The 144179-nt window shown below is 38.8% G+C and overlaps 6 protein-coding genes and 2 pseudogenes across 13 annotated transcripts in view; 5 read left to right on the top strand and 3 right to left on the bottom strand.

Moving 5' to 3' along the window:
- Positions 1-16249: 16249 nt before the first annotated feature.
- LOC113533503 (cullin-3) lies at positions 16250-51516 on the top strand. Its single transcript, XM_026925676.3, has 16 exons — positions 16250-16563; positions 27498-27695; positions 30114-30227; positions 35966-36126; positions 38098-38212; positions 38629-38857; positions 39143-39288; positions 42163-42339; positions 44541-44711; positions 47160-47267; positions 47850-47974; positions 48844-48940; positions 49540-49674; positions 49864-50050; positions 50914-51059; positions 51304-51516. The coding sequence occupies exons 1-16, from the start codon at positions 16501-16503 to the stop codon at positions 51433-51435; spliced, it is 2304 nt and encodes a 767-aa protein (XP_026781477.1). The 5' UTR covers positions 16250-16500; the 3' UTR covers positions 51436-51516.
- Positions 45811-45925, top strand: LOC128317174 (uncharacterized; annotated as a pseudogene).
- A 5137-nt stretch (positions 51517-56653) lies between the features above and the next one.
- Positions 56654-61506, bottom strand: LOC113533464 (dehydrogenase/reductase SDR family member 12-like; annotated as a pseudogene).
- Positions 61507-67945: 6439 nt separating this feature from the next.
- On the top strand, positions 67946-84140 carry ap1s3b (adaptor related protein complex 1 subunit sigma 3b). Of its 2 annotated transcripts, XM_026925046.3 has the most exons (6): positions 67946-68137; positions 70827-70976; positions 73684-73862; positions 82152-82260; positions 82775-82912; positions 83311-84140. In XM_026925046.3, the coding sequence occupies exons 3-6, from the start codon at positions 73684-73686 to the stop codon at positions 83344-83346; spliced, it is 462 nt and encodes a 153-aa protein (XP_026780847.1). In that variant the 5' UTR covers positions 67946-68137; positions 70827-70976; the 3' UTR covers positions 83347-84140. The 2 variants fall into 2 exon arrangements, with proteins under 2 accessions (XP_026780847.1, XP_026780846.1); XM_026925045.3 differs by lacking the exon at positions 70827-70976 and having other exon boundaries at positions 67958-68137.
- Positions 84141-84443: 303 nt separating this feature from the next.
- scg2b (secretogranin II b) lies at positions 84444-87487 on the bottom strand. Of its 2 annotated transcripts, none has more exons than XM_026925127.3 (2): positions 87289-87487; positions 84444-86640 (listed from the first exon to the last, which is right to left on the bottom strand). In XM_026925127.3, exon 2 carries the CDS (start codon positions 86633-86635, stop codon positions 84863-84865), a length of 1773 nt encoding a protein of 590 aa, XP_026780928.3. In that variant the 5' UTR covers positions 86636-86640; positions 87289-87487; the 3' UTR covers positions 84444-84862. The 2 variants fall into 2 exon arrangements, with proteins under 2 accessions (XP_026780928.3, XP_026780929.3); XM_026925128.3 differs by lacking the exon at positions 87289-87487 and adding an exon at positions 86772-86910.
- Positions 87488-111388: 23901 nt separating this feature from the next.
- Positions 111389-116497, top strand: LOC128317157 (macrophage mannose receptor 1-like). Its single transcript, XM_053227757.1, has 5 exons — positions 111389-111413; positions 113515-113901; positions 114957-115292; positions 115503-115603; positions 115886-116497. The coding sequence occupies exons 1-5, from the start codon at positions 111389-111391 to the stop codon at positions 116009-116011; spliced, it is 975 nt and encodes a 324-aa protein (XP_053083732.1). The 3' UTR covers positions 116012-116497.
- A 708-nt stretch (positions 116498-117205) lies between these two features.
- On the bottom strand, positions 117206-138318 carry gbp2 (guanylate binding protein 2). Of its 5 annotated transcripts, XM_034314681.2 has the most exons (13): positions 138189-138318; positions 137915-137972; positions 135937-136004; positions 133976-134162; positions 131929-132056; positions 127857-127966; positions 127575-127768; positions 124569-124811; positions 123449-123726; positions 123067-123279; positions 122859-122961; positions 120959-121152; positions 117206-118650 (listed from the first exon to the last, which is right to left on the bottom strand). In XM_034314681.2, exons 4-13 carry the CDS (start codon positions 134148-134150, stop codon positions 118429-118431), a joined length of 1860 nt encoding a protein of 619 aa, XP_034170572.2. In that variant the 5' UTR covers positions 134151-134162; positions 135937-136004; positions 137915-137972; positions 138189-138318; the 3' UTR covers positions 117206-118428. The 5 variants fall into 5 exon arrangements, with proteins under 5 accessions (XP_034170572.2, XP_034170573.2, XP_053083567.1 ...); XM_034314682.2 differs by lacking the exon at positions 135937-136004; XM_053227592.1 differs by lacking the exon at positions 138189-138318 and having other exon boundaries at positions 137915-138096.
- LOC113533219 (guanylate-binding protein 1-like) overlaps positions 138176-144179 on the top strand; it is a 7997-nt gene continuing 1993 nt past the window's right edge. The window contains exons 1-8 of one of the 2 annotated variants that reach the window (XM_034314685.2): positions 138176-138430; positions 139921-140121; positions 140491-140618; positions 141069-141178; positions 141292-141512; positions 142605-142847; positions 143001-143149; positions 143235-143366. In XM_034314685.2, coding sequence (XP_034170576.2) covers positions 139938-140121; positions 140491-140618; positions 141069-141178; positions 141292-141512; positions 142605-142847; positions 143001-143149; positions 143235-143366 — 1167 coding nt within the window. In that variant the 5' untranslated portion in view covers positions 138176-138430; positions 139921-139937. The remainder of the gene's footprint in view (positions 138431-139920; positions 140122-140490; positions 140619-141068; positions 141179-141291; positions 141513-142604; positions 142848-143000; positions 143150-143234; positions 143367-144179) is intronic. The other variant, XM_053227593.1, reaches the window with a different exon arrangement.

Consider the following 144179-nt stretch of genomic DNA (forward strand, 5'->3'; position numbering starts at 1 on the left):
AAGGAACCCGTTCCTCCTCTGAGTGACACCAGATAGTGCAATTATGAGTCACTACTCTTCCACAGAACACTGGAACACCACACAGTACAGTGTTGAAAGAATGATCAGTGTAAGCATCATAGTCTTTATAATTGCAGCTGCAGTTTGAGATTAAACACAGAAGCAAGGGTGAGTCTTGGGCAAACACGATTTGGTAAGAGCGATCTTTAGGGTGTCCATGTGGGGCCATTCATAGCAATCTTTAGGATATCCATATCAGCAAAAATTAGAAATAATCCATTATCCATTATTATCCATTTTCCATTATTATTAGAAATAATCCAAAAAAGATAGTCTTTATTTTATTTTCATGTGCATCTATTTGGTGGCCAAATATTCCTATTCCTATAACACACGACAAGCATATGTAATAAAATAAAGTATATATATATATATATATATATATATATATATATATATATATATATATATATATATATATATACACACATACCAGGGAACTTGGAACTATATATATATATATATATATATATATATATATATATATATATATATATATATATACCAAGTTCCCTGGTTCGATCCTGAACTTGGATTATTGTCTGTTTGTATATTTGTATGTTCTCTCTGTGTCCACATGGGGTTCTCCAGTTTCCTCCCATCTCCCAAAAACATGCCAGTAGGTGAAAGTGCTAAGATAAATTGCCCCTAGTTTGGAACGAGTGTGTGAATGTGTGTGGACTGGCGTGCCATCCAGGGTGTATTCCCGCCTCACGCCCTGCGTTCCTGGGATAGGCTGTGGATCCCCCATGACCCTGACCAGGTTAAAGCAGTTACAGAAAGTGAGTTTGTAAAGTTTGCTGTCCCCAACTAGATTTTTCAACATTCCTAGACAACCGTTACTTCTTAGAATTTACTCATATCCATATTCTGCTATCAAACATCACCGTTTGGGATTTACTCCTAATTCAGCTCTCAAGCAGTGTATTACTTAGCTAATGAGTTCAATCAGGTATATATAAAATCGGAAAAACTCTGCATTGAGCTGTACTTAAGGACCAGCACTGCAAAACACTCTAAATGCACATGGTTTATCTTCAGTCATATTAATTATTATAATATATTAGTGTCTTATAATTTAGTGGCAATAAACTACAAGAGGAAACAGCTTTTGAAAGATTATTGCTCTTGACAGTTTATTCATTATAAGTGATTTAATATGCATAATTTTATAATGCATCATGCCATTTCTAAGCTTCTACCTTTTTCAAAAGGACATACTGGTTGCATAGGGAGCAGAACATGAAGACATTCAATGCTGTGATCAGTCATTCTAACTCACCATTCCAGCATGGAGAACAAACAAAAAAGGATTGATATGGAATCAGAGGAAACAGCACTCTATTGGGAAGGTGTGTGTGTCTTTAAGAAGGTTGGGTAGATGCTGTATCTGTGCACTTCTAATCATATCTTCCATGCTTACTGGCCTAATCATATCAGGCTGACTGGCTTCAGGATGACTCCTCTCTGATGAAGCCTAAATGGTCTATTATTTTCCTTATTGCCCTGTTCATAGTCAGCATTTAATACCTCGTGTCATGGTCACAACGGTACAGTCTCGTGACTTAGGTGGGAAAAAGATACGCTTTCTGAGTCAATGATGTCATGTGACCGTGTCAGTTTTTTCAGTTCCACATTAGTGTGCTTGTATATTTGCATGTAATCTCTATAATATATTTTAATATACAACACACAATTTGGGAACATGTACAGAAATATCAAGTCACTGACAAGGATTACTAGAAAACAGATGGCCTGACTTTGCTAAACACCTGCCGTTAGTGAGACAGATCAACAAGTATCTACACACTCAGCAAAAAACATGTCAGAAAGCACAGGAACACTACAAATATTTCTAATCTTAATTTTAACTCAGTTCATTGCATGCAGCAAGTTATCAGTGTTAAATCTGACATCAGCTCACGTTGCATTTATAGGAACACACACACAAATGCCTGGCTACATCGTATGAACACTATCAACATGTGAAATCTTGTTAAACCAAATTTTACTTACTGCGTTCAAATATTGCTTCATCCTGGCAAAGATGTGTATAAAAGATTATGTAAAAAATATCTATGTGCTTAGTTAGCTTAATCTTACACAGAGAAATAAAACCTGTAATTGAAAATGTTTTTTCTAAGAAAATAAAACAACATTAATTCTCAAAAAAAAATGTATCCTAAGAAAATAAGTTTCACAATTATTTGCAACCAAAAAAATGTATTCTAAGAAAATAAGTTTCACAATTATTTGCAACCAAATTCTCATGAACAAAATGAAACTGAGTAACTGAGCATATTCCCATTTATATTTTACATTTATATATATATATATTTTTTATATTTTTACCTAGCGGTCATCCATGATTTTCCTGAAGTATAAATATGAAGAGACACAGAAGCCAATTCTTTTACTTATTCATCAACTGTCCATATACTCTGTTAGAACAGTAATTAAGATGTTTAAAACAACTGAAACTGTAATGAACCTGCATGGAAGAGGGTGCAAGTGTGTTTTGCCCCATGCATCATGAACATTTCTAAACAATGGTAGTATTTTTGGGTCACTAAGTCTCCACATGTGCCAACAAACTATTTTAAAGCCTTTTCTTCCATTTAACCACAAAGAAAGCCTTTTCTTCCATTTAACCACAAAGGTAAGTGCCTTGAGTTCACTAAGTGCTACAGGAACTTTGACTGGAACTCAGTTGTGTGGTTAGCTGAGACAAATATAGAGCATTTTGGCCACAAACACTCAAGATGGGTTTGGCATATAAAGCATGGTGTTTGTAAAGAAAAGAGCCCAATCATCACTGTTAAGTTTTGTCTTGCTAAGGCCCTGGAAATATGGCATCATGTACTTCATGAAATACTGGAAGATTTAAACGAAAATCTGATTTCCTCTGCCAAGACGCTAAACTACACTGTTGTTGGATCTTCCAGCAGGACAATGTCCACACAAATGTTTAATTGAGAACAGAATCCAGTTTTTGACCTGGCCCCGACCTAAACTCCATTCAAACCCTGTGGAGTGAGCTGAAGAGGAGAGAAGAGAAGACCTAGGACCCTAGAGAGATTCTGTACTGAGGATTCTCTGATTCAGTGCTCTGTGTCATCATACATTATAGGAGAAGACTCAGTGCTTATGTTAGCAAAGGGAGGCTGCAGAGTATTAAATGTAGGGGTGCCAATAACTATGACATGTACAATACATATTTTTGATTCCTCATATTTTCAGTAAGCCAGTCATGGGTGCCAATAATTCTGCAGCTGACTGCACTAGGAGAGTGGCAGACCAGCATGGCAAATCATTTCGACCACCATTACGATGTGGATGGTGTCAGAATCAGTGTGTAATGTCAGCACTCCCACAGTCACGAGTGTTTTCAATTAGTGCGCAGTGGAGACAGAAAAATAACCGACAGTGTGATTCAATGCACCATCGCTGACCTTGTTGCCAAGTTACTGACTCTTGAAAAGTGAAATGCTGTGCATACACCTTTCAGTACATTGTGTGTGTGTGTGTGTGTGTAGGATGTCAGTACTTTTTTACTCAGAATGAAAGCATGAATCAATAAGCACTTTTCTGTTAATGGCATTTTCATCATTATGGATATGGGCTCTTTAACCATGTTACTGATATATCTTATGATTTTGGTTTAGAATATACTGGGCTGTATACCTACTGTTAGAAATGTGGCTGTTGCAGATTATGGGCTGGCCTTGCTTTTGATGGATTTGTCATGAGGAAAGACTGCATATGAGAACCACGATGGAAACAGGTCTTCTGATTATGTTCCATGAGTCATTCAATGAAATGACTCATCACTCTAATCCATTACATTAAAACATTCTGCTGGATAGCTAGCACAGAATAAACACCACTCTATTGGACTAATGTGTGTAAAGTGTGTGTTTCTAATGGAACTGTAATACCCTACAGACTCTGGATATTGAGGACATAAAACCGATTTCCTTATGAATTATGCCACGCTACACTTCCTGACATATTGTACTATATGTATCGTCAGTACTTTTATAACACTGACTGACTCCATCGTTATTCACAGTAACAGCTAACTGATTGGACATTAAAATGTATTTTTGTATTCAATGGTTTATCCTAGACATTACATGAAAGTATAATCGAAATCAAACTTTTCTAAATAGATTACTTTGCTTGCAATTGTTTACCAAACTGAAATATTGTAATATATTTTGAATTGTAAAAATGTCTTTAAACATTGTGAAATGACAGAGATAGACAAAGTAAGGAGCAAAAAAAAAAAAAAAACAACAGACTCATTGTGCAGATAATTTAAAAAACATGTCGGTTTGAACCACTAAAGCAACTGAACAATTAAGATATAACAGATACCAACCTTGTTGCCAATTACGAGCCACAGCTGTTGATATTTTTGCCTGCATGTGAGAACTACAATGCAAATAAGCCCTCGCAATACTTTGCCTGGTTCCTCAAAAGGACATATTTTTAAAATTTATATTTTGTATTGAGATTTCCCTGCCTTAAATCAATGTATTTCTTCTATTATTGCATTTTATGCTGGTCAGCAATGCCACAGTTTGTTGGTCAGTTGCATTTTGACACGATCTAAAAAGTGCAAGCCAACTTTTTATTTCTTCTCATAAAAAACGGCCCCAATGGCTGTATCTTTATTCCCAATGCTATATAAAGAAGGAGATCCTCTGTTGCCCAGCAACCAGGCCACACAACAGAACTCCTCTTGCACTCTGGGGAAAAAAAAAGAGGATTAGAAAGGTGTAAGAAAAACAAGAGATGGAGTTGCTCAGGCGAAAGACATAATTACACCCTCAGTGAGCCAATCGGGACTGTGGAGGCTGGAAACAGAGCTTCGAAGGGCTACACCCAGTCTAGAAAAGTCAACAAATGCCTTCAACTACGAGGTCATCTTCTTCTTATAGGATGGAAAGAGAGAGAAGAGAGCAACAAACTCCAAAATACTGAGTCATAACAGAGAGAGAGAGAGAGAGAGAGAGAGAGAGAGAGAGAGAGAGAGACGCAATGTCTGCTTTCCTTTAATTTCAAATGTTAGGGCATTACCACATCTCTGTCTGGCCAATGGCATTGCTCAGTTTAGTGGTAGAGGAAAGTGGAGCATGCAGGCAGACAGAGGAAAGAGCGAGAAAACCACAGAGCTGTGGTGCAGATTAACTAAAGAAACCATACACACTGACTGAAACAACAGTGTTTTTCATATGTAGACACCTGTCTGAATAGTGTTGAGTACAAAGGACCCACTATTCGTAAGACAGAGTGAGGATCTAACATGAACACAGACAGCAGAGAAAAATCAGTCAGTTAAAACCCAGGTTTCAAGGCTGGGAAATGACTTGATACTGTAACTTTAAAGCAATATACCAGTGTTTGTAACTTGGATACAGTGCATATAAAAAGTCTACACGCCCCTGTTAAGATGGCAGGTTTTTGTGATGTAAAAAAATGAATCCAAGACACTAAATCATGTCAGAACTTTTTCCACCCTCAATGTGAAATTACAACATATAAACTTTAAGTGAAAAACAATCAGAAATATTTTAGGTAAAAATAGGAAAAATAAAATCTTACAATAACCTGATTGCATAAGTGTACACACCCCTAAACTAATACATTATTGAAGCACCTTTTGATTACATTACACCACTCAGTCTTTTTGGCTAAGAGTCTATCAGTGTGGCATATCATGACATGGCAATATTTTCTCACTCTTTCTTGCAAAACCATTCTAGATCCATCAAATTGTAAGGGTATGTACTGTGCACAGCCTGCTTCAGGTCACCCCACAGATTTTTAGTTGGATTCAGGTCTGGGCTCTGGATCTTCTTTTGGTTAAGCCATTCCTTTGTTGACTTGGATATATGCTCTGGGTCATTGTTGTGCTAAAAGGGGAAATTCCTTTTCATCTTCAGCTTACTAGCAGACACCTGAAGGCTTTGCATTAAAATCGACTGGTATTTGTAACTATTCATGATTCCCTCCACCTTGATAAAAGCCCCAGTTCTGGCTGAAGAAAAGCAGCCCTAAAGCATGATGCTGCCACCACCGTGTTTTTTTGCACCAAACATACCTTTTGGAAGTATGGAATTATTATAACTTTTGGAATTGGTCGCATCAGTCCATAACACATTTTACCACATAGTTTGGGGTGGTTTAGCTGAGCTTGGATTTTTTTTGAGAAAGGTCTTTCGTCTAGCCACCCTACCCCATAGCTTTATGATTAGTCTTTATTTGGGGTAACTCATAATAATTTCACTGATGACAGTTCTACGAGAATTACTTTTGAACATGAGATTGTATGTGATTGGTTCATTCTGAACACAGCCACACCCCCAATTATAAAAGGGTGTGCACACTTATGCAACCAGATTGTTGTAAGTTTTTCCTATTTTTCCCTAAAATGATTTATCTTGGTTTCATTTTTTTACATCACGAAAACCTGCCATTTTAACAGGGCCGTGTAGACTTTTTATATCCACTGTATGTGCTTAGAAAAGAATGGAAACCTTGTTGACACAAAATTCTTATGATGGAAGCCTAAGGGCTGTTGAGTACCATCAATAAATATTTAAAATATTAAAAATATTACACAAATTCAAAACTACAACTGTAACACTCAGTAAAAGTCTTAGGACAGGGTTATCCACTCTTATCTGCACAGGGCCAGTGTGGATGCAGGGTTTATTGTTCTAACGAAGCAGGAGCCAGGTCTGGAAGTTGAATGAAGACGGAGATGAACCTGATTGGCTGGAAAGAAAACCTGCAGCCACATGGGCCCTTTGTGGATAAGGTTGGACACTACTGTCTTAGGATGATGAGACAGACATGACAGGCTCAACCGTTCATTTTTTCCCTAAGAAAACTTTGGTCTCTAAACTCATAACTCATGCAGATTCAGAGATTAATTTTTAGAGATTAATAGCCTGGAATAGACTGGAAGCATTCCACAAAAAATATATTAAAATATAAATTTATTGATGGAATTCACAACTGTTCTTAGACATCTTAGGAAATTCTGAGCAAACATTTTCCCTTTTTCCTCTCAGTACAGGGAAATGTGTGAAAATATTTGCTCATGGTAATCGCACATATACTACAGGTGCAACATCTTACACACCTTACACTGAAATTGTTGTGACATCATCACCTATACCACAATAGGATAACATTAACAGTGTAATTTATTTCTTTATCTTTTATATGTTCACAAAAATATGTAGTAGTTGTAGTTCAAAATATATTTATACCTGAACCTTAATCAGCCACTGAGAATATCAACTGTATAGACTGCTTATCTCTTCTGCATTTGACTGTTTTCTATTTTCTGGACATGTCACATCCTCTCACCCGACATCTACCTGAGCTGTTTCCTTGCATTTGCTGTAGGTGTGAGCACAATGGAAATCACACATAGTTCATGCAAGTTAAAGAGGACCCCAAAGAAAAAAGTTGGATTGAATTAGAAAAGGTCATAAGCAAAGGTAAGTACTACAGATACTACATTTTCTGGCACTCAGTGAATATAGTTTTGCATCATCTACCTCTTATCTATCAGTGCTGATTCTTAGTTGTTCCAGTAAGCTCCTGTGATCCTCTCTATCTGTCCTTCAGAACCATAAACATTAAATACTACATTGAAACATAAAGTATTTCACAGTAAGCAATTCACAAAAAGATTTTTTTCCTGTAACAGAATTCAGCATCTTACTGACATGTCCTGTTTTAAATAGATGTCCAGACAGACAAATATGCAGTCCAGACAGACAAACAACAGACAGATAGCCCATGCAGTCGCCAGCATGCTAGCATATCAAGAGCAACATGGGGGGAATCTCAAATGGCTTCAAACTCTCTGTAGGTTCACTACAAACGGTATCAAATTCTCCCTATGTGGGGAAGTATATATACTCACTAGAGAGCCGTTTGGTATTCAGGCCTACACACACACACACACACACAAACACACACACACACACACACACACACAAGTACACTGTGAGAGTGAAATGATCTTGAGGGTTCATGGGTGTAGGGAGTTTTGACAAACCGGGACGTTTTGATGCTGTCAGTGCAGCTCTCTCATGTGATGCTTTATGTCCCAGCGTGCCCACATGCCTGTGTTACCTTCTAGATCTCCCTTTTTGTTATGCTGTCATAGCGACCTGACACGGTCCCGACTTACACTCAGATCACAGTGTACACCCTTTTAAATCACTGCAGGATAAGAGCATATCAAATAACCTGCTCTCTCTCTCTCTCTCTCTCTCTCTCTCTCTGTAGAGCTGTATGTGCACTCCTGCTGCCTGATGTGATGTCGCTCCTCTCACCCTCTGGACCTACTTAATTCATCCTGATGCTCTACTGTTCCTTAAAGCTTTCAACACTTGTGACACATCTGCTGTTGTTGTGGCTGATCCCACATGGATAACCTAAAGATTTGCACTTCCCAAAAGAAGTTTATGCCCAAGTCTCACTGTTTTTCAGAGGATAATCTCACCTGGATACTGGAGACTTGCACCTCAGAACTGCAGCTGTAATCATAAAGATGCTCATACTGAACAACCTTTCAACGTACTTTTTACTGTTTGAGTTTATAGAATATGGTTGTAGAAAAGTAGGCCTAATGATTTATAATCCCACTATCAGGTGTCACCCAGAAGAGGATGGATTCCCTTCTGAGTCTGGTTCCTCTCAAGGTTTTGTCTTCATGCTGTCTCAGCAAGATTTTCTTGCCACTGTCACCTCTGGCTTGCTCGTTAGGGATCTAAATCTACATGTGGATTTCTGTAAAACCGCTTTGTGACAAGGTCTATTGTTAGAAGTGCTATACAAATAAAATTTACATTTCACTCTTGAGTAAAATGAAAGATAAATATCAAATCTGTTTCAGGGATTATTAAACCATGCAAGACAATTAAGTTAACTACTACACTGCAACTACATCATGTGCAACTACTGCAACCCGATGTGCAACTTCCTCAGCCCAATGTTGCACAGGATTGTATTTCACATACAACTGCACATACAGTATCTGCACTTTATTCCACATATAGTCCATAAAGTTGCTGCCATATATCTTTTATATGCTTTATATTATATTTTTATATTTTTCCTTTTCTACTTGTACACAAATAAATTCTGGTTTATGTAAAATCTATTTTTATGGCGCGGACAGTCATAAAAAGCATTTCACTGCACATCATATTGTGTATGTTTGTGTGTGACCAATAAAATTTGAATTTGAATTTTACACTGTATGGTCAAAACTCATATGTGCTTTTTGAACATCCCATTCCAGATGTAGTACCCCCGTTGCTCTTAGAGTAACCTCCACTCTTCTGGGAAGGCTTTTCACTAGTTTTTGGAGCATTGCTGTGGGGATTTGCCATCCCAAAGGTGTTCAGTGGGGTTGAGGTCAGGGCCCTGTGCAGGCCACTTGAGTTCTTCCACACCAACCTTGGCAAACCATGTTTGGAACAACAGCAATCCCCCAGTGAGACAGTCAGCGGGCTGGTGACGTCTGAAAAATTGTACAAATCTCCGACAATAGCCAGACCCATGAACTGCCTCACCCCCTTTTTGGTCTTGGGTCTTGGACAGGTCGAAATCACTGCTGTCTTATCAATTTGGGGATGCACCTGCCCATGGTCCAAGTGGAAGCCCAGATACTGTACTTTCACCCGTCCAGTTGCACACTGCTTTGGATTTGCTGTGAGTCCTGTCCGATTCAAGGATCTCAGGACAGCCCTCAGATGTTGTAAATGCCACTGCCAATCATTAAATGATTATGTCATCTAAATAAGCAGCAGCAGAGTATTCTGTCCATGAGATGTTGAAACGTTTCTGGGGCTCCAAACAACCCAAAGGAAGTGGAAAAGGTCGTTTTTTCTCGAGATACTGGAGTCAAGGGAAACTGCCAATAACTCTTGGGCTCTAAGACCACCGGGCTGCTCCAATCACTGTGGGACTCATCAATTACTCCCATGTCAAGCACAGCCTTGAGTTCATCTTAAACTTTTTAGACTTACCTCCTGTCCCAGCTCCTCCCTTTCGGGAACCACTGTCACCAGAACCACAGGAACCACAGGACTTCCGACATCCGACTCGCCATGTGACCTCAAAGGGTTCTTGCCACTTTGCGAGTAATCTGCAGAGTAAAATGAGTACCATATCTCCCGGGGGAAATTCCTGTAGTCGAGTACCCCTGTCATACGCTAAGGACTGTCATTCTTGGGCCTGACGTAAATTCTCCTGGGCTTGTGCAAATACTGTGTCTGTGGATGGTAAACCCTGGTACAAATAGATTTAATCCCTAATAATTTGTACAGTTCATGAAGAGTGTGTGACATAAAGGACATGCCCTGGTCAGTCAGGATCTCTTTCAGGATCCCGACTCGGGGGATAACATGGAAGAGTGCCCCCGCAACACTGCGTGCTGAGATGTGCTGAGACATGGTTTCCGGGTATTGCTTTGCATAATCCACAAAAACTCACACAAAGCGATGCCCTCATGCAGTCTGTTCTAATTAGCCCGATGAGGTCCACATTAATTCTTACAAAGGGGACCCTGATCAAGGGAAGCAGGGGTAAAGGTGCTTTTGGAGTGGCTGGCGGATTCACCAACTGGCATTTGCGACATGCCGCACACCACCTGCAAACGTGGCTGCGAATGCCTGGCCAATAAAAATGGGCCATGAGAAGCTTTAGTGTTTTATTCTGCCCCAAATGCCCAGCCATGGAATTATGATGAGCCGCATGGAACAGGAGTTCCCTATGGCTCTTCCATACCAACAACTGGCTCTTCTCTTCCTTGGTTTGAGTGTCCTGTGTCACTCAATAAATGAAAAGTATGGGTGGGTTAATGCACCGTTAGGCTGGATTTGCAATTACTCTTACTTGGTCGAAGGCATGCCTCAGGGTCTTGTCACGTGACTGCTCCAAGTGGAAATCCCAGAGGGGAATTCCTGCCCTAAAGTGTAGCTGATGTTGACGGCCCTGGCACCTCCTACCCAGCCAATCCACACATTCCACACCATTCCTCTCTACTGCAGGACCCATCTTACTAATGCCTGAAACACTGGCCAATTTGTCCCAAAAATTGGGAATGGGTCAAATTGCGAATGGGTGCAGACTAATCACCACCTCCACTTTATGCTTTTGGCCCAGACTTTAATCATGACTGGCACCAGCGGATACTCATGAATATCCTCATACACACCCCTCACCTTAACCAAATGTGCACTTCCCAAAAACCTCATACTGATTCAGGCTTTGGTGGACTAAGGTCCGATTACCCTGAGTCCACCAAGGCCTGATGTGTACTCCCTCGTATACTCACCGGTGACAGTCGGGTGTCCACATACTTTTGGCCCTTTGGTCTGTAGCTATGTGCAGCATTTGAACTTAATCAACTTAATGAACCCATGTTCTGTGTCTTTATTGTACTGTGTATTTATTATTATTGTTCTGTGTATATTTGCCTTGCACTCGTCTCACACTGTTGTGTATTTGAACTTTATGTAATCTTGCATACTGTTATGTGTTGCACCTTGGTCCTGGAGAAATGACATTTCACTCCAATGTATACAAGTTATATAGAGGAATGACAATAAAACCCCACTTGTACAGTCTTACAAATGCATATCTTTAAAACTAAAGCTATATAAAATTTTGGGTCCATCACAGACATTTAAGGTTCAATGTATCAGCTTAAAGCGATCATATGTTTCATGTCATTCAAAAGCAGCAGTAGATCAGTAGCACAATCTGACAGGAAACCCATGTACTTCACATGCATTAAAATAGTTAGCCTCCATCTTTTTCAGTGTAACATATTACTTTGGGTTTGTCTGTCTAGAGACATTTTAACAGTGAATGAATGAACAAAATCTAAATGCATTATGGTTTAAATTAGTGTTAACTCAGTCGGGTATCTATATATATATTTGGTGCATACGCTCTATTCTACTGTTTGAGGTTATTGTGCAAAAAATGTAACGACAAATTAGCCATAAAACGCCACCGCCAACAACAACAAACCTTTAAAAGTGCAATTATCATATATGCTAATTATAACTAATAATCCAAATATGACTTACGAGTGACATAAATTAGCTACTGAGAAACGTGCTAGATAGCTATGCTAGCTGCTAATAAGACTAGCTAACCTTTTAACTGCAGTAAAAGACACATATTCTTGTGTTTCTGTCTTCAGTAGCTTTCGAAACAGTGGTTGCAAAAAACTTAACATGTATATTATTGTTATTTACAAGCAATACAATTTTTTTCACTATTCTTGTAAAGGGTAAAAACATAACACTTTACACAAAATGAAACATAACTTAATTATTACTCGTTATTACGTAATGTTATTACATATTATGTAATAACGAGTAATAACATCATTATTACTTGTTATTACATAATGTTATTACATATTATGTAATATCAAGTAATAACGTAATTATTACTGGTTATTACATAACATGTAATAACATTATGTAATAAAGAGTAATAATTACGTTATGTTTCATTTTGCGTAAAGTGTGATGATTTTACCCTTTACAATAATAGTGAAATTAATAATAATAATAATAATAATAATAATAATAAAAACACTTACATCTGTTTAAAGTTTAAACTTTGAGGAGTTCATTAAATTGGTGCCAGTGGTATTTTGGATCCTGTTGCTGATTTACATTCAACAGTTTAACAGTAATTATACAGCTGTCTCCATAATCCGAGTTCATAAAATGTCGGATGAATTAAAGCTCAGACTACAGGGCTGATTTCAGCTTTTAAGAGAACAGCACTTGGATATTTTTCATCGTTTGTGTGCAACAGTACAATAAAGCAGTTAGGTTGGGTTGAAAAATAACAAACACAGTGGGAACAGTGATATAAAGCAGAAAGCAATCACTGCCATCTGCTGGATAAATGTTACATTACAGTTTAGGCTAACTATCATGTCAGATTTTAGTAGTAATTCTGAAAAACTTCATGATGCAGAGTTCAACAAGCAATGCAGCAGGAATCAGGAGATCATGAATGAGCCTACATGTTCCTTTATATGGACAGTAATGCCCTTGAAAAGTTTCAGCCCTAGGGTGTGATAGGACAGTGATTACATTTCAGTGTGGCACGTGTGCAACACACTGATGGAAATGAAACTCAGTGCAATATGGAAGTCAGTGTTTAATTCTTGAAAAAGCAATAACCTGCTGACTGCTTCACTGCGTGGCACGTTGTCCTCATGTCACAAATGAAAAGCAATAGCTTCTGTATATTGCATTTCACATTTTCCCCACGGTATGATAGCTTTTCTATCCGGCATGGAATATTGTCCATAAATTGTTGTGAAGCCAAAATGGCAGCCTGTGGGCTTGTTAAAGTCTAATGGAACATTTGAACCATTGCTAATATTTCTACTTTGCAGATGTTTCTCTCTGTTTAACCTTCAGTCTACAGTGTGTGTTTTTGCATCAACTCCAAACATAGACATTGTTAACAGGGTCATAAAGAAGCCAAATGAGAAAAAAAGTCACTGCTCAACTACACAATACCAACAGATGGATTTATTGACTAAACATGTCTAATTTATAAGCAAGATGAAAATCCTTTCTGCTGAGTGGCCAACAATAGCATTAGCTTGAATAAAAAAAATCAGTGCATCTGGCTGATGTATGCATGTGAAACCCTGTTTGTCTGCACAATATAATAAAATTATTGTAATGAACGCTGAATTGTTCATAAAAGACATGCAAAGCTGGAATAGTTGAAACATCACAGCACATTTATAGATAAATTATACACACTATGAGCATATATTACTTTGGGGTGAAAAAGGTTGCATGCCCTTAGGACAAAATGAAATTAGCAACAAGATAGTGTGTTATATTTCACAGAATGTTCCTTCATTATTACAACTAACTAATTCAGCAAGTATGACATATTAAGATGTTTATGTGTATATTGATGTTGATTTTGATGTTTTAGGTTGTTGAGGGATACACCAAAATTTTATTTCCAATTTGCTGGAATTATAATTATATTTATTTGTAAGTATAAGTATAAGCTATCTTTGTATTGTATATTTATTGAGGTATATTTTCTTCTTCTTTTTAATCAAAAAAGTCATAATCAAACTCTTGCACTCGATTGTAAGACATCATAAAAATGAGAACGTTTCTCTAAATTTCGACTCTCTGGCTTAGTATACGGCTTTATTACTGTAGTGTATGAGTGTTACTGTGACACAGTAAATGCAAGGTGGTCTCTGGATGTGAAAGAACAATTTGTATGGATATTTTAAATCTTGTCACCAGGAACAATTAGACAGGATCAATGTGATGGATAAACCTATCTGAACGTCCTTGACTGAATGGAATTGAGGTATAATAGGACATCAGGTTAAATGGGTCAGTATAACTAAGCAGTACTTGTTTTCTGGCCTATTTTCCCCCGTCATTTTCCTTTTGCTTTACGTGGTGGGGTCCTGGTAGCACCAGGTTATATGCTTAATCCAGACTTCTCTATCTCCAGCCTCATTCCAGCTCTTCCAGGGAGATCCCCAGATTTTCTCAAGACAACTATGAGATATAATCTCTATAAGCTCTAGTGATAGTTCACCAGAGTACCTTGTACGGTGCCCAAACCACAATCTCTTAATCTGAAGGAGTAGCAGCTCTACTCCAAGGTTCTCCTGGATTGTCAAGCTCATCACCCGATCACAGAGCGTGAACCCAGCAACCCTGTGAGTGAACGTCATTTCTGCCACCATCTACTGTATCAGTAAATACATTCTGATACTGGCTCGCTAGGTCACAAGCTAGGAATACCATCAGTCCAAAAACTCTGTTGGGTGGTAATAGACAAGCGCTCAGACAATACAACCCGTACCCATGACCTTATTCTCTCTGACACTAGCAAAGCTCCCAAAGGATAGTGATGTAGACTGACCTGTACACAGAGAGCTTTATCCATAACCTGAGCTTCTGCTTCACCACTGCAGACCGGTACAGTGACTTTAACCCTGGCGCTGCTGACCCGATCCGTTTATCAAATCAAATAAATGCGGTTATCAAATAAATGACATTTTAAAGCATGTCACTGACTATGAAAATAGTATGAAAGCCAGTAACAATAAGTCACAAAATCTCAAATATTAAATTCTCAAAAATACAAACAACATGTCGGTAAAACAAAAATATGCCATTAAAAATAGTTTTCAGTTTGGACAATGGGGTAATCTATGCTTATTTTAGAATAAGCAGCATACAAACATGCATATATATATATATATATACACACACACAGTACTGTGCAAAAGTCTTAGGCACATGCAAAGAAATGCTGTAGAGCAAAGATGCCTTCAAAAATAATGAAATTAAATGTTTCTACATTAAAAATATACTATGAAGAGCAGGAAACAGTAATAAATGAAACAAAGTCAATACTTGGTGGGACGATCCTTCGCTTTTTTTTTTTTTTTTTTTTTAAATAGTAGTCTCAGGTATAATTTGCAGTTTTGCAAGGAAATGAGCTGTAAGTGTTACTGAGCATCTTGCAGAACCAGTCACAGTTCTTCTGGAGACTTTGACTGTCACACTTGCTTCTTATTTTTGCAGCAAAACCCAGCAGCCTTCATTATGTTTTTTGTCTCTAAAGTGTCTCTTATGTAATCTGCTGCTTTCTTTACTGACATACAAACATTGTTCTGTAACATTTAATTTTGTGCTGGAAAACTAATGTTTGGAAATCTAAACTGTTTTTGTACTGAATCAATAATGTAGAAGTCATAAAATAAAAATCTATAGCAAAGTTTGTAGTAAAAAAAATAGGGTGCCTAGGACTTTTGCACAGTACTCACGTATAATATAATCATATATAATATTTTCCCTTCACATATAGACAACACCTTGAGGCTTTCAGAAATGCATCATGTCTTGGAGTATTTTGTTTTATTAACGACGAAGAAAAAAAAAAAAAGAAAAAAAACAAGCTTAGACTGTGTGTAAATTCAAAACCTGTCCCCAAAACACCTGAATCTGAGTTCTTATAGTCCTAATGTGCCCGTGTATTCGCGCTGCTTACCTGCGCGCGCCCTGCGTGTACATGATCTCGCGTGATTTGGCGTGACTGCACTGCGAGAATCCCACACATCCGCCATCACTACAGCTAAACCCACAAACTGAGTAGTGTTATTAGGCAAGGCAGGGATTGACAACAGCACAGAGACAGCCAGGAGCCCAGGCCTTGGGGAAAGGTCGAGTGGGGATCCATAAATGATTGTATGCCGCTGTCTTGTTTAACAACAACCCCCAAAAACCGTGTTTGATGTTTGAGGAGAGTCAACAAACTCAGTGACAAAAATAAACAAACAAACAACAACAACAAAAAAACATGTCTAATCTGAGCAAAGGCGGCACCAAGAAGGACACTAAGATGAGGATACGAGCTTTTCCTGTAAGTAGCAGCCGGTTTGAATAAGAGCAGAGAAAATCCCAGCTTTCTCGAGTGTCTGTTTGACATGCTGTGCTAATCTGTAGTGCTGAATCTTACCTGCTTCCATAGCTTCCAGCCTGCTAGCTTCGTTAAAAGCCTCGACTCTAGCAATTCGTCTTCTGTACAGGAAGTTTAAAGCGGACAGCATTTTTAAACACCATTTTTAAACACCGGCTGATGTTTGCATGCTGCAGAAAACTTTTAGCAGCTAGCTAGCATGGCACAGAAGTTGAGCTAGCCAGGTACCATTAGCTCATAGTGCTCCTGTTAGTGCCAGTACATAACTAGCTAGCTAGCTAATTCATCTTACTGCTCATGTTATTGTCCTGAAGATTATTAGCTCGGCTCAGTTTAGTGTTTAGTGTTTGGAGAGAAGCAGTTGTTTGGTGCATGTAGAGACTTGGGCTTTAAACTTAGCATCATTTCCTCAGCTTGCTAGTTAGCCAGACTGCCAGGGCAATAAAACTAATCTCACAGCCAGAGCTTTAACTGGGTAAATAGTTTGACAAGTGTGTAATCAAGTCATCAGACAATGTAGAAACGCAGGCAGGGAAATATTTTCTGACCAGCTGCTGCTGGTGTGTATGTAGGGTAGTGGTTTGTTTTGCTAGCCTAGCTTAGCCTAGCCAATCCCATGAACTGTGGCTTGAAGTCGCTTTGTCTTAGAGCAGACTCCAGCCAGACTGCACGTCATTACCTGCAGTCCAACGTAGCCCATGCGCTTATGACATCTGATCCCAGATACCTGTCCTGCAGTGATCTGAGTGTGGGTTTCCACTCCACAGCCTGTGCACATGAGTCTAACACACCTCCAGAGCTTATCTGTTATATTAAATCATCTCTGTATAACAGCCTTTTCACTTTGCACAGTAGCTCTTGGCATGTTTGGTGTTCTTTATCATAGCATATGTTTATGGTGTGCAAGCAGAACACGTGGATGGCAATAATCTTTATTTATTTATTTATTTCTGATTAATTGTTTGGATTTGCCTTGAGTAATCGCTTTATCCTGCTCAGGGTCATGGTGGATCCGGTCCTGGAATACAGTCCATCATAGGGCTTAATGCACGCATTCATATCCTAGCGGTATTCACCTACCTGCTTTTTTCAGGCGTGGGAGGAAACCAGAGAACCCAGTTTCCCCCCCCCCAAAAAAAAAAAAAAAGTTTATTGCCAGCATTTCAGTCAAATGTAACACAAAATGCTTTCCTTTAAATGAAAATATCATTCTAAATAAAAGAAAACATTAAATACAGAAATGGCACGGAATGTTTACAGGCACTTGAAATGAACATAAATGTCAAAACCAGTATGGAGATTGATCTGGACTGGGAGGATATATGCAGGAACACACACACACACACACACACACATATCGTCTGCAGTACAAAAGTGTTAACATGTCAACACGCTCTAGGCTAAGGCTGGGTCTCGATCAGAGAAGCTAGGCCTGTAGAGAACAGTTGGTGTTTAAAGGGTTTAAGTTGGACCTAGCCAGTCTACCCAAACTAGCATATCTTTCCTCATTAACCTTCCATCAGTGTAATGACTTTTCTCCAGAGTATGCAAAGACTTCATTCTTCACTTCTCTGTTGAGATCTTCAGATTCCCATCTCTGTTCTCTTCTTCACTACTACTCAGTGTTTGAGTCAAATAAAGAAACAGGAGTTCTAGGTTCTGCACTGCAGCTGATCTGTGACTTCTCTCTCTCTCTCTCTCTCTCTCTCTCCCTCTCTCTCCGAATGCCAGTGTTTGCACTCGATGACCCGCTCGGGTGTTAGTAACTTTACTCTTCTGAACCGTCAGGTCAAGGTCAAGGGTGTTTGGTGCAGTGTCAGAGAAAGTAGTCTCCTCCTTCCAGGGCTGTTGACGCTGCTCTGTAACTGTGACTTGAAAAGCCTGCGCACTGTGTGGACGTCAATGTTTCCACTCATAAACATGACACATTTAAAGGGTTTAAGAGCTGCGGGAAGTTCTTCAGGTAGACGCCGCTGGTCAGGTTTGAGGTCGAAGTATCATTTTCCTTTGGTTTGTGTGACTGACAAGACAGGTAGTGTGGCACTTATGGGCCAGTTTCAGGTTTGTCATGTGCACAAAATGTCAGGGCCAGTTGTACATTGAAATGCTTGTTGTAAGGCTCAGGGACTAATAATATGCCTAAGAAGATGAGGAGGAAGGAGAAGAAGGAAGTACAGATGCAATATGTATACAAAATATGAAGAATATATTAGACATGCTGGTTATGTTGAACTTTTGTATAGCTAGTCTGCTTACCGTACAGAATTCTGGACAAGCTTATGATCAGGTGTGCATCTGTTTCTGCTTTTCAGTAAGTGTCTTGCAGGCCAGTTTTTTTTTTTTTTTTTTTTTTTTTTTTTTTTTTTTGGGGTCACTAGCTACACTGTCGCTGTCTCTCATAACACAACAGCTACTAAGTGGGAGGGTGACGGCTAGCACGTGCTACTTCTGAGCCACGTGAAGACAGCCACTGTATCTTTTTTCGAACTGCTGCTCATGCAGGACGTCTCGCAGCACCAAAGCCTCTTCTGTGCTCGGGTGCATCAGTGAAGAACTGACATCTGTTTCAAGGTGTGGCCAGCGCAGCCTCGTTTCTCCTCCAGCGTGTTTACCGCAGCCACAATGTTATCACCAGTGTCATGTACAAAGGATATGATTTCACTAGGAGAAGTTTGAATCTTGCTGTATGTCTCTGTTCTCCAGTGCTGTGATGGTAAAGCAGATAGACTTCCTGGTCCAGTCACCTCCAGCGTAATGGCATCTAATGGCAACGTAGTCTTCCGTAGCTATAGTCCATACATTGCTCTTAGTGGCTGTTAAAGCACTTTTCACTGCCTGGAATATTTCTCAGCACTTCCTCTCCGTCTTATTGGTGTAATATGTTCTCAAAGGGCAGAATATCACCAGGACCAGAGTTGAGGATGTGAATCCTGGTTCTGAACCCTTTATTTTACACACTTGACACTTGTCATGTCAGTTCCAAGCAGATGTTGTGGTCAGAACAGCTGCTTGCTGGATGTGCATGGGGCATTCTTCTTCAGAAATATGATAATACTAATCACAATATCAGTATACATAGCAGCACTATTTATACGTATCTCAGATGGGAAAGTACAGCAAAGATTTTTACAGTAAAATTGAGCATATTGAATAACTGGATACTGAGGATGCAGTATGTGTCTCACTTTGTTTTTGACCTGGCTATTTTTTGCTAAGTTGCCGTGCTCCTGTGTTTCCTTCATCCATGGAACCAACATACTTTCTCTTCAGATGCTCTTGCATAATTGTTGTGCTTCTGTGCCATGCATCTAACAAGCTTCTCTGAGGACTTTACTCTCTGTCACATCTAATTACATAAACACATTCAATATAAACTATCCATGCTGTTATTTATAACGTGATTATGCAATTTATCCGACTATAAAGTAAACCTGGGAAAGCTGTTGTCATCTTGGCTCACTGTGTTTCTCACTGAAGGGCCGTGCAAATCAAACCAAACAGCACAGAGCTTTACAGGAATTCCATTACAAAAAAAAAAGCAGTGAACAGGACACAGCAACATTAACTTATAAATGATAAATGCAATTGATACGCATCACTTTTTTAATGAAGAAGCTATTTAAGTACAGATCACTTCCCCTTGTGGAGATGAGCAAATTACAAGCCAAGTCCACAGCTAATAAATAAAGCAATAAATAAAATGTGTGGCTTTCAAACTATGGCTGAGCACAAAAAAGTAGTTTGGAAAACCACTTCAGTACAACAACGAACAAAAACTTCCCCCCATGCTTATGTTACTGTAAGAGTAATTAACACAAACGACAGATTGAACTGTACCAGTGTACCAGTGTCCGTCTCAGCTACGCCTCTCTGCGACTGGTCATGCCTGTCATACACACATACATACATTCACAGCACTGCCTCTCTCTGGCTTTCTTACTTCTCAAATAAACCCCGAGTTTTCAGACTTGCAAAATAATCGTTTCAGGACAAAACCATTAACACTGTGTGAATTCTGTGGTAGTGACATATGGACTGTAGCTGTTTACATTAACAACAGGTTTGTTATTGAGGTGCAGTGCTGGACACAGACACACAGACTGTGTGTAGATGGTGGGAAATGCATTTGTCCGTGCCACTGGAAAGTAGCACTTGAAGCCTTGTTTCATTAAGGCTGAACATGTTGACCTAGTTCCACTTCAGGAAGCAAGGAACGGACTTTGACAGCAGGTGCAGTCAGGCTTTCATGCTGAGTCATTGCTAGTCTTTGTGCCCCATTCACACTCCACACACACACACTGTTAAACAGAGACCTTTTAGCTGTTGTACAGGAGTTATTTATATGGATTGCAGGGGTGGACAAATCACTAGACTGGGTGTCTGGCACGAGCAGATTGCATGTCCAGGCTGGTCGATTTTGAGTTTCAGTATTAGGAGTAGAGCTGCGACAACTAAATGACAAAATTGATAAAGTTCTATAAACAATTTGCAATGAACTTCTTTAAGCCTGTTGATTAGTTAGTGTGAAGCATGCAGGTCTTTCAGTAATGAAAGCACAGGGATGGATGTGCATATTTTCTTTCTGTGTGTAGGCCATCTTTTTTTTTTTTTTTTTTTTAAATAAATAAATTGAGTATTTTGTGTGCCTATTAGGGGAGACATGTTTGATATTTTCCTTTCATGTGAGTAATAAGTGTAAAGACTTCTTTTACACAGTACTGATGCTCAGATCTACAAATAAATCAATGCACTTCCTTGTTTACTGGGACAGAATGAGTGTGTGCTACACTAACCACTTCTCTGTCTCTGTCATTTGTCTCATATGACAAGATCTGCAGCACCGCCCACCTTCTGCTATTATTATTATTATTTTTTACGTTTTAAAGAAACTAGACTGTTTGCATCACCTGTCAGAAAATAAAATGTCTCGTGCCCCTTTGTAAAAGACACCTTTTACACCATAGTGATGCACAGATTTACAGATATCTGCAAGTTGATCAGCAGCACATATATTTCACTGCAGGTGTATGAGTGAGAAGCCTGAAGTTGAAATTACGAGTGTGTCCGAGCTACAGAGTGGGTGGGGGAAAAATATGGACACCTCCATAAAAGCGTATGTTTTATTAGAAACAAGTTAGCTAGCTAACAGTAGTGATCTTGAGGATAGTTATGATGTGTTTACCTTCTCAAAACTGCCAACTGTTCAGATTTAATCAACTAGTTTGATTTTGGTAAAATCAAGTAAATAAGTTGTATTAAAGTAAATACTACTATATAAACTCATTTAAAGCAGTGAAGTGGTACTTACTGTTGATATTGACATGACGTCATGCTGAACTCTTAGTTGAGGAGGAAGTCACTCCGACTTTCTGAGTAAGAACTACAAGTTAAGGGTGCGCATTCTTTGGTTTTTCCTGGTGATTCGTAGAAATTCAGAGTTAGAAGCTTCAGTCGAATGCTGCGTGTTATTATGTGCAGTATAATATGGACATGAATCCCTGTGTTTGCTGCTTGTGGGACTGTTAACGCTGACATTAAGTGTTGAACTAAACACCTTAAAGCTAAGCTGTAGACATCTGCAGTGATGCTTTCAGATGTTTCCAGAATGAAGAAGAGGCTTTATAAGAAAAATAAAAGGCTGTTGAATAACTAAGGTGTCAGTGATGCTGATCAGGACTTGGAAGTGCAGAAAACATTTATGTGGTGTATACACTGCCAGCTCCCAACACACCAGCTTCCTGTATTCCAGTGTCGAATTCAAAAGCTTTTCTTATCTGCCCACACAGTGGCAGGCTTTACCTCAGAAAGTCACCGCACACAGGCGCTAAAGACCATGATGCCATTCTCAACTGCTTTACTCAGCACAGAAAAGCTCCAGTTATTCTCACACCTCTAAGCTGCTCAAATCAACAGACGAGTCAGCACAAGTCTATCAGTCACGATGTGCTCTGTTAGGAGCCAAAATTTCACTCCGGGGGTGTGGATGAACTTTCAGAGGTGTGTGTGATTTCTCTAAAAATGCATTATGCTTCATGTGGGAAACAGCTGATGACTCGTGTATCGCTCACAACACGGTTCATTCATTACTCAGGAACATGTTCTCTGATAAACAGAGCCGCTAAGGATCAGTAGGCATTGCTGTAGTGGCATTTTGGGGAGGTTCACATGAGTTCTTAGACAGATAAACAGGGATTTGTCTCAGTTTGAAATAATTTCTACACTGAAAAAAAGGGAATGCGTGATCGGTCAGATTTAAGAGAACATATAATGTATATAGTTTACATAAAAATGTTTAGTTTCTCATTAAAACATGATTTCATCAGTTATACTATGGTATACTTGGTTTAAGTGTCTATTGACTAGTTTGAATTATGTAGAGTGAGTATGATCAATTCACACAGTATTAACATGATCCAATTACGTTATAAAATCTTGCCGGGATGTTGGCACTGACGGGAAGAAATAAATATAGTATTAAATTAACACGACTAACTCACGGTAATGATGCCGCCTCACAATGCCAGCGGCGTGGGTTCTCTCCTGGGTTCTGTCTTGAGCTGGGGTGAATGTGCAGGGCTTGATTTTATTCAGGGCTTTGAAAATACATGATCAAATCATGTTAGATGTATGAAAACAAATTGTGCTAACGTAACTGACTAATCCATATAACACGCTCATGCATGTAACACTATAGTTAAGTTGTCGCTCCTCTTTTGGCTGCTCCCGTTAGGGGTCACCACAGCAGATCATTGGTCTGCGTATTTGATTTGGCATAGTCTTTACGTCGGATGCTCTTTCTGATGCAACCCTCCCCAGTTTTATCCGGGCTTTGGACCGGCTCTGAGAGCGCCCTGTTGCATGCAACCCCACTGGCTGGGGCTGGTTCCCTGGCCGGGAATCGAACCCGGGCCGCAGCAGTGAGAGCGCTGTGGCCTAACCACAAGTCTTTCAGGTGTTTTTCGTTTGTAACAACATAATGGACTAGGCAGAGGCAAAAAACACTACAGTAGTGTTCCCCTTATTAGGTTTGTTATTTTCTGATAACTGGTCACTTTGTCAAGCGTTATCTCACTCACGCCATGGTCACTGGATTGTTTAAATCAAACTAGCAAACTCATAATCTTATTTAGCTACCTTTCTAGTCCCCACACCCACAGCTGTGATTGCGATGGGCTTTCCCTGCACTGTAGTCTATAGATCATTATTTCCTTCATATGTAAGATTAGGTTAATAGTAGCATTAACGTTGGTTGATAAAAGATAAGGACCAATAATTGAAGAATTGAATAATAATTGTCTGTAATGCCTCATCTACTCCGGGTATGGAGATGAGAACAAGCTTAATTGATCTTGTATGGGTTTAGATACTGTATCTGTGGAAGATACTCAAACTTCAGAGCAATAATTATCCAAATGGCAGCTGCTGCAGGTGTAGGTGCACCATCTGATTCATAATGTAAAGTTGATTGGTGGGGATTTGGGGATTAGAAGACGTCTGGTAGAAATATGCTATTGCAAGCTGCTGAAGGTAGAACATTTCATAACATGGGTTGTTCTGCACGCTTTCAGCTGGTGGATTAGGCTGATAGTTGCAAGAGGCAAGACACATTTAAAGTCTATTCAGGATGTGTCCCAAGCTGCAATGATGAGGAGCCATTGATACCATTTTTCTTTTTGGCTTGAGTATAAGGGCATCTTTTTTGTTACTGGTACCAAAACTGAGTAACCGACTTAATATGAAGCAATCAGGGGTGTCATGGAACATTTTATTTAGTTCTGTTTGTTATTTGCTCCTTGCAATGGAGTCCTCATGTTAAGTTTTATGTTGAAAATCATTAATAGAGAGCATGAGGGCAGCTGAACTGAGCGTACAGAGCAGTATCAGCGAGTGTGGTCAATAAACTGTGTGCAAGGAATTGAGTAATGTGTAAACCCTGGTGAGTGCTTATGGCTCAGTGCTCGCAGAACTGAAGTGCTCTCACGTGCCACAGCTTCTCTGCACTCTCACTTCACTGCTCCACACTCACGAATACTACCACACTCACTTCACTGCTCCACGCTCACTTCACTGCTCCACACTCACTTCACTGCTCCACACTCACTTCACTGCTCCACTCTCACTTCACTGCTCCACACTCACGAATACTACCACACTCACTTCACTGCTCCACACTCACTTCACTGCTCCACACTCACTTCACTGCTCCACACTCACTTCACTGCACCACACTCACTTCACCGCTCCACACTCACTTCACTGCTCCACACTCACTTTACCGCTCCACACTCACTTCACTGCTCCACACTCACGAATACTACCACACTCACTTCACTGCTCCACACTCACTTTACTGCTCCACACTCACTTTACTGCTCCACACTCACTTTACTGCTCCACACTCACTTCACTGCTCCACACTCACTTCACTGCTCCACACTCACTTCACCGCTCCACACTCACTTCACTGCTCCACACTCACTTCACCGCTCCACACTCACTTCACTGCTCCACACTCACTTCACTGCTCCACACTCACTTCACTGCTCCACACTCACGAATACTACCACACTCACTTCACTGCTCCACTCTCACGAATACTACCACACTCACTTCGCTGCTCCACACTCACTTCGCTGCTCCACACTCACTTTACTGCTCCACACTCACTTCACTGCTCCACACTCACTTCACTGCTCCACACTCGCGAATACTACCACACTCACTTCACTGCTCCACACTCACTTCACTGCTCCACACTCGCGAATACTACCACACTCACTTTACTGCTCCACACTCACTTCACTGCTCCACACTCGCGAATACTACCACACTCACTTCACTGCTCCACACTCGCGAATACTACCACACTCACTTTACTGCTCCACACTCGCGAATACTACCACACTCACTTTACTGCTCCACGCTCACTTCACTGCTCCACGCTCACTTCACTGCTCCACGCTCACTTCACTGCTCCACACTCACTTCACTGCTCCACACTCACTTCACTGCTCCACACTCGCGAATACTACCACACTCACTTCACTGCTCCACGCTCACTTCACTGCTCCACACTCACTTCACTGCTCCACACTCACTTCACTGCTCCACACTCACTTCACTGCTCCACACTCACTTCACTGCTCCACACTCACTTCACTGCTCCACACTCACTTTACCGCTCCACACTCACTTCACTGCTCCACACTCACTTCACTGCTCCACACTCACGAATACTACCACGCTCACTTCACTGCTCCACACTCACGAATACTACCACTCTCACTTCACTGCTCCACACTCACTTCACTTCTCCACGCTCACTTCACTGCTCCACACTCACTTCACTGCTCCACACTCACTTCACTGCTCCACGCTCACTTCACTGCTCCACGCTCACTTTACTGCTCCACACTCACGAACACTACCACGCTCACTTCACTGCTCCACGCTCACTTCACTGCTTCACATTCGTGAATACTACCACACTCACTTCACTGCTCCACACTCGCGAATACTACCACACTCACTTCACTGCTCCACGCTCACTTCACTGCTCCACACTCACTTCACTGCTCCACACTCACTTCACTGCTCCACACTCACTTTACTGCTCCACACTCACTTCACTGCTCCACACTCACTTCACTGCTCCACACTCACTTCACTGCTCCACACTCACTTCACTGCTCCACACTCACTTTACTGCTCCACGCTCACTTCACTGCTCCACGCTCACTTCACTGCTCCACACTCACTTTACCGCTCCACACTCACTTCACTGCTCCACACTCACGAACACTACCACGCTCACTTCACTGCTCCACACTCACTTTACCGCTCCACTCTCACTTCACTTCTCCACGCTCACTTCACTGCTCCACGCTCACTTCACTGCTCCACGCTCACTTTACTGCTCCACACTCACGAATACTACCACTCTCACTTCACTGCTCCACACTCACTTCACTTCTCCACGCTCACTTCACTGCTCCACACTCACTTCACTGCTCCACGCTCACTTCACTGCTCCACGCTCACTTTACTGCTCCACACTCACGAACACTACCACGCTCACTTCACTGCTCCACACTCACGAATACTACCACTCTCACTTCACTGCTCCACGCTCACTTCACTGCTCCACACTCACTTCACTGCTCCACACTCACTTCACTGCTCCACGCTCACTTCACTGCTCCACGCTCACTTTACTGCTCCACACTCACGAACACTACCACGCTCACTTCACTGCTCCACGCTCACTTCACTGCTTCACATTCGTGAATACTACCACACTCACTTCACTGCTTCACATTCGTGAATACTACCACTCTCACTTTACTGCTTGACTCTTGCTGATACTGCTCTACACACTCAGGTTGGCCGCCCTTGCGCTCTCTATTAAAGATACTGTTTAAACAAAATAAGTTTTTTGCATCAGGTTACTTGTTTTGTAAGTTTTGTATTGTAGTATAGGTAAGCTTGGGATGATTCCATTATTGTTGTCTCTTTAGAATTACAGAAGTGCTATTAAAATAATAATAAAAAAATGAATGTCACTGTTTTCTTAGGGTAAAAGAGAAAAAACTCTCCCCAACAGCTTGTCTTAACATTAGCTGACTAGCTCGTTCTGTTTGCTGTGGGTATTTTATTACCCAGTGTCTGTTCTCAGTGTATTTTCTTATCTGATCTATTTTGTGATAATGTCAACTGGCATTTCATTTCTGTGTAAATCTGGATTTCTTTTTAAGGTCAGAGCATGATAACATATAACAAATCCAACCCAAGCATGTCTGACTTACTGTTACAGCACTGTACCTGGTATTGTATATAACAAACAGATACTGAATATTATGTTGCCTGTGATCTTGCAGATGACCATGGATGAGAGGTATGTGAACAACATCTGGGAACTGTTGAAGAATGCCATCCAGGAGATCCAGAGGAAGAACAACAGTGGCCTAAGCTTTGAGGAGCTGTACAGAAACGCCTACACCATGGTACTGCACAAACACGGCGAGAAGCTCTACACAGGCCTGCGGGAGGTCGTCACAGAGCACCTAATCAATAAAGTAGGTTTCATATAGCGCTTATGGTTACAGCTTTTATATGGATATTGAGCTGGGATGTGGAGCACTGCTGCAGAAACAGGCTGATGTTTACAGTCATTACACGTCTGATAATATTTAGGGTTCGATGGAATTTGTTTTGTGCAGTTGTGGGCGATTTTACAAAATCGTCGACAACTTTATTCGCACGATCAGGGATAGACAAACCAAAGATCATAAATTGACTAGCTAGAATGCTTCAGTGTGCTTTCCCATTTCATGTTTTGGTTGCCCACACTGCCAGGTTCTACTCGACGGAAGTTGGCAAAGCAGGGAAACATGTCTGCAATGGCACTATTTATGAATGAGGATGTTGAGCCACTTCCCATATTTTTAAAAATCCGTAAGGTGGTGCAAAATCTTCATTCATAAATAGCGTCACTGTCATGGTTTCTCTACTACAGTGACTTTCGTTACTTAGAATGCAGAAACCTGAAAAGGATCTATTGACTAGGTATAAAAAATGTTAGCTAATGCAATATAATAACAAGGCGAGCTAGTTAACTAGCTAAGTGCCTTAATACTGACACGGACAAGTATATAAATGAATGGCGTGGGGGATTAGTCTGTATAGCCATAGTCCTTATCCTCTTCTAAAAAGGTTTCTGAGGAAACACATGGTGTTTCCCCCTCAGGAAAAAGTCAGAAAGTCATAGACTAACGTTTCAGCTATGAGCCGTGGGTTTCTCTCCTCACATTCCACATAAGTTATTATTTGAGTCTGGCTAGCATCATTATTTTCGTTTTACTGTGAGGTGGCTGAATATTGTGCTAGCAGGTGAGCAGCTTTGTCCTGCATTTTTTTTTTTTTTTTTTTTAAACTGGGTTTCCAGATATCTGAATGTCTCTGTGTCTGAAAAGATCATCTGCAAGCCACACAAGCTAATTATTATGATGTCACAACGTGATGTATGATACAGTATTTGCCATAAATGCCACTTTCATACAGACATCTTTTCCTGGAACCGTCTCAGAGTTTTTGTCGGGTCGGCACTGCTTCTAAATGATAAGAAACCCTGACGATTATCTGAGGTTCATAGAACCACATTTACATTCAGTTTCACCCATCCTAACCGCCGACGGCTGTGAGACTCATCTGGATAACGCATCACAGTGACTCCTGACTCCTGACTCACCTTAGGACTCACTGGAGGAAGGTAGATGCTCTTCACACTGTGAAGTTTCAGTTCCAGAATTGATCAACTTCAGCTCAGCCATGTCTGCTGCCGTGTCTTCTATATGCCAAGAAAGAGATTGCTATCTCAGCTTCTTAAGATTGCTTAGCATTCATCGCAGACATTGGCAATGACTAGCAAATTCTGTATGCTGTGACATTTATGTCAGACTAGAATCTTGAGCATCACAAAGAAGCAGTGGTTCAGCCTTGCCATGCAGGCAGTGCAGGACATGTCCATAGCAGACACTGCCTCTGTAAGATGGTCAATGCCGAGACAGTTTCAGAGTGTTCTTGCAGCATGGCTTGTATGTGTTAGGGTGTGGAGAAAAAGCCATTCAAACCTGCTAACAATATGAAGCCACAAGCTAATGGGGGATATGGGGGGAAAAATCCTGAGGAAGAAACTGAGCAGCAGGGAGAATGATGGGTGAACCCCAGAGGGTAATCACGCTCTGGTGTAGCAGGTTTCACAGGCCCTGTAGCGGGCAGAGGAACGACAGATCCAGCAGGGAGAATGAGGAGTGAGTGTAGGGAAACATGACTTCAGGGCTGTGTATTAGAGGTTCCAGTTCAAGTAGCATGCTCAGAAGTGAACAGAATGCCGTACAGCGAAGTGAAACCCACTCAACCCTATGACCAGCGCTTCGACACAGTCCCGCCAATCTGTTAGACAGCAAAGAGTGTGGCAAAAACTCTTAACTGATAACACAGAGGGAGGACCTGAGCGGGCAGGGAGTTAAGGAGAGAAGGGCAGGAAAGCGACACCAGGCCTCAGTATGTGAATTAGCAGTGCCCGGCTAACTTAGTAGGTTCAGTGCGAGTGTGTTGCATGATGTGGAGGACCCACTGAACCATGCTAGCAGAACGTATGTGCAAGCGTGCTCGTCAGGTAGACGTTGGAGCATGTGAATGCTTGTCAGAGATAGTGCTGAGGCGGGACCAGCCCTAGACAGCCCTAGACAGCTATTAGAAAGTATGTTAGTTTTTCAAAAACAGTAAGACAGTAAGTATTTTATTTACATTTATGCTGTGTGTCTTATCACCTGAATCAGCTGAACAGTACTGGGGTTTGTGACTTCCCACCCTCAGCTCTCTTTCTTCCTGTTTATTGCTTTATCTAAACATTATATAAACCAGTTACCTGTATGCAGATTTTGGTTTACAGTTTCTTTTTTTCTTTTTTTTTTTTTTTGTAACACTTTAAGGTCCGAGAAGACGTACTCAACTCCTTAAACAACAATTTCCTGCAGACTCTAAACCAGGCGTGGAATGATCATCAGACGGCCATGGTCATGATACGAGACATTTTAATGTACATGGTAAGTAGGCTGTTAGAATAAATAAAAGAGGTGTGTGTTTTTTCACATAGTGATTGAGTGTATACACTCATATGTTCTTTATTGTTGTAGGCCTACAGGCAGATTAAGTAAGTTCTGTAACCATTTTCTCTTTACAGCAGTGTATTGATGAACCCTTGCTATTTTTGTATATGCAAAACCTTTATCGCTTCTGATATTGGAAATTATTGCCCTGTTCACACTTGTTTTTAACATTTGTTTCCAGTGATCAAAGTGGACAGCACTAAAACCTTTACTGATCCTGAAGGAAATTTTTGTGCCACCTTGCTCAAGAGAATACATATTTGGCTAAAAAATGTAGATATGAAACTAGATAATTAAAATAGAAATATTCTTTATAACTGTACATATGCAAAAGCTACTGATTCAACAGTAAGCCGCATTTAGGTTTTTTTGAGAACCCCTCCCTGCAGAAAGGGGAGGAGTTGTACAGTCTGCTTGCCACTGGGAGAAATTCTGTGTTCAACTTAACCTCGGAAGTGGGAGGTCGGAGCTCAGAATTGCGTCATTTTCATGCGTTCGCGCTATAAAGTGGGGGAAAAGCATAGACACCTCCGCAACAAGCTAGCCAGCTATGTTTAATGACTGATGTGTATTTTCCTCCTCGAAACAGCGAACAATATAGTCAGTGTCTCACACACATGACTATGTCTGTATGTTGATTGAGCTAAAGCAAATACTTGTATATACAGTCTAACTTATTTACAGGTAAGAAGTTATACTTTGTTTACTGCTGATGCTGTGAGCAGCCATGTTGATTTGATATCACTTGCTGAACTCTAAGTTGAGGAGACCATCCTGAGTTCCTGAGGAATTCTGAGTTAAGGGGGGTGTACTCCCCCCGCTTCTTCCTAGTCAGCAGTCAGACTTGCAGTGAGATCTCCTTTGGAGTTCAGTATTGCTCTTTGGTGGTTTGAGTCTCTTACTGAAAGTACTGCTGTGACTGTGTAATGTGTGATGATGTGGGTTTTCAGTGTTGTCCGTGATGCTGAGGAGTTTCTGCAGTAAGTCTGGCTGCACACCCAATATGGATCCATATGGATTCTGTTCAGCTGAGATGTTTATTGGGCCTGGGACTGAGTGCATTGGATTGTGGTGGGCTGGAAATAGAGGGGTGAGGGTAGGAGTGTAGAGATGAGGGTGGCAGACGGTGGAGACAAAGGAGGAGCTGTGGGGAGGGTGTGCTGAGCCTGGGGATTCTACATCATACCTGCTTAGACAACTGGTTTAGCTCATTTGCCCCATCAAGGCCTGTCCATGGCGTGTGATACTCCTCAGATCCCTCTACACCTCCCTTCTGGGTGACATGGCTAAAAACTCCAGAGATCTCTAGAAACGCATCATCTGACAGGATGTAAACAACTGAACAACCAAACGTTCTTGGCATATCACGTGGGCTGAGAATCACCACTAACAGTATCATATATTCAAGATATTAGTTTATTCTAGCAGCCTCTGCAAAAACTACCTTATACCTTAGTACATTATGACAATGCTAATGTCAGCTGTCAAATAAAGGAACACTCCTTTTGTTGAGAAAAATAATAAGAAGAGGAAATTAAATGTCGCATAAAGCCAGTTGTTTTGTCAAGTACACATTAGGTTTAATTTTTCATAATTTTTACTTGAGAAACTGTGGTTGGCCATGACCGAAAGAGCTCAGAATGGACAGGAACAGCTATTTACATTAACTTTTAATAATTGGATCTACAGCAAAAAGTAGTAAGCATTTGAAGTGATGCGAAGTAATAAGGACAACATCCAGTCAGTGAGTTTTCAGAAAAAGGAGGAACATAAGAAGGTGATCAAACTGAATTTACTGAACCACACCAGCAGAATCCTATGTGCACTAAGTGGCAAGATTTTTTTGTCCTAGTTGCTTGGTGAACAAACAGGTTCCACAACCAGAGAAAAACCTCTCCTTGCTGACTTTTGCAAAACAAAAATGATTCATTGGTAGGTAGACTATAATACTTAATACACTTCATGGTAGTGTGCTACACAGTTAAACATATCAGGAGAAAATAAAAGAACTAACCAGACTTGATTAATATCTTTTACATGCAAAGACAGAACACATCTTTAACGACCTGCTGATTTTTGTCGAATGCAAACACAATGTGCTGAATTAGAAAGTTTTCTGAAGAGAATGGATGGTTTCACTTGATCTGTATTAATGCACATAATTTGCTAACTAGTTCACCATACGCAGCATGTTACGTTAGCTAGCCTAGTCAATTAGGTCTCTAGGCAACCAAAACATGGGACTGGGCAGCACGCTAGAGCTCCATTTGCTCTTTGGGCTGGCTAATGAATTTATCACTTTGTCCATTCCTGATGTCTGCTTAGCAACTCTAAGTAAGACATCCTGGAAGTAATCTGCTTGACCTGGTGCCCAGGCTAGTAATTTGTTCTTAGCATGCACGTGCATGCTAAGCAGTTACTAGAAGTGCAGCTTGTTTTGTCATCAGCACAAGAGGAAGACTGATTAAACCTGCCTCTAGAGGGCATGAAGATGATCAGGATAATTTTTTCTCAGAGCAGAGAGCAATCCTGCTCTGGAAAAGTAAGCAGGTGTCTATTTGCCCTGTGCCCTGCCCTGTGGAGGTTGTGTTGTGATGTCACTGACTGTTGTGTTGACAATGTTTGTCATCACCTGCTGTTGTTTTCCTTGGCTGACCTGTTCCATGTCTTGTTGTTAGTACACCAGTGGTTTCTTTCTTTTTCCAAGACATTCTAAATTGTTATATTGGCTATGCCCAATGCTTGTACAGCGGCTCTGATTGATTGATTTTCTCTCTTTTCTCAGCTTCAGAATGGCTTGCTTTTCTCCCATAGACAGCTTTCTGGTCTTCATGTTGGTTTTTTGTTTTTCACAACAAATGCAGTTTTCACAGGTGAAACTCAAATCCAGAATAGACATTCAGAGCTACTAATTGTTTAAAAAATCAATCTCACAGGGCACACCTGGGCATCAAGAAACACCTGTCAGTCACATGTTCCAGTATTTTTGATCGCTTGAAAATGGGTGGGTTCAAACAAAAGGTGCCCTGTTCTAAGTTGTTTGACACATCTAGATATAAAAACCAGGAAATGACATTCTGACGTATCATATATCTAATTCTGATCATATTCATCTTTTGAGCCAATGTCTTCAGTGTATAGCAAAAACAAAAGTACTGGCCTTTCCTTCCAATACTTTTGGAGAGGACTATGTATTAATTAGTGATTGAATGTGACCAGCAGCAGAATAGTGAAGGTGCCTCACGAATCCAGGTTCTAGGATTTGAACCTAAGCTCTGCTTGCTCTCTGTATGGAGTTTCCTCTCACCCCCTAAAAATACAGGAGTTGGGCTCCATTCAGCCACAAGAGCATTATTGAGGTTGGGCCTCCTCACCGACATCAGTGCCCAACCTCACTAATGCTCTTGTGGCTGAATGGACAAATCCCCACAGTCAGGTTTCACAGTCTAGTCGAAAGCCTTCCCAGAAGAGTGGAGTCTGTTGTAACACCAAAATGGGGACCAGCTCCATATTAAAGCCCATGGATTTGCAATGGGATTTTCAGCAATCACATATGGGTGTGATGGTCAGGTGTCCACATACCTTTGGGCATGTAGTGTACTACTGGTATGGAATATCCGTGAAAATATCCTATATACAGAATATAGGATATGTATAGAATATACATATTTGAACAGTAGTTTTAAATGCAGGATTGTTCTCACCTGTTCAGACTGTTCTGCAGCATTCTTACTCGAGCCCATGTGATGTGCCAAACGTGACGCTGTTTGCATTTTTCTCGTCAAGTTGACACCTTAAATAACCAAGACCAATAGAACTGAGTGACAAGTGTCAGATTATCTCTAGGCTACCTTTCATCCTCAGAGAGCCTGAGTGTCCAGATAATGGCCTCTAGGCGATTTGCAGGCTGTCGCGAGTTTTAAATGGCCTGCAAGCTATTTCCGAAGTAGATATTAAAATACTACTAATACTAAAATACTAAATGTCGTACTATTAGGAAAATTGAGGAAAAAGAAGTTCTTAGTTAGTTAACACTAGGTGTCGCTGTCACATAAAGTAGAACAGATCTGTGTTTAATCTCCTTCCATTTACCCACTTCACAATGTTATTGATTTAAATTCTGTAGGCCTACATTAATGTTCTGAAGCTTTTGAGCATGCACCAAAAAAGCAAATGCCAGAGATTTAATGTAATCTGGCTGAGTTCAAAAGAAAGCATGTCTGTTTCATTTGCCAGGAATCAATTTGTGTAATGAAGGAATAAAACTAGTGAAATCTTTAAATTACCACAGCACTGTTCAGACATACAACAGACAGAGATGTATTTATTTATTTATATTCTTATGCTGGTCACCCATCACTTCACAGATTTGCTTCGTCCTGGGTGGAGATGTCTAAACAGAGGACAGAGTGGAGTGTGTGTGGAAATAATCTCTAATATCCTGCTGGCCCTATAGCTAATGCTGGAAATTTCTGATGTCATGTTAACCAGTTTCTTTAGATTGTTGCCAGTGTATCATTACCTCCTTACTCCGCAAATCACGTGCTTCAGGATCTTGACCTGCGGAATCTGATCTAAAGTGTGATGGCATTGCAAAGCCAATAGCAGCACCTGCCTGGATGGCTGATCTGCTGCTTATAAAGGCTCTGTTTCTGGTTGCGCTAACAAAGAACTACCCCCCTTCCCGACCAGGCCAGTGTTGATTTGGTTTACACGTTATGAAGCACTGCAGAGAGTGGCAGAGATAGGACGTTCGTGTCTGTGTGCACATGCTTTATTGTTCATGGTCTTTCTCAAATTCACTCTGGCATCTGTTTCTAAACAAGGCAAGAATGGATGAAATGTTGCCAACAGTTCAACAGGTCAGCCACAGAGTCTTAAAGGATGAAGTACATCAGCCAGCATTGCTAATCTGTCTTATTATTATTTATTTGACACAAATATTTACAGTGAAATGAGTGTCACACCACAGTACTAGCTGTCACACGAGGAAACACCCACTTCAAGTGTGTCTGTCAAAAGAAACCTCTGTTTTCAGCCAACGCTACCGCATGATATTTTAAATAGAGCTTCCTTTTTCTCGCCATCATACATTACACAGCAGCAAGTGCAAATGGAATTTTGGGGTAGAAAGCCATGTAGAGTTATAGATATCTAATTAGTTATGTTTTTTGATTTGTTTGTTTTAGCAAAAGGATACGATTGTAATTATTTTAAGTAATTGCCCAGCTCTAGTTCCTAATCGCAAGCAGTCTGATAATTGGGCTGTAAAGAAACCAGACTGGAAAATATCCAGCAAAAGAGATTTTTCCCATCACAAGTGGAAGTTGCTTCTCAAGTTCCACTGTTATGCATTTACACGGTGTCTTTGTAAGGGAGAGTTTAAGGACCTGAGAAATAAATGGTATCCAGAAGCACAGAGCTGTGAAGAAACGCCAGCGTGTTCCAGAGAGGGACTGTTTCTGTGTAGTAGCTTTCACATGCTGCTTGTTTGTGAGCGTCATTCAAAAAAATAAAAGTAGCAACATGTGAATATTCTAAAGAGTAACAGCTACACATTTCACGCTTTACAAATTTTGACTGTCAGCGTGTCCATGCAAGAACCGACTGTTTTAAGTCATTGTCAGGTCACTAAATGTAACTAAAATGTTCTCTTTGTGTGTTTGATTCTCTAGGACCGTGTGTATGTGCAGCAGAATAACGTAGAGAACGTGTATAACTTGGGCCTGATCATCTTTCGAGACCAGGTAGTTCGGTACGGCTGCATCAGAGACCACCTCCGCCAGACACTGCTGGACATGATCGCCAGGGAACGGAAGGGCGAGGTGGTGGACAGGTGTGTGCGTGTGACATTGTGTTTCTTAGATAAATATGTTAATATGTATGGTGTTTTTATGGTGATTAAAGATCTAATCTTGGAGTTGCATATTTAGTGTTACATTCTCAAATATACTGCCATAAAAATGTCTTTTTTTTTTTTTTTTTTTTTTTTTTTTACTGTGAATTAAGTATTTGGGTTCCTGCTATGAAAAACAGACCAAATTAGTTTTCACAGGCAAATGTTTTATGTAAGGAATAAAAAATGATTTGTCATGCTGTTACAGGAAAATAATCAACTATAGGGTGGTATGATATGACCTGACACAAAGCAGAGTTACTGTTACTACTCCAAAGTTGATTACTTCCCAATAACAGCATGTCCCCTATGTTTCTTATTTCTTATTTGGCAACAATTACAATTTTTCAACATGTGATACAATATATATTTATTCATATATACACTATATGGCAAAAAGTTTGTGACCATCACATCCATATATGAGTCTTCCCCAAACTGTTGCTACAAAGTTGGAAGCACACAATTGTCTGGGATGTCTTTATATGCTGTAGCATTACAATTTCCTTTCACTGGAACTAAGAGGCCCAAACCTGTTACAGCATGACGATGCCCCTGTGCACAAAGCAAGCCCCATGAAAACATAGTTTAGCAAGGTTGGAGTGGAAGAACTCGAGAGCCATGACCTCAACCCCACTGAACACCTTTTGGATAAACTGGAATGCCGACTCTGCCTGAAGTCTCCTCACCTAACATCATTGCCTGACCTCACTAATGCTCTTCTGGTCGAATAGGCAAATCCCCACAGCCATGCTCCAGAATCTAGTGGAAAGCCTTCCCAGAAGAGTGGAGGTTACTATAACAGTAAAGGGAGACAAAAAAACAAAAAACACACATGCAAGTGTGATCATCAGGTGTCCACAGACTTTTGGATCTATAGTGTACATTTAATGCTGTTGATAAGTTAATGCTGAAAAAATAAGTTAGCAGTCATTCTCTTACCAGCCACAAGTTCTATTTCTCCTTACTCGAAATTAATAAGCTTAAATTCAAATACAGATTGTCATGCCACCAAGAAAGATCAAAGGCCTCACATTATCTCTGTTATAAAGTACTCGCACTGGAGACTCCTTCCAGAAATGCTACAGAAATGTCTTCTTATGGAAGACTTCACCACAGCAATTGCAATTGTTTTTAAACTCTGTTTATATGAAGAGTCCACCATACAAGTCACTATGTATGTTTTTACTACAGAAACGGTAACACATTACAACAAACGCTTTAATATTAACCTTGCAGCCTGCACCTCTGTATGAGCCGTGCTGTTATAACACCTTCCTCACCACCCTCTGACCAATCGGATTCAAGCATTCAGCAGCACTTGTGGTATAAATAAGTAGAATATTAACCAAACTAATAAAAGTCTGTCATATAGATTGTTGTCGATGTCTGGTGCAGTCAATGCAAGAGTATTTCAGGCAGCTTGAGTTCTGGTTTTTGAGCAGACGATCCCACCATTCACTGCTAACAGGTCCTAGAATTTGGCTTCTAATGACCGAATATTTGAGAAGACTGGTGTCAGAGAGACCAGTATCTTTGCTGGGCCCAGCTGCTTATAAGAGATATCAGAATAAAATAGATTCAGATAGTGCAGTGGATTCACCATAGTGCAATGGCCCATTGGTATTGTTAAGAAAATGAACAAATGAAGTGTATATTAGTGTTGATTAGATAGTGATTATATCACCCCCAGAGAAAATGCAGGCTATAAAGTGATTATTTGTAAGTATTAGATGTAAATGAATTTCATAATAATGATATTGGTTTGACCCAGTTGTGCCGTTTCCAGAAAATGAAATGATACTGTGCTGTATTTAGGGTGATGTCATTAGGTATCATTTATGCTTATTATTTCACTCTTTCTCTCTCTCTCTCTCTCTCTCTCTCTCTCTCTCTCTCTCTCTCTCTTAGAGGAGCAATTAGAAATGCGTGCCAGATGCTTATGATATTGGGCTTGGAGGGGCGGTCAGTGTATGAGGAAGACTTTGAAGCTCCTTTCTTAGAAATGTCTGCAGAGTTCTTCCAGGTTGGTTACAATACCAGACAAAAACTGCTCTATTCAGGTTCACTGTAATAACAACGTAAATGCATGCGTTATAAATGTTCTTCTAAACAAGTTCATGATTTGTCAGTTAAGAGACGGGACTGACTGTGCAGTCCCACTAATTATCAGCAAATAATACAGCTTGTTTAATGCCTCATCCTAATTGCGCTGCTAACACTGAGACTGGTGGGACAAGCTTTTCTTATTCATTTGCATAGAGATGATTTAAAACACCTGATAATTGATTGAAACTCTTCCACTGAACAGCAGCTTATCTGTCACTCTGTCAGTCCGTCCCTCTGGCCCAGTATATTTCCTGTACTGGGAAATACACTTGAGACCAAAGACTTGTGTCTCTTTAATGTTGCGCTGTGTTCAGGATTCTGTTCTGTGTGCAGATGGAGAGTCAGAAGTTCCTGGCAGAGAACAGCGCCAGTGTGTACATAAAGAAAGTAGAGGCACGGATAAATGAAGAGATTGAGCGAGTGATGCACTGTCTGGACAAGTCGACAGAGGAGCCAATCGTCAAGGTAGTAGAGCGGGAGCTCATCTCCAAGCACATGAAGACCATTGTGGAAATGGAGAACTCTGGCCTGGTCCACATGCTTAAAAACGGAAAGACGGAGGGTGAGGGAAGCGATTGTTTTATTCCCATGCAATTATCTTAAAAAAAAATTGCAAACCTTCCTAATAACGAATGATTATATTTAATAAATATTAAGAATAATGACTGTGGTATTCAGACACGTGCAACCTGCTAACTGACTTCCACTAGCTGTCAGTCATGCTGGCATTTTGTGGATACTCTAATGCTAATTAGTGATGGATTCATTGCTTACTTACTTACATTTTCTTAACTTCTCTCTCTCTCTCTCTCTCTCTCTCTCTCTCTCCCCCTCCCCCCTCTCTCAGATCTGGCCTGTATGTATAAACTATTCAGCAGGGTGCCAAACGGGCTGAAAACAATGTGTGAGTGTATGAGTCTGTATCTGAGAGAACAGGGGAAAGCGCTGGTGTCCGAGGAGGGAGAGGGCAAGAACCCTGTCGACTACATACAGGCAAGAACCCCCTAAACCTGCTACTGCACTGACTGAGAGTGTTAAAATTGAGAGAAAAAGCAGTATTTTTCAGTATTAGTAGGGAAAGAAAGTGTTTTTTATTAAAGCCAGTTAACACACATGGTCACTTACTCTCTGTTAAAGGAACCCTCCCCACCTTATTTTCCCCACATTTGTAGCACATGGGGGATTAACACAGACAAAGATTTCAGTTTCCCTGTATTGAAATCAGTACGGAAAACTGTGTGTCCTGAAAGTCTTAGGGTACCTGTTATTGTATCAGTTTGAGAAATGCATATATACGTTCATAAATAGTTCATTCATTCATTCATTCATCATTATTAGCCCTTTATCCTGGTCAGGGACGCAGTGGATGCAGAGTGTGAGTCCATAGTGTGAGTCCATAGTGTGAGTCCATAGTGTGAGTCCATAGTGTGAGTCCATAGTGTGAGTCCATAGTGTGAGTCCATAGTGTGAGTCCATAGTGTGCATTCACACACTCCTTCAAACCTATGGGCTATGTAGTGGCATGCTTTGGAAAGTGTGAAGAAACCAGAGAACCCAGAGGAATCCCACACAGCCACGGGGAGAGCATGCACAGAAACTCCATACGGACAGCAGTGCATTAGCAGTGTAGTCACATGGATGGATTTTTCAGAACAGCAACACAGAAGCACATGTTTACCAGCAGACACACAAACAGTCTCCCTCTGTTCTTCTGTCTTCTGTCCTTCTCCATCTGTTGCAGCTCCTTGTCAGTATATTCAGGTTCATTTTAGATTTGCATTTAGATTTTCATTGTAAGTGTGCTTCAGTTCAGCAGTTTAACCCTTATTTTTTAGCACAGATGTCAGTTCTTGTCCATGGCAATTGCCCAAAAGGAATTAGGGTTTAAAAAAAAAAAAAAGTTGGATCATGGCTCATTTCATAACTGTGTATCTCCCATCAGTATTATATAAACTGAGCAGCTGGAAAAAGGAATGTATTTAATATAACACATTTCAAATAATATGCCTAACAAAGCACCAATAACAATGACGACAGTACTAACAAAGTACCATTAAATTATTTATACCAACCACTGAGAGCCATGTTTGCATGTGCAGTACAGAGCAACATTTTCATTAGTCATAAATCAGGTCCATTATATGCTTCATTTGCAGTGAACACATTCTCTGTCAAAACAGTAACCCCAGTGCTGCATTTAGCTGCATGGATACTGTGCAGGTTATAGGGAATTATTCTCATCCACCACTAGCAGTGCCATACTGTATGATGTTAATAGGTTGCACACCTGGATTAATGTAATTTAGCATAAAACTAGTGTTACGGCAAATGGAAATAATTCTGCGCTGGGAAACAAAAAATAATTTGGCCTCCATGCCTCCATGCCTGTACAAAATGAGATGCGTCTTGCCCCATCTCATTTGTTTCAGTGTTTGAACTCTGAAAGGTGAGCAATGAACAGAGTCAATTAAATTTGATTAAACTTTAATTACAACTACAATGCGTAAAATCCAAAGTAGAAGCGTTTTCTCTCTCTCTCTCTCTCTCTCTTTCTCTCTCTCTCTCTCTCTCTCTCTCTCTCTCACTCAATAGAAACTGGCAGCTTAGCGATGTGAAGCAATTTTGCCGCTCCTCTGTAAACAGCCAACCCAGTGGAGGTGCTATAAGGAAATAGTTAACTTAGCTACTTCAACATGTCATTGAATTAACTCCCCTCATTGTGAGGATGTTCGGAAATTAAATTTAATGTAAAGTTAAAATGTTTTGTTGCACTCTGGCTGAAGCGAGTTTGGCTCCAATCCAGTGTAATGGGATTGAGGTGCGGTAATTATGCAGGCTAGTCAGGAAAGTATCTGTAGGTTGGACCACACACAGGGAGAATATTAGATTAACTCTGCAAGCTTTGCTATTTGCTTACTTCATTCTCTAGTGAATTAGCACTGTGTGCTGTAATATGGGTCTCTTAAAGTGGAAGTTGCACAATCAAAATTCTTTACTTTTCACTACTATAATGTGGTAAAATGTTCTATTTGTTAAATTGCGATACTTTTGATGCCACATTTATGTAGGCCAATAGTACACTGACATTGCATATCAGTGAATTGTATTGGGAGTGCTTATTTGTATGAGATGGACAAAATGCACGCAGTGGCCTGAATGGCAAATGCAGAGCTAAAAAAAAGCTATTAAGTTATATAATTATCACAGCTTATGGAAAAGACAAATGATGTTGGGGCAGATTTTTGCTTACCTTGCTGCTGAGGACAAAGAGCAAACAGACACCAGTATGAAGAAGGGCTTAAATAAATCCCTCCACTGAAAAACAGGCAACAAGTGTAACTTGGCTGAGCATCTGGCCCACAAGCATTACAACTGCTACAAACACTCGGCAGGTCACATGGTAGAAGTGTAGAATAGGTTTATGGATTTTTGATTGACATGAAATGTATATATTATATATATGAAATGTATATTTTAATGTAAACATTCTTTTGTCTCTTTAAAAAACATGATTTACTTGGACATACAAGCTGAAAAGGTTCCTAGAAAAGGTGCCTGCTCTCTTCCATTCAATTAAATGTCCCAATGATTTACAATTATTCATTTGACTTTTATCCAAAGCAGCTAAAAGCAATGCATAATCCAAGAATAGATCTGGCCAGGGCCTTGGCCATGCTTAATAGCAGTTGCTAACATTATTATTTACAATTATTGACGTTTAATACTTCAACAGATGCTAGTGAAACCTAAATGTCTTCAGTGACACAACATGGAACAAAGAAAAAAAAAGACTAGAAGTATGATATTAGACTAATGTAAACAGATATAAACGATATGGCTAAATGTCAGTGTGTCCGTGTTGCACAGGGCCTGCTGGACTTGAAGATGCGCTTTGACCGCTTCCTGCAGGAATCGTTCAGTAACGACCGGCTCTTTAAACAGACCATCGCTGGAGACTTTGAGTACTTTCTGAACCTCAACTCCCGATCACCCGAGTACCTCTCACTCTTCATTGACGACAAGCTGAAGAAAGGAGTCAAAGGAGTATGTTTATCACAAATCCATATTGTTTTTTATTCTATACTTCTGTTCCATTTATTATAGGACTGTTTATTACTGTTTATTATCTTGCATGGTTTAGTCTGTGTGTGCTTGATGAAACTCATAGAGGATTGATAATTTTTAACAGAGAATTATGCTCGAGCAGAACAAACACTTAACCACAAGCCAAAAATCCATGCGCACATGCTAAAATTTATTAACAAAAATTATGGTTGCAGTGACAAATTACCCATCCCAATGGTCCTATAAAGCACAGAGCGAGTGACAACAAAGAAAACGTATGAGAAATCTATAGACCATTAATTAGGTAACCTCCAGCTTAAATTTCCTAGTAGGGTGTTGGAATGAATTACACGTTTTCTAAGATTTTTAACCAGATGACCAAATGTAGGAAAGGAAGCTCAGTAAATGTGTGATATTTATGTCAAATTTATTTCAAATGCTTTTATGATTATATACCAGTATTACTAATTAAATGCATAAAATTGAGAAAGCATATCCTAAAAGCGATATTACATGGCAAAACAACAAAAAAATTAAATTAATCAAAAGGCAGTTTTTAAAGTCATTATACACTATATGGCCATATGTATGTGGACAGCTGACTGTCACACCCGTATGTGTCCATTCCAAAACCAAGAGTATTAACAGGTGGGTCTCCCCTTTGCTGTTATAATAAGCTCCACTCTTCTGGGAAGGCTTTCCACTAGATTTCCACTAGATGGCTGTAGGGATTTGATCATTCAGCCGCAAGAAAATTAGTGATGTAAGGAATTGATGTCAGGTGAGGAGGCTTGGGGTGCAGTCAGCATTCCAGTTCATCCCAAAGGTGTTCAGTGGGGTTGAGGTCAGGGCTCTGCGCAGGACACTCGAGTTCTTCCACACCAACCTTGGCAAACCATGTCTTCATGGACCTCATGTTGTGCACAGGGGCATTGTCATGTTTGGTTTGGGTCCTTTAGTGTCAGTGAAGGGAAATTGTAACACTACAGCATACAGAGCCATTCTATACAATGGTGTGCTTCCAGCTTTGTGGCAACAGTTTGGGGAAGAACCACATATGGGTGTGATGGCCAGGTGTCCACATACTTTTGGCCATATAGTGTACCCTGTGTAGTGAGCAGGAGCCAGGGTGAATTTGTATATAGTCATCACCTATTATGAATATCAACTTGATTGACCTCCTACAGCTTTAGAAACACTTTGCTTGCATATACATGCTATGAAAGATTATTGATAGTATTGATGGCTGATTACAAAATGCAACTTACATGTAAGTTACATGTATTTAATAACGGATTCTATATGACAATACATAAAAAGGTAGCTTATTCAGAAAACATCATGAAAAGACTAAAGGGAAGCAACGATGTTGTATAGTCTTTCATTTTGCAGTTTTACTACAGCCACTGTAGCTTTTTGTTACTGGTCAGCAATTTTCGTTATTTTAGAATAGTCAGGGATTGACAAGAGTGCATTGCAAATATGAGAAAGACCAAACATTTCAACCCATTTATACAACCTTTCTTTTTACTGTACCATTAGTACAGTACCATTTCTGGCTGCTCAAGCCTAATTCAGATGAGACGACAGAATTAAATTTGTATCAAAACTGTATAAGAAATTTTTAATAGTAACTGTACCCCTGCACATTAATGCAATTATCCAATCAGCTAATCACGTGGCAGCAGCTCGGTACATAAGGTCATGTAGGTACTAGTCAGGAGCTACAGTTAATGTTTGTATCAAACATTACAATAGGGAAATCTCAGTGATGTTGGCCATGGCATGGTGTGAGTATTTCAGAAACTGCCACCACAGTAACTCCGATATCTGAGGCGACGGTGGACACGGGCTCACCAAAGCCAGACCGCTGGAAAAACAGTGCCAGGTATTTTTCCAAGTAAGCCTGTGCCCAATGTAGCCTCAGATTCCTGTTCTTAGCTGACAGGAGTGGAACCCAGTGTGGTCTTCTGCTCTGGTAGCCCATCCACTTTAAAGTTTGATGTGCTGTGCCTTCTGAGATGCTTTTCTGCTCAGCATGGTTGTAAAGAGTGGTTATTTAAGTTACTGTAGTTACTGTTATTTGAGGTACTGTAGCAGTAGTAGTGGTATATTTGTTGTTTTAAGTTTATGCAATATTGTGCGCACAATGAATGCATGTGTATTTGGGTGTCTTGTAGCTGACTGAGCAGGAGGTCGAGTCCATCCTGGATAAGGCTATGGTGCTCTTCCGGTTCATGCAGGAGAAAGATGTTTTTGAGCGTTACTACAAACAGCACCTGGCCAGAAGACTTCTCACCAATAAGAGCGTCTCTGACGACTCGGAGAAAAATATGATCTCCAAGCTTAAGGTATGAGGCTCTCTTTGTTCTCTCTTTTACACTCTTCTCTCTTCAATTCTGCTGCTTTTTCGGGTAAAGTCTATTTTTGTTTTTTTGTTTTTTTTCATCCTTAAATGTTAAAGAGCAGCTTGACGGACTTAAAATAGCACTTCAGTAATCATCTATTACCTGTTAGTTGATGGTCTATTCACTTGTTACTGTAACTTAATATACAGGCCCCTCCATAAGTATTGGAACAGCAAGCCTTTTTTTTTTTTTTTTTTTTTTTTTTTTTTTTTTTTTTTTTTTTTTGAGACGATGGATGAGAATTTCAGCTTTCATTTACTGACATTTACATCTAGATGTGTTAAACAACTTAGAACATGGCAGCATTTGTTTGAACCTGTCAATTTTTCAAGTGATCAAAAATATTGGAACATGTGGCTGACAGGTGTTTCTTGTTGCCCAGGTATGCCCTGTTAGATTGATTGTTTAAACAATTAATAGCTCTGAATGTCTACTCTTGGTCTGAACCCTGGATTTCTCCTGTGAAGACTGCATTTGTTGTTAAAAAGGATGAACCAACATGAAGACCAGAGAGCTGTCTATGGGAGAAAAGCACGCCATTTTGAAACTGAGAAAAGAGAGAAAATCTGTTGGAACCATTGCACAAGCTTTGGGCATAGCTGATACAACTATTTGGAATGTCCTGAAAAAGAAAGAAACCACTGGTGTACTAATAACTAGACATCGAACAGGCCGGCCAAGGAAAAACAACAGCAGTTGATGACACATTATGAGAGCTGTGAAGAAAAACCCCAAAACAACAGTCAGTGACATCACCAACAACCTCCACAGGGCAGGGGTGAAGATATTACAATTCACTGTTCACAGAAGCCTTTGAGAGCAGAAACATAGAGGCCATACCACAAGATGCAAGCGACTCATCAGCAGTAAGAATCAGAAAGCCAGATTGGAATTCACAAAGAAATGCAGAGATTGAACCAAAAGATTAACCTCTACCACACTACCAATGCAACAAAGGACTTCATCAGAGGAAAGAAGTGGAAGGTTTTAGACAGGCCGGGTCATTCACCAGGCCTTAATCCAATTGAGCATGAATTTCATGTCCTGAAGAGGAGACTGAAGGGAGAAACCTGCTAAAATTGGATCAATACAGAGAAGATTAGCGTGGCCCCTGCGAAAGGATGACACGCAAATCCCTGAATGGAGAACAAACAACTGAAATAAGCCATAGTACGAGCCTGGAAAAGCAACAGTTTGGTGATGCCATTATTGCAAGCAAGGGATATGCAACCAAATATTAAGTTAAAATTTAAGTTAGCCTTAAAATAAATTAAAGTAAATATCTGTTATAATTCTTTTGCTTACCCAAAAACTGGTGCCATGTTCTCACTTGTTTAACACATCTAGATGTACATGTTCTGTTCTGATCTGATCTGATGAACATCTTAATCCCAAAGGTCTTCAGTGTATAGAAAAACCAGAAGAATTAGCCTTGCTGTTCCAATACTTTTGGAGGGGACTGTATAATGACATACTGCAGGCAAAGACAGCCCAAATCTGTTCTTTTCCCTCATATGTGATAGTTTTTAGATACTTTTTCCTGGCATTTCATTTTTTATTCCAATTTGTAGTACTGAAATCCAGTACAGATCAGTAAAGATGTGGCAGTGTAACCTCAGGCACACTGAGCATTCATGTGACTTCTGTGTGAATCCGATAGCACATTTGTCATGATTACCTCATGATCTTGTTAGATGTATGTACATTGCCTTGTCAGAGACTGTTACCATGAGAACGAATGCAGCACACTTTCGCAGGCAGCCAGAGTATGTGCCAAACTTTCAAACAGCAGGTTACAAGCCACAAGCTGCATTAAAAACAAATCATTAACACTTTAACAGAATGTTAGAGCTCTTGAGAGTGGCATGTAATGTGGGGCAGACATTTTTATTCCCTAAACTTCACAAGGCATTGACATAAAGAAGAGAAAGAAATGGTGAGAATACATAAAATGTGTGCTTAATCATGCTAAATAAGAATTGATCATCAGTTTTATTTATTTTGGTTGTAATTCATGCAGTCTCTGTAACATTGCCGAGCTAAAAGTAAAATTTCATTAATTAGTGGTGTGAATTAAGATGCTACTCTTTTCCCAAATGTGCGCTCTTTCAGATCTATCTGAGAGTTTTATTTCTATTTAATATCCATAGTGTTATTCTTAGCAGTTAAAAGAAATTGCATGAATTACAACCTAAAGACGCCTAAACAAATGTCGATTGCTTCTTGTTTCATTTTTACGCTGACGGCTCGTCTACCCTCATTTGTTTTCTTTTCCTGCAATTTGGTGTAGATGTGAGAGATAAATGTGAGCAAGTTGACGAAAACATCAGAGAAGGGCAGTAAATCGGAGTTGAGCATGAACATCACACACTGATGTTTTCTGTGTTGCAGACAGAGTGTGGTTGTCAGTTCACCTCTAAACTTGAAGGCATGTTCAGGGACATGAGCATCTCTAACACCACCATGGACGAGTTCCGGCAGCACCTGCAGTCCACCGGGGTAAGAGACCACCACCATCAGCTCGCATCCAATAACTTATATTTTTATAATGAACATATACAGCACCAGGCAACAAATTATCACCAGAATCACTAAGCACATCACAGATATTTCAATATAAACATATTGAATGTGTTTCAGGGTGGAGTTTGCCTTAAATTTCAGAGGTGCTACAATAACAGTTCAAAGTACAGAAATGCACACATTGTGTAATACCAAAATACAATGCAAACCAAGATGAAATGCAACAACTAAAACTGATCTACCAGCTAATGAGATGATTATGCAACGATAGGGATTTGTCTGAGTCCAGCTGGGTCAGAAAATAATGAGCAACACTGTATTATTATCGTGATAGGAACATTTCTCAGATGTCCAGTTGACCTGTTATATAATCATAGCACAGGAAAAACGTACCTTGATTGCTATGTTGTTAACTTACAGTGATTACCCGTTCAGCTGCATGCACACACACACACACACACACACACACACGCACAAAAATTGTAATCTGTGACAGCCCTGTACAAATTGTTGTTCTAGTGGTAATTATAGTGTGTATGTGGCTCTTTTTTGTCTCAGGTATCTCTAGGTGGTGTTGATCTCACAGTCAGAGTCCTGACTACAGGTTACTGGCCCACACAGTCAGCTACGCCCAAATGTAACATCCCTCACTCCCCACGACATGCCTTTGAGGTCTTTAGAAGGTACGATAAATGCTTCAGTGTACATCAGAACAATGAGAAGCTGCCACAAAATCACAACCACAGGCTTCAATAAAATTCAATTCAGTTTTATTTGTATAGCACTTTTAACAATGGACATTGTCACAAAGCAGCTTTACAGAAATAAATACATTCAGGATGTAAATTGTAAATGTATGAATTTATCCCTAATTGAGCAAGTCAGAGGCGACTGTGGTAAGGAAAAACTCCCTGAGACGATATGAAGAAGAAACCTTGAGAGGAACCAGAATCAAAAGGGAACCCATCTTCATCTGGGTGCTAATGGATAGTGCAATTACAAATAAATCCCTTCTATAACTGTGTACTACATGGACAAATAGTGCAATTGTGTAACCAGGAAATTGATTACAGTTTTCACATGAAATCTGTTTTGTTGAACTGTCCACTGATGGAGACCTGAGTGCAGAACTGCTTGCGGCAACCGCAGCCCCAAGCCATCACAGCACAGCTCCCCATATCAACCGCAGCCCAAACAATCATTATATTCCTTTATAATCATCTTTTGTCATTTTCTTTTTGCTGTGATGGAAATATGGTGGCAGGTACATATAGTACACGCCATTTTTTCCCCATAGATCTTCTCCTACATGGAGATGTAACCAGCATGTTAAAGCTTAAGCTGATGCTTGAACTTGGATGTACTGTACAGCTTGCTGTTTTCTTTGCTTTAAATAACCTGACTTAAAAGTGATAGGTTAAGTATCAAGTCTATCAAGTATCAAACTATTAAATCAAGTGTGTAAGAACAAGGAAAACATTACTTCCTTTTGCAGAATGGGATATAAAAGGATCGAAGCCTGTGTGTGAGTTGTGTGAACTGTGTGTTACAGGTTTTACTTGGCCAAGCACAGTGGCCGGCAGCTCACACTGCAGCACCACATGGGCTCAGCAGACCTCAATGCCACCTTCTATGGGCCTGTGAAAAAGGTAACACGCTCTCACTTTAACACAAGCACGATGATTATAAGTTAGAAGGTGCACAGTACTGCTGCATGATATGGACAAAAAATATGACATGAGATAACATTGTTTTATATCGCAGATCAAGGACAACAAAATATACAAATGCTTAGAAAATATAGAACCTGTTTTTTTTTTTGTTTGTTTGTTTCAAAAATACATAAACACGATGACAGTATTTCTCGCCGTAATGATTAATGTGCAGAGGACAAAAGAAAAACAATGAAATACAACATAGTTATGCACAACGTCAAGCTTGTAAGGTTATTGCAATACAAAACCTGGAACAGAGATGGCTGTAGTTTCCAGATACAGCATATGAAAATGGTCGAATGTCATTTTTATGTATTAGAAGTATTAGAAACAGTATTTAGATGAATAATATGTCAAAAGCCTAACTATTTAGGCAAAAGTAAATTAATTAAAAATCAGTTGTTACTCATGTTTAGCACTGCTTTCTAAACATGTTAGGCCCTATTCTTAAAATATCTTTGAAATCAGTTCATTTGTGGTTGTAATTTTAGCCATGTGTCCTACGTGTTCTATTCTGTTCTATATCTCTGTAGGAGGATGGGTCAGAGTTAGGCGTAGGAGGTGCACAGGTAACAGGCTCTAACACAAGGAAGCACATACTGCAGGTTTCCACCTTCCAGATGACTATCCTCATGCTCTTCAACAACAGAGAAAAGTGCACTTTTGAGGTACAGCACTATGTGTCACTCTTGCTGTCTTCTCCTATTATTATTATTATTATTATTATTAGTAGTAGTAGTAGTAGTAGGAGTACTAGTAGCAGTGGTAGTAATAAATAAATAGTAATTAAATGTATTAACATACCAATAAGTTAATATGTATTAGTGGTTGCAATATAAAATGCTACTCTATCGCAGGAGATCCAGCAGGAGACGGATATCCCCGAGCGGGAGCTGGTACGAGCGTTGCAGTCTCTGGCGTGTGGAAAGCCCACGCAGCGAGTGCTTACCAAGGAGCCGAAGAGCAAAGAGATTGAGAACGGCCACATGTTTACAGTCAACGACCAGTTTACCTCCAAACTGCACAGAGTCAAAATCCAGACAGGTAGCGCCATTACACACATCTATCACTGCTGGAGGAAAGGGGAAGCTGAAGACGTGGTGGACAGAGACCATGTTCGCTTTAAAAGACTTATTCAGCATTCATCAAGCTCATTTCTCTTCTTCCTGTTTGCAGTTATAATTCAGGTTTATTAGTAAGTCTGTTCTGTCATTATCTGTTATAACTCACAGGGGCACATTTAAAAAAAAAAAAATTCATAATCAACAAAAAAACTGGCACATTTGTCAGAAATCCATTGCTAGAGTAGCAATAGAATGAACAAAGTAGCAGTACAGGTGTTCATTCTTAAAAATGATTTGGCCTAGTTAGCAGTAATGTTCCAGTATTTTTGATTAGGGCAGGCGAAAGAAAAAAGGCCCCCATCACTGGCAGCTCTGTAAGAGATCTGGGTGATATGTGCATGCACTGTAGTGTGATGTAAGGAAGAAAAAAAAAAGGCACAAGTTACAATCTGACGCTTCAGATTACAGATGCATGACCACATATTGGATCTGTGTCTCAAGTACCGCATAGGAATGTGACTCAGATCTAATCTGAAAATATTTATGGACATCTGCATACAAGATTTACGTAGCTTTATCAGATCTGAGTCACATTTAGACTGCTATGTGCTGCCATGATGTGAATGTAGTCAGAGAGAGTCTTCTGATTGTAGTGATTGTAGAAGCCTTCAGAGATAATCAGATAATCAGCACTGTGGAGCAATGTCAAGCATTTTGTCATTCAATATCAGTGTAAAAAAAAAAGAACAAGTTAAACATCAGTGTCTGGGTTTGTTTCTTTCATTGTAATGCCGTGCTGTATGGTTATTTTTAGCCCACTTGTAATAAAGTGTTGTGTTTCAGTCGCTGCTAAACAGGGGGAGTCAGACCCAGAGAGGAAGGAGACACGACAGAAAGTGGACGACGACCGGAAACACGAAATCGAGGCAGCCATAGTACGCATCATGAAATCTAGAAAGAAGATGCAGCACAATGTACTTGTAGCAGAGGTGTGTGTTTTACTAACTACACAACTTTTATTCCGTCTCTTGTTCTAGTCAATTCCTATTAGTACTCTTAGTCATTTCTATAAATCTTTAATTTTATTTCATGAGTGGTAAATCCATCCTGAACAATTGTGATGGTGTAGAATTGTTCTAGTAATGCGTTTTTCAGTAGAATATTGCTGTAATATGTTGTTGCTGTTTGTTTTTATACCTTTCTAATTGTCGGATTTGTTGCTTCCTCTCTCAGGTGACTCAGCAGTTAAGGGCGCGGTTCCTCCCCAGCCCAGTGGTGATTAAAAAGAGAATTGAAGGACTTATAGAAAGAGAATATTTGGCACGAACACCAGAGGATCGCAAAGTGTACACTTACGTGGCATAGACATGGACACAAACAGAGGAGTGTGTGAGGAAAAAAAAAAACAAAAGGAAAAAAACTGCTCATATGGACTTGGAAATTCATTTTAACAGATGAATTTTGGAAGCTGACCTTTTCCTCCTGAACAAAAGCAACATAAAACAAACACAAAGGATCAGAAATTAACAGCAAACACAATAAAAAATCCATTATAAATGTTGTAGATGTTTTGATTAGACCACCATTTGCACTCCTGTACGGATCTCAGCCGTGGATGATCCAGCTTCGAGCTCTTCACTGGTTTATCTGTGTACAAACTGTCGTTCAAAGGAAAAGAAAAAGAATCCCTCGGGAAAATGTGAATGCACCACACAATTTTTTTGTTTTCATTATTGTAAAAAAAAAAAAAAAAAGAAGAAAATAAATTACTAAAAACAACAAAAAAACAAACAGCAAAAATGTGGGTTGCTGAAAAAAAAAAATAAAAAGGTTAATATTGAAACACCTGCCGTGTTCTTGAGGTTTCGGGAGTAACTCTGGTATCTTGACACTGGCATAATTTCATCTGCAGTTCCAGACACAGCAGATTAAAATGAAATAGCAGCATGAACTGAACTAATGTCTGTACCATTATGTCTTTCTCTCAATCACAGACACACATAATTATTGTAGAAGCAGTGAGGCGTTCTCCACCCTATGGAAGAAATGAAAATTTCCTGATATTATTTCCTGATGTTATTTCCTGATATTATTACTGATATTTACTTATGAAGCGTACTACTACTTACTATTTATTTATGAAAATTTACTGATATTATTTCTGATATTATTATTTGCTTTTTGTGCAGCGATACACAGCAGAGCTTCACAGTTCACAGCAAAGCCATAAATGCTCAAGAAAAAGTTTCTTTGAGCATAAAGTCAGGACTTTGGCTAATGAGAGTTACTTAGCCTTTACTTATAATGGGTTTTGGTTAAAGTCAGCTGATAAGAAGTGTCTTTTTGCCCTTTTCTTACTTCAGCACTAACACAAAAATACTGTTTAATGAAACACCTTCATATAATTTAGATACTGACAAATATTAGCCAGTAAAAATATTGCAGCAGTGTGCAGAATGTTTTTTCAGTTTCTATGATTTCTGAATAATTGGACCTTTTGTGTTCAGCTAGCCATGACAGTGTTCAGCTGTCTTGCAGGAAAAATGTATGATTTTTTTTTTTTTTTTTTTTATTAAAAATGATGTCCTATTTATATAGTTTCACAGGTTTGGTCTCTCACAGCATGAAAACTCTGTGCAAGCAGAAGTGCACAAAATGCACATTGCACAAAAAAAGCTTAATCTAGCAGAATATTCTAGATTAAATGATGATATGAGAGCGTGTTGTTAAGGTACAAGCTTCCTGTGTGCGCAGCAGAATGATTTCATGCAAGAAGCATTCCTACTAATTAGTAATGCAGGGTTAAAAAAAAACAAAAAAAAAACAGAAAGCAGCAAAGATTTGATAAAACTGTTTGCTAATTAGTCATGAACAATACAAGGTTTTTTTTTTAATGAATTTTCTTTTATTTAAGAGCATTATACATATTCATTTTGTCTTCTTTTTCCCCTGTGGTGTGTCAGGTCCCAGTGAACCACCAGGAGCTACTCATGGCCTACTGCACACTGCACACAGAAAAGACTTCCCAGTGAATCCACAGAGTTATTGACTGGCTGTGGTTGATGAGAGAGAGTGCCATCCTTTCCTCATAGAGACAATAGCCAATGCAAGTGCACAGGTGATGCAGGAAAAGATACAGATTGTTCCTTATGCATCATTTATCACCCCATTTAAATCCACAAATCCACAGAATGAGACCAGTGAGTGCCAGTGCAGCATGCTAAGCATTAATTGTGATTAATATAATCATTTGTTCTCTGTGAGGAGATCTGATCCTGAAAACTGAAAAGGTTTCACCTCAAAGGTGAACATTTTAAGCAATCTTGTATAATGCCAGTCATCTAGAGGATTTCAAAATTCGTGGTTCACTATGAGAGTATGCCTGTGCTGATCAATTTCTGTGAAGCTGCTTTGTGGCAATGTCCACTGTTAAAAGCGCTCTACAAATAAACAGAATTGAATAATTGGTCAGGAGATGAAGGCTCTCCCAAGAGGAATAAAATACTGTGTGTAAGCTACTATTTTACCTAGACATGTAGCTGCTTTTACATTATCAGATCAACACAAAACCTTAACACAACAAAGCATTTACCTTTTATTTTCTGTTCTTTACAGTGGACTTCTTTTACAGCATATAGACCAGGGCAGAACAGAACGCGCCTGATTCCCTCAATTCAAATGCTAAATAACCTCCATGTCCTGTAAATTTAACTTCAATTGTCTGTACAGCAGTTGACCAAAACTCCTGGGGTCACCGGCCATATTTGAAATACAACTGCATATTTTATGCAATTCTTCCAAAATTCCCTTGTATAGCTATATATATATATTTATATTTATATTTATATTTATATTTATATTTATATATATATATATGTACAAAATGAAGGGCCAAACAGGTATTAATTATATGAAATTGGAATTTATTTTTGTAAATCCTGAATATATAAATACAAATCTGCGTATATAGTTATAACTCTGAATATATAAATGTAAATCAGAATATACATTTATAAATCATGAATATGTAAATGTAAATCCTGAATATATAGTTATAAACCCTGATTATATATTCATAGATTTTATCAGGCATGTTGATAAACAAGCTCTTAATTTTTCCATATTTGACTTGCTTGGTGTTATCAGTTTTTGTTTTTGTCTAAAAATAATGTATAATAAAATCATTATTCGTAAACAAGATTGTTGACAGTTTCCCTAGCCCACTCAGTCATGCTGAATTCTACAGAAAAGCTACATAGCATTAACACTGTTAATGGACTGTCAGGACCCTTTGGCACTACGGCCAGCCTTTTGTAAAGTAGAGGAACATACACCCTTTGGTTTAAATAAGTGATGTGCACTTAAAATAATTATATAATAGTACAATATTTGCAATGATAAATGTATACAGGATGTAAAGGCCTACTGTTTTCATAAAAAATTCAATAAGAACATGCCTAATCATAAAGATATATTTATATTGAGATGTAGACAATATATATTCAGATTTGCATTTATATATTTATGAATTACATTTATATATTCAGTTATAACTATATATTCTGAGTTACATTTATATATTCGGAATAATAACTTCATATATATATATATATATATATATGTACACATATATACAGTACTGTGCAAAAGTCTTAGGCACACGCAAAGAAATGCTGTAGAGCAAAGATGCCTTCAAAAATAATGAAATTAAATGTTTCTACATTAAAAATAAAATACTATTAAGAGCAGTAAAGAGTAATAAATGAAACAAAGTCAAAATTGGTGTGATCCTTTGCTTTAGAAAAAAAAAAATACTAATCTCAGGTACAATGTGTGCAGTTTTATAAGGAAATGAGCTGTAAGTGTTACTGAGCCTCTTGCAGAACCAGTCACAGTTCTTCTGGAGACTTTCACTGTCACACTTGCTTCTTATTTTTGCAGCAAAACCCAGCAGCCTTCATTATGTTTTTTGTCTGAAAAGTGTCTCTTATGTAATCTGCTGCTTTGTTTACTGACATACAAACATTTTTCTGTATTACTGTATATGTATATATTTATTTATTTAATTTATTTTACTTATATTGAATTAATCCTATGGAAATGATTAATTAATACCATGACTACATGACTCATGATGATGTAGTAGTACTGCTATCACAATTAGTTGTGTGCAGTTTGTACAATATATTGCCAGTGCTTTTCAGTTCCACTCCTACAAGCCTATCACTGTGTAGTGTTTTCCTTCACATAAACCCACACCTTTTTTGACGTACAGGCTGGAAAAGTCTGAGCTTTGAGGCTTTGACGTCTGAGCAGAGAAAACACCAAACTGTGAAATGCTGTGGCACTCCCTTACCAGATCTGAGTAAATGGAGTGTAAATCATGACTGTCAGCCATCTCCAGCTGATCGATGAAGACTCGGACTCCCTGCTGGGAGATGCGTGTCCACGCTTTCTCGACTTCCTTAATGAACATGAAAAATTTATTTCAATTTGAAAAAAGTAATTAAAATTAAAATTCTCCAAAAAACACATTAAGGTCATTATGACCTGAGTAACAAGGTGAAAAAATAAATAACTAATCTTTGTAAATATGAAAGAGATTATTTTCGAGTCACATGACATCTATCAGTTATTCGACACACATCCGCCATCAGGGAAGCACATGGCTCATCTTCAAAAGTCATTTTGTTTTGTTTATTTGTTTTGTAACACTGTCCATGATTTGTCCGTGAAGTCAGTTATGGTGTAAAATGGGCTTTAGAGTAAATTATCAAGGCATATAATTTTGATATGGGATCAAAATTTCGGGTCCATCTCCAAAAGTCCAATCACAAAAGATTCTTTAGAAATGGTTTGGGTTTTAATTATGACAGGAGAAGCTGATTTTTAGGCTCCCAAGTGGCACAACAGAAAACTGTTCGCCCTATCATCCAGAGAATGTGAGTTTGAATCCCGATGATGCCACAGCCATCTGTGGCCGTGAGTCAAGGGAGTAAAATTGGCCATGCTCACAGGGTGCGAGGGGGGCATACTCTCTTTCCTGTGGATCAGAAGCACTAGCCAATCATGAGCTCATGTATGCAGAAGAGGGCAGATAGCGCTTTCCTCAGAGTGTGTTACACTGTCCTGTGACTCGGCATGAAAAGATGAGGTTGACTGGTTTCACACGTCTTACAGGAAACATGTGACAGCCTTCTTCTCTGGCTGGTAGTTGTATGACAGGGGAGAGCTGGCTGGTGGGTGAGAATTAGCAGGTGACCAAATTGAGGGGAAAAATGGGGGGAATAAAAAAAAAAACCAAATAAACAAATGAATAGATAAAATCAGAAAAGTGAATTGTAACATAGTCAAAATTACAAGAAAGTAATTTGCCTTAATTTGAAGATAAGTAAGTGAAGATATTTCAAGACAGGTAAGAATTTTGAGAAAATATCAATATCTTGAGATATGTTAGTTTGGGAAAATAAGTATTATTTCTAGATTAAAAAGTCAAAAGCAAAGGGTCATCGCCCATCACATTAAAATGTAATATCATTATCAATGATCATCAGAATTCAGCAGTAAACGAAAGGAAATGATTTTTAATAAATAAGTAAGGTAATTAATCTTCATGACAGTCCTTAAAATTTCTTGCTGAAGCACCATGTTCACACTCTTCTCATGCTCTACACACACCAACCTTGAAAGAAGAGTCTGCTGGCTATGGATTTGGCCCCGTGAGATACTGCGAGCGAGATGAGTGTGTCTGCTCCCTGCTCAGCCGTCCGTAGCCTGTCCTGCATCATCGGGTAGAACTGAGACACTGCTGCTGCAACCGCTGAACCGAACCCACCAAGCCAGAGTGTGTAAGTGCACTATTCCACCTTTTCTCTTTTAAACCAGTCGTAATACAAATGAATTCTGAGTTGGACTGGTATCAGGAAGCTTATGATTACGACTTATAAAAGGTGTGAGTGATGTGAGCTTCTTGATCTAAGTATTTTTGAACTGAGGTTTAAAAGGGTTTTGTAGTAAATCTCAGCAGCGTTGCATGGACCGATGCATTACCTCAGGGGTTTATCGCATTCTTCAAGACCCTGCATAGCTGTGGCTTCAGTAAGCAGTTTTAAATAAAATATTGCGCTAGTAAAATGTACACTTTGTATTCTTCCCATTCACATTCAAAAAAATGTTATTATCCATCATAATGTTCTGAAATTTTGTCTTGGACATGTCTAGAATAGAATCAGACATAAAGTGAACAAACGAAAATCAGAAAACAGAGAAAGTGCCAAAAAAAGTCTTATATGAATGATTCAATTATTAGGCCATGGCATTAGTCAAGTAAATGATGATGTATAATGATGTATAAATGGGATCAATACTGCCAGAATTGGGGAGACTGCAATAGCTTCACTTAGAAAAACACCAACACAACATCATGGACTTTCATACATGGAAATCTTAAATAAAGGGAAATTGATGTACATGAATAAAGAAAACCAAAGCATTCATTTCAATCAATTATAGATGTGTTAAGAGTATGTTATTAATACAGTTTTATAATGTCATCTCTAACTTGGCGTATCTTCCCAGCCAGGGTGCATGGTGGAGAAATGGATTCTGGGATGCGTTTTAGCCCAGACGTCTGTCATCACCACTTGCTGCCTCTAAAGACGGGAAACACGTATGTCCACAGACGCTGTGATCATTCAGCTTTCACAGAGAAAGGTTGAGAGCGAGTGTTTGGATAAAGGTCATCATCATTACTCTGTGATATCCAGCAGTCACCCTGTGGATCTCTGGGCCACCTGTTGCTTGGCAACTGCCTGGAGTGGAACAGAAGCTGTTCTCTCTCGCATTTAGCACATCCAACCGGGCAGCGGGGCATTTTGCCTCGTTAAAGTGATTGATAGAAAGTAAAAGTGTAATACAATTCTCTTCATCTTAATGCTTCCTGCCTTCTGAGCATTGAGATGGGAGACAGAATAACAGTATCTAAGACAGTATCTAAGGTGCTGCTATTAGGAAATGCGTGGCCTATTTGCGTCACTTGGCTAATTTTATCCATGATGTATTACTCACAGACACAACTTCTATTTTAAGATACATACCACAAAAATATGTAGAAGTACTTTAGGTAGGATGAGGTTCAGTAACTTACTGTATCTAAACGTATATGATGTAGAGAAACGTCAGGCAAACTCAGTCACAGAAATAAGCACTATTATATTAAATCTAATATAATACAATACATATTTCTAATATTAACTGATTTCTCTTACCATAGCATCAAAAGCACTTTCTTATCACAGCTACTGAAAGCCTTCTGAAGGCTCCTGTTTCTCTGGAAATGTTGTGTACTATGTTTAGTTTTTACTACCTCTACAATTATTACTGAAGTACACTGAAGTTACTTCCTGGCTTCTTCTTCAAGTATATATTGAAAAAACCTGGAGTCTCTGTTTTACTGGGAAGGCATTTTGCTGGCATGGTTGTGGTGCACTTCTCCTCTTAGAGGGAAGAGTCACTGCAAATCAATGCAGAGTTATCCTGACTAATCACCTTGATCCAATAAGGAAACATTTTCTATCCTCTCTTCCATTTCTGACACGCCCACAACCACAGGACACCAGTGTGTAAATAATAAATGACTAAATGACTATACGTGTATAGTCATAGGCAAATCAGCAAGCATTTCACTTTAATGCAGCTTAGCAGAACTATAACTAAAGTTCTAGCAATTGAAATGTAACTGACTACGTGCAGACCTCGTTCTGTGCGTAAACCAGTATCGTCGTCTCAGTCTGCATGTCTGCTGCGTTAAGTTTCTGCACCCGCAAGCCTCCTGAAGTCGCAGTGATCTGGAGCACAAAACGTGCTGTATTTCAATTAAATGCATTTCAATTAAAATTTTATTTTAATGCTGTTTCATTTATATATGGAATCATATTTAGATATACTAAATTATTAGTACTTTAGTATATCTAAATGATATTCTGCATATAAATCACACAGGTAAGACAAGAAAGTATTGGAACGGCAAAGCTAATTCTTTTGTTTTTTGCAATATGCTGAAGACATTAGGGTTTGAGGTCAAAAGGTCAGCTTTCGTTTCCTGATATTTACGTCTAGATGTGTTAAACAACTTAGAACATGGCACCTTTAGTGGCAGACCACCCAGTTTTTAGGTAAGCAAAAGTATAGGATGTAGTCTTAGAGTAAATACCCACTGACATCACCGAACTGTTGCATTCTTCTTTTGTGATGCTTTTCCAGGCTTGTACTGCTTGAAATTTTCTGCTTCATTCAAATTACCATAATGGAAAAGCTATGATATTAGTATGACTAAGCCATTACTCAGCACTCTGGGCTCTATGCTGTTCTCCAGCAGTGGAATTAAACACATTGTGAGAATATAAACACCTGAAAAAAAGAGCAGCCTTTAACACGCACCTGAACAAAGGCAAAGTCATTTGATAGGACAGATTATCTGACTGTTATGGAATGGCTTTGGACCGATCTTAATGACTTTAGTACAGGTGAAGCTTTCAGTGAGACTTAGCTGTAAGGTAATGTATAGGGCTACACTTTAATAAGACCTTTCTTACCACTAACATAAATTTAAATAACCAAATATAAATGCTTATTCCAAATGATGGCAACTATCTAAGTTGCTTTTGTTAATTTTGATGTAAATGTTATTAATGTGGCAAACATAAATCCAAATAAATTCAGGGTCATAGAAAATATATACATGTCTGTTATTGCAGTGTCATGTCTTTTATTAATAAAGGCTCACAATATACACTCACTAAGAACTTTATTAGGAACCTGTACACTTACTCATTCTGCAGTTATCTAATCAGCCAATCATGTGGCATGTTGGCACAGTTAAATGATAAGACATATGTAACTTACCCAGAGTCTTGGTGGCAAAGCGTTACTCCATACCATGACAGGTCAGTTCTCTCTTGTTCAACATACATCCAGCGTTATTGCTCTGAGACCGAGGAGGAAATACAGTTGAGGTCAAAAGTTTACATCCCCCTTTCAGAATCTGCAAAATGTTTATTATTTTACCAAAATAAGAGGGATCATACAAAATGCATGTTATTGTTTATTTAGTGCTGACCTGAATAAGATATTTCACATAAAAGAGGTTTACATAAAGTCCACAAGAGAAAATAATAGTTACATTTATAAAAATGACCCCGTTCAAAAGTTTACATACCCTTGATTCTTAATACTGTGTTGTTACCTGAATGATCCACAGCTGTGTTTTTTTGTTTACTGATAGTTGTTCCTGAGTCCCTTGTTTGTCCTGAACAGTTAAACTGCCTGCTGTTCTTCAGAAAAATCCTTCAGGTCCCACAAATTCTTGGGTTTTCCAGCATTTTTTGTGTATTTGAACCCTTGCCAACAATGACTGTATGATTTTGAGATCCATCTTTTCACACTGAGGACAACTGAGGGACTCATATGCAACTATTACAGAAGGTTCAGACGCACACTGATGCTCCAGAAGGAAAAAACATGCATTAAGAGCTGGGGGGTGAAAACTTTTTGAATTTGAAGATCAGGGTAAATTTAACTTATTTTGTCTTCTGGGAAACATGTAACTATCTTCTGTAGCCTCAGAAGGGCAGTACTAAATGAAAAAATACGATAATTAGGCAAAATAAGAAAAATGTACACATCTCCATTCTGTTCAAAAGTTTTCACCCCCCGGCTCTTAATGCATGTTTTTTCCTTCTGGAGCATCTGTGAGTGTTTGAAGCTTCTGTAATAGTTGCATATGAGTCCCTCAGTTGTCCTCAGTGTGAAAAGATGGATCTCAAAATCATACAGTCATTGTTGGCAAGGGTTCAAATACACAAAAAATGCTGGAAAACCCAAGAATTTGTGGGACCTGAAGGATTTTTCTGAAGAACAGCAGGCAGTTTAACTGTTCAGGACAAACAAGGGACTCAGGAACAACTATCAGTAAACAAAAAAACACAGCTGTGGATCATTCAGGTAACAACACAGTATTAAGAATCAAGGGTATGTAAACTTTTGAACGGGGTCATTTTTATAAATTTAACTATTATTTTCTCTTGTGGACTTTATGTAAACCTCTTTTATGTGAAATATCTTATTCAATTCAGGTCAGCACTAAATAAACAATAACATGTATTTTGTATGATCCCTCTTATTTTGGTAAAATAATAAACATTTTGCAGATTCTGAAAGGGGTATGTAAACTTTTGACCTCAACTGTACATTCAGCTGCTTTTATAGTTTGGCACATGTGTGAGACTTTTATATTAATAGTGATTTATAACTGCTTTATTTCCCAATCGCACCTGTTTTATTGTGATATTTTACAGCTGGAGTTCAGTTTTATTTCTGTTTTTGTAGCGGTATGACCCCTCAGCTCAAATTAATCTGACTTGTAATTACCCAAATCATCTTAGATGAAGATGTACATGAGCATTCCAACTAATCAATGTAATTCACCATGTCTCCTATCAGAATGTTGAAATTCCTAAACCTTGTTTGTCTCTGACAGATCCAGTAACTGGATGTAGATTTCCTAAAAGGAGAAAATACATCAGCTTCTTGAACCAAGTCATTCCAGCACCATAATTACTGATATTAATGATACTGATATTAATGATATTACTACATAATTATAACGTCCAAAAATAATGAGGATAAACAATCATAATGACAATATACTGTACATTCAATAAAGCCTTGTTCGTGAACAAGACAGTGGCTCTCAGCTAGTCCTGGGATTTAAACTCATAACCTAATCTTAATCACTTTCTTAATCATAATTATTATTATTATAATCATAATAATTATTAGCTACCAATAACGCTGCGCGTAAATTCACCAAGAAAATATATCTATCCACCATTAAGTGTACAACAGCAACCCTCTCAAATGCAAAATGAGTAATTTACTGTAACAAGTAACCTGAAAACCATGTGCTAATGAAGAGAGAGAGATAATCAGAGATGTTTATCACATGTTTATCACGACTGTATGGCTATTTAACCAAGATGAAAAAAAAAAAATGAGTAAAATGGAAAGAAAGGCAGCAGACAAGTTGCTTTACACAGTTAAGATGTAAATTGTGCGCATTGTGAGAAAAGCTACAGAAGCTAGAAATTTCAGAACTGCTGCTAACATTACACAAACATTAAAATCATTCCAAATATTTTCACAAAAATTCTACAAGTAGGATAGATCTTGTGATGACTTTTACCAATGGTGCAAAAGGTGACACTAGTGTGACCCAGTTTTGTGAACTTCAGTGTAAAACCTTAAAAATATTCATTCATTTATTTTATCCTCTTTTAGATTGGTTTTAACTTCCGTATCATTATTGTTGATATTTTTATACTGATTAGAATATAATAGTAGGTTTATAAATCAATAAGCACACATTGTTACCACTCTCTCTGATGATCTCCTCTCTGATGAGCTGCCTCAGCTCTATCTTTATCACGGCACACTAGGTGGATCGTCCCTAATAATAATAATAATAATAATAATGATCAGGGCTTAATTTCCCCAAAAGCATGGTAAAGTTCTGATCATTTTAAATGGTAGTGAAAGCATTCAGTGTGATGCATGGTCTGCTATTTAATGATGGTCTTTGTGCTATGATGCTTTGGGACATGAGTCCTGAGCCTTTCTCTGAATAAATCTTAGAAACTAGATATTAGTCAAAGTCTTGAGTATAAAGCAGTTTATAATGAACCGATAATAACCTGATTATTAGTTGTGTAGTTGTGTGGATGTGAGGAAACCTGCGATGTACAACTGGAACATTTATCATAAGCGTTCTAAACTGCAAGCAGAATAGATTAGATATTAATAAGCATGCAGTACAAAGTAACTGAATCCAAAAACTCAGTGGATCTCAGTGTAGGGTTTTTTATTTTTTATTTTTTAATTAATTAATTTTTTTCCAGGAGTAAAGATAATAAAGTTCAGGAATAAAAAGCTCCATGAATCCAATAAAAAGCCAGATTATCACTTAATATTTAATATTTGAATAGTTAGATTAGGTTCATATAGAAAATCTGTAATGAAGCAGTCTGTGGATTTTATCTTACAGTTGTTTTACAGTTTAAATGGGTCTCTGGCTGAAAAAACCCTGTTGGGAACCCCTGCTTTAACAAACAGTAAGTGCATCCTAGAATGTCCAGTATCAGTGCTTTAAGCCTTTAAACACATTATTCAACTTATTATACAATTATTCATCTTAAAGCATATTGTTAAGTAACCATAGTAAAACTAGGAACAGGAAAAGTATTACAAATGTAAGGAAAGCAAGTCTGGAGCAACTGACGGGTCCTGGCAGTTTAAGGGGTTAAAAAGCTCAACAAAATGACCTTTTGCTCTTGGATTTGTGAATGTGTTGACTGTAATTTAGATAGATTTGGCATTAATCCCTACCCAAGCTCTAGTGTTATTACTGCTCCAGATAATGAATCTCAGGAATGGAGGAATTAAATGTTGCTATTCTGATAAACATGGTTTCTGAGAACTATGTAGGACCAGGATTCCAGGTTTGTTTTACCTTCGGCTGCAGCACAGCACGCAATCTCTTCTTAGTGTAGAGTATATACCAGTCAAATGAATATCATCATCAAAGACTTTTTCTCAAGCTTAATCTGGTGTGTTCAAGCAGGGAAATGCTAAACTGTGTTCTGCTTTCAAGCCATCAGACTCCTCAACACTCAGAGACTGGACTGACAACACACACACACACACACACACAGCTGAACACCTTCCCATTCTCTTTGCAATTTTTGCACATCTCTGTATTTTTGCTGCTAGAAATTTGATAAAATACTGTATATAATTTTTTATAGTCTCTACCTGGCTGCTACTCCTTATGTTTACAGTTACAGCAACTTATATTATTACTCTTTTGCACTACTGTCATATCTGATTCACTTTCTTACTAGAACTGTGTACTAGTCGGCGCTGCACTGTCTTTTACTGTGCCTATTGTCCTGCTTTGGTCGTTATTGTACTGTCTTGTGCTGTTTGCACACGTCTGCACGTGCACTTTATGTAGTAATGTGTAGTCTCTTGTAGTTCTGTGTTGTTATGTAGCACCATGGTCCTGGAGGAACGTTGTTTCGTTTCAGTGTGTATGGCACTAGCTGTATATGGCTGAAATGACAATAAAGCCACTTGACTTGACTTTGATTTCAAGTACAGGAATCTTCCAAATCTGTCCTGATATGGTTTAAATGTCTGTTTAAAAAACAAAAAAATAAAGATAAAAATAATAAAAAAAAACTTTCTTTGCTATGGCCATGGCTGCTGCTTTCCCGATACTGCTGTTGGCTCCAGTGATCATAAAGGCATAAAGGATCCGCCCACCACTGACACCTCCAGATCTGTAGCCACACAGTTTTTAGAAGCCTTTTCATATCCATCCCTATTCCAGACATAATGAATGAATGAGCTGAGACTTTAGAAAACATGATAAGAGAACGCATGTCACACTCAGTGAGCTGTTCTGCTCTGCCCTGCATTAACATACTTAATTTAGCTCAAGAAGATGGAGAGGTGCACTCACGTCTGAGGCTCTCAGACTAATTAATAATCATACACACACACACACACAGCTGTACGCTCTGAGACATCACTACAGGAGCGCACATGAAAAAGGATATATTGACAGACTTTGTTTTGAATCTGTCTCTACACTTTATTCACATTGCTGTATTAATTTTTATTCAACAATTCATTGCATCAAATCAAGTGCTGGGGCAGTAAAGATGCATGAGCACAGTGCGGTAGTTCTGCTGGATTGGGAAGGCAACCTGTAGTTTTAGTAGACAAAAGTGGCCTATGTTTTACTCAGCTGTGATACGCCTTAGCTTTTATGCCAGTTGAACTTATAACAATATAATATTGATATTGTGAAATTACATTACAGTACACATTCCTGAGTGTATCACTGGAATCATTAATACTTAATAATTCTGATGGAGTTTGTTTTATACATGTTTTTAAATGTGTCAATCTTCATTTTAAAGGTTTAAAGATCTTCAAATTGATGATCAACAATTTGACTTTTTGTGTAGATTTTTTTTCTTTACCATTATACAGCCATTTAAAGACACTGTACATGTATTCCTTACAGCAGAGAAGGCAGACAAACAAGATTACATGTTCAGTGTCTTTAAATTTCCGTATAATGTTAAAGAAAAAAAAATCTACACAAAAATCAAATTGTTGATCACCAGCCAAAATTTCATAATTGACTTGAAGATCTTTGAACCTTTAAAATGAAGATAAAAAGCAAGAATTATAACTTAGCCTATGTATAAAACCTATTAGTGAAATGCACAAAATGGTTATTGGGCAATAACCAATATACTCTGGCAAAACTGTGTAAAACTCTGTGTAATTAATTAATATTTAGTGTACTATTCTACCACCACTGTGTGGGGTTTTGTAGTCTGCACGTCCACATGTGTGAATGTGTGTGTGCCCTGCCGTAGATCCACCATAGCCCTGAACAAAAAGCAGTTACTGATGAGTGAGTGAATGAAAATCTATCAAGTGATTACAATCACCTCAAATAATAGCAATCATCTCAAATAACTGTGATTATGCGATTATGTAATAATCATGACAGGCCTAACCTACTTGCGTATCCCCCACTATGTGCAATTTGTCTATTGATAAAAATACAATTACGGAATAAAATTTCATACCATAACAATCCTTGTTACTCTACCTTTTATGGTCCATATAAAGGGATAAATGCAGTTATTTAATTGAATCCCACAATTCACTGCTAGGTGTACAGGGGTACAGTGAACGCTCATTTGTGAACTCTTACCAGAGCACACATGATTTCCTGAGGTGGTCTATTTGCACTAAGACCACTAGGCACTTCGTTTTTTTTCACTTAAATAGTAAAAAAAAAATAATAATAAGAGAAACTACATAGCCTAATTACAATCTGTATGCAGCTAACTCTAAGCTGGACTAAACAACTATCATCTGCTTGCAACATTACCATTTATAAAGTGCAAAAGTGAACTAGCAAAGCAAATTTAAATACTGTAGTCTATAATAATAATAATAATAGCTGGTATACTCTTGCATTCCTTTGATGAACCACATGATGTTACAGAGACATGAGCTCAGCTCCTCTCCTCAGGGCCTGGTCTAATCTCACAGGGTCACACGTGTCTACTGTAGTTCTGTCTGGCGCTCTCTACTTCAGTTAGGGGCTGATATTCAGGTAGCTTAATTTAGACTATTGTTACAGACGGATAATTAGTTTGCAGAGTGAATGTAAGTGCTGTAATAATTTCACATATCTAGGTTGTCTGTGAGGAGGAAATAAAACTCCTCATAGCATCAAATGGATCTTAATGTCTGTTAAACATACTTCAAGTTAGGAATAAAACATGACAGGGACGTTAAATATAGTAAAATAGTCATCACGAGGCAGCACAATGGAAAACAGAATTACTGTTACCATCCTACTCCAATCAGATTCACAAATTCAACATCATTGTTGTATAACAGACTTTATACTGCAATGATGTTGAATTTTCTCAAATCTGATTGGTCAGAAGGTGTTGATTTATTTTCTTTATACCACAATGGAATTGAATTCTTGAATTGGTTAGAAAGTGTTGATTTATTTTCTTTATAAATTAATCAACACCTTCTGACCAATCTCATTCGAAGCTTCAACAGTGCAGTGGTATAACATTTTAATGCAGGTGCTTGTGTTATTGAGTCAAATGCATCCCCATGGGGGCGCGGTGGCTTAGTGATTAGCATGATTGCCTCGCATCTCCAGGGTTGGGGGTTTGATACCCACCTCCACCCTGCGTGGTTGGAGTTTGCATATCCTCCCTGTGCTTCAGGGGTTTCCTCTGGGTACTCCGATTTCCTCCACCAGTCCAAAGACATGCACTGTAGACTGATTGGCATCTCTAAATTGTCTGTGGTGAGTGAATGTGTGTGTGATTGTGCCCTGCGATGGGTTGGCACCCTGTCCAGGGTGTCCCCTGACCCGTGTTGTGCCCCAAGTTCCCTAGGATAGGCTCCAGGCTCCCTGTGACCCTGTGTAGGATACGCAGTACAGAAAATGGACATATGTATTGCCCTCTAGTGGCCAGATTGTGATAGATCAATTAAATTATTTTCAGATAGCCTAGCTAGTAACCTGTTGTTTTATACCGGTACTTTTATGAATTTAATTTGTGCGCTAATATTCTTACACATAGATCATCTACTCAGTTAAGCGAGAAAAAAAAATACTACATTGTTTACGGGACTCTTAATCTTTTAATCAACATATTTTGATTATGACTGTGATCATGCCAAGTACATAGCCTTGTACTGGCCTTTTTTAAAATTTATGTTAAGACATTGTGATTGTGTATTTTGGGAAGCCGCACAAACATAGGCTAGACACAGGTTTACACCAAAAAGACATTTAAAAAAAACACTTCTGGGGTAGCTCAATCTGCAGATACACAGACACAGCACTGGTATATGTTGGTGTCCTGTGTTAGGCATGTTCAGTGTATGAAACTTTTTTTTAACAGAAAACTAGACTATATATTAGGTTATTTTCAGTCCAGTTGTTTCTAGTTATAATCATCTAAGATACTCTATTGCTCTATGACTCTATTACATTCAGTATTGGTTATACATAATAGAAACACTGAGTCAGAAGACAGGCTTGCTTCATTTATTTCCACCTGAAACCCCGCCTCCTTCCACACCCTCGAACAGGTGTAGCAGCTCTGATTCGCTGACGCAAAAAATGTGGCCGTGTTCAAATACCTCCCTCCATTCTACAAACGCGCACTACATAGGTTATGAACTAATGGTTTAGACGCCCTGTGTAGCGCACTATTATGTCCGGGAGGTTGTTGTTTGGGATTACACTCCCGACTCTCGCGCAGAGGAGGAGTTCCGCACTTTCTGTTTGAAGCATTGTGGGAGAGAGGACGATGTGTCCGGTTGAGCAGCCGACAAATTAACTCCCTTTTAACTCCAAAACTTCACTTGGGTTTTCAAAATGGTAAGTGACAGAGATGTATATTTTTAGCGCAAGTTAGTCGCTAGTGTTTGAGCAGGTGTTTTTTTTATTTTTATTAATTTTCTGACAGGAAGAAGACAGGTTGCTAGCCTGCACCTGTTCCTCTCAGGTAGCTGTTTACTTCAACTTCTGTCCGAGTTATTTAGCCGCAGATTGACTTTGGCGGAAGTCAGTCAATATTTTTAGTGGAAATAAGTTATTTAATACGGAGGAAGGTTAGAGAAGCATTAAGTAGCAATTCTGAGTGTGTTTTCATTTCCTGACCTTGTGTCATTACCTAGTACTGGCAGTAATAAGCTACTTCCGTGAAGTCAGCACTTTCAGGCGAAACTGGTTCCATCCTTTACAAACCCATGTGCAGAAGCAGGGTGCCATTACTAATGCCTCTCCTTCACTCAGCACGGCTCCTGGACATTTAGCTCAGGACTTTTTTTTTTAGGTTTAATGTAAAAACAGCTGTTGTATGATTTTCAGAGAAGTGATGCTTTTCTGTGAGTTTTTTTTTTTTTTTTTTAGCACTTTACCTGTTATTATTAAATAGCTTGCTTTTGGCTGCAGGTCTCTGTATTATTTTATTGTGAAACATGTAATCGTGCTTTGTGTTATTGGAAAGAAGTACACTGGATGGCCGAAAGTTTGTGGACACCTTTTTGAAAATGTCATTCCAGATTTAGACCCCGTTTGCTGTTATAATAAGCTCCACTCTTCTGGGAAGGCTTTCCACCAAATTTTGGAGCATGTCTGTGGGAACGTGTTCATTCAGCTCCAAGAGCGTTAATGAGATCAGGCACTGATGTCGGACGAGGAGGTCTGGGGCTCAGTCACTGTTCCAGTTCATCCCAAAGGTGTTCAGTGGGGTTGAGGTCAGGGCTCCGTGCAGGACACTCGAGTTCTTCCACTCCAACCTTAACACACCATGTCTTCATGGAGCTCGCTTTGTGCTCAGGAGCATTGTCATGTTCGGGCCTTTTAGTTCCAGCGAAGGGAAAACTTAATGCTACAGCATACAAAGACATTCTTGACAATTGTGTGCTTCTAGCTTTGTTGCTATAGTTAGGGGAAGACACACACATGGCTTAGATGGTCAGGTGTCCACAAACCTTTGACCCCATAGTGCAGCATCTGCTTTGAGGACTTCATGTCAATGTCAAGAACAAATGGTCACATCTGGATATTACACTAAAGTACAAATGGTAAATCTAGGTTATGATTTAAGCAGATTATTATCATTATCATTATTATTATTATTAACATGAATGAAATGTGATTTAAAAAAAAAAAAATTAGATTCAGCATGCCTCATCATACACAGTGGTAACCAGTTTTGTGTGTGTGTGTGTGTGTGTGTGGTGTTTGTGTGTGTGCACGCGTGTGTGTATTTGTGTGTAGTTTCGAACAAAGGTCCTTCATCCGCAGTAGGAGGTGAACTGTCTTGTTTCTCTAGACACTACGTATACTACATTTAACTTTTACAACATCCACCATCTGATTGTCAAACCTTGCTGACTTCACACTGTATGATGTGGCCTGATATTGCAAATGAGTTGAGCGAGTTGAGAACGGCCTCCGATTTAACGCCATTGCGACCAAAGCCAGTCGACGACAAACTTCTTATAAACTTATAAATAAACTTATCATGAACAGAAACAAATATCCTTATTACCTCGAGCTCATTTTGAAAGATGTTTCAGTTTGCACGACTCCTAACCTAGTAGAATGTGGTGATTTTTTTAACCACAGGTCTGTTGTTAAGGATGTTCATCATTTACTACATTCCACTAGGTTATGATCTTATTACTTGTCACATTGCACTGTCTTAACAATCTGACAAGCAAATAATCTTAAAAAACAGCTCAAATCACACACCAGGCTTTAGATCCAGTAATCAATACTTAGGCCTAGCTTCCATTTGTCAAAGAACTATTATATTTAAGATTCTGAGCTCATCGGGGAAAGTGAAGTTAATGTTTGGTATTAAACAAAGTCTTCTTCAGTGGTTTAATGTTTGGTATTAAACAAAGTCTTCTTCAGTGGCTTATTTTATTCAGTAATTCTATCCTCATTAAATCTGCAGAGTAAGTGAATTTATGATAATAAAGTACTGGATGAGCAAAAGGCACTGCATGGGCATGTGGGTACGCTGTGCATGTAAGCAGTATTCCTGAAACAGCAGGCAGCTGTGAGTGTGTGTGTGTGTGTGTGTGTGTGTTAGAACAATAGAGGGAAAATGAATCGAGAACATAAGAGTGGAGGAAATTCAGCTCCTAAATCTACAGCCAGGATGAGACTGACAGGGAAACACATTCTTGAAGTCACAGTGAGGGATTTGTGAAGCTGTGCTTGTCTGACTGATCTACACAGTCTTCTAGGACCATTAATTACACCTGATATATGCCTGTACGTCGTTCAAAGCTTTTGCATACCTTACTTTCTTCTCCACTCTGAGCCAAAGTTTTTTTTTCTTAGTTACCGTGTTTACAGACAACACAGACACACCCATTCAAAGCGTTTACATGTGGGACATGGAGTAATTTGTTTACGCTTCTAGTATTCTGAGCACGTTGTTATTAAGAGAGGGGAAGATACGCCAAACTTCACTTCCATTATTTCAGAAATGTATTAGTGCCTGATTATGGCTATAAGGTCCCATCTGCCTTTTTTCTTTTGAAAGTGAGACAGCGAATCCCGTGTGTGTATCTTTGTCTCTACATGCTGTATGAACACATTCATTCCTTTCCTACTTCCTCCTTATTCCTTGGACTGGGTGTGTGTCGTCTTCTCCATCCAGAAATATCTTGGCTTTAACAACTTTTGATTTCAGGTATTTTATTGATTTACATGCTGTGCATCATTACTGTATCAGGAATGAATGTAACAGAAATTAGTTCTTTAGGCACTTTTCATAAAACTTTGGAGCTGATTTGTGGCATTTTTAAAACATTAGCAGCTGTGCAACAACCTGTTTAGTTAAAACAACCCATTTAGTTAACACAGCATAATGAACGAATAGCCATGGAGTGTTCCTGTTTATTTGCATTTTTTCAAGGTTTAGGTTTCTAGCTAATAGAGTAAGAAATCATTAACAACTGTGACTCCCCCCAACCCCCTCCTCCACCCCTGCCCCAGGCTACAACGTGTAGGATAGGTGTAGGGAGGGTTGTGAGACATTATGGTAACTGTGTTAAATAGTATGGACTTAGCAAAAACAGTCTTCAGTTTTTCTGCTAACAAGATATCAGTATATTCATTCATTCATCTTCAGTAGCCACTTTATTCTGCTCAGGGTCACAGTAAATCCAAAGTCTATCCTGTGAACACTGGGCTGGATGGAGCCCTATGACGGACAGGCGTCCCATCCAGGGTGTATTCCTGCATCATGTCCTGTTTTCCGAGGATAGGCTCCGGATCCACCGCGACCCTGACCAGATGATGAAGGAATGAATTCTGTTATTTAGCACAGTGTATCAGAACTGTATTTTTTATTTGATGGATATAAGCAAAACAAGATACACATACATTCACCTGTCACTTTAATAGGAACACCTGCACGTTCATGCATAAAATCATGCAGACACAGGTCAAGAGCTTCAGTTCATGTTCACATCAAACATCAGAATGGGGAAAAATGAGTGAAACTAAGTGTTTTTGTTTTTTGCACCATTCTGCGTAAACTCTAGAGGCTGTTGTGTGTGAAATCCCAGGAGATCAGCAGTTTCTGAAATCCTCAACCCAGCCCAACTGGTACCAACAACCATGCCATAGTTAAAGTCACAGAGCTTGCACTTTTTCTTCAGTCTGATGTTTGACGTGAACATTATCTGAAGCTCCTGACCTGTATCTGCATGATTTTATGCATTGTGCTGCTGCCACATGATTGGCTGATTAGATACCTGCATTAATGTGCATTTGTACAGGTGATCCTAATAAAGTGGACAGTGTGTATGTTTAACATTTTTCCTTTAAGTGTTTGGATCCGATTATGCTATAAAAGAATTTTTTCTGAAGAAGGAAGTGAACCTTATTTTTTTCACAGCCCATATAGCAGTGCTTACTCAGAGATTTGTTTTTCTGTGTACCAGATGTTTCGCAGCTCCTCCATGTGCTTAGTCAGTGTTTGTGGGCCAAAATCCTGCATTATCCACAACTCGCCGGATGGTGATGGAGGCTGACCCTTGACTTTACTGTAATAAAGAAAGAAAAATGCATCTTATATCTCGTTCCAGTATTAAGGAATGAATAAATGAATGGATTTACTCAGTGATTTGATTATGTATATCAGTGCACAGCAACCATTACACACATCACAGGAGGATAAATACTAAATGCAGCTAAAAATCTTATTTCCATTCCATCCAAACAATATGACACAATGACACGCCGCAATAACTCTTCATGTGAGGGGAAAACATAACAATTTAGCATCTTGCTAAATAATTATCAAATACAGTGGGAAATTCAGTGGGAACTTTGTTCTTGAAGGCATTTCTACAATGCTCGATATGAATCAGAATTTATAGGCTTACTCAAATACTGCCAGCAATACAGTAGTGTTTTAACGTCAACATAATGGTTCGATGATCTGTACGTCTGCAAAAAAGAGTGTATTTTATATTTCTGTATTTAAAAATATATATTTTTTAATTTAACAATTTAACAAAGAAGTAAGAAATTTACAAAAATTTAAAAAAATTAACATAAAATCAGCTGCTTCAGGCCAGTTTGTAATTAATTAAAAACAAACATACACAGATATCACAATATCCACAATATCCTAGAAAAGCATATTGTGTCTTATTTTATCATGATATTAATACTATATTGCCATATCACTCAGCCCTGGTGACATTATTATGCTGATTAAAAACTGAGTCTTTTTTAACATGTCTGTTTTTAAAATATACTTTATATAATATTACGAAAGAGATTTAAGAAAAACTCTCATAGGATTATTTTTAAGAACATGTCCTTAGTCTCCCATCTCCCTGCCCAATCCATCAACTTTCCTTTTTTCAACATACTTGTGGGTCTCTACACTGAGTGCTACATTTCAGGATTTGGAGTCAACAATGTGAAAATATTGAGTATTATTTTTTGCAGTTTCATGCAGGCTGAATAAAACAAGGCAGTGGTCCTTTATTTTGGATTGATCATATGATTGTGATTAACTTACTTATACAGTGCTATGTTGTGATATTAGTTTAGACAGTTCTCAATTAAAAAAATATGAAAATTACTTATGTCATTATGCGTATTAATTTATTGTATTTTTTTGTTTTGTTTTTCTAATCATTGTGTGTGTGTGTGTGTGTGTGTGTGTGTGGAGGGGGGGGAGGGGTGTTGTGTGGATGCATTTTCCACTGACCTTTAGATGTCAAGGGAAGCTATTTAATTTTAAACCTTGTGCTGAGCTGAAACACGGTCCTCACTGTTCTTATTCTAATAGCTTAATTTTCACTAAAACCTTTGGTTAAAGCTTTATTTATCTGTCAGTCTATTTTCCTTTTGTCTTTATGTGGTGTGTCCCGTAGATGCGTTTTCTGCTGCTCTTCAGTCGCCAAGGGAAGCTACGGCTGCAGAAGTGGTTCCTGCCACTGGCTGAGCGAGAGAAGAAGAAGATCATACGGGACATGACCACCATGGTGCTGGCTCGAAAACCGCGCACGTGTAACTTCCTGCACTGGAGAGATCTGAAGATTGTCTATAAGAGGTGAGGAGGATCCAGCTGGAAAAACAAAAAGTGATTCCTGTACTGGCTTTGCTTTCAAAAGGTTTCAACTTATCAAAGAATGGACCTTTTTCGTACTTCCATGTTTGTGAATGCAGTAGCATAAGTAGTAGTGTTTCAGAACATCTGGTGAGATGGTGAACAATGGCCGTAAATACAGCTCTCTATTACTGCAATGTCCAAACATGCACAAATAATTCAAGCTAACTCATTTCCCACCATTGTGCTTGTGAGAAAGAAATGGCTTTGTGCTATTCACGGGGATGAAGCAACATGTACCAGCATTTCAAAGAATCTGACTAGCCAGCATTTCAAAGAACCTGACTACTCGAAAACCAATGGTCATAAATGCTAGTCCCTCTCAGTGTGAATGGACAGATCAAACATCTGTTGTCCAGCAAAATGTTTTCGACGAACTCAGAAAAACCACCAGTGTGTGTGGGACCTGATCCTGCTGGAGACCACAGCCTCGCATCTCTTTCTCCTCTAAGTGAGCTAACTACTATCAATACAGTGGATATAAAAGTCTACACACCCCTGTTAAAATTGCAGGCTTTTGTGGTGTAAAAAATGAAAGCAAGCTGAACCCTGTCAGATCATTTCCACCTTTAAAGTGATATAGCAGCCAGCACAGGTCAAATGAAAAACAAATAGAAATATTTTAGGGAAAAAAGAAAAAAAAAACAAACAAACAATTACCTGGGTGCATAAATGTGCACATCCTTTTATAATGTGCATTCGACTGTGCTCAGAATGAACCAATCACATTCAAACTCATATTTAAAAGTAATTATCATACATACAGTAATTATCATACATACAGGGCTGTGGGGTAGAGTGGCTACACGAGAGCCCTTTCTCACAAAAAAACATCCTAGAGTATATAAATTTCACTAAAACATACAGTCACTTCAAGCTATGGGGCAAAATATATTATGGTCTGATGAGACCAAGATAGAACATTTTGGGCAAAATTCAAAAAGATTATTTGGCACAAAAACAAGACAGCTTATCACCCAAACAACACCATATCCACAGTGAAGCATGGTGGTGGCAGCATCATGCTATGGGGCTGCTTCTCTTCAGCTGGGCCTGGGGCTGTAGTCAAGATAGAGGGAATCATGGATAGCTCCAAATACCAATCTGTGTTGGCACAAAACCTGCAAAAAAAACAGCTAAAAATGAAGAAAAATTTGACCTTCCCGCATGATAATGACCCAAAACACAAATCCAAGTCAGCAAAGGAATGGTTTCAGAAGAAGATGATCAAAGTTTTGGAATGTCCCAGTCAGAGCCCAGATATAAATCCTATCAAAAACCTATGAAAGGACTTGAAGAAGGCTGTGCACAGGAGATCTCCTCGTAATTTGATAGATCTGGAGCATTTTTGCAAGGAAGAGAAATTGCCAAATTGCAAAATTGGTGGATTCTTACCCAAAAAGAGTGCTGTATTACAAGCAAAAGGTGCAACCAGGTTATTGTGTTTTTTCTTTTCTTTTTTTCTGAAACATTGTTTTTTTTAGTTGAACTTTGTTGGTTGCTATATCACATTAAAGGTGGAAAAAGATCTGACATGATTTATCTGGGTTTCATTTTTTTACGTCACAAAAAACCTTTTTTTTTTATATCCACTGTACATATTAAGTGACCATTTTCATTATGTCCTGCACATGCCCTGATTGATGCTAATGCTAGCTAGCTGGTTTAATGGTGCTGTGTTTATTAGCAACTGCGCCAGGCTTAAATGACTTAGCTAGTCAAGTGTAAAAAAATGTGCTTAGCTACTTACTGCTTACCTTAATTCAGGATATGCAGTTAATCGGCTGTTCCTGTTCACCGTCAGTCGTGCATTTCAGTACCTAAACAGTGTTCAAAGTGGCAGCCAGAATGCTACTATTCATTACAGGATATGATGACACAGTTGTTGCAATTAAGTTGACACATGACCAATCGCAACCATATGTGCTTGTTGAACATCTCCTTCCAGATTTAGTCTTACTGTGCTGTTAATATAACCTCCACACTTCTGGGGTGGTTTTTCAATAGATTTTGGAGCATGACTGTGAAGATTTTCATCCATTCAGCCACAAGAGCATTAGTGAGGTCAGGCACTGAAGTCAGGTGAGGAGGCCTGGTGTGCAGCCACTCGAGTTCTTCCACTCCAACTTTGCAGACCGTGTCTTCATGGAGCTCACTTGTGCACAGTGGCATTGTCATGCTGGAGCATGTTTGGGCCCCAGTGGAAGCAAAAACCTAATGCTACAGCATATAAAGACACTCTAGACAGTTGTGTGCTTCTAGCTTTGTGGCAACAGTGAGTGTGGGTACGAAGGTCAGGTGTACACAAACTTTTGTCCATATAGTGTACATTCAGTGCACTAAGCCACTGTATTGTAGTGGTGTAATACCTGTGCTTTGACTGCTGGGTTGGTTAATGTTTGTTCATGGCTACTGCCATTGTGCCCTTTAGAGAAGTGTTTAACTTCAAGATGTTGCTCAAATGGCTGATGTAAACCACTTTGGACAAAAGCAGATCTCAAACATGAAAATGGGAACAGAATATCAACAAACACTAAATAGGTGGAGTGATAATCCAGTTAAATAATAATCTAGTTTGTTGTTTTCCATGAAGCCAGTTCAGAAGCTTCACACTGATGCCAAAGGCTGACATCATGATTAGACCGCTAAGAATCTTTTTTTTTTTTTCAGAGCTGACAATAATCCCTTCATGTCCCACACAGCCTGCTCTCTACACTATTGTTCTCACCACAGACACACATTAGACTATCACTGCTCTCACTTGTAGCTGTCCCAGGATGAACTTACTATTACTATGTTTCTGTGACCTTATTTCAATGAGCGGTTTCGTATTCTAATGGATGAGTTGTTTTTCTCTACTGTACAGTATAATGTTTCCTCGTGTGGTGAAGTCTTGAGCTGGTGTCTCAAAACCAAAATAACATTAGTGGGCAGTGCAAATAGCCATCTGTAATGAGGATGGTAGCTGTTTTAATTGTAGACAGAAAGCTCAGTATTATTTCTACTTAGTTCCCTAAGTTCTTCCTATGTTTGTTGCCCCACTTGTTGTGTCTTGGGGAGTTGTACTGTGATGGCTTGGGACTGCGATTGTTGTGGTGGCTTTGGGGCTGCGGTTGCCACGAGCAGCTTCGTACTCAGGACTCCTTCAGTGGACAGTGGATAGGTTCAACAAACTGAACTTCTTGTGAAAACTGTGATGAACTTACTGGTTACACAATTGCACTATTTGTCCATGTAGTACACAGTTATAGAAGGGATTTATTTGTAATTGCACTATCCATTAGCACCCAGATGAAGATGGGTTCCCTTTTGATTCTGGTTCCTCTCAAGGTTTCTTCCTCATATCGTCTCAGGGAGTTTTTCTTTGCCATCATCGCCTCTGGCTTGCTCATTAGGGATAAATTCATACATTTACAATTTATATCCTGAATGTATTTATTTCTGTAAAGCTGCTTTGTGACTATGTCCATTGTTAAAAGCGCTATACTATAATAAAACTGAATTGAATTGAACTTGTTGCTTAACCTGAACGGGATTGTTTCTGCATTGGAGCTCGGAATTATGTCATTTTTGATCTCCATGTGTTCGGGGTACAAACTGGGAATGCCTCCATATATGTCTTCTGTAAGCAACAAGCTAGCCTGCTAACTGTGATGAGTGATGTATACAGTATTTTCCTCCTCAAAACAGTGAAATGTATAGTCATTGTTACAGATTTAACAAGCAAATATGTCTGTATGTTGATTGATCTAAAGCAAATACTTGTATATCCAGCATGACTCATTTAAAGGTAAGAAGCACTACTTTGTTTACTGCTGATGCTGGGAGCAGCCATGTTGATTTGGCATCACTTGCTGAACTTGGAGGTCGGTGAACTCTGTGGTTTTTCCTAATCAGCGGTCAGACTTTGAGTTTTGAGACCTTTGGTCGAATGCAGCGAAACGGTTAAAATCACTGTCTTTCTTTGTAATATTACATATATTACAGAATTCAGCTCATGTTTTTAGTTGAATGTCACTAATATTAAAATTAGATGCTGCATTAGCCACTAGTTTCACATGTCAATGTTACGACCATATTAGCAGGGGCAAGAATTGTTTGTAAGCCAGTGGAGGTTTATGGAGCAATGAAGTCCTACCCTGATAGAATCAGCTGTAACTTTATATTCAGAAAATTTGCTTTGTTACAGACAGACTATACATTTCTGCATATTGCAGAGTCTAACTGCTAGAAACTGCATCAAAGCAATAGGAAGTATGCTAATGCTATACTGCTATTGATACTTTTAAATCTAGTTACTCCTATTAAGAACAACTATAATACGAACCTGAAAATAATAAATGAGTCTAGCGATCCCCATACTTATTTTATTCATATTCTTCCATTTCATGTGATGTCACACTGTTTAACTGCTGCCATTTTGAGGACCGAATAGGGGACTGACTGCATCAGTGTTCTTGTGTCTGTGCATAAGTTTATTTTCATTTATTCTGATAAGACATACATACAACACATCTTCAACTAGCAGCAGTGCAGCAGACCGTTCCTGTCGTCCTGCCTCATAGCTACAGTTAGACGGCTAGCTACATTATGGGACAGCTGGTGAATTTATCTCAGCAGCAAGTATTGTTAATATTAGCAAAAGTTAATTACTTAGCTGATATTGACTTTCTCTTCCTATAATGACAGTTTCCCCCTCCTGAGGAAACACCTTGGGATCCTTTACCCACCTAAACATGAAGAGCTGGTAGATTTCTCTTCTCTTAAACACTTTGACACACTCTACAGAACGGGAACGGGGTTGTGTATGAGATAAATACATATGTCAGTAAAACACAAAATCAGCAGTTCAGAGGAAAGTGCATAAGGATTGCAGTCTTCTTTATCAATTTCTTTGTAGTACTGTTTATTCCCTTCTGAAGAAAGGTGAGTAATTTTAGCCATATTTCACCTCTTGTTGTATTATGGTATGTATCTGTGAAACCAGAAATTCAGTCCCAAATATGGTGACTGCTACAGAAAAAATCACATAACTGCAATACTAGGATAACTGCAATACAACAATATCACATAACATCATAAAGTATCAACTTCATGCAAAAATACTTTTACAACAGCATAGTCATAAAACGATCGAAGAGCAGTGTGAGCTAAATCTGACTGACTAAATCACGGTACAAATATAAAATACTAAAAATCCAATCGCAAAACTAATCCTACTGAACTTTACCTGAACTACAAAAAAAAAAAAAATAAAGAAGATTAGCTAAGAACTGAGGTTGAGTTACAGAGAAGGTATACAAGGCACTTGCATGTTCTATCTGAGTTCCATCTTTGTCAAAGAGTTTTACATCCAAGTGGTGCACAATATGTCGGCATTTTCGAAAACAAACAAACTTACTTGGTGGACTCCAAAAGTTCAGTATGGAAAGACAGTCGTCATTGTTCAATGGAAAGTCAACCTGATCAAGAGAGTGATGTGATGTTTGTTTTAGTCCAACATGGCATCTGGCTTTCCTATATCTACAGAGATCATAGCCATAAAATGTCATAGATACTGTTGCACTGGAAAAAGAGGTATGTTGCTTTTCTGACGTTTACACCACCAAACCTACAACTCTGGATTTCAGTGAAACGCCTGTGACTTGAGCAAAGTTTATGACAACATACAATAGCAGTGACAAATTTAGACACACTGTATTAAATATGTATTTATGAACCTTAACGATATTTTGCTAAAAGCCGTTGTTTGAATTTTGTTAATAAGGCAAATGTAAATAGTGAAGTTAATGCTTATATTTGTTTTTTTAAACAGAATTGTTTTACTTACGACAAAGTATATTTCATTTTTAATTAAGAGAAGAATTCATCAAGTGCTTGGTCTATTCGGAAACTTTAAGAAACTCCCCCTAGGAGAAGCTTCCTAGTGAAACTGGTTTAGAAAATGCCAAAAGTGTACAAAGCTTCAGGAATGTGACCACAGGACTGTGTTTAACACTATTCTTTGTCACTGCATAATTCCATAAGTGTTATTTTAGTAATGTCTTTTCTTCTTCTTCTTCTTCTTCTTCTTCTTGTATTTTTACCCCAATTCACACCAACCGGCCAGCTCTCCCCTATCATACGAAAGCTACTAACCGGCGAGGGTGAGGGCACATATGTGCTTCTTCTGCGACACACGAAGCCAACTCTTTTCAAACTGAGTCACAGGGCAGTGTAACTTAGTTGGAGGAAAGTGCTATCTGCCCTCTTCCACATACACGAGCTCACAGACACCCTCGATTCGTTACTGTTGCTGTGATTGACCGGGAAGAGAGTATGCAGTCTGGCCAGTTTGGCTCTTGGCTCCTGGCCATGGATGGTTGTGGTATCATCGGGATTCAAACTCACGATCTCCGGATGGTTCTTTATTATTCTAAAATAGTAGAAGTTATTAAAAAGATGAAGAAAACCCTTCTATGAGCAAGTGTGTCCAAACTTTTAGGTGTAGCTGAAACTACACACAGAGATTTGAATGCTGGGGAATCCCACAGTTTCCCATCATTCAGCTAATAAAGCTGTAAATGACTGGCAAATTGCCTTCACGTCTCCACTACAAGTCTATTTGGTTTTACTACACTTAAGTGACCCAGGAAGAGCCTCTATTAGAGCCATTGTATATGAGGACACATGATTCAGAGACGTTTCCCCTGGCCGGTCAGAAAACCTGCCCTCTGTAAACCGGAAATCTTGCTTAATGTGGGGCCTCACAGATGGCCTGAATCATTTATTTGACGTTAGTGTGGGTGGTAGTTTATTTGCACAGTGGAAAGCTCTCAGGATATGGCTGAACGAGTGAGGGACTCATATGTCTAGCTTTCAGATCATGCTGTTAAATTGTATTTAGCTTTCGACTGGTACAACATTCTAAGCTTTCATCCTATGATCAGAGCCCTGCTCTCTGGTGAGGATGGACTGACCTTCCTCTCTCCCCTGTCAATCATCATCATGGCTTTAAGTAATAAGGCAGAAGCAACAGCTAAATTTGGAGAAATTAGTATAAAGAGATTTATTATTGACTTATTATTGGTGTGTGTATTGATGAGGATTCCATGGCATGTCATTTTTCTTTTTCTTTATGTCAGTAGAAAGAAAGTAGTGACCAGAGTACATACAGAAGCACACAGCTGCCATTCATGAAAAAAAAATCTCAGCAGCATTGATATTACCAGGAAAGCATCTTGTTATAATGGGAAACCCTGAAAAGACATATTCCTGCTGAACTGGCGTGTCGAAGCTTCTTGAGTCTTTTCTGTTAACGTTTGCCATTTCATTCATATGCATATCTCTGGGCTGAAAAGCACAGAGGAATAAGCATAATAAATACTGCACCATCTCTCTGTCTGCCATTCACCAGCTCCCTGTCAGACATATAAATCACCCATTCATCATTCATTAGCACTCGGGAACTCCTTCTCCTATTCAAGCACCAGCACGTGACCACGCCCTCACCGCCACATGCTGAAGGCGATTTCAGCGTCGCGTCTCAACTCCACGAGGATCCAACATTTTTAATAAAAGCCTGACAGTGTTTTGCTAATTGAAGTTTTCCCATGTCATTCAAGTTGATCAGCTAGGAATACAGCAGTGTCTATAAACACTCGCGTTCAACAATCCTTCATAATATGCGTATACTAATGACAATTTTGTCTACACGTCAACAGTGACATTAAAATCGCACTGTAGTTAGGCATGAAGTAAAATTTGACTAATTTTGTCAACTGTGCCATCTCATTTTCTTGTAATAATCTGATGCATTTCACATAATAATAATTTTCTCATAATACCAAGATGCTTTCAAGTAATAAGGAGACTTTTTCTCATAATAAGATCAGCATCACTTTATTACACACGTCACTAGTCTTCACTAGCTCCAGCAGCATTTTACATTCTTGATAGATTTCCTTATTCTGTTTCCATGTTCTCGCTTAGAGCTTTGTTTTCTTTTCACCAATTGAAGCAAGAACACTTTATTGACTGAATGGAGTTTTGTGTTGGTTTAAATAGTCTGAGTATAAATCTCAATGTTTCTTGTAAACACTGCCAGTTATTTGTGTCATTTTCTGTGCTTTTTTTCCCCATTTTGCTTGTTCACACTGTAATCTGATTTGGCTGGCCATCCTAATTTACATTTTTAAATGCAAACAAACTATGATTTTGCCAGTAACACGTGATTTGCTGCTGTGTACACAGGTATGCCAGTCTGTATTTCTGCTGTGGTTTGGAGGACCAGGACAACGAGCTGCTGGCTTTGGAAGTGCTGCATCGATATGTTGAACTGCTTGATAAGTACTTTGGCAATGTAAGTCTATGTGAACTCTTATGTACAATATCACTATGACCCACCACATCCTCATACAACCGTAAGAAATTATTAATCTTTTGTGAACATAGACCTGAGGAATTTAAAGCAAAGGTCCACACCCTGTTCCAGGATAGTTCCACCGAAGACTTCAGTTCCAGACCTGCTTCTACAGATCAAAGCTTTTTCAGTATATAATTCATATCCAAACTCCTAGGAAGTTGACCTTGAAAGATAAGGAGTTTTTGCAGCACTCCTGATTTAACATTCCTGATACTGCTAATAGTATTGTTTCGAATAGAATATGTTTATTTCAGTTTTATTTCAATCTACTGTAGTCTCTTATAGAAGAAATAAAAGGTGCAGTTGTATAATACAGTCATAGCAGGTTTTCTTACTAACATAAGTTATTTTCAGAAGACTCTTCTTCCTCACAAGGAGAGGCACATCTCAGGGTGATTAAAAAAAAGTATCTTAGCTTATAATACTGTATAATTTTGACCTGTTCCCTCAGGTGTGTGAGCTGGACATCATCTTTAACTTTGAGAAGGCATATTTCATCTTGGACGAGTTCCTAATGGGGGGAGAGATACAGGAAACATCGAAACAGTCCATCGCTAAATCCATCGAGGCTTCAGACATGCTGCAGGAGGTGAGAGATTCAGCACACTCAAGCAGAGACCTTGCATAGCATTGTAAAGGTCCTGACATGCAGAAAATGATTCATGACGCCTTAGAAAAAGTTCAGTGCGGTTTGCTTCATCCAAACCAGTACATTAATATTAATATTAACATTAGATGAGACCACATTAGAAATGTCATTAAAATCTCAAATTAGAACACACATTTGTTTTTATAAACATCATGAATACACTGAACATATGGGCAAGCAAGACTGCTTATTTAATAATACTGGCTTAATGCTTTCTGAGCAATTATCACAAATGGTACACACCCACTAATGAGTCCTGAAGAAGAGCTTAATTAATGCAAATGGAAGTTTGTGGAAAGGTTGTGAATATAAAGTTCACTGCAGTTTCTCCTCTCCAGACGATGGAAGAGTACATGAGCAAGCCGGCCTTTTAGCAGCTTCTCAGACGGAAGCAGCACTCGTCAGCGGAACGAAAAGGAAATATCACCGTCTCCAGCTACAACACTCACAAACAGATGGCTTCTGGTTACACTTTTCTAATAGAAGCTTAGAAGATATGAAGTTGCTGTTAAAAGTCTGTATGTGAAGGAAATCTCTGAGTGTAATACATCTGGAAGAAATATTTTCTATGGTTTTTCCAGTTGCAATTTCAAATGGAACTTTTTAAACAGTAGTTGTTCCTACTTACATTATTGTGTATTTGTGCAGTGCTTGTCTGGTATTTTCACTACTATAACACTATTTTTTTTTTTTTTTGTTTTTTTTTTTTTTTTTTTTACACTGTTCGGCTCCTTTGTTACTTGAATAGGTGGATCTGAAGCAGAAAATATACAGACAGCGTATGGCCTTGGGAGAACTTGAGTAAAGAACACTGTACAAGTCTATTAGCAACACCTTGCAGCTGTTTGATATAGGACTCAGTTTGCACGGCTTGGTGAGAAGTTTCACTATACACATCCTCTTTTACCTTGATACCAGATTAATGGGTTGATTTTGCAATAATTCTACTGAACCTCAAATTAATGTAAAGTGCCTACTTTGTGATTGTATGTCTCCTGCACATTTTTAATGAGTATGGTGTATGTCTTATCAAAGCAGTTCTTTGAATTTCGAGACCATTTGAAGAGTGATTTTATATGCATTGAGATGATTACTTGCTATTATGCTATGATGATTAAATTGTAAAATCTACACTGTTAATACTGACATTAAAATGTATTTTGATACATTTCCGGTCCCCTCGTGTTTTTGTTGGCGTTCCTACCGGAGCTGTCCAAGTGCTGACGTGACGTCATGCAGTAATGACGTAGGCGGTCTCTCTCCATTCAAGATTTCCCAGGCGGCTTGGTGATGAAGAGCAGTGGCGCCACATTACAGTATAACATCTGGATTTGTTTCTTTGAGTACCGTCTCTTCTTTTTTTTTTTTTTTATCTCGCCTAGTGTCGAGATAAACAGTTCTTCATGACATTACGATTGAAATGGCTTTAAAGCCTACTCAGGGTTAATAAATCAACACAATACAGCGAGAGGAAAAATAATACAGTAATGCTTTATTAATCTTTGAGTCATTTCACACTTCAGAACAGGTACAAAATGACTGAGAAACGAGGTTCACATCCACCTTTGTCTAATAATGATACAGCTCATAGGATAGGACCATACCAAGCTCCATAGTGCTCAACAGAAGCAAGGGCACATCATACTAACGCACGTGGCAAAAATACACTGGAGACACTAAAAACCCAAACAAAAAAAACCCAAAAAAAAAGAAAAAAAACAGACAAAATGTCGTTTACTCTTGCACGTTTGTATGCGGTATATTATGTACATAATATAGAATTTCATCCTAAAGCACTTAACGTTGGTTAATCTTGAGGAAATCGAGGCATCTGTAAGGAGAGGGATGTGGACAGAGGAATGCTGTTCCCTTGTGGTTTATTCTCAGCCACTACATTCCAGCCACCAGTTTAGTATGATGCTCTTTCTCTCCCTCGGTTACTGACTCGGGGATCTGCTGGTCAGCCTGCTCCGGGATCGCGACCTCGGTCGGGGTTTTCTGCTGCACTTCCGCCTCGTCCTTGCCCTGCGTGTCTCTTTTCGCAGGCGCGCCCTTCCCCGAGTCTACCTGGTCGAAGTAATCTTTCATGGCTTCCTCGTAAATTTCGTAGGGAAACAGTGCGTTCGAGGAGTCCACGGCTCTTCTGCGATCTGATGAGCTGGGATCGGGGTACTCGGTTAAAAGTTTGGCGGCCAGGAAGGTGGCCACTTCGTCTTCATCCACCGCGTCGTCGTAATCATCCTTCCGCTTGCTGGGCGCTCTGCTGAGCTCCGGCACCGACACGCCGCCGCGCCGCCCGCTCGGCGCCAGATACCGTGCCATGGCCGTCTTATACGGTCTCGGTTTGACGAAATACTTGGCGTTCTTGTTGGCCATGTTTCCCAGCCCCAGGACCTTTAGGATATCTTCAGTCTTGACGTCAGCGGGAATGTCGCTGACTGTGACTTCCGGTTGGCGTCCGTTGTAGTACTTGATGACGCGGCTCCGGTAGCGGGGCGCGCTGGCTTTTCTCGCCAGCTGAGGTTCAGGGAGACGCTGCTGCTTCCGAGTTTCCTCCATAAACAGCATGCCGACCAGATCTTCAGGCGGGATCTGGAGCTTCATGGACACGGCTGACAGCAGCTGTTTGATGGCCCGCGGGTCGAGCAGAGAGGGCATGTTCAGCAGTCTCCTCCTGCCGCTCTGCGCGTCTGTCAGGTCGCGCTTCTGCGCCTGATCGCTCATTTCCAGCACCTTCAGCAAGACGTAGTCCACAAGTTTTGTGTCGTCATCTGCGCGATCTGTGGCGTCAAGCGCAGATCGTCTCTCCATCACCTCGCGCGCCTCGTCGCTGTCCTCTACTCCCCGATCAAACTCTTCATGACTGCCCTTAACCATCTCCTCGGTCTCGACCTGCTCCTCTAACGGCACCCACTCCTCCCCTCCGGTCACGTCTTCATACGCCACGTTTCGGGGCCTGTACACGTCCTCGTCATCTTCATCATCCTCACCCTCTTCCTCGTCCTCCGCCTCTGCGTCGTCCCGCTTCAGGTTGTGCGGGTTGGACAGCTTCCCGAGCTCCTCGAATATGGAGCGCATGTTGGCGAGACTCTGCGGGGTGTACTGCTCGTCCAGGTCCTCCGTGGCGCGCTTCTTGTCCCGGACGTTTTCCTCGTCTTCGAACATGAGTGGGTATTTCTTGTGAGGCCTCACCACGGCGCCGTTCTCGGGCGCGGGACTTTCGGCTTCAGTCGCCGGCCGTCTGCTCTTGTGAAAGCGGCGCTCGTTTCCGGGCGTCAGCGCGCCGTCTGCGCTTTGCTCCAGCACCCTGAGCAGAGCTCGGACCCACTCCGGGGCTTTGTTATCAGGCCAGCTGGCAGCGGCAGCGTCCTCGCGCACCGGCGCGTCCTCGTCCCGAAGAGAAGCGAGCTGCACCAGGAGCCGGAATTTATCCACTTCATCATAGTCTCCGGTGGGACCCTCGGAGTCGTCGGTGCGCCGTTTCAGGCTCTCGATGTACTCCAAGGCTTTGATCATGTCCGAGTTGGGGCTCAGATACGCGTCTTGGTTGCCGCTGCTGCCTCGCAGCCGGTGGTGACGGGTGATGGAGGCGCCATGCACAGCCACACAGTGCAGCAGAGCCACCAGCACAAGCCCCGAGAGCTTGCTTAATGAACGCGTCATGCCGCCTAAACAAGGGAATAAACCACACACACACACACATACACACACACACACACACACATACTCAATATAGTTAACATCACAGCGGGATATTTCCAATGCAATCATTTGCACTAAATCAAAAATCAGTACTCACTTCAGGCTCCTATGGCTCTGCTCAGAATGAGAGTTAAAGTGCTGTGTAAATGATTTATATCCCCCACAAGATCAGCCACTCGGAGCCCTGAGCACAACTGAGCTGTATCGCATCATAACATGTTTTTAAACCACTACAGTAGCCTGGCGGATGACTCACCCCCATCACCAGCCCCGCCCCCCTCCGCGTTGTCAAGGTAACCTTTTACTTGTGGCTACCGTCACTCAGTTAGAGCCATATTTTTGATGAATGCTAACGTTTTGTTTTTTTTTTTGTTTTTTTTTCGTCGAATACAACAGAAGCTAAATGAAATGCGTTGAACTGGTGTGAAATGAGATCCATGCAGATCATGAGCTCGCGCCTGAGCCACACTGATTACAATCAAAACAGAAAGGAAAAAACAAAAACAAAAAAACAAACAAAAAAACAGGAGCTTCTCCATCTTTGTTATGGCTGCTTGCTTTGATTCTTTGCCCAAATCAGAGCTGAAGACGCCGATCGGTAACAGGGACCTTACCTTTTCGCGAGGTAGGAGCTCAGAAAATGGATGGAAGCGAAAAGAGCATCTCCCCCGTGTGCGTGTCTTCAGCGCGTGCCTGTAGGCTCCGGTTTCAGCACCGGGACAGCTCCCTCGCGCGCTATATGAGGCAACACCTGACCGCGTGCGTCACAGCCACACACGTAATGCCCGGGCCGGTCCCCGTCTCTCTGCCTGAGCCCTGAGCAAGCAGAGAAGCCGCTCTTATTTTAAGCCTTCTGACACTTTTTCTCTGATTTCTGTTGCTTTATTCATGAAGGTGCTCGTCTATTTTTGTTTCGAGGTGAAGAACAAGGCAATGCAGTGGAGGGGAAATTGCTATCTTTTGACAGAACTGACTTTTCTCGCGTGACGCCCATGCACACAACCTGAGATAGAAAGAAAAAAACCCAACACGTGCACAAAGTAAATAAGAAATTGCAATAAGAAATTGTCTAATCCTAGACAAAACGTCATATTTTTTTATTTTGGGACACGTCACGGTAATGTGTCTGGTTTTTTTAAAAAATATATGATTTTGTATTATTAGAAGAAAACCCAGTTAGATTTGCGCAGTACATTGTGTTTTCATTCTGACGTACGGGAGTCATGGAGTTAAATCCTCTGGCGATGACTCACACACACACACACACACACACAGGGAGCGACAGAGTTGTTCTGGTGGAGCCATCCTCCGCAGTGGGAAGAAAGATACTGATAAATGCTGTGGTGATGACTGAGTCTCTCACTCTGTCCCTAGAAATTGATAGAATCTCGGCATGGATCAACCAGACAGTTATTTCACTATCGTCAGGGTGAGGTCAACTACTTGTTGACCTCGACTGTTGACCTTGACCGTCTCTAAGTATAAACTCCTTTAGATCTGAATTAAAATATCTAAATATCAGTTAAGATATCAGTTAAAATATCTGTACTCTGCAGAAAAACTACTCCAACAAACCTCCTCCTTACTGTTTGCCATAAATAGTCAGTGTCCTGACTTGCAATGTTACATATAGCTGAATAACCAAAAAAACAGGCCGGGGTGATTAGTGAAACTACCCAGGGCACCTAGATGGAGGGGATCCTCGAGGGCCTCAAAAAGTTTTTATTTTGAAGAGGTGAAATGGAAGCCCATGGAGATTGCCTTGGCACAATTCTCTGGCTTCCTCCCACCTCCCAAAACCGTGCCTGTGGGTGGATTGGCAATGCTAGATTGCCTCTAGGTGTGAATGTGTGTGTGTGTGTGTTTGTGTTATGCCCTGCGATATCCTGACATCCCATCCAAGGTGTATTCCTGCCTCACGCCCAGTGTTTCTGGGATAGGGATAGTGGTTACTGAAGATAAATAAATGAATATAATATGAAGCATTTCATTGTGCTGCAACATGCCCTGCAATAACTCCCCCATGGTAGTAATTCTTTAGCAACAAGCAATAAGCAATGTAGCTAGCTAACTTGATGGCAAAAATGTTAGGAAGTATTCTTTCAAAACACCCCACAACATGGTGCTGCCACCCCCATGCTTCACAATTGGGATGCTGTACTTTGAATTCATTTTTGTTTTATCTGACCAGAGGACACTCCTCTAAACTGCTGGTGATCATTTGCAAACTTCAGTTTGGCCGTTTTATAGTCACGTGAATTTGCAATTAGCTCGTTATGACAATTGGCCAATCAGAAGATTCATTAAATCAATTTCTGGAATCTTCCAGGTTATTTAAAAAGTCAGTCATCTTGGTGAATTAAAGCTGAAATAAATCTGTCTCTAATCAATTGCTTTAAATTGACCTCAAAGTAGAGGCCCTAACTGACAAAAGAAATGTATGGTAACATTAAATGAGTGGAGTGAAAAAAACCCAGGGGTATATAAACTTTTGGCCTCAGCTGTAGGCATAGATTCTGACCAATTTAAACATAACATGTTCCCAAGACTGTGTATGATGCGGCCCAGTGCCTTTCAGCGGGGAAGAGATGTCTATCTAAAAACAGCAGGGTGCCACTATGTTCCTCAGATCCAACATCACATTCTTGTTAGAGGAACATTTTCCCTCTAAAAAAAGAGAACTGTGACATTTTGGGGTTTACTAGTAAAAGCTGACTCTCTGATGTTATTTGGAATTGACTTGATTGACTGGATCGACTTCTACTGAGTGAAGTTATTGCATTAATTGTATGGTTTAAGGCGACTCATATCACATGTTACTGAGTGCTTCACACACATCAGTGAATTTTCCTGGGAGCTTGCAGGACAATTTCTTATGCATTCTGAGTAAGGTCAGACCGTGGTCATTTACTTGTCACTTGAGGTCATGTGTCCCAACTAAAATAGCTATCATGGGTTGTGTTATTCAAAAATCTCATGTATAAAGCTATATTTTCAGAGTATGAAATTCTTTACGGTATATAACAGGGCTCTATAATATGCTCACATTTATTGTTACTGTACATCGTACCATTAGGAGACTAAAGAAGCCTACAGCCTTATTATTATTATTATTATTATTATTATTAGTAGTAGTAGTAGTAGTAGTAGTATGGTCCTATAATCCTATGTCAGTTTTGTAACTGTATAGAATTAAGAATGGGTCAAAAGGGGCAGATCTGTTCATGTACTATCTACCACTTACTGTCTCTGGTTTACTCTGCTTCATCACATGGCGATTTCACAGCTAGGAGATGAGTCTAATAATGTACAGTTTCACTGTCACATCTGTCATTAAAGTTGCCCCTAGAAAGCAAGAAATCCTAATAATCAGTAAGAGATGAGTGATGTAACAGCTGGTGGAAATTTTTACAGGCTCTCATTGAGATCTTAAACACTGAAGCAATTCCATCACCGAGGCTTTAAGGCAAAATCAAGCTAAGCTTTTGCTGTAGATAGATAAACGAGCTAATTTAAGCACCTCCGCTTGCACTTCTAAGCTTTTTGCACTTGCATGTTTGTTTACAATATTTGGTGGAGAGGCTCGTTTTAATACAGGCACAATTTGTGTGAAGTGTCAGAAGCGAAGAACAGCCGGTGAAAGGAACACAGTCATTTTGAATAAACCCTTAAAAAGAATGAAAGAGCAATTTCAGGGTGTGGATTTCTCTAAATTCAGCATGAGACTAGAAAAATGAGTCTTGTTAGTGAGTGAATATAGTGTTTCAAAAAAGTATTTGCAAAAAAAAGTCTAATCAGAGATATTGCAACATGGAACACCATCAATCTAATCAGTCGAAGCACCTCCTCCTGCACGTCTAAGCTTTTTTGTATGTGAATATCTGTTTACAATGTGATCAAACCCAGTTTCAGCTGTGTGAGCTCTGGGGATACGTGAAAAGGGAGAAAAATGGACATGACTCACCAGTGCAAAGCTTTGAGACCAATCGCTCTTCAGCAGGGGAATTAGAGACAGAGTGAAAAGGTTGCTTGAATGAATGGAGCAAGTTAAAGCTGTTGTGCTTGAAATAAGAAAATATTTTACCGACAACGGTGTATCAGTGCTTCCTGCCAAGATAAGCCTGATCTCACACAAAACTTGTTTGTCTTTCACATGAATAGTGGTAATAAGTTTTACGATTGTTACAATCCCTCAATCATTTATTTCAAACCATTTCATGAGTTGGCTAAGTCCCTAGGATAGTACGGTTTTATTAAATCCATTATATTATTATATACATACTGTATATTCACTCAGAATTATAAATAGGCCCCATGAACATTACTGGAACTCTGTTACAGTTATGATATGATAAGTCTTGAATCATGTTCTTGATTTCAGACTCAGTTGAATGAATATATATTCAGAGGCTCCCATGTTGGCACACATTACCGTGACAGAAATCTTGGCATTTATTGCACCTTTTCACCATGTTTTCATCATTTATATGCATCATTTTAAAATTCCTCTCATGCCAAGTCAGTTCATTTCTGGCCCAAATCATGGGAATAAGAATGACTCAGAGGCATCGTTCTCAATGGAACTGATTATAAATAGCTACTGTGGAGGTGTCGTTGTTGTCATGTTTTCTGCTTTCTTTCTTTCTTTTTTTTTTTAGATTATAATGCAGCTGATTGGCAGAGATGTGTGTAGGTGGGCCAACTGGGGATTCTCTTAACACAGCCAGGATTTGTGTTAACTGTCTGAAGTGAAGAACAGACGGAAAAAGCAGCACAGTCTTTTTGAATAAACCCTTAAAAGAATGGCAGAGTGAATAATTAGTGTCAGTTGCCAGCTGATTGCAGGGTGTCGATTTATCCAAACACAGACAGTGACTAGAAGAATGTGTCTTGTTAGTGACGGAGTATGAGATTTACAAAAAGGAGATATTTCAACATGGAACACCCACAGCAATCAATCTAGTCACGGTTCTAGATAGATAACCTAGCTAATTAGCCAGTACAGTCAACAGAGGCGGTAACAGCGTTGTCATGGTTACACTGTGTGTCTAGTGAACCTTTTTTTTTTTTTTTTTTTTTACATATCAGCACCAGATCTTTTTCTCTCTGTATATATATATATATATATATATATATATATATATATATATATATATATATATATATATATATATATAAATGGGCTAGTGTGAAAGTGTATAGATTTTTTGTTAAAAATAAAAAACACCCACATGATTATTGAGTCAAGGGAGAAAAAATAAGTTATAATATGCTGTTCCAGAGATTGTGGGCAGTGAGTAGCCCTGACAGTCCTGGAATAGTCATTCACAGTCAGTGCTGTATCAGGATTGTCAGGAATTTTTATGTGTATGTCATACGCCACCTCAAATGAATCAAATGTCATCAGCTTTAGGCACAAAAACAGTCCAGCAGTGTATCAGGAGAGACTGAGAGAGTGTAAACAAATGAGAGCGAGAAAGTATTATACTCTCTGAATAGCACTTAAGGCTGTCGTTACGTCTGAGGTCTGAATACTGATGTGCACAATTTTGGTACTAACTCCTCTCTATGTGTGCTTAACTCTGAATATGGCTCTATGTATTCACCTTGTGTTCTTTTTATAATGCAATCTGGTATTATTGTTGATGTATATTATCAGATATTATGTCTGACTATGTATCATTTCACATTTCTAGGTGTATATTGCTTTTTGTGTCCAGAAACTAAACCTACCTTGTGCCTGCATTTGTTGGCCATTTTATCAGGTATCCTTTCCAGGGTGCACTTAGGCATACACGTACTGATTCTAGGTCATTCGTTGCTATGCGCTATGCACATATCATGAGCTAGAGAATGATAGCATAAACTGTACATGGAAAACATGAGCTGTACACCCACAACATTAAATAACGTGGTAGTGAATCTAATAAAACAGCCAGGAAGTTTACACAGTTTAAAAAACAAACTGGTGTACTTTACACTCACCACCATTTCAGCATCACTGCTGAGAATTACACACCACCTGGTCAGCTGTGTACTCTGGGAGAGTGTTGTCTAATAAACTGGCAACCCAGGGTGTGTGTGCAGTTATGCTACACTGGCGTGCGGCCTCATCATGCATTCCCCTTGCTTAGGCTGTTTCACCCTTTTTGTTAAATTGATTGATTTGTCTTTCTCTCTTACTTCCTCTTTGTCTCTGGCTCTGTCTCACTCTCTCTCCTTTTCTCATATTCATTTCCTCCCTGAAGTTAGACTTTTGAATATGGGCTCCATGATGTGCTTTCTGGAATGTCAGTCAAGGGCAGCCATGTGGCAGTCAACCAATGCCACTGTGTATCAAACAAAAGCAGCATCCCACAGGTACAGCTGAGCTTCAACCCAAGGCTAAGTGTGTATTCAACACAGAGAGAGAGAGAGAGAGAGAGAGAGAGGCCAAAGTATTAAATAATATCATTCGGTGGAGATGACTCATATGGGGCGGGGAAAAGCATAGTTGGAAGAAGGGATGTATTGTGTGTTTGTGGTCGTGGTACCTGTATTTGTGTGTTAAAGAAATATTAATTAACACATCATTATATTCATTATACACACAAATAGATGATTATGTTCCTGAACAATCAGCAAAACAGAAACATGCAGCTTATTAACACACCCCATCTTTTTTCTCATGTCACCCTTTATGTCCTTCTCTCCCTCTTCATGCCTACCTCTTGTTGCTGTCTCCATGGTGATCCCCATCTTTTCTTCTGCTTTCTCTCATCTTCTCGCTCATTGAGAGGTAAACTGAAAGACAGCAGCAGGTGGATTCTAATGAGGGGACCAGCATTATTCCTCTTATCTCTCTCTTCCCTCTCTTTCTATAATTTGTTTTTGTCTCTCTGTTATTCTCTGTACCTCACCACAATCTCTCTGTCTCTCTCTCTCTCTCTCGCTCTCTCATGTGGGAGATAGACAGCACGTAGCTGTCAGACCTGATGCCTCATTTGTGATAATGTAGTGTCAGATGTTTGGTAAAATATTCTGTCATTCCAGTGAAGTGATATTTTTATTGATGCAATATACACTATTTTTGTGATTGTATATTCCTATTATCTCATTTTCATCTTTCATCTCCTATGCATATCTCATGTTTAGATTAACGTTTCAATGATTGAGCAAAATATTGTAGTTGTTTGTTAAGTGCACACTTTTTTTTAACCCTGGTCCTTCACATTCATACCTTTATGCACCCCGTTTCTGTCTCTCCCTTTCTCTCTCTGACTCATGGTCTGTCTGTGACGCATTTCCTTACGCATGTAAGCGCGAGAGAGAAAGAATGAGAGAGTGAGAGCGAGAGAGAGAGACTGGAGAAAGCACTGTCATTCACCTTGAGTAACAGCCTTACCATCTCTTTAATAAGGAGCAATGATTCTCAGTGACCAGTCCAAACCAGTCACTGTTTCCCTGAAATCCTGTCCTAACTTACTATATTATTTAATAAAAAATACTCTAGAATACTCTACAGCACTTTTGAATATTCCAGATATTTTTAGGAAAGTGGTTGGAGACCTGAAATAATACACAAGCCAGGAGTTAAACTGAGATCTTCTTCTTTCATGGGTGCCAACAATGTTGGAGTGTGTTGTTATACGGAGTTCTCAACATTGATATCATGAGAATGTGATTAAAACAAGCTTTTCAGCATTTCAGGTTCTGTGATTAAGGGCTCATTTCATCTATTACCATTGGATGGCCTGGAATATCAAATGTCTCTCCCAAGTTGCGTATCAGAAAAGCATTTGCCTTATTGTCTACAGATCGCAGTTCGAATCCCGGCGATGCCACAGCCATCTATAGCCAGGAGCCAAGAGAGCAAAACTGGCTGGGATCTCAGGCACGTAGGGATGGCATACTATGTCTTCTCTGTCAATCACGGCAACACTAGCCAATCATGGATGTCTGTGAGATCATGTATGTGGAAGATGGTAGATAGCACTTTCTTCCGAGTGTGTGATGCTGTAGCAGTTTGAAAAAGATGCAGTTGGTTTGCTTCATGTGTCTTGGAGGAAGCGCATGTTAGCCTTCACCAGTTGAACAAAGATTTTCGTTTCCAAATTGAATTGTTTTTCCTTATCATATTGTTTGGTCTGTGGTAATACTAAACCCTACACTACTAACACTAAACTCTAATATTAAACTCTATTAAAACATAAGAAACTCCAGATATTTAAAAACTTGCAGTTAATGATTATCTTAACTGAAAGAATACAATTTACAATTGAGAAATGAAGCATGTCTCTATAAAGCAGAGCAAAACTGTAATAAATCATCATTATCACCATTATGCTGTCCTATGATTTACATTACCCTCAATATACTGGAGATGAGCTGAACCAATTTTTGCTTCAGTGTGCTCCCCTGCACAATTTAACCCCTGTTCGCAACCATTTAGGATCAGTTTGGAAGCATTCTGGTTTTGCTCTTTCTCTCTATGTACCACTATAGTTTTTTTTGTGTTAGTGTAATCACAATTAATTTCAAATGGGATCTGTCCGGTAGCATTGCTGGTTCTCAGCAAGAGCCAAATTCAATTTAAAAGCAAGCAAACAAGCCATCTTGAGTTTACAAAAGCATTGTAAGCTAGCCACATGTATACAGTGGATATAAAAAGTCTACACACCCCTGTTAAAATTGCAGGATTTTGTGATAAAAAAAGGAACCAAAGATAAAGCATGTCAGCACTTTTTCCATGTTACTGTGATATAACAACCAACAATATTCAAGTGAAAAACAAATAGAAACATTTTAGGAAAAAAGTGACCTGGTTGCATAAGTTCATATTCAAAATAATTATCATACACCTGTCATCGGTAAAGTATGGTGTTAATTCTGATTAGCACCAAATAAAGATCTGCTGTTTCTTTAAGATTTTCTTGACATCTTCTTGGTTTCATCTGACTGCTGAAGCCATGTACAGGATCTCACTGTTGAAAGGTATCAATCAAGAGAGGGGTCCAAAAGAATTTCAAAACATTAGATGTACAATGGAACACCGTGAAGGCCATTGTCATCATTTCAAGTGGAGAAAATGAGACACCAGAGTGACATTACTAAGAATAGGACGTTCCTCCAAAATTGATGAAGGAACAAGAAGAAAACTTATCAGGGAGGCTGCCTAAAGACCTACGGCATCATTAAAGGAGCTGCTGGAATGTCTGATAAGTACTGGTCACTCCCTGCATGTGAGAACTATTCCTCGTATTCTTCATATGTCTAGGCTATGGAGTAGGGTGGCAAGCCCTTTCTCATAAAAAAAAAAAATCCATGTCCACGTAAATTTTGCCAAAACATACAATCACCCCAAACTATGTGGCAAAATGTGTTATGGTCTGATGAGACCAAAGTTGAATATTTTGGGCATAATTCTAAAAGATATGTTTGGCACAAAAACAAGACAGCTTATCAACCAATAGAACACCATATCCATGGTGAAGCATGGTGGTGGAAGCATTATGTTATGGGGTATATGCTATATATGTATATGGAATGATTTGAAAAGGGTTGTGCACAGACGATACAAGCACTATTTGATAGAGATGGAGCATTTTTGCAAGGAAGAGTGGATTAAAATTGCCAAATCAAGATGTGCATTTTCTTTTTCCTTTTCCTGCCTAAAATGTTTCTATTTGGTTTTCACATGCATTTTGTTGGTTGCTAATGTATATCACATTAAAAGAGGGAAAATGTCAGACATAATTTATTTTGCTTTCATTTTTTACACAACAAAAACCCACAATTTTAGCAGGGGTTAAAATTATGTACGATTTTTGGTTGCTGAATTCTAACTAAGAATGATAAGCATGAGGTCCATTCAGTTCTTGCAAGCACGACTGATTTGTTTGGCAAACCTTTTCAAGGTTAACTCCCACTCGGAAAAACAGGACCATCCTTATTTTTCCAACACAGAGCTGACACTACATAGCAATTAAACTCCCATCACTCTTCACAGACAAATGCCAAGGCAGTCCAAGTAACACCTAATCAGTTGTGTGTGTGTGTGTGTGTGTGTGTGTGTGTCCTGCATTGTTTTAAAGCTTAAGTTTTAGCACCTTTTAATGAATCCCGGGTATTTCTTGCAGAGTTTTGGGAGAGAGAGTTGAAAATGGTCTTTGTGAGCCTGGCACTGCACAGAGGGAGATTTTCTGTTCATTAAAATCACCCACATTGTCTGTGAGGGTTCTATCACCAACACATACGCTGCAGAGAAAGTTAGTTTCTCATTTCTTTCAGCATGTGAGCTAGAAGCATGTAAATGCCAAATGCCATAATTCCATTAATGACGTATACTTAATTCTAAGTAGTTACACAGAAGGGAAATACAGTGATGCAGGCTTCAGAGTCCCATTACAGAAAATTTGAAGCATATTCTTCATAATATATAAATAGCATAATAAATAGCATAATTTTGTGATTAATTTCAACCACAATGTGTGATTACATATATTGTTTTCATGCTTCTGAATGAATATTTCTTCTACTCTGTACCTTCTTCTCAGATGCCACCTCTTTTTGTATATGTGTATATGTGTATATATGTGTATATATGTGTATATGTGTGTGTTTTTTTTGTGAAGCTATGTGATGACGCTGTTTGGCTCGCCTGTAGAGCTCTTGCCTCTATGCCCCCTCCTTTCCTGAGGAGTGACTATAAATACCTCACACTGATGATTCATCTACCAGACGTAATAATCTCCCCAGTCACACACACACCCACACACTCACACACACACACACACACACACACACACCCTTCTTTATGCACCATCAGATCAAGTAGTTCTTGTTTAGACATCCTTTAGATTGTTTAGTGTTTTGTGTCAACTGGAGGTTAACACTTAGCTCAGAGTCAGAAAAAGTAGATTCAGACTTGGTATTAACATCTTTCTTGGTTGATTACAAGAAAACAATGCTAAATACAAGCCTGAATGGGGTCAAATGTGTCTTGTGCTCAGATCAAACTGATCACTTGCGGATGTGTTCTGGGATGCGTTCTGTTGGAAATGTTCTGGAAACAAAATACTGGCCCATTGTTATTATGTGTTAAATATTTGACAGTATCGGACGCTTGTGGTAGATTTGGCAACCCTGATACTGACGCAGTTTGATCACAACTAGTCAGTGGAGACACATTTAAGACACATGAAAATAACAAGTGTAAATGGTTATCAGTGTTGGCTGTCCATTGAGAGTAGCAGGTAAAAAGCAATCATGTGCAGTTGCTGTTGTCATTCAACAGAGAATGTACATCCCAGACACCTCTGCATGATTCATGCTTATTGCTGAAAATGTCCGAATGTCACTAGATGTCCTAACAACACAAAGGATATGATCTCTTTAATACAGTTTTGATACAAATAACTAGAACAATCTCTAGCATTTTGGAACATCATTATAAGGACTTCTGTAGGTTTTCAACAAATATTTTTTTACATTTGTTGTTCAGTTTTTAATAGTATAAAGAACATTCCAGTGGCATTACAGAATGGTTATACACATCATCATGAGACACTTAAAAAATCACTAGTGACATTTTAACTGAGCAAACAATTGGTTGTGTTAAATAAGACACATTACTTCCACCAAGAATTATTTTCTGAGGGTTATATACAGGTCACGTGATCAATATTTCCCCCAGGCTTTGATGTGTAGCTATATGGTGCACATTCCCCATGCCCTGCGGGGGAAAGATGGAAAGTATAAAGTATATACTTAAATATAATTTTCAGAGAATTTTACTGTACCTGATAAAAATGAAATGAATAGTCTCCCTCAAGCACATTTCTAAGAATATCCATGTGTTATATTCCATGCGTCACTCATCAGTCACTGTTCCAGACACGGAAACTTACAACACAATTTATAGTGCTTAACTGTATTTTAAATTTCTAAGAATTGCTTTTATATCCATTATATGCCTTGTGCAATTAAAAGATATGCCCCCTTGTGAGTCACCTCAGAGAAAGCTTAGCCAAAGATCTAATAGATCTTAATTAGCCATGTTTAATTTTGTTGCATTCCACTGCCCAGCTTTTGGATCACACAAACGCACAAACATATTCAGGCATTCCTTATTTCGAAAATGTAGTTGTCCACCACAGAATATTGGAGTTGAAATCAAATTATGATTATTAAGTGCAGACTTTCAGTTTTAATTTGAGAGTATTTATATGTGTTCCTCCCTTTTTAAGGGACCAAAAGTAATTTGATAATTGGCTGCTCAGCTGTTCCATGGCCAGCTGTGTGTTATTCCCTCATGATTTCACTTACAAGTAAGGTCTAGATTTGATTTAAAAATTGGAATCTGTTCTGTTAACTCTCAATAAGAAGTCCAAAGTGCTCTCAATACCAGTGAAGTAAGCCATCACTAAGCTGAAAAATCAAAACAAACTCATCAGAGTGATAGCAAAAACATTAGGTGTGGCCAAATCAACTATTTGCTACATACTTAAAAAGAAAGAATGCACTGGTGAGCTTAGGGACACAAAAAGCCCAGAAAAAAATATGGTGGAAGAAAAACCAGTTGGCCAGATCAAGAATACCCTCCAGGAGGTAGGTGTATCTGTGTCAAAGTCAACAATCAAGACTTCACCAGAGTAAATACAGAGGGTTCACCACAAGCATTGGTAAGCCTCACAAACAGGAAGACTAGGGTAAAGTTTGACAAAAACATCTAAAAAGCCCCTATAGTTCTGGAATAACATGCTATAGATGTTACAGTCCTACAGATGAGACAAAGATCAACTTGTACCAGAATGATGGGAAGAGAAGAGTATGAAGAAGGGAAGGAACTGCTCATGATCTGAAGCATACCACCTCATCTTATGGTGTGGACATGTGTGGCTGCTAATGGAACTGGTTCCCTTGTATTTATTGATGATGTGACTGCAGCAGGGTGGATTCTCAAGTGTATTGGATTATCAAGTGATCGATTATCTGCTCAGATTCAGCCAAATACTTTAAAACTCACTGGACAGTGCAGATGTACCTGTACAATGACCTAAAGCATACTTTGAAAGCAGTCCAAGACTTTTTAAGGCAAAGAAGTGACAATCAAAAAACTCCATGACAGCTACATCTCAAAAACCACACAAAATAACTGAAGCCTGAAAAGTTCGGAAATTGGAAAAGAGAGACACATTTTAACTGACTTAATTTTTTTCAAACTTGTTTCAAAACTATACCATTTTGGCATAAAAACTGTGAACCTGGCAACCTTGCTGTGACTCACAAGGGGTGTGTCTGAAGTCGCAGCTCTCTGTATGTCATATTTTTTAAAAATCCTGTTGTTCTCCACACTGAGTGGTCTCATTGTGGTTACTTGATCCGCATACAAGAGTTGTTAGCAGAAATGCAACAGTGCATTGAAGTACAGAGCTTAAGGGAGACTAGTACAGCCGCCTCACATTTAGAGACAGACCCTCATGTGCTATCAGTGGCAGTGTCTCATTCTCTGAAGTTGAAGCACACTTCGACAGAGAGTGATGCTAGCTTGACATCAAAGCAGACTGAAGATTGGAGTGAAAACCAGGAGAACAGCACAGCAGAGGCACTGCATACCCTACAGTCTGGTAACCCTGCCTTGGCAAAATTAAAGTTGGATTCTTTACATATATACCTTATATTTTTAATATAGCACACAAATACTTAAGATCTAGAATTAAAAAATATGGAAATAAAAAAATACGGAAGATCTAGAATTTAAAGTCAATTACATGAAAAGGCATTTGACTCTCAGCCACATTGCAAAAGCATGTTTCAGTATTGGTGACAAAGGCATGCATAATGCCTATTAGTCCAGCACCAGGCCTGGATTAAATCCAGGTAATGGCTTTGGGCTATGTTAAGACCAAGGACTCACACAGGTAGATGTATTACAAACATATAGGCTACAGGAAATCAACCAAGTTTTGAAAGTTTGCTTGAATTATTTATGCATTTAGGAACACTGCAGTGATTACGTGCTATATTTGCTGTCGTTGTTCACTATCTTACTAGACGTTTTGAAATGCTACTACTTACACTTCTGCATTTGTAACACAGAAGTGAGAAAACAAGAGCAACACTTTGCAATGTTTACATTTACAGCTGCACACGCGTTGGTTATAAAAATGCATTTAAAGCAGGTGTGTCAAACTCAAATTCTGACAAATGATCACTTCAGCAATTTTGTGAACCCTTGAAGGGCATAAACTAATCAATTTTTAATGTATTATTAGGGGGCCAAGCACTGAAGGTGCATTGTTGTTCTATGTTTTCTTCTTCTTCTGGCTAGGGTGTCTATGGCAGCCCATAGAGCCGCTTGGTAAAGAGTTGTGAAATTTGGCACACTGATTGGGGAGGGTCTAAGGAACATTCTGATCAAATTTGGGCCAAGTGTTGCAACACTCTAGTGCCAGCATCAGGTCAAATTTGGGCCAAATTTGGAAGTACATTTATGGTCATAACCTTTGAACTGTGTGTCCAAAATTTCAAAGCCCTTGATTGCCTGGGTCGAGATGAGTTCAATGCACCCTATGATGTCAATTTCCACTTAATTAGATTTTCTGCCATCTTGGATTTTGTCAAAAACTGTTTTTTTTTTTCTCTACTCCTCCTACAGATTTTGTCCAATCGTCACCAAATTTGGCACACTTAATCTTCAGAGTAAGTCTCACAAAAGATATCAAAAGAATTTTTAATAGTCCAGGGTTTACCTGTAATGGGCCACTGAATCTGATGGTGACACTGGCAAACAGGAATTGAGGTGGTACCTCAGCAACGACTTTGCGCACTGACACAAAACTTGGTAGCCATCTTCAGGACCATGACCTGAGACTATGCAACAAATTTTGTGCCAGTGCAAGCTACTGGTCAAAAGTCACAATAACATGCCAAAAAATGCTTACATCTAACTGCTTTTTTGTTACTCCTCCTCGAAATTTTGTCCAATCTTCACCAAATTTGGCATCAACACCAGCCAAATCAGCCAAACATCAGTCTGAACAAAAATTATCAAAGGAATTTTGATATTCAAACCATTCTCCTGTAATGCGCTGGCAAATGCAATAAACATGATGTGAGGGTTTATCTCACAATGCATCTACGTATCATCATGAAACTTTATAAATATCTTCAGGACCATACCCTGAATGTAAACAAGAAGTTTTGTGACTGTGCCACCTTGTGGGCAAAAACCGTAACAACTTTCATTTATATCATTTGAAGAGTTTGGGATAAATTCACAGTTCATTTTCCCTATAATTCCCTGTAGTATGGAGAAGCGAATGCAAACCAACATCTGAAATTCAAGTGTACTTCCTGTTGACCATCTTGGATTTTGTTAAAAACTCAAATTTTGTCCAGTCTTCACCAGATTTGGCTCACATCATCTTGACACCTGTCTAAACAATACTGCAGTCTTCCTGCTGCCCATTTGTTCATCTAGACTTTTTTCCTACAGTCAGAGAATTCCACCACTGTCCATGGTCAAAACATACACATCATGAGTGAAACTACAAATCACTCTTGAATCCCTTTGCCTAAAGTTATGGCTCTGCTTTCCTGTGATTGCTTAGGCAACAACTGTAGCATGTCTGTGAATTTGTGACTCACTGAGTCTGGGTGCTTGGCCCCCTAAAATGCTGCTTGCAGCTTTAATTATTATTATTTATTCTACCATTTAAAACCAATATCCTAGGCTCTGAAACTACAGTACGCCTATAATATGATGTTTATAGGAAAAAGGTATAACAAAACTATTCAGCTGTATGTATAACACCATTTTGCACAGTAGCTGTGCTGTGATGACATTCATAAAAGGTCTGCAGTCATCCCTATGATTCCATATTTATTGGGCCATCTAATAAATGAGATGTTCTGCTATTACTAATAATTTTTTTTATTTGATTTTATTTTAGAGCAAGACTGATGATTAGAACAAGAAATTCGTGCAGTCACCGTACCTATGGCTGTGTGGCATCTACTCAAAAGCATGATACACTTCTCAACTGAATTATGCAGCTCACATGGTGATTTTATTTAGTATATTTCCTCATCCCTCTTGAAATGAATTCCTGGCCACTGGCAACACTCGACATTTCTAAATTGTGTGTAGAGGAAGGTCGCAGCAGATAAGTGTTGATCTTAACCGGTGTTTCAGCACTGTGAGATAAAGCAGCACTGCACGCTGGCATTGGTTGCTATTGGTTGCATTGGTTGCTACTCTACAGATTTACTGTAAATGCTAAATAGTGTAAAAATCAGCAGTAGTGTACTACGGTTTCAATATTATTATTTTTTTAAAAGTTTGCGGGGTCCGAATGAAACAAGGCAGTTTTTTGGCAGGCGTCCTTTAATTTGACACATGCTTTAGAGCATCTTACCATTAGATGCTCTTCTTCCTGACTTCCTGAAAATCCTTATCTCTAACCATGACACATTCCAGGCACATGTGCGTCAGGTGGTTAAATCTCTCCTGTCCAATAGAAGACTGCAAGCACTTTTTTTTTTAAATTAAAGGCAAGGTGAGGTGGTAAGGTGAGGTGGGGCTATATCCACATTTGGAAAAATATTTTGCAGAAATTATTCAAGAATCTCCTTATGCGCAGAAAGCAGATGAATGTAGACACTATGTCTAGGTCTGTTCAGCACACATTTTCTCCTTTGTGGTATAAGTTGAAGGGACTAACCCTTTTTGTAGGGTCCTTTAAAATAAATGTTTTTTTTTTTTATCACTTTGAAATGACCCTACAAATAGCTGCCTTCTTAATGGACCATGATACGTCTGTCTTCACAAAGTCTTGCCAAACTATTGGCAGTTTAAATTCTATATCTTATTATTCTCTGTGACATTCTTGTGTACCAAACCATTTGCCTTCTATGTTTGAGTAGTTCCTGTAGCTTAGTTGCTGAGTCTTTTGTGTAATGACCCTTGCTTGGTTTTGGATAATGATCTTTGAATTTTGTTTATGAGCTTTGTCTACCTTGGACACTGTAAATACACTCCTTTGTGCTGGAGTTCTAAGTGGCTTCTGCTCTGTGCTAGATAGCAAGGCCTCCACTGAAGACTCTTGTTTAGGAGTTGTTGAATAGTAGGGTAGAGATGGAAAGATAGGGTTATCTGTGGAGAAAGAGACTGGTTTGGAAAAAACAGTTAATTTATGATCACTAAAACACAATTGGCTACCAAATTTTGTTGCCAAAGTAGCAACATTAACAGCATTAATCAGTAAGTTATGCATGAGTTGGTATGAAAAGAAGACCCCAAAGATGCTTTAGAAAAATTATCTCAGAAATTAATACAAGCAATACAGCTATAGTACAAAATATTAAGAATAAAGACATACAATTGAGTATGAATACATTAAATAAGATGACAGTAGAATAAGACACAGCTGATGAGACACAGACTACAGACTACAGACTGGTGACAATAATGTGCATGTGGTGTTTCCAAGGCAGATCTATAGCCAGAGTGAGCCAAAAAGGATCCAAACAATAATGTTCTGTCCCTTTTAATTACATTAATCACAGCTGCGCTGACAGTACTGCTTTCCTTCCACTTCTGTGTTTCAATATGTCCAAACATTGCTTTCAGGAGCCAGTAGTATAATTCCCATGCCTCACATCAAGGCTGATGTTGATGACATTGTTTGAGCACTGACTCAGATACAGTGAAGGCCAAATGGATTTAAGCATGAATCATTGTTGAAAAAACTAATTATATGGTCTCACACTTTCACCACCCAGTGTTCCTTTCCTTCTTTCTTCCTTCTTCCTTTAGTGTCCGTGCCATCGGTGCATCTTGATATTCTCACCAAAATGCATTTACTGTCAGCATGCAGCCTTCGTTACCATGGACACTGGGACTTGCTCAAAGGAACATCTTGTATGATGGGTGAGAGTTGGGTACAGACTCGCTCTGTCAACCAAGGTCATGAATGATGTGCAAATATATTCAAAACATTGCCTATTATGGTATTTCATAAGCTTTCTCAGGGTATAGCTGTATTACACTATATATTTTATTCTATGCAAACAGCATCTGGGGAATATTTCATAAAGAAAAATGTCTTATCAAAGTTGCTAATTTAGTTTAAACACCAAAATTTCAATGCCAAAATTTAAATTTCCTACTGTTTTAAAATTTAAGCTAGGTAATTGCTATCTTACAAAACTACAAAATGTCACTTCATCTATTAAAAAAGCATCTACATAAATGCATGTTCACAGTATGGACAAAATTACGATTCAACAGTTCAAAAACTGTTACATGTCTGTGTTTCTAATATGTTATTACACAGACCCAGACCAATATTAAGGTTAAACCTGAGGATGGAAGGGCAGTATGCAATTTTATTTATATACACTGATCAGCCATAACATTAAAACCACTGACAGGTGACGTGAATAACATTGATTATCTCGTTACAATGGCACCTGTCAAGGGGTGGGATATATTAGGCAGCAAGTGAACAATCAGTTCTCAAAGATGATGTGTTGGAAGCAGGAAAATGGGCAAGTGTAAGGATCTGAGTGACTTTGACAAGGGCCAAATTATAATGGCTAGATGGCTGTGTCAGGGCATCTCCAAAATGGCAGGTCTTGTGGGGTGTTCCCAGTATGCAGTGGTTAGAACCTACCAAAAGTGATCCAAGGAAGGACAACCAGTGAACCAGCATCAGGGTCATGGGTGCCTAAGGCTCAGTGATGCACATGGGGAGCAAAGGCTAGCCCGTCTGGTCCAATCCCACAGAAGAGCTACTGTAGCACTGTAGCAAAGTTCATGCTGGCTATGATAGAAAGGTGTCAGAACACACAGTGCATCACAGCTTGCTGTGTATGGGGCTGTGTAGCTGCAGACCGGTCAGAGTGCCCATGCTGACCCATGTCCATTGCAGAAAGCTTCTACAATGGGCACATGCGCATCAGAACTGGACCATGGAGCAATGGAAGAAGGTGGCCTGGTCTGATGAATCATGTTTTCTTTTACATCATGTGGATGGCCGGGTGCGTGTGCGTCACTTACCTGGGGAAGAGATGGCACCAGGATGCACTATGGGAAGAAGGCAAGCCAGCAGAGGCAGTGTGATGCTTTGGGCAATATTCTGTTGGGAAACTTTGGGTCCTGGTATTCATGTGGACGTTAGTTTGGCACGTACCACCTACCTAAACACTGTTGCAGACCAAGTACACCCCTTCACGGCAATGGTATTGCCTAATGTCAGTGGCCTCTTTCAGCAGGATAACGTGCCCTGCCACGCTGCAAAAAAATTGTTTGAAGAACATGACATAGAGTTCGAGGTGTTGACTTGAATTCCCCAGATCTCAATCTGATCGAGCATCTGTAGGATGTGCAGGACAAACAAGTCTGATCCATGGAGGCTCCACCTCACAACTTACAAAACTTAAAGGAGCTGCTGCTAATGTCTTGGTGCCAGATACCACAGCACACCTTCAGAGCTCTTGTGGAGTCCATGCCATGAGGAGTCAGAGCTGTTTTGGTGGCAGAAGGGGGACCTACACAATATTAGGCAGGTGGTTTTAATGTTATGGCTGATTTTTGTATGTTCTTAAACATAACAGCACCACTTGACACCAACAGTACATTTTACTGGAATGATACCACAAGGATTGTGATTAGGATGTATTGTTAGTATAAGAATGTATATGTTGTGTTTATTAGGCTTAGTTTTAAAAAGATCACATTTTATGTGCATTTATATCAGTTATTAAACACTTACGGTATGGCACATCCTCTTCTTAGTGATATTTGAAGAACTGCACAGGTTGGTGGAAATAAAGTAATGAAATATCTTCCTGCAACTTTCCCATATTTGTGGCTTGTTTCCTTTGTTATTGTTGTCATCTTCAGTAACCACTTTATCCTGGGAACACTGGGCAAGAGGCAGCCATGCACGCACATTCACACGCAAGTAGGAAGTGGGAGGAAACCCACGTGGTCAGTAACCAGAGCTCAAGATCAAGCCGAGGACCCTGGCACTGTGAGGCGGCAACGTTACCTGCTGTGCCACCATGCTGCCTAGTTGGAATGAGATGTTTATCCAAAAACAGAAGCAACACTGGCAGTATTTTCCTTCCTGCTGCCATTTGTTAGCCAAAGTGAAATGACAATGACTACTTTCTCCCGATCTTCTAAGGACATTCATGCAGCAGCTATGGAAATTCAGAAATGCCATATATCTCAGCAAAAAAAAAAAAAAAATCACAATTCACTTGTCTCACAGGTTTAGGTTATTTATTTAAGGTTTTTCTGATTTAATATATTTTTTTCATTACAAATTATATTATCAACATCAACCTAAGTAATTAACTATGTTAACTGTTGCTTTTTTCAAACTTTTTTTTAAATTTTTTTTTTTATTAATTACCAATGCTGCTTATTAAAGGAAAAAACCAACATAAAGTGTCTCAGCTTTGATGCACCTTGGCATAGATTCTCCAAGTCTCTGGAACTGTAATGGAGTGATGAACACCATTCTTCTGAAAGATATTCAGTTAGTGTTCTGATGAGATAGAGAGCACTATCTGACACATTGCTCCAAAATCTCCCATTGGTGTTTAACTGGGTTGAGAGCTATGTGATCCTGGAAGAACTGACTCAGGTTAGAAACATTACATCAGGGGACAAAGGTGATCAGAATAAATTTGTATTAATTTACAGTGACCTTTAATGCACAGCAAAGATTACTTAATTCATCAAGGGTGAAGAAGAGAGTGGGGGAAATCACTGCATTATAATTGTATTGTTATATTGTACTGCTGTGTTTAATTTATTGAGACTACACTAATTCATTGTACATCTTGGTGAATAAGAGTCCGAGTCTCATTTATGGGATCTGTGGTCATATTCTGCCCTCTAGTGACAGTAATAAGAATGTAAAATTTGTAAGGGACAGTTTTGGGTATGTGATGGATTTACATTAAACAAGGTAAAATTGAGTTTCTGGCCAATTTACAATTGAAATTGAAAATTTTGTAAAAGTTTACTTCATCATAATGAAAACTGCCATACTGTAGTGTAATGTAATGTGTGATCATATTGTGAATGAAAGTTATGGGATGAGTAAAAGAGTACAGTGTTTTAAACATATATCAGTACCACACATGTTGCCATCACTATCATGTCACTGCTGTGCTGAGAAATATCCACCACCCAAATAATACCTGCTCAGCGGAGGTCCTATGATGCTCCCTCTCCCTGAGGGATGGCGTACAGGGAAGCTGAACAATTGTGCGTAAAAACAGATGTATACACGCTGCAGAAGATTCCACTTTGCATGGTTGGATGTAGATGAAGTCATCTTCATTACTAGCCAGGGGTGAGAGGATAAACATGCAATCATTATATTTGCACTTTTCCAAGAATAATACTCCAATACACCACAGAGCTCAAGGCACAAGCAGAAACAGTAATGTAGCTAAATCCATAGCTATAATCAAATCTCGCAGGCAGAGGTCAGATCCAGAACACTAACACCCTAGAACTTGATTATGGAAAAGCAAGACCAATGACCATGATAACTAGGCAAGCAACCACAAAAATATAAAAAGCTTCAGAAATGCAGCTATCCAAAACTTATAATAAATAAAGGCTACAAACAAAAAGGTTATATACCTATAAGCAAATACTCTTTGTACAACAAAGCAAAAGAAATGTAATACAAACTAGATACATTCTGTTCCTCTTTCGGCTGCTCCCGTTAGGGGTCGCCACAGTGGATCACTGGTCTGCGTATTTGATTTGTCACAGTTTTTATGCCAGATGCCCTTCCTGACGCAACACTCCCTCCAGGGACCCAAACTACAAACGTATGCTAAAAACTATAGACATATGCTAATCATGACAAATCATGAGGGAAGTGTGGAAGGAAAGATCAAGGGGATAGAGCTGGAAGCAGAGTGAGACAAAACATGAGATCAAACATGGTTGCACACAGAACTCATTTTTTCTGTATATGTAAAATTATATCCATCAAATCTACAATTCAATTATAAGTCAAAAGTGTGGTGGTAAAAAGTGACACTCTTGTCACTCCAAATAAGGAAGGGATGTTACTTAGCTGATATGAATGTTAAAATGTGCAGGACAAGGTGTACTCCAGAACCCGAGGTAGGAACCTGTGCACTAGCGCACATCTCTCAAGCAACAACACAAGTTTGAGCAAAGCACATTCAACAAATAAATGCAGTGCAGGCTACTTTCTGTGCTTTTGTCCGCTTTAAGTAAACAGAATGGGCAAATCCCTTCAAACCTATTTCAAAAAGGGGGTGGGGGATGATAAAATCCCTTCAAGCCAATTAAAAAACTTGCTAAACATCAGGGTATGATGAGTATCTAGTGTATGATGTGTATGGTGAGTAACAATTCTTTCAACTTTCAGTGTATACAAGTTTTTTAAAAACATTTTATAGCCAGAGAAAATAGTGATAATACTGCTTAGCCTTAAATCTTTTGGACAAAGTCCCAGTGACTTGTAGACTTGTAAGGCACATTGAAGCGGTTTTGGCACCTAATCGTGGTCCAACTCAATAGTAAAATCAATTATCTGACACAAAATCTCTCATCCACCAAACACCAGTGGGAGATCACCCATACTAAGTCTCATAAATGTTTAAGAGGCCAGGTACTTGTGGGAGGTTTAATAGTGTATTTTAATCCCATTTTTAATAATTAATAATTAACTGCTGGCACACGATAGTATTAAAAAAAACTAAAATGCTAATTAATAGGAGTGATATTTCTATAAGCTGTCACATAATGTGCGTGTGTGTGGGGGGAAGCCATATTATTAAATTAAACCAAAAACGAAGTGATTAATGTAATAATTACAACTAGGATTTTTCATGCAGCCGTATATTGGCAATAAAGTAGACTCCCATTAGATTTATTTTAAAGCTTGTCATCTTCTCATTCTTATATCATTGTATTAGTCTTTTTATTTTACATATTTAAATTGCCTATTGCTTTTATGTCAGGAAAGAAAAAAAAATGCTATTTACTTGTTCAATCCCAGTTTTTATCCCAGATTTTTTTTCAGGTTCAGAGGCAAGTGCTTGTGTTTAAAGACATTGGTCTAGATTCTATTAAAAACCTCCGTCTCAGATGGTTCTACTCAAAAGAATTTGGCCACCAGGTGTCAAGTAAATGCATGTGATTTGCATAACCGGGATGGTGCACCCTAAAAAAAAAAAAAAAAAAACTTAAGCAGGTGCCTAGACGAAATGCAAATTTCCCTGACTAACATGACTTTTGGACTTAAGTCACCAATTGTGAATATGGTCCCTTTGTGAACGAACTAGAGCTAATACAACCTCACAACTTACAGAACTTAAAGGAGCTGCTGCTAATGTCTTGGTGCCAGATAGCACAGCACACCTTCAGAGCTCTTGTGGAGTCCATGCCATGAGGAGTCAGAGCTGTTTTGGTGGCAGAAGGGGGACCTACACAATATTAGGCAGGTGGTTTTAATGTTATGGCTGATTTTTGTATGTTCTTAAACATAACAGCACCACTTGACACCAACAGTACATTTTACTGGAATGATACCACAAGGATTGTGATTAGGATGTATTGTTAGTATAAGAATGTATATGTTGTGTTTATTAGGCTTAGTTTTAAAAAGATCACATTTTTATGTGCATTTATATCAGTTACTAAACACTTACGGTATGGCACATCCTCTTCTTAGTGATATTTGAAGAACTGCACAGGTTGGTGGAAATAAAGTAAAAAAGCAAGTCCTCATGACAACGGTGGCACAACACACACCTAATGCACAAACGACTGGGTGACTTCGTCTCCAGTTTGAGTGTTCTACACTGAAAAGTTAGCGTAGTATGGTGCAACTCCCTGCTGTAATACAAAGACAAAGACACGAGAGAGAGAGAGAACACCACCAGTGCCAGTGGGCTTTATAAAGTTGTGAGCAGAACCCAGGAATTAACAGACTCATTTTGTCTGTCAAATATTTGAGCTGTGAATATGACAAAAATACACACCTGTGTAGCTCCTACTGGACAAGAAATAACATGGAGTGCAGTTCTGTTTGTTAAAACCCCCTCACATCAGTGACCAGTTCAGCTGGTGATGCAGACGGTGTGGGGAACAAATGGGGAGGTGAGACAACAGGTTAAAAAAAGGCAGCTGGTATGGCCCTTTAAAGAGAAATATGCATTACAATAAATAATTGAGGTACTTTTGTAGTTACTGAGGTAGAAACAGAGTGTTTTCCACTACCTGACCTCTAAACCATTAATGAGGCCTGATGTTTTGTGATTTCTCACTAGGGTTGGGTAGATCACATATGTGGGATTTGATATCATAGGAATCCAAGTAAAAGCTGGTGCCAGAATCCTCAATTTTTTTTTTTTTTGTAAAATATGCAAATAACAGAAGATTACTCAGAGATAATCAAAATTAGAGAAAATACAAGTTACAACTTAATGTCAACATAATGTCAATTTTTTCATTAAAAAATTTGAGCTTTTGAGATCCAGTAAAAGTCAATATGTGGACGAGGCTCGCCCAAACTGAGGGCAGTGCCAGCTGAAATCTTTATTTGGAAATGTTATGGATGTCTTAGTGAAGAAATGTAGCTTAATTTACTATTAGAAAATTAGTCTTTGCTTCTGCATTACACAGTAGCACATAGAAGCGTTTGGCTACGATTAATTATGGCACTTTACAGGCTTCTGAAAGGTAAGCAGGCAGAGTTAATTTGCACCACGCAAGCATTTTGTAGAACAGTGTAGATAACATTTATTACTTCTTTTTGATTTAGATTGAAAAACTAAATTATTATTCTAGTTTGGGGTTTTATTTGTTCTTTTTATGCTTTGATTGAGGTTGGGGTTATTCTTGGTGAGCACTTTTCGTTTTTGAACAGTTTGTGATTGAATAAGGTCACTATTATGTCCATATATTAAGTAGTTATGAATGGTGCATGAACACCTTTGTAGCATAGGTATGTTTAGGTACTTCAGGTTGAGTGAATATAGCCATGGTGCTATACGAAAGAATTGTGTGTTTTTTTAGAAAGTTGCTAAAAAACAAACACAACATATACCACCATGTTCTCTGGCGTTAATTAGGCAAATATCAAGAAACAAATTCATTCAAAGCTATGGTCCAATATTTTAAGCAAAAATTAAGCAAATTACAACACAACACAACCCTACAGTGTATGTACTGAATGTGTATGTGTTGTACATACAGGCAGTGACAGTACATTTTTTAATTGCTGCCATTTACACAGAACATAAACCCAATGCGTAAAAAAAAATCAGCAAAGACAACAAAAATTAAAGGCCTATTTTGATTTAGTTGCCTTGTCTGCTTATAGTTTTGTCAAGAACAAATAGTTTAATATTCCTGGCAGATTCTGTGTCACACTTCGTGTCACAATGTCTATCAATGTTCAAATTAGCTAGCTACTTTAGGCGTGATGTACAATATATGTATAGTTTATAAGCTGTATTATCAATTGTAGTGAATGCTGATCTACTGCTGTTTACTGAAATATAATTGTAATTGTCTGTTACTGGACATTTAGCTCTGTTTAAGTTAGCATTTAGTCTATATTAGCTGTGGTGATCTCAGACTGTATGATGGAGAGCCAAATGTGTAATTTGTGGAAAATAATCCCTTCAGTGATTTAATTACATTATTGTAATGCACACTAACTTTTTTCCTATTACTTTCATACACTCTTTAAAAATGAATAGTAAGTAGTAAGTACAAAATTATGAAATACAAATTAAGTCAAAGTGTGTTTCACATTTGAACTAATGAAATAGCATGGTTATGCCCATTCACTGTGAACAGGTAAGTAATTAAAATATTTTACATACTGACTGAAATTCACCTTACACAGCCAAATCCAGTGTCGAAACAAATTCATGCAAAATTGCTATAATGATCCAACATTCTCAGTTCAACAGATAACACAATGCACAGCTTAATGATATGAATGTTTCTCTTATACAAACTGACACAAAATGGCATTTAAGCAGCATTACAGATGATCTTTCTATATCATTTAGAAAACCATAAATGACATAAAGTATTTGTTCTTGTGTTTCACGTTTATCTTATTGACTACTGTGGTTTGATTGCTGCCAGACTACCAGGACTATCCTTACAATATGTAAATTATAGTATATTCTGCAAAAAACATTCTGCTGGATGTCTTACTCTGTGTCCTATTCTGTACTAATATTTTAATCCAAAGTGGTAGTATGTATGGTGTAATTTGTGTACATTTTGTCTTATTTTTACTGAGAAACTGGTTTTCTGTAGATGGCAGTTTTAATTGTTTGACCTGGTGTCAGTTTTTCAGTGATTGTGTGTTATATAAGTTAATATAGTATCAAGGTAGTGACCAGAACTACACAGAACCAAAATAATAATAATAAAAAAACAGCAAAACAACAAGTAACAAATAAACAGCAAGAACAATAATGCTACCTTTGTGGAAAGTAGAGCTCTCAGCATACAGAAAAGTACACAGCAACACTTTCACTTGCAAATATGTACTAATTGGCTGTGAAAATATTCATAGAAAAAAGCCAGAAAGTAAAGGCAGTCTGACTTCTAGTGCTGGTTACACAATAACTCGCTTAAACTAAGAACGAGAGGATACTGAAAATGAGTACATATATCAACAAACATGTTTTTTCACTACTACTTCTCTCAGGTATGTGCAGTCTGTTGTATGTATTTGTATCCATGTTGCAGTTTTACTGATGTCTTGTCTTTTTGCAGAATGTGAGCTTTTATATCCATTTGTGGTTTTATCCAGTTTTACAGCCTACAGGTTTGTTTGGTGTATCTGCTCTTGTTGTTCGAGACTTCTTCTATGTTAACATGGCTAAGACCTGGCTAGAGGCTCAGAGCTACTGTAGAGAAAAACATACCGACTTGGCTACTGTAGACAACATGAGGGAGATGAAGACATTGATAAATCAAGTGGATCCTTTGTACTTGGGTGATGTGTGGATTGGACTGAGGAAGGGAGCAGCGACCCATTGGGGCTGGTCTATGGGGGACGACACTGTGCAGCAGTACAGTGCGTTTAATGCCACATCAAGCACATTCTTTATAAATGGATCTTGTGGGTCAATCAATCAAGATGGATACTGGTATTCCCTTAACTGCTTTTCCCTACAAAGATTTATCTGCTATGATGGTGAGTTAAATGGGCTGCTTTTTAAATAACAAATTATCTGAGTAGGTTTGCATGTTTTATAAAAATGAATATATCTCTGCATTTTAAGTTCTTCATTACATATGGTGTTAAAAGAACGTGGACAAATTTTTGGGCACACTACATGAAAAAAGGCTTTAATTTTGTTAATGTCAAATTAAATTAATTTATTACAAAAACAGCTACACAAGTTATATGCAGTACTCGGCTTGATTTGCCAATTAACAATGTGGTACAATTTTGACTAGTACTGCCCTTTAATACAACACTGGGTCTGAAAAAATGTGTTGCTTAAAACATAATGCAAAAACATAGCAGCCTTATTAGGTATAAAAAAAACTATAATATATTGAATAGCCACCATACTGTATATAGCAACTTGTAGCTTTTAGCTGCATCAAGAATTACTCAAAATGTACAGGGCAAAAGTTTGAATGCAATTTTGTAGAAAAAATATGAACATTTTCCCCCAAAAAAGACAGATATTAATATCTTTACTAAGACAAAGCAAAGGTTTGACTTAATGACAGTGTTCAACTAAATGATTCCTAAATCGGTTTGCATAAATTCAGTCAGTATTGCATTTCAATCAATACTGTTCACCTCATAGTACACTTTTGCAAGGTTACATTTGCAGCGTTTGGCACACACCCTTAACCAGAAGGACTTACTTTCATCGCATTTATACAACTGAGCAGTTAAGGACCTTGCTCAAGGCAGTGGCAGCTTGGCAATGTTGGAACTTGAACTCACAACCTTCTGATCAGAAGCCCAACATCTTAACCACTGAGCTACAGCTGTCAACAAAATAGACTATACTTGTGTATATGTATTTGGGTGTATTTGAATTTGAATGAGGTACAAATTGCACTTTACAGGATTATTTATTTACTTAATGGTTTTTGCTCTGTGTGTGTGTGTGTGTGTGTGTGTGTGTGTGTGTGTGTGTGTGTGTGTGTGTGTGTGTGTGTGTGTGTGCGTGTGTGTGTGTGTGTGTGTGTGTGTGTGTGTGTGTGTGTGTGTGTGTGTGTGGGCAGAATACAGTCAGGTGATATATTCCCTGCCTTACAAATTCACTTGGAGAGAGGCTCAGGCACACTGCAGATTGAAGTACACTGACTTGGTGGGCATCCACAATGCAGATGAGCAGCAAACAGTTCTTAGCCTTGTTTCCACAGAGTATGTGTGGATCGGGCTGTTTAGTGATGACTGGAAATGGTCAGATGAGGCCACTTCCTTTTTCCGCTATTGGGGATCCGGAAAACCACTTAGGCTGTTTAACATCTCAAATTGCGTTGTCATGCAGATGAATGATAATGGGATGTGGGATGATTCACTTTGTGACAGAAAGTTGCCATTCATGTGTTATGAAGGTCAGTTGTGTGTGTTGTTGTTGTTTTTATTGTTGTTGTTATTGTTGTTTGTTAACCTGAAGGTGAATATTGTGTGCACTTGGATATAAATACAGCTGAATTTAGCTTTCTTTTGTCAGTATAAATTTCTGGCATGTAGCAGTAGCCAATGTGATATCATCTAGTGCTTCACCTTAATACTCATAATTCAATGTCTTCATGACTTTACAGTTACTACACCTAAGGAAAAACAAGTAGTGAAAATTAAGGTGAGATCACAAAGAATGACAGATTTGAATGATCCATCCGTGAAGGCAAACATTTTGAATAAGGTGAGTTACAATATATCCATCCATATTTATTCTCCTTCTCCATATATTCTTGTTTTCCCTGTCAATAATACAATCAGAGCCTAAAGAATGCAGTGTTGTAGTGCAGTGATATGTGATATATGATATATGATACTATTGACATACAACTGAATTAGCAGTGTGTTAGACATTTTCATTAATGAGTTAGCAAGCAGTTGGCTATACATACCCTGAACAAAAAGTTTTGAAATGCAAGATGATGTTTCATAATATGTAATGTAAGACATGGCATTTTCTTTTTAGATTGAAGAAATGCTGACAAGAAAGAGAATGATCAATTACACCCTTAGCTGGAGAGAGAAGGACGGAATCGTCTTTCATCCCGAATCTGATAACGTGCAGCAGAAGAACATGTCTGATGAGCTGTAGATTCTTCTAACGTTCCTGATTCTTTTTTTTTAAACTAATGCATATTTTATATTGAAAGTCTTGTTTATCAACTTTTCTTCTTATTTTAGTCTGAAATTTAAAATATTTTTTATTTTATCCATGTCTTTTATAGCTTAAAGATTCCTGAGGATACTTGTACATTTGCCTTCAGGAAACATACAGTTTTGCACTGAATTAAATAATCTATTGCATGAATTTATTTGCAGGTCTAATAATTTTATTTATATTATAGAATTAGTAGATTCTATAGATTTTTATAACCAGGGTAAAATTTAATAATACAATACACACAATCTGTATTTGATGGTTTTATACTGTAGTGTCCTTTGAAAATGACAGCCATTAATGTCATTGTGTTCATTGTGTTGAGTAGTATGTTTTATTTTTTAACATACTGCATATTCATTTGCAGTGATTTCCTTTAAGCAAAAACTAGAACATAATACCCACTTACTAGCTTTTGAAAAGTGCAAATGATTTAGGATATATTTGACTTAGAAAATGTTTCATTTTGTGCAATAATAAATTAATGAAATTGAAGTGTTCTGTGTATATAAACACTGTATATAAGTCAATATATGCAAATACATTAGCACAAATTAATACAAACATGAAAAAACAATGAACATTGGACACCAAGCACATTGCTGACATTCAGTTTTACCAATATTTATATTAGAATTTTAAAAAATCAATAAAAGGTATACAATTTGTACCTGCCAAAAAGACAGGAAAATGATCATAAAATAAGTGTCTTCATGATTATGAACCATGAGCCAATGTTTTGTTGAAAGGTATTCAGATTGTAACAAATGCAATAAAATATATTTAACCCAATATTAATCGGAATTACCAACAGATTAGATTTGACTTATGCTCACAGTAAACCAGAATTCTAATAGTAGAGTAAATATGAAAACATAGTGAGGAATTAGAGAATGGGAAAATTATTAATAAAAGGGGAGGTATATAAATGTGTCAACAGTAAAAAGGCACTTAAAAATAGTTGGTGAAAGGAAAAGACATGATGACAGAATGATTAAATCAATGCTGTGTGTTCTTTTCAGCAGGGTGTTGTCCCTGCTAGTAGGAATAATTACTCAGTTATATGACACTAAATTCTTTTTCCAATTCCCAAGTAAAGATCCTAGAAATAAATTAGGCTGAAAAAAATCTTAGAAATATAGCTGAACTTTATTTTTAAATAAGTGCATTAGGAGTCAAAAAGGGTAAAACAAGCACAACATGACAATAGTGGCAAATGTGCTCAGCAACTAAAAAAACAAAAACAAAAAACATACAAACAAACAAGTATTTTTGGGTGCGATTTTCCCCACCCATAACATTGCTGATAATATACTATATCATGTAATGTACTGATAGCATAATGTAACATGTAATCTACCATAACACGAAAACAGCTCATGGGGTTTCCAGTACTGGGGTCAAGTACTCACTTAATGTAGAATAAAAGGCTATTTGAAGTCAAAGACCTCTCATAAAACTAGCAATTTGTACCACTAAACCATCTAGTAGAAATGATGGCTGTGATGGATTTGGAGCCCTTGATTTGATTAAGACTGCATAAAATTACACCTTGTTCTGACTGTGGTGTTTAAGTGATTTATAGTGTGTGACACACTACAAGTGCCTCAGAAATTAATTTAGAAAAACTTATGCTTATAATTTAGTAATGTAAAGGCATGGGATATAAGTTTTGAATTGTAAAAGCAAAGAATTAACAAAGTATTGAAAAAAAATCCATGTCTGACACTGTGCAATCACTAATTCAACCTAAATGTTAGCATTATCACACTGCTAAAGTACATTTTACAGATTGTGGTCTAATAAAATGTAAGTTACTCATTATTAAAATTTCTATGGCAACGTTTTCAAGCTTCATCAACATAAATTTAATCAAATTACTGTTAGAAGAGACTAAATAACTTGATAGAGGAGCAGCTGTAAAACTGTTCAAAATTGAAAAGGATTAAATCCAAGACAATTCCAAGTACAACTGAAACAATAAAAATACTGACAAACAAAAAAACCCCAAACAAACAAAAAGTAAACACCATCATGCATCTCTGTAATCAAATTTTCTTATTACCTTAAGTGCCTCAATCCATATCCTCATTTACAAACATAAATTTTAAATTCCATTGTAATACTAATAACCACTTTTGAGTTGTTGCTATTTGACAGATAGAAACTTATGTTCCACTGATTTGCTGACCTTCCACCCTGGGGTTTCCAGATTCTTTTTTTTTTCCACTTCAAATCTGCCTAGTTTAAAAAAAATTATAGCAAATAATCAGAAATGTGTGCACCACAGTGTACAACTGCTTCTATATAAAAGTTAAGGCAGAGATTGGAGCGATGAGCAAAATAAATGATCAAAGAAATCGTGAAAACAATGATGCGGCAAAACCGGCAAGTTTAGGGATGATGCCAGGCAGGAACAGAGTTGCTGCAGTGCCCACACCATCCACTACCTTACTGAGTGTAGACCTCTTAGACTCGTCCTCATTCTTTATCTCTCCTTTCAGACTCTGAATCTCTTTATTCATCAGTTCCGCTCTTTCCTCAAACCCTTCATCCAGCAGAGCCTTCTGTTCCTGCAACACGCAAACACACACACACACACACATCACTAGATATGTGGCTTCTAAATTCAGTTCAGCTTTACCTTCACTACAGTGTATAAGCACACACTATGTTGTTATAAACAAAATGCTTCTGAAAACAACAAGGAGACCTTCAGGAATTAATTAAAAGGAACATTCCTGCAGATCATTTTCCATATATCTCAAAGGCATGCAACTGTCACCATAATTTGATTCTATTATGATTTAGGGTGCCATAGTGTAACTAAAAATCAGTGCCTTATTCATCTTGATGCATCTTAATGGATGATGTTCAATTATGATCTTAATTTTGTATTTCTATAGCCTACATTATATAGTCGGGTCCATAAGTATTTGGACAGTGACACAATTTTCGTAATTTTGCTGCTGTATACCACAATGGATTTGAAATGAAGCAGTCAAGATTTAACAAAGGTTTAACAAAAATATTGCATTAACCCTTTAGGAATTACAGCCATTTTTTTTTTTAACATAGTCCCTCTTTTCCATTTTCTCAGGCTCAAGAGTAATTGGACAAACTAACATAATTATAAATGTAAGAATTATTTTTAATACTTGGGTGCAAATCCTTTGCAGTCAATGACTGCCTGAAGTCAGAACCCATGGACATCACCAAATGCTGAGTTTCCTTCCCTGAGATGCTTTGCCAGTCCTTCACTGCAGCTGCCTTCAGTTGGTCTTTCTGCCTTCAGTTTTGTCTTCCGTAAGTGAAAAGTATTCTCAGTGGGGTTGAGGTCATAGGACATTTAAGAACATTTAATTTCTTTGCCTTAAGAAGCTCTTGGGTTACTTTCGCGGTTTTGGGTCATTATCCACTTGTATTGTGAAGTGCCGTCCTATCAGTTTTGCAGCATTTGTCTGAGCAGAAAGTATAACTGTATACACTTCAGAATTCATCCTGCTACTTCTATCAGCAGTCACATCATCAATAAACACCAGCGACCCACTTTCATTGGCAGCCATACATGCCCACGCCATAACACTGCCTCCACCATGTTTGACAGATGAAGTGGTAAGCTTTAAATCATGAGCCCTTCCTTTCCGTCCCCATACTCTTCTCTTCTATTGGTTTCATCTGTCCAAAGAATCTTGTTCCAGAACTGGGCAGGCTTTTTTAGATGTTTTCTAATCTGGCCTTTCTGTTCTTGAGTGTTACCAGTGGTTTGCATCGTGAGGTAAACCCTCTGTATTTACATTCATGAAGGCATCTCTTGATTGTAGACTTTGACAATGACATGCGTACCTCCTCCAGAGTGTTCTTGATTTGGCTAGAAGGCTGTTGGCTATTGTTGTGAAGGGGTTTTTCTTCACCAAAGAAAGAATTCTGCGATCATCCACTTTAGTTGTCTTCTGTGGTCTTCCAGGCCTTTTGGTGTTGCTGAGCCCACCACTGCATTCCTTCTTTTTATGAATGTACCAAATTGTTGATTTGGCCACTCCTAAAGTTTCTGCTATCTCTGGTATAGGTCTGTTTTTCTTTTCAGTGTAATGATCGCCTCCTTCGCCCCCTCTTTGTACCAAATATTGAGAGTTCCCATGAACAGCTACTAAATGCAAATTCAACACTTGGAATCAACTCCAGAACTTTCTCCTTAATTTGTCATGAAATAATGAGGTCGGGGTCCTGGATCGCTGATCATCAAACTCAGAGTATTTTTGACTCTAAATTCTGGCTAATCCCACCTCAATCTCAGCAATTCCCACTGAAAACTGTCCACACAGAGTCATAAACCTGTATCCACAATCCCTGGAGAAGCAGATGCTACGCTATGTCTAGATGTTCAGCACAATCTCTGTTGAACTGTACCACACTATTTTGTCCATTGGACTGGTATCCTGTTTACCAGAATTATTATTATTTAAAAAAAAATAACAATTCTTTCTAATATTTTAATTAATAATAATTACACCTTACTCTCCCTACAGGAATGATTTGAGGAAGTCATTTTTAGCTAATTAAGAGAATTATTCCTGAAGATATTCATGAAGACAACTTAAAGCTGTTTGTGTGGACCGACTAGGAATTAAGAGATTGCCAAATATCTGCCAAATAACTGTGACCGAAAACCTACTGTGGATAAATAAATAAAATCCCAACCTGAATCATTAAGGTTTATGGTAAAAATGTGGCATTGCTTTGTGATCTTCCCTGCCTGTTTGCAATATAACACAAGATGTATTGTTATATTAGTATATTTCAACAGAAATGCTTGGTATTCACATTTAAAAAAATGTGTATAAATAAATGTTAAAGGTACTGATGTCTGTCACTTCTTACTCTAAGTTTAGCCTCCAGCACTCGTTCGTTATCTTCCCTTGATCTCTGCATCTCTTTCTCCATGCGTTCCATCAGCTGGGTTATGTGCTGCTCATAGGTCCTCTGCTGGTCCTGGAATGCCTGCTCCTTAATCTTCGACATCTGCTCTAAAGATTTGTTCTCCTGCTCTAGAACCTCCTTTTGTAAACGTTCCACTGTGAAGCACATACACAAATATGTACATATGGTTACACATACACACAGACACAGAGCTTTGAAACTTTTTGAAACATTGCACAGAGGTGGGCGGGGCCACAGGGACATTGGCCCCAGTTGAAATTGGCCCCTGAAGTGTCCCTGTCCTGTCACTTGTTGGTTGAATACAGTTTTTTCAACCATGCAAGCTTAATAGTAAGTTACAATTCAACACTGTACCTAATGTTGGAATGAGCATTTATCTGCTGTCACTGAACTTCTGTCTGTCTAATGTTAGGCACTCTGTAAAAAAAAAGTTAGGTTGTTCTTTTAACCAAACCGCTGACTTACACAAATTGGATAGTTTAATTGGGTTAACTGTTTCATTATTGGGATAATTTGGTAACAACTCAACATGTTGTTTTAGATATTCTGGTCTTTGGAGGGCATTTTAAATTTTAATGGTCCATCTTGTAATGGACAGACCTGGCTGATTCAGCCTGATCCATCCTGCTGCTTTTCTTTAAAATAAAGTTATCAATATATGTCCCATGTGGTTGACTGATTTCTGGTTCACTAATATTCATAAATAAATAAACTCACTGCAGGCGGTTAAATAAAGTTATAATGGATGTTATTTTTGTAGGCTGATTAACTTTGTTAGCTTATTACTATTGCGCATATACAGAAATAACCTTGCAGGTGTTACCCAATTATGATAAAACTTAAAATGAATGTATTTTAGCAAATAAAATCTTTTCTGTTAGTGGCCATTAATTGCTGTTAAGACATGATGTTATTTATGACAGAGCACTCAGTAAAGTTAGGATAGCCACACTCTGTGGAGACTGAAGTCACATATAAGCTCAGCACATATAAGCTCATAGTTACATTTACAGTTAAATTAGTGATGGTTTTTAAACACACTGCTGCAGTCCTGACTACTGCACCATGCTGTCTCTGTGCAGTGTAGTACAGAATTACACGTGTGTATACTTTTAAAGATATTTCTATGCCAACAATAACTACAATAATAATAATAATAATAATAATAATGATGATGATGCACAAGCTAACTCATCAGTTGGGTCATTTTTAACACAGTAGTCTAGGTAGAGAAACATACCCAATGTACTGGCTTACTGATTGGGTCGATTTTAACCCAACATTTTTGAGAGTGTAGCTTCATTACTATTTAGCTAGCTAGCAGGTGAAGTGGATTGTTGGAAGGTAACGTTAGCTCACATTTTCACCTACACTGCTTAGCCAACTAGCTAGTGTCTGAGATAATTACTGTTAGCTAGTTAGGCTTAGCGATTCTGCTAGATGGCAGTGTGTTACCGTTAACCGTTAGACAAACAATGTAACGTTTTTATGGCAGCGTATCTCCTAACTTTAATGGACTGCTTGTTTCAGATGGTAGAAAAAAGTAGTCAGTTGGTATTATTTACTGTTGTGTCTTAATGTTAAGCCACCTTTAAACAAAAATATATTTATGATTTATTTTTATTATGTATTGATTTATGTTTAAAGAGGAAAATGTGTCCATATTATTATACTGAAATGTTATATTGTATTTACACATGTATGGATAGTAAAGTGTTCAGCTTTGTGTTGTGCGTGTGTGTGTCTGTGTTGAGTATGGTCCCTTTATAGCCTTTATCACCATGAGTGTAGGTAAAAGAGGTGTGTGTGTGCGTGCATGTGTGCGTGTGTGTATATATACCTTCCTTTTCTTGCTCTGCTTCAGTGAGGCACTGATCAGCTAAAAGAATATTCTTCCCAAACCGATCCTTCTCCTTCAGATACCGACTCAACACTTCCTCACTCTGTAAACACACACACAATTGCCTCATGTATCTCATCTATGTAACTGTTCTAATTTTTTTTATGTTCTTGTTCAGACAAGAAGGAAAATTTATTAGCAGTCATACCATCAATTGTTTGTGCGTGCATGCTCTGTATTCATTTGAGAGGCTCTGGAGTTGATAGTGGTACTCTCTGTATCCTCCAGGGCACATAAATGAGCCGTCATTCATAGCCTCCTCCAGAGGAGTAAACACCCGTGTGAGCTCCAGCTTACAAACTTTCAAACATTCCTCATTATTCAGACCACACAGCTCCTGATACACATTCTGGATCTTTTCCTTGGAAAAGAGAGAGAGAGAGAGAGAGAGAGAGAGATAGTGTTTGTGTGCGTGATAGTAAACTAATATTAATGTTAGATGTTTATATAAAAATTATTTTATAGTTTTACAGCCTGATTTTATTTTTATGTGTGTATTTGTGTGCGTATGCTTTGTGTTTGTAAGGTACCATGAGCCTCAGCTGTGCTTTTTGCTCAGCATCATTGAAGGAAGTACTGATGAAGATGTCAATAGCCGCCGTCTCTGCTTTTCTGTGGATGTCTGATAGCTCAGATGGGTCTAGTGGAAAGCACACTGACTCATAAACCTTACTCTGGTAGACCTGCAGGCCCTGTTCCACTGCCCGCTCATTCTGGATCTTAGCCAAAGACTCCACTGCATTCTCCAGACAAGGAACCTGGCCACTACGAATTGCCTCCACATACACCTCCGCCAAACTGCCCAGAGCTGATAAAACAAACAAAACATCCTCACATCCTCACAGCCTGAGGGACTCATACACAACTATTACAAAAGGTGAAAACATTCACTGATGCTCAAGAAGGCAACACACTACATTAAGAGCCAGGGGCATACAAACTTTTGAACAGTATGATTGGTGTTACTTGTAATTATTTTGTTTAAAGATACTATTTTTTCATCTAGTACTGCCCTTCAGAAGCTACATAAGATATTTACATGTTTCCCAGAAGACAATTTACAATTTACACTGATCATCATGTTCAAAATTTTACACCCCCCCCCCCCGGGTCTAAATGCATCGTGTTGCCTTCTTGAGAATCAGTGAATGTTTGCACCTTTTGTAATAGTTGTGCATAAGTCCCTCAGTTGTCCTAAGTGTGAAAAGTTGAATCTCAACATCATATAGCCACTGTTGGAAAGGGGCCAAATACGCAGAAGATGCTGAAAAACCAAATAATGTGCAGTACCTCGAGGATTTTTCTGAAGAACAGTGAGCAGTTTAACTGCTCAGGACAAACAAGAGACTCATGAATAACTATCACAAAACCTAAAAACAGTCATTGCTCATCCAAGTAACAACACCCATATTATTATTTTGTCTTTTGGACTATATGTATACATCTGTTATGTGAAATAGCTTATTCAGGGCAGTACTAAATAAAAACAAAATGCAATTTTTATGATCCCTCTTATTTAAGGAAAAAAAACAACCATATTGCAGATTCTACAAGGCGTACATAACTTATGACCCCAACTGTAGCATGTAGCAAAGATTCTGACTTTTCTGCTTTTCATGCAGAGTGCTGCTATAATGGGTATTTACTGACCACTGCCGATGAGCATCCGTCCCCCTGTTAAGGTTTTTGGTTTGGCACTTCCAAAAACATAGCTGCAGAACTCCTTAGCACGCTGCAGAAACCGTTTGTCAAGGTCCGTCTCAGACAGCTCCTCCAATCTTGCCAGGTCATCATCTCCGGCTGGCCGTGGGAATACAAAACACCGCCGTTTTGCGAAAAAGCCACGCAAACAGCGCCTGGGCAGGTTGAACTTCTCAATAAGAGAGGAAGAACCTAGAAATTAAAAAAGGAATTGTGCTTGTGTGAATGTATAGACTGTACGATGTGTATGTATCATTTAGTCTCCACAGTAACATGTTTTTTTTTCTAGGAACCAGTGTGTGAATCAAGGCGTGGCATCTTTTTACAGTACAGTTGTAAAAAGGAGTTGGGTTATAAGGAATACATCATCAAGAGGTGTGGCTTGGCTATATAATCAAATCTGCTCCTCTCATTCTTTTTTAAAACTGAGTGAACATGACCCAGATCATCACAATCTATAAATCTGACTACCCTTTTTTCCCTCAATCAGTAGAAGCAACCATTTCAAAATCTGCACAGACCAGTCCACCATCCTTTCATAGACTGGTATTTCATCTTAATTGAACTAGCCATATTCGTCTTTAAAAAACTATGTATATAAGTGCAGTATTTCCTTAATGCCATTTAGGCTGGTATGACAGGTATGACAGCATGGTGGACCATGGGTAGATTTCACTTCAATATTTTATAGGTTCAATATTTTATGACGACAAATGTGTTATCTGTCTACTCATAATTTTTTTGCTGTTCACTCACAGTGCACTTACAAGAAGCTAATTCCTCTAAAATTTTACATGAATAATGCAGCATCAGGTCTATGATTTACTTTAAAGAACTGTGTTATTGTTTCTATGTTGGATTTAGTCAGTAATTTAATGAAGTAGCCTATTTATGTGGAAGTGGGGCGACCTAAATAAATTACAAACACCATTTGCTAAGTGGGGTCTCGCCAGGTAACACAAGTGGAATTCTGACCCAAGTGGGTTCAGAAATACCACCTTGATGGCATATTTTGAATGTAATGTCCCCTGTTGAATCAGTCCACTTGCATCAGGACAGGAGCTTATATTTCTTACAATGAAAATAGTGACTTGGTGCAAATTGAGATATCGGTTTACGCCCAAGCTGCCATTATGAGAGCAAATTACACTTGTGCCTGAAAATAACAACCTGCAAATCTCAAATGATCACAACACATTCAACAAATAATTGATAAATAATTGGTAGTATAACATAATGTTGCATAGAATTAATTAAATAAATGGCAACACATTTTAGAAATATAAAATTCTCAACTACACTGTGGGCGATTGCTATCTACATTTTATAATCTGAATATGCATGTACAATATATATAACAAGTACAACTTGTAACAAATTGTGACTACAAAGTATATACACTGCCTGGCCAAAAAAAAGTCGCACAATCTAATATTTTGGTGCACTGCATTTAGCTTTGATTCGTCCTGGCATTGTTTCAACAACCTTATGCAACTTCACAACATTTATTTCCATCCAGAGTTGCATTAATTTTTGGCTGAGATCTTGCATTAAGGACAGGAGAGTCTAACCACTCCATAAAGTCTTCTCCAGCACATCCCAAAGACTTTCAATGGGGTTAAGGTCAGGACTCTGTGGTGGCCAATTCATGTGTGAAAATAATTCCTCATGCTCCCTGAACGACTCTTTCACAAGTTAAGCCTGATGAATCTTAGCATTTTCATCCTGGAATATGCCTGCGCCGTCAGGGAAGAAAAAGTCCATTGATGGGATAACCTGGTCATTCAGTACATTCAGGTGCTTAGCTGACTTCATTTTATTGCCACACAATGAGGCTGAGCCTAGACCTGATCAGCTGATGCAACCCCAGATCATAACACTGCCTCCAGAGGCTTGTACAGTAGGCACTATACATGACAGGTGAATCACTTCATGCATTTCCCTTCTTACCCTGACACGCCCATTGCTTTGGAATAGGGTAGATCTGATTTGATCAGACCACATGACCTTTTTCCATTGCTCCACAGTCCAGTCTTTATGCTCCCTAGCAAATTGAAGTCATTTTTTCCTGATTAGCCTCACTAACAAATGGCTTTCTTGTTGCCACACAGCGGTTTAGTCCAAATCCTCTAAGTTCTCATCACATTGTGCGTGTGGAAATGCTCTTACTTTCACTACTAAACATAGCCGTGAGTTCTTTCTTACGATGTGACATCACCAAGCGTTTTAAAGATCTCCAATCACAATCATTCAAGATTTTTTTCCGACTACATTTCTGCTGTAAAGTTGACGGTTCACCACTATCCTTCCAGGCTTTAATAATGCACTGGACATTTCATAACCGAGTTCCAGTGTTTTCAGCAGTCTCCTTAGTTGTTTTCTTTGCTTGATGCAGGCCAACAATTTTCCCCTTCAGTAACATCTTTTCCACGACCACGGGATACATACTCTGCCATGGTTGTTTAAGAAATGAGAAGCTACACACTGCATCAGTTAAGATTAAAAGACCTGTTGCCAGCTGAAACATATTAATCACTGCAGTAATGATCCAATCATAGGCTCTTAAGTATTTGCTTATTTAAATCCAAACAGCGACCTTTTTTTTGGCCAGGCAGTGGATTTAAATTATTAGGTCTGTCCATATATTATTAGTGAATGCCAGGCTGCAATTGTTCTTCTAATGTAGAAAGATGCTCTGCTCTGGTGGGTTTTTCAATGATTCATTTTATGATCCTAGTAATTGTAAAAAGCTCCCACAAAGGTGAACATTAAACTCTGATGTTTGGATAACAGTTTACTGCAAAAATTACTTTCATTTAAAAAAGCATCATTTTACTGAGAAGAGTCAAATTTTCCTACTTTAATAAAATTAATCAATAACATCAATAACTAGTTATTTGAAAATTGGCATAAATACAGGAATCTTTAGAAACCGTAGCACCTGTCTTTGCTCACCAGTTTTAAGCTCCAAAGCACCTTCCAGATATTCATCAGCTGTGATGGCCTTGTCATTCTTCTTCAACTCCAGCGTGAAGTCTCGCACAGTCCAGATGAAGGAGGGGAAGACTCGCATGAACTCTGCTGAGTCATCATTGTCACCACTTCTCTGTGCTTTCACCCGGATGTTCTCAGTCAGTTCTGTCACATAGCTGCAGGGAATACTGTTCAAGAAAACAGCACTACCATGTGTATCTTGTGTTTGTGTACTGTACGTGTGTGTTATTCGGTAAAGGATACTGTAGCTTCTCAAGTGCATTGTTGTCTATGACCCCAAGGCTGTTGTAGACCAGAGTGCTACTGAGCAGGACAGCCAGGCAGAAGATCCATGTGTCATGTTTTTCATCACCCTAAAAAGCCATTAAAAGTGATTTGCTGTGCTTAAATGATCTGACACAGATCATTACACTATATAAATCTGACTATCCTTTTTTCCTCAATCATCAGCAGAAACAACCAGTAAAAAAAATCTGCACAGACCAGCCCACCATCCTTTTATAGATATAGATAATTGTTTTTAAAAATTATGTGTGTATATAATACATATATATATATATATATATATATATATATATATATATATATGTATATACACATATATATATATATATATATATATATATATATATATATATATATTATATATATATATATATGTATATATATATATATATATATGTATATATATATATATATATATATATATATATATACATATATATACACACACACACACACACATACACACAGTCAGGTCTGGAAGTATTTGGACAATGACAGAGTTTTTGTGATTTTGCCTTTATATACCACCACAATGGATTTGAAATAAAACAATCAAGATGTGATCAAAGTGTAGACTTTCAGCTTTATTTTAAGAGGTTCCACAAACATATGGCATTTACCATTTAGGAATTACAGCCATTTTCAACAAAGTACCTCCATTTTCAGGGGCTCAAAGGTATTTGGACAAAGTGACATAATTGTAAATATAACCATAATTTTAATACTTGGATGAAAATCCTTTGCAGTCAATGACTGCCTGAAGTCTGGAGCCCATGTTCTCAAAACTCAAATTCTTAGTTTCCTCCCTGGAGAAGTTTGCCAGTCTTGTCTTCAGTAAGTGAAAAGCATGCTCTGTTGGGTTGAGATCAGGCGACTGACTTGGCCATTGAAGAATATTCCATTTCTTTGCCTTCGAAAAGTCTTGAGTTGCTTTCGCAGTATGTTTAGGGTCATTATCCACCTGCACTATCAAGCAGCGTCCCATCAGTTTTGTAGCATTTGGCTGAATGTGAGCAGAGAGTATAGCCCTATACACCTCAGAATTCATCTTGCTACTTCTGTCAGCAGTCACATCATCAATAAACACCAGTGAGCACCGTTCCACTGGCAGCCGTACATGCCCATGCCATAACACTGCCTCTACCATGTTTGACACATGATGTGGTATACTTTGAATCATGAGCTGTTCTTTTCTTTCGCCATACTTTTCTCTTCCCATCATTCTGGTACAAGTTAATCTTGGTTTCATCAGTCCAAAGAATCTTATTCCAGAACATGGGAGGCTTTTTTAAATGTTTTCTGGCAAAGTCTAATCTGGCCTTTCTGTTCTTGAATGTTACCAGTGGTTTGCACCTTGTTGTAAACCCTCTGTATTTACATTCATGAAGGCGTCTCTTGATTGTAGATTTTGACATTGATACGCCTACCTTCTCCAGAGTATTCTTGACTTCTGTTGATGTTGTGAAGGGGTTTTTCTTCACCAAGGAAAGGATTCTGCGATCATCCACTTTAGTTGTCTTCCATGGTCTTCCAGGCCTTTCGATGTTGTTGAGCTCACCAGTGCTTTCTTTCTTTTTAAGAATGTACCCAACTGTTGATTTGGCCACACCTAAGGTTTTTGCTATCTCTCTTATAGATTTATGTTGTTTTTTTTCAGTCTAATGATGGCCTCCTTCACTTCATTGAGATCTCCTTGGACTTCATATTGGAAGCTCCAGTCGAACAGCTGCCAAATGCCAACTCAATACCTGATATCAACTCCAGACCTTTTATCTGCTTCATTTGTCTTGAAGTAACGAGGGAATGGACCACACCTGGTCAATTAACTTCTTGTCAGTCAATTGTCCAAATACCTTTGAGCCCATTAAAATGGAAGTACTTTGCTTAAAATGGCTGTAATTCTTAAATGGTAAATGCCATATTTTTGTGGAACCTCTTAAAATAAAGCTGAAAGTCTACACTTCAATACACACACACACTGTACACACTGTACACACACACACACACACACACACACACACACACACACACACACACATATATATATATATACAGTCAGGTCCATAAATATTGGGACAGTGACACAGTTTTGGGAATTTTGCCTCTGTACACCACCACAGTGGATTTGAAATGAAGCAGTCAAGATGTGACTGAAGCGTAGACTTTCAGCTTTAATTCAAGGGGTTTAACAAAAATATTGCATTAACCATTTAGGAATTACAGCCATGGAGTTCCTCCATTTTCACAGGCTCAAAAGTAATGGGACAAACTAATATAATCATAAATATTAGGATTATTTTTATTACTTGGAGGTAAATCCTTTGCAGTCAATGACTACCTGAAGTCTGGACCCCATGGACATCACCATATGCTGAGTTTCCTCCCTTGAGATGATTTGCCAGGTCTTTACTGCAGCCATCTTCAGTTGCTGCTTGTTTGTGGGTCATTCTGCCTTCAGATTTGTCTTCAGTAAGTGAAAAGCAGCTCAGTTGGGTTGAGGTCAGGTGACTGATTTGGCCATTTAAGAACATTTAATTTCCAAGCTCTTGGGCTGCTTTCACAGTATGTTTTGGGTTGTTATCCATCTGCGCTGTCCTATCAGTTTTGCAGCATTTGACTGAATCTGAGCAGAAAGTACAGCTCTGTACACTTCAGAATTCATCCTGCTACTTCTATCAACAGTCACATTATCAATAAACCCCAGTGACCCTGTTCCATTGGCAGCCAAACATGCCCATGCCATAACACTTCCTCCACATGTTTGACGGATGATGTGGTATGCTTTGGATCATGAGCCCTTCCTTTCCTTCGCCATACTTTTCTCTTCCCATCATTCTGGTACAAGTTAATCTTGCAGCAGAACTGGTCAGGCTTTTTTTAGAGTTTTTTTTAGCAAAGTCTAATCTGGCCTTTGTGTTCTTGAGTGTTACCAGCGGTTTGCATCTTGAGGTAAACCCTCTGTATTTACATTCATGAAGGTGGCTCTTGATTGTAGACTTTGACAATGATAGGCCTACCTCCTCCAGAGTGTTCCTGACTTGGCTAGATGTTGTGAAGGGGTTGTTCTTCAATAAGAAAAGAATTCTGCAATCATCCACTTTAGTTGTTTTCTGTGGTCTCCCAGGCCTTTTGGTGTTGCTGAGCTCGCCAGTGCATTCCTTCTTTTTAAGAATGTACCAAATTGTTGATTTGGCCCTCCTAAAGTTTCTCCTATCTCTCTGATAGGTCTGTTTTGGTTTTTCAGCCTAATGATGGCCTCCTTCACTTGCATCAACACCTCTTTGGACGGCATATTGAGAGTTCCCATGAACAGCTACCAAATGCAAATTCAACACTTGGAATCAGCTCCAGATCTTTTATCTCCTTAATTTATCATGATATAAGGAGGAAACAGGCCACAGCTGGCCATGAAACTGCTTATCAGTCAATTGTCCCATTACTTTTGAGCCTGTGAAAATGGAGGAACTCTGTAAAAAATGGCTGTAATTCCTAAATGGTTAATGCAATATTTTTGTTAAACCCCTTGAATTAAAGCTGAAAGTCTACGCTTCAGTCACACTGACTGCTTCATTTCAAATCCACTGTGGTGGTGTACAGAGGCAAAATTACCAAAACTGTGTCACTGTCCCAATATTTATGGACCTGACTGCGTATATATATATATATATATATATATATATATATATATATATATATATATATACGCAGTCAGGTCCATAAATATATATATATATATATATATATATATAATCTGTACATAAAAATACAGTAACTCATTGCAAATTATAAGATTTGTGGCTGATCAGTGGACATTTCCATTAGTTAGTCTTCTTATGCGTAAATTTACACACACTTAGGAGCAGGTTTATGGTACAAAATTTTTTCTGAATTTACAGAATTTTCATGAATACCATATTTTTTGTGTTAACACTCATATGAATAACATATGTATAAATTTCTTCGTATCCAGTTTCATAAATGAGGCCCAATGTTGTCACAGGGGATGTTGTTGGTACTGTGTTGTCCATACCTTGTGCACATCCCCGAGTCCCTCAGTGTCCAGCAGCACCAGAGTGTGTCCTGTTTTAATGGGGTGTGGAATGCACCACATCCAGATGCCTTTAGTTTTTGACTCTATGGTGCTGCCCAGATCAAAGCCTGAAACAACCACAAAAAATATAAAAATGTTATTACACATGTTTTTATATATTCTCTTGTAATATTATATACTGTAAGTGTAAATATGAATTAATAGAATTTAAACTTTATTATGAAGATCTCTATATAATTTGTAGTAACACGTTATTTGGATAGACTTCTTTAGATATTCTCCAGTCAGGAAACTATAAACTAGACTGCCATAAACCAGCCTATCAAGTGATGCTGAACAGCATACCATGGATGTTTATCTATTTTTCAACAATTAAACAATTAAGTAAAATTAATTAAATCAATAGAGTACACATATTATGTATTAATAATTAGCTGGACTATGCAAATTAAGTGAAAGCACTGCTGATCTCATGCTATTTCCACACACAATAGTTACTAGAATTTACATTTACTAGAATGGTGCAAAAAAAAAAAAAAAATTAAATCCAGTGAGTGGTAGTTCTGTGGTCGGAAATGCCTTGTTGTTGAGAGAGGTCAGAGAAGAATGACTAGACTGGTTTGAGCTGACAGGAAGCATATGGTAACTCAAATAAACACTCTTTACAGAAAAGAATCTCAGAAAGCAGAACATATCGAACTTTGGATGTGTTACAACAATAGGAGACCACATCTGGTTTCACTCCTGTGAGCCATAAACACAAATCTGCGGTTACAGTGGACACACGCTCACCGAAACTGAACAGTTGAAGATTGGAAAAATGTCACTTAGTTATTTTTCCCAATCTTCAACTGACCAGTGTTGGTGAGCATGTGCCCACTGTAACCTCAGATTCTTGTTTTTGGCTCACAGGACTGGAATCTGATGTGTTTTGCACATAATTATTATATTATACAAATATTATACTCAGGAGCATCTATATTCCATTTTACTTCAGCAAAATTTCTATTAAGTAAAACTTGCACCATATAGGCCTACAGCACAATCCCATATGAATCATACATTTGCTTAAAACCAAAACAACTGATTTGCTGTCTACTTTCAGTGTCTTACTTTGTTCTTTGCTCCTCCAAATATCTGACAGTGTTTTATTTGTCACCCTCTTTTGCTATAATAATAACCTCCACTCTTCTGGGAAAGCTTTCCACTAGATTTTGGAGTGTGATTTGTCTATTCAGCCACAAGACCATTAGTGAGGTTAGGTTTTGGGGCTCAGTCTGCATTCCAATTCATCCCAAACCTTGGTACATCATGTCTTCATGGACCTCACTTTGTGCACAGAGGCATTGTCATGCTGGAATATGTTTGGGCTTAGCCCCTTAGTTTCGGTTAAGGGAAAGCATACAAAGACCTATACCTGTCCTATACAATTGCGTGCTTCCAACTTTGTGGCAACAGATTGGGGAAGACCCATACATGGGGGTGATGGTCAAGTGTCTACAAACGTTTTGCCATATAATGTATATTCATTCATTTAGTCAGTCATCTTCTGTACCTGCTTTATCCTGAACAGGGTTGCAGTGAATCCAGAGACTATCCCGAGAACACTGGGTGTGAGGCGGGAATGCACCATGGAAGGGATGCCAGTCCACTGCATAGCACCATGCACACACCCATTCACACACTCATTCAAACCAGTGGGCAATTTAGCATAGCCAATCCGCCTACTGGCATGTTTTTAAGAGGTGGGATGAAAATGGAAAACCCAAAGGAAACCCACACAGGACACAGACAGAACATGCAAAACTCCACACAGACAGTAATCCGAACTCAGGATCAAACCAGGGATCCTGGAGCTGTTAGACTTTTTTTTTTTCCACAGTGCTTAGAAATAACTATAACTTCATTTTGCAGAAACTCCTATAAACTTTGTCTGTAAAAGTCTTTTGACAACTTTATATTGGGCAGTGTTAAATTAAACTAGACTGCTAGATGTGTTATATGTTCTTCACATGTCGATTCTTACCTGTCTGTTTTCCCGCTAGGCGGTTCATGAGGTAAGACTTCCCCGTGCGGTAGAGCCCCACCACAGACACTACAATAACTGGCTGAGTGATCCCATCAAGTATCTCTTTAGCTTCCTTCACCACACACAGCTGTCCTTCAGAATCGTTGCAAATCAGACATACTGGCTTCTCCATGGCTTTGAACAGCTGATCATCACCACAACACAACAAAACACAATTAAATAATGTTGTTTAATTCCAATACAACAGCAAGGCAAAGACACTTTTCACATTACACTTAAGTAATATTCAAACAAAATCCTACTAGCAATGTTTTTGCACTAGACGGTAATATAACTTCAGCATTATTGTTTTTTCACCATTTTTTAAACATTTAAGACACATTAGGGGCAAGTGATTGGATCATAGGGCTTGTAACTGTGTTGTGATTCTTCTGTGAAGTCTTTCAAGATCTTCCTCATATTTCTAGGTTTTCCTTATTTCTTCATGAGGTACTAAAATTAGTACTTTGCTATTTTAAAAAAAATCCTTGTCTTGTGTTTTTTCATACTATACTAACCTCCCCACCAGAATGATAGTACACTTAGGCCTGGTACGTACGCTACGCAAATGCGACTGCAAGTGTGCAAGTTGACATGAGCCTTTTGCATACATACATCATGCACATTCTGGAGCCCTGCCAGAGTCATTATCGGCTAATCTACAAGGGGCAGCAACAGAACAGAGATTTGAAATGGCTACTGTAGAGGAATGTTTAATTTTGTACATGCTCAATCACCATAGAAACACAGAAAAAAAACAACGGTCCTGGTAGCCTTCAAACACATTTAGATTTTTTTTTTAAAAAAGGAGAAATATTATTGTCTAGTATTACCAATGAAACACAAAAATGTATTGTGTTTTTTTCTGTTATCATTGATGTAGTAATCCTGATACTTGATGAATAAAACATGAAAATAACACTCTGCACAGAAAAATGCATTGTGTTGGATGCACATGATTTCAATGTGCATAGGCCTGTAATGCCCCTTGCGTAGGCCTTTTGTGTCACTGTGTACATTTATTTGCAGTGAGTATAAACTCTATATACCAATACTAAGTCCCTGACCTGAGGGCTGTACCATTAAGCAGGCTCAAAAACATTGGGGTTGCAGTAAGATAGCTAGCTTCACTTAACCAAACATCCACATGCTGGCTTAATTGGTGTCATGACATGGGTTAAAAACTCTTTAAGTTGTGCCAGGTTTTCCTCACCAAGTCCTGTGAGTGTTCATTTTAAATATGGCCGATCTCACACTGGATTAAATGCTTGCTGGAAAAGCTGGTGATAGATCAATTCAGGGGGCAGTCGTGGCCTAATGGTTAGAGGCTCGGCCTCAGTGAACCTGAAGCTTGTAGGTTCGAGTCTCAGGTCCGGCAGGACTGAGGTGAGACCCTTGAGCAAGGCACCGAACCCCCAACTGCTCCCCGGGCGCTGCAGCAAAAAAGGCTGCCCACTGCTCCGGGTGTGTGTTCACGGTGTGTGTGTGTGTGCACTTGGATGGGATAAATGCAGAGCACAAATTCCGAGTATGGGTCACCATACTTGGCCACAAGTCACTTCACTTCACTTCACTGCTGTATATTTTATGGCAGAAGAATAAATGGTAATAAAGACTTCCTCTAAAGAATTGAAATGTATTCATAAATGTATTCAGAATTCCTCTAATGAATTATGGCTATGAGCAATACCGCTGCTGCTGCCAAGGCACAGGCAAAAGAATAGCTGAGTGTAAATACGTAAGTTAGATAACTTATAATTTTATTTTAATTCACCATATTTGAATTAACTAATTGCAAATAAATTAACTAGCAATAAATTGTCATTAATAACTACAGCTGCTATCACAGCTGTGTTGGGGAATCTTGGCAGCAGATTATGAAAAAATATTAAAATATTATATAAAGTTGTAAGTATGACCTTTGTATGTGATGTCTTCTGTCTAGGTGCTGGTCAGGCTTGTGGTAACAGCAAGTTTATTCTGCAGTCTGCATTATGACAAGGGATAAACAGTAGAATGGGTCATCTCTTGTGGGCAAACAGCTCATACTCTGTCTGAAGATCTCGTTACAGTTAGCTAGCTTCCGGATGGAGCATTGACATTTCGTTAGGCAATAAAAACACACAAAATGATTCGACAACTTAAAATCATGACGAAATGAATGTAGAACAGTTATTATCTACCCCCATGCTGCTAGTTGAACTTTTATGTGCTTTACCATTAACATTCTTTGCCCAAGGACACATTCACAGGCATGTTACCGCTCCGGAAAATCCTCCACACTTCGGAGGATTACCCATAATCCCTTGCTTCTACTACTACATGCAGGTACAACATTTGACAGCAGATGGCGTTGTTATCCCATGTAGCAGGATTTAACATGAATACATTTTAACTATGTTACATAAGCAGGCTACTTAAAGGTTCACGTCCTTACCCTCTTCCTTGTCTGATTGCTTTGCCTATGACAAAGCACTCTAATAATATTTCTTACAATTAATAGAAAAAAAAAACTGTTGGTGGTCCTCCACCTTCAGATTACACACTGGTTAAAGAATCGGCCCTTTAATGGAGGTCCATACGTCTTAAATACCTCTTCTGACTCAGGAGGCTCCAGCATACCAAAGTCTTTTGTAGAAGCTGAGTACAAGTGCACTCAAATAAAATATAATTGAAATAGTTGTGTAAGCATTAATAAGCTGTGTTTTTCCTCTTTCCTGAGTAAGACTGATATAGCCTGGCAGCACAACACATGAGGTGACTGTTGTGTGGGCGCAAGTGAGTGTAGTTTATTCAGCCCATTGACTGTAGACAATTTTATACAAAATACAGATTTTACATGCTGGTAGGGCCAAAGATGAGATTATGAACATCTTATGAAACACATTCTCCCTCTGTGCTCTGAGAGGTCTTTGGGGTAAATTTTGCCACTGCTTTCACATTAAACCGCTGCAGTGGTCTACACAAAGTTTTATGTTTTCAAATCTGTCTACTAGAAATATTGTTTTTCCTGCTTAATTCACGGGATTTACAGTAACAGACTTCCTCCCAACCTAAGACCTCCACCTGCAGGCACACCAGAGTGACATCAGAGGTAAATAAGTATTTAAAAATTATTCAGTAAATTATCATCTCCCAGGTGTGAGTTTTTTTTTAATAAAAGGGTGCTATACAAAAGAACCCTAGCACTAGACATGGCGTTTAAACTACTGCAAATTAAGTAAACTGTAAACTGAACGGCTGGAGCACAGAAAAATGGTATAATATTGCCAAGTTTAAACATGCTTTAGCAGGCCCCCGCTCCCTCCCCCTCCCCCTCCCCAGCATTCCACAGCGTACAGCGATTATGCAAGGGGAAAAAAAAAAAAAAAAAAAAAAAAAACGGAATTTAAGAGTGTATGTTTTCACACTTAAAAAAAAAACAAAAAAAAAAAACAGCATTATCAGGAAAATTACAGATGAACATGCAAAGAAAAGTCAGGTTTTGTTTACCATTGTGCAACTTCATAAACAAAACCCTGCTAAAGAGAGTTTCTAAAGAGAGAATTTGTTTTAGGACAGGAGCACCACGAATTTCCTACAGACTTGACAAAGATCAGCTCATAATCGTGTCCTGTTGTATTCCCGAGGTACTCAAATTTATAAACACTAAATCACTAAGCCACAAGGAATTAAAGCAAAACTCATTCAGACTCTTGGGAACAAGTTTTAATTCAATTATGATCACTTTTATTTATAGGATCATTGTTTTTTTATACATATATAGATAATATCCGTTATAAAAGCATCTCCAGCCCGGTTAGAGCAGTAAAAATACACTCTTACAAAAAAAGAAAAAAAAAAAAACTAGCTCTATAGACCAATCGACTCCTAATAATAAGTCAGTAAGGCACTTACCTCTGCACAGATCAGCTGTATGGTGTGATAGTAAAACGCAGCGACTTTTTATCCTGTTCTGAAGTGAAAGAGCAAGTGAGAACTGAACACGAGTCCTAAACATGACCATAAACCAGCGCTTGCACCCTCTTCCATGTGAAAGTGAAAGTACATGTGCAGAGACCGAGCTGGTAAATAGTTAAAGGTGCATTATTTGTACACATGTTATACATAGTTTACACTAAACAGGGATAAAAAAAAAAAAAAACCCTTTAGAAGCTCGGTTTTCTCATACCTGGATACAGAAGCCGTTAGAGAAACACTGTTTTTCTCACTGATGCATAAGGACAGATAATTACACTTGCTGTGCGACCGTGGTTTCTCGGAAAGCTCTGTATTATTCGAACAGCTTGGGTGGATCACTCTATATGGAAATATAGAGCATTCACTCTATATATAGCCTCCCAGCTCTGTCTCTGTGCCAGTCTGGCATAGCTCCTGATCTAGAGTCATCTTAAGAGCAAGTCCTAGCATTAGGTAAGTGTTTGGTTTTATCATAGTGATCTTTTAAATATGCTTTTATTGTGTACCAGGAAAATCTGGATATTATCCCATATAGCTCCCATTAACATTTAAGAACTATTTTCCACATAACCTAAATCAGGGATAAAATATCCTTCATATTTTGATTAATTAATTAATCCTTTCAGACTGAATATATTTAATTTGATCTATTTTTTAATGGTTGCTGCAATTTATATGCAAAATTGCAAAATGCTTCAAATTGGATTTAGAACATTTATAATAGTTTTACTGAGCAAATATAATTTTTTTGCCACTTTAAAAATAAAGGGGAGAAAGAACATAACAGAACGTCACACCTGATTATACAGGATTATCCAGGTTCTATTATGGACAACAAAGAATACGGAAGGGTTTTTGTTTCATGTCTCCTATCTGGCACCATCTGGTGTCGGTACCAATATCACCTGGGTACAATCTTGGGCGTGTGTGCACACATGCCAAAACGTTCAACAAAGTCACAAAGTGAGATTTGTTAATCTGTCACTTTGAAAAACAGGCTGGTCAGACACCTGGCCCCTACCATGACATGTCAGGAGGGCATCCTCCTCAAGGGCATTACTTAAACGTCTGCCCCTCTACACTGCACCTTCCCTTGCTGTTAGACGGACTGAAATAGAACAAGTTTCTGGACACCTGACCATAACACCCACATGGTCTTTCCCAAACTGTTGCTACAACGTTGGAAGCACACAATTGTCTATAATGTATTTGTGTGCTGTAGCTTTACAATTTCAATTCACTGGAACTAAGGGGCCTGAACCACTTCTAGCATGATAACGCCCCAGTGCACAAAGAAAGATCCATAAAGATATGGTTTGCAAAGGGTGTGGGAGAACTCAAGTGGCCTGCACAGAGCACTGACCTCAACCCCACTGAACACCTTTGTGATGAGTTGAAACACTGACTGCACACCAGGCCTCCTCCCCCAATATCAGTGCCCGACCTCACTAATGCTCTTGTGGCTGAATGGGTACAAATCCTCACAGTCATGTTCCAATATCTAGTGGAAAGACGTCCCAGAACAGCAGAGGCTGTTATAATAGCAAAGAGGGCACCAACTCACTTTTAATGTCTTTTAACTTTTAACACTTTTAATGGTTTTGGAATGGGATGTTCAGCAGGTGTCCACAAACTTTTGGCCATATCGTGTCCCTGTGTTTTTATTAACACCAGATAATGGACAGGGTTCCCTTCTATACAGAACCAGCACTGACCTGGTGGGAACTCAGTGAGAAGGTTACAGGGTATGACAGCAAACAGAAGTATTTATATAAAATAATACATTGTACAGTCACTGTGTAACTTTTTTGAAGTTATTGGCATTGCTGTTCATGTGCTGAAGAAGATGTCCAGGTCATTCTCATTGTTTGGTCAGAAAATATCTCAACTGATGGTTTTCTTTATTTAATTAAAAGACAGTTTCATTTTGAACCTCTTGACAGCAGACCCTGAGAGAGCCATGTGCAGCCCAATGCCAGAGCCTATTTGTTTGGTGGAAAATGTGAATGGCTCACTAAGTGTGAGTGACGGAGCCATTGAGTTCCTGTCCAGGAATAATCAGCCGGTGGTGGTGGTGTCTGTGGTGGGACTCTATCGCACAGGAAAGTCTTACCTCATGAATCGCCTGGCAGGAAAACAAACTGGTGAGTTTTGTTTTTAATGGCATTTTTATTTACTGATTAGACTTGATCCCAGTTTGATTGAGTGGTGCTGGAATTAATTGTCTGTCTTGTAGGACTAGTTAATTTCTTTGAGAAATGGACAGACAATAAACCCAATACCAACACCCGATTTTTGGGTTTTGCAAGAATTCATAATAGCACATGTAGAGTAATATTGTTGGAAATTTGCCATAAGTGCAAATATAACAACTATTGGTTATACAAACTGAACCTGATGGGGGTACGGGAAGTGTGTGCTCCAAATTGGCTTCATGAACAGTATGTGTGCACATCTAACTGTCCAGTTCTTCTGTGTGTCACATCAATGATGACTACTGTGGATGTTTTTAGGCTTTGCTCTGGGCAGCACCATTGAGTCGAAGACTAAAGGTATTTGGATGTGGTGTGTGCCACACCCCCATAAAACAGGACACACTCTGGTGCTGCTGGACACTGAGGGACTGGGGGACGTTGACAAGGTGATAACACCATCTCCATAGTGACACAGTACATGCAATATCCCGATACAGTAAATAAGCACATTATATATGGACCGGTCATGTTTTTAAAACGCATTGAATCATGGGAAAAGCACTGACAGAATGATCTACAAACAAAACTTTGGTTTGCACAGGATTCAGGACAGGAAAACATTTACATGAGTAAAAAGCAAAGTTATGTAAGCACTAAACAAAAAGACTTTATGACAGTAGTTAAGTAATTAAAATTAGATTTCACAAACATTTGCCTTTCCTGTCAATAAAACAAAATAGTAGATGGCAGTAAAGTCTATAGTCGTGTGTCTACTTTTATCCCTTCCAAGTGTATAAATCTCAGGGATCTGCATAGGCATAGATATAGACATATAATGTTCTGTAATTCACTTCTGAGTAAACATACTGCAGTGTATAATATTTGTGTCATTTTAGGGAGACTCTAAAAACGACGCCTGGATCTTCTGTCTGGCTGTTCTTCTGAGTAGCACTCTGGTCTACAACAGCCGTGGAACCATCGACAACACAGCAGTGGAAAAACTACAGTATCCTTCCTTGTAAAAACACAACTACACAAACATATATAGACATAGTCATTTAATCAGTACTAAAGACACTGTTATTTCTCATTCAGTCGCGATTCCTTAGCATGTTGCAGCTATGTCACTGAGCTTGCAGAGCAGATTAAGATCAAATCACCTGCATCCACAGCAGCTGAGGCTGAAGAGGAGGAAGAGGAGGAAGAAGACTCTCAGTTTGTGCAATTTTTTCCTAACTTTATCTGGACGGTCCGTGATTTTTCACTGGAGCTGGTGATTGAGAAAAAGGGTCGCGTGACCGAGGATGAGTATCTGGATTTTGCCCTGCAGCTGAAGAAAGGTATAAATTATATTTTGTCTGAGATCCAAGATATTGAAAGAAGGTGTGCAAGATCCCTCCTTTCTAATAGCTAACTCTAAATGCTATATATATATATATATATATATATTCACAAGACACACTGTATATAGTATATACACAAAACATTTACAATATATACAGTGTGTATATATATATATATATATATATATATATATATATATATATATATATATATATATATATATATATACACACTGTATATATTGTAAATGTTTTGTGTATATACTATATACAGTGTGTCTAATGTTTTTATGCTTACTTTAAATGGTACTTCAACAACAGTACTTCAACTGCAATATCACACAGATTTTCTTTTAGCCCCCTGAGCATCTTATTGCATTTTGAATTAAAAGTGTATTGTTATGTAAATTAAATTTTTACTTTGGATGTGAAAAGCTGCCCTAAACTCTTATTTGATTCGGCTGTTAATATGAATAGATCTCTCATAGGCTGGAGATCGCTCACTGCTGCTGGGGGTGGCCCCACATGGATGGCCTGAAGATCACTGGGATTGCAGGGGATGGTGCTGCTTGGGGGCCGTGGAGATGGCTTGGGGATCTCATATGGGCAGTTGTGCTGAGACGGCTTGGGACTGCCAGTGCTGTGGTGGCTTTGGGGCTGTGGTTGCTGCGAGCAGCTTTGCACTCAGGTCTCCATCAGTGGACAGAGGATAGGTTTAACAAACCTGTGAAAACTGTGATGAATTTACTAGTTACACAGTTGCACTATTTGTCCATATAGTACGCAGTTATAAAAAAGATTTATTTATAATTGCACTAGCCGGTGTCACCCAGATGAGGATGGGTTCTCTTTTGATTCTGGTTCCTCTCAAGGTTTCTTCCTCATATCGTCTCAGGGGGTTTTTCCTTGCCATCATTGCCTCTGGCTTACTAATTAGGGATAAATTCATACATTTACAATGTATTTTGATTTAATTTAATTTGGATGTATTTATTTCTATAAAGCTGCTTTGTGACAATATCCATTGTTAAAAGCACTATACAAATAAAAATTGAATTGAATTGAACGATTTTTTTTCCTGCACTGCAGGTCTTAGTAAGAAGGACACCAACTACAATCTTCCAAGGCAGTGTATTCGAAACTATTTTCCAACACGCAAGTGCTTTGTTTTCCCGTTTCCTGCCTCCCAGGACAAAATGGTTCAGCTCGAGAGCCTGGATGAGAGTGAACTTTGGCCTGATTTTCTGAATGTCACACAGTGTTTCTGTGACTACGTCTTTGCTGCAAGCAAAGTTAAAACAGTTAAAGGAGGATACAGAGTCACAGGGAGGAGTGAGCACTACATTATCTCTCCCTTAATATTATTCATCTGTATAAAACATTTTCAATAGTGTTTCAATACATAGATCTGTTACTCTTTGTGCTGTGACTGTGTGTGTGTGTGTGTGTGTGTGTGTGTGTGTGTGCATGTGTGTGTGTTGACAGTGTTTGGTCACTTAGTGCAGTCGTATGTGGAAACAATCTCTAGTGGGAAAGTCCCTTGTCTGGAGAATGCTGTGGTTGCTATGGCAAGGATAGAAAACAAGGCAGCTGTGCAGGAAGGGCTTAAGCTGTACCAGAGTGAAATGGAACGGGTAACACGCACACTCAGACACACGCACACGCACACACACACACACACACACACACAATCTAATCCTAATTCAAATCTTAATGCAGATGAAGAGTTTGTTTCCTGTCAGTTTGAGTACAATTTCTGCTGAACACAAGAAGATCAGCAACATGGCCAACAGTGAGTTTATGAAGTGCTCCTTTAAAGATGAAGAAGGAGAATATTTCAAGAAACTGGTGGTGAGTTTTGGACACACACACACACACACACAAGCACACACACACGCACACAAAATAAAAAAAACAAGCCCTCCGGGGTCAGTCCTGTGCTTGGGTTACTCCAGTTTCCTCCCACCTTCTAAAAACATGATATAAGGTGGATTGGCTATGCTAAATTGCCCCTAGATGGGAAAGAATGTGCGTGTGCATGGTGCCATGGACTGGTGTCCATGCTGGGAACATCCTCACACCCAGTGCTCCCGGCTCTGGATCCCCCACATCCATATCCAGGATAAAGTTGTTAGTGAAGATGAAAGAATGAAAAGTCATAGAATACTTCCAGAGAAAGAGTAATATGCTTTAATTAGAAGTACTATTCTCACTCACTCACTCACTCACTAATTCAGAGGATAAAGCATTTTATCCTTGTCTAGGTCATAATAGATCCAGGGCCTATCCCTGGAACACTGGGTGTGAAGTGGGAATGGGATGATAATCCATCACAGAGCACCATGCACACACTAATTCATTCTCCGGGGCAATTAATCTTAGCCAATCCATCTATTTGCATGTTTTTAGGAGATAGGAGGAAGCTGGAGAACCTGGAAACAAAATAAATTTAATTAAAATTCCTTGCAATGTGGCACAGTGAATTCAGTTGTGATCCACTCTGTGTGAAAGTTCACTTCACTATTCAGTCTCTCTCAGCTAGTTTAGAGTTAGATCAATAGTGCATGCTGGGTCATAGAGGCCAATCTGGACTCGTTTTCAGACATTATTAAGTCAAGCAGAAAAATCATCTGGACACCGGTGTATATGTTGCATCCTCCATCC

The sequence above is a fragment of the Pangasianodon hypophthalmus genome, chromosome 21 (genome assembly GCF_027358585.1).
Source record: "Pangasianodon hypophthalmus isolate fPanHyp1 chromosome 21, fPanHyp1.pri, whole genome shotgun sequence".
Lineage (NCBI taxonomy): Eukaryota > Metazoa > Chordata > Actinopteri > Siluriformes > Pangasiidae > Pangasianodon > Pangasianodon hypophthalmus.

Coding starts and splice junctions, on each gene's coding strand:
- LOC113533503 (XM_026925676.3), top strand. CDS start 16,501: ATGTCTAATCTGAGCAAAGGCGGCACCAAGAAGGACACTAAGATGAGG. Junction 27,696..30,113: donor CAGAGCACCTAATCAATAAA/GTAGGTTTCATA, acceptor TAACACTTTAAG/GTCCGAGAAGACGTACTCAA. Junction 50,051..50,913: donor CAGAGTCAAAATCCAGACAG/GTAGCGCCATTA, acceptor GTTGTGTTTCAG/TCGCTGCTAAACAGGGGGAG.
- LOC128317157 (XM_053227757.1), top strand. CDS start 111,389: ATGGCACTTTACAGGCTTCTGAAAG. Junction 113,902..114,956: donor AAGATTTATCTGCTATGATG/GTGAGTTAAATG, acceptor GTGTGTGGGCAG/AATACAGTCAGGTGATATAT. Junction 115,604..115,885: donor AGGCAAACATTTTGAATAAG/GTGAGTTACAAT, acceptor TTTTCTTTTTAG/ATTGAAGAAATGCTGACAAG.
- scg2b (XM_026925127.3), bottom strand. CDS start 86,635: ATGACGCGTTCATTAAGCAAGCTCTCGGGGCTTGTGCTGGTGGCTCTG.
- ap1s3b (XM_026925045.3), top strand. Junction 82,261..82,774: donor TTGATAAGTACTTTGGCAAT/GTAAGTCTATGT, acceptor CTGTTCCCTCAG/GTGTGTGAGCTGGACATCAT. Junction 82,913..83,310: donor CTTCAGACATGCTGCAGGAG/GTGAGAGATTCA, acceptor TCTCCTCTCCAG/ACGATGGAAGAGTACATGAG.
- gbp2 (XM_034314679.2), bottom strand. Junction 127,967..131,928: donor GACTCGGGGATGTGCACAAG/GTATGGACAACA, acceptor ATGGCTTTTTAG/GGTGATGAAAAACATGACAC. Junction 123,727..124,568: donor ACGGATGCTCATCGGCAGTG/GTCAGTAAATAC, acceptor TTGTTTTATCAG/CTCTGGGCAGTTTGGCGGAG.